Source organism: Glycine max, chromosome 13 (assembly GCF_000004515.6).
Source record: "Glycine max cultivar Williams 82 chromosome 13, Glycine_max_v4.0, whole genome shotgun sequence".
Classification (NCBI taxonomy): Eukaryota; Viridiplantae; Streptophyta; class Magnoliopsida; order Fabales; family Fabaceae; genus Glycine; species Glycine max.
In genome coordinates, this window is record NC_038249.2 from 41,968,998 (window position 1) to 42,112,328 (window position 143,331).

Consider the following 143,331-nt stretch of genomic DNA (forward strand, 5'->3'; position numbering starts at 1 on the left):
TCTGCTTTTATCAACTCCTCCACCACCTCAATTTTTTGTCCCTTCACTGCCATGTGAAGTGCTGTCTGGCCCTTCTTATCGGTCCGCGTTGCAACACCAGGCTCCTTCTCAAGAAGTGCTTTCACAACCTCCAAATGTCCATTTCTTGCAGCAGAATGAAGAGCTGTTTTCCCATTACTTCTTGCAATGGTTGCCAGACTACTTCCCGCTTCCAATAGGAATTTCACTATCTCAGTGTGACCTTGTATTGCAGCTGTGTGCAAAGCAGTGGTGTTGGATGGATCCACAGTCATTGACAACTCAGGATGACCCTCCATAAGAATCTTTAGTACATCTACAACAAAGCAAAGGGGACTGAAATTCCCTCTTAAAATCAAGCAAGCAGAAGATAATGAGATAAAGATAAGAAACCACATTACCTAAATCCCCTTGTTTAGCAGCAATGTGCAATGCATCAAAACCATTTCTAGCCTTAATTCCAGCATCAACAAGATCATAATACTGAATCATCTCCCTAACTACATCAACGTAACCATATTCAGCAGCAATATAAAGGGGCGTTTCCCCATCTTGATTCTGCTTGGCTAATAACTCATGCAATTCAGTCTCATCAGTTCCCAAAATGATATCTTTCAACACAGCCAACTTCCCTGCTCTTGCAGCAGAATGCAAAGGTGTATCATCCCTTTTTCCTGTCAATTGTTTTGTCATTTTTTTCCTTGGGGTGTTTACTGCCTGCATCGCTGGTGTTGCCATATTTGGCTTCTTCACCTACCTATCAAATTCTACTCTTTTTATGCTCTAATTATTACTATATCAAAATCTTCTTTTCTTCCTTCCTCCAAAATCCTAGATCAGCTCTAGGATCTTTCATTCCACAGCATCTCAACCGAGAGGATCATCCCAATCATTGTCAAATATAATTTTTTTATTAATTTCTTATCTCTTTTATCTTTCAAAAAAAACTTGAGATTTCTGTTCTTCCTGTTGTGTCTGTCAACAAAAAGAAAAAAAAAAAAACTGGGTTAAAAACATTGTACCTAGATATGTTTTTTTATTGCATTATCATTGTCTATAAAGAGAAAGGGATTCTAAAGAAGCAAAGCAACCCCATACCTCAAGCATCAGAATTTGAAAAAAGACAAAAAAGGACAATTATTGTTGGGTTGAAGTATTCCTTGAATAATTATTATGTGAAAAAATAAACAAAGAGAAAAAGGTTGAAAATGAAATTGACCTGGGGTTGAAGGAAGAAGCTCAACCCTCATCGTGAAAGCCATGGAAATGTGAGATTTGAGGGAAGGTTTCAGCAGGCATGAGCTTGGCTGCACACCCTGTAAGGAACAACATTCAGGATATGATATATGTTTGTATATATAATGTGTGCAGATGTTATATGAGAAACTTAGGAAGACAATAAATATGAATATTTTGGAGGAAGAGACAGAAAAATTAGAAGCATATATGGATTAAGAAATGAAACATGAAAGGCACATGTAAGGAACATTAACAACAACTTTATGACAATCTAAATCACAGACAGATCCTCATACACGCACCAAGCTCACCCATAAAGGAGCTACTTTTGTAAAGGTTGTGATGATGTCGGGATTCGACCAGAAAATGAATAGGAAAAAAAAAACTTACATGTTTGGGAATCAAATATAGCCTTGCCATGAAGGGAAAATAAGAGAGAGAGGGGGGCTAAACCTGAAGTGGTGGCGAATGACGAAAAACGGAAATAACTGAACCACGCGCAATTGAATTTTTAGTGGCGCGAGTGAAGATATAGCCATGGTTAACAACATTTTTATGCTCTTGCAATGTAACTACGCAAAATTGATCTTATAAATTTGTTTGATGGCATTACTTTAAAAATACACAAACTCCAATTTATTTTCCATTTTTTTGGGACAACGAACTGTTTTTGTGAATTTTTTAGTATAGACGAGTTTCTTATTTATATTTTCCCTCCTTTTTTTACTTCCGCATTATATTATATTATATTATCTCATTATGAGATTTCGACATGTACCCACTGCTAAGACTTAATTTCTTTTTTGGGTGTACCCACTAAAAGTTATATATTGACAATGAAAGTCAACAAGTCATGTACTTACTATTTTTTTATATGGATAAATTCAACATGACATAGTAGTTTTATAACACTCATTCAACCAAGTGAATTAGATTTCATGCCCTAAATTGAATTGCAATATCTGTACCAAAAAAATCGGGTATTTTAATATATGAGCGTATGAGTCGATTACAGAAATGATCTGATTAATGAACTTTTTGGGCCTTAATTCTCATAGTTTTCATAATTACATGTATATTTTGTATCAAAAGGAGGAACAACTTTTCGGTGACCCTTCTCACTGTAATTAATTGCATGACCTATTCTACATTTGCATATTTTTTTAGTTTCACCAGCCTCTCGTTATTCTGGAATCCGGAATGGGTTTGACCCGTCCCACTAAAAGTCCCAGAACAAGGAATTAAAGAAGCCAACCCATTCTATATTCTTACAAGTACAGCCAACGTTATTGTGTGGGGCATGCTTTTATTTAAACAATATGAATATAGTGTAATATTTACCAAATACTTCCGGAGAGTCCCGTTCACCATTCGGACTAAACAAATTTATTTATAAGATTTGAGTATGATAGATATGTTGGTCAGGGAGAAACTAGTTCTTTTACACTGCTGCAACGTATAAGCATTGGTGTGCCTTATTAATATGATGCGATAATAGTGTTGTAATGTTGAGGTGTGCACTTATATATAAGTACCTGTAATTTAGTATCTCTATAATTATTACTATGAAGCACATTTTGAAGATTATTCTTGGTTGGAATTATAAAAGATTCACCTAGCTAACATTTTTTATTGCATGGTCCAATGTAACAAAAAGGCTAAATCAATCATGAACAATGAATTTTCATCCCTAAATTTAAATTGCCTATTGTTTCAATGACTTATTTTTCTGCAAAAGTACTTTTAAATTGAGATGGATTAATTAGCTAGATGAAAAGAGATTAAGAGAATTAAATATCAATAATTTTAAGAGTAATTTTATACAAATAATACAAATTAATAACAAAATTAACATCTCTAACTAAGTTCTTTAATTATTGTGAAGTGGTGTCTTATAAAAAAGATCAACATATCGTATATTTTTAAGATAAAGATGATAAAATCTTAATTAAAATTCATTGAAATGCCAAAAAAAATTAATTTGTTTATAAAATAAAGATATTTTTTAAAAATTAAATAAATATATTGTTTTATATTGTATATGATATGTGATACATAAAGAGGAAGAGGAAGAGAAATGTACACCCAAATATTTTTTTTTTTTAAAAAAAAGTGAAAAAGAAATATGACATATCAAATATGAAATTGGACCCGGCAACTCCAAGTTTGTTTGGATGTGTCACAAGTAATAATAATCCCACGTGAGCTTGATGCCCATATATTATGAATGGATTTATTTGACATTTAACTCTAGGCTGATGCTAGGTGTACCCATCACTTAAGTGGAAAATATCTAAATACCTTGACTGTTTGTCTTCTTCTTCCTTCCGCGACCTCAGTTCATCTTCTTCTTCCTACTGCGCGTGGTTCTTGCTTCCGCAACCTCGATTGTTCCCGGCGGCGTGGTTCTTGCTTCTTCACCATTGTTGGCGGCATGGTGGAAGTGCTCTTCACCTGGGCTTTGCGTGTTCTTCTTCTGGTTGTGTTGCTCCATCGACGTCGAGGTAAGCGCGTTGTCCCTTTTGCGTTCGTGCTTCCATTTCTGGTTTTGTAGTGTACTTCGTAGGATATTATTGATCCGCATAGGAATTTAGGTCATCTGTAGTTGGTTTGGTTACGATTAAGATGATCCGCAATAGGAAATAGTTGATCCGTAAGGAGTTTTGCCCAGCAACTAGGTTATGGATCAAGTTGATCCGCATGAAGCTTGTGGATTAACTTGATCCATAAGCTTCTTGCGGATCAACTTGATCCGCATGAAGTTTACGGATCAACTTGATCCGTAACCTTGATCCGCACGAAGCTTAATATCAACATATGGATCAACTTGATCCGTATGATTTACAGACCACCCTTTCACGCACACCCAGCACAAATGCATACCTCGTATGTCACCGCCGATGAACCAACCACTGCAGTAATGAATACCGGCACCTTCACCTTCACCGAAGCTAATCGATCGTAAGAAAACGAAGAAAAAACGATGAAGCACTGCACACCAAAGAGAGAAAACGAAAAAGAAGCACTGCGCTAATGTTTTTGCACAAAAAAAAAAACAACTTTTATAAAAAGAAAGCATAGGATAATTTTGGTATTTTAAAAAAATGCTGGGTGCACCAACAATAATGCTAGGTGCACCTAGCATCTCCCTTAACTCTATCAATCTCGTGTGTTTGGACAGACGTGATACAACAACTAACTAGCACACCCACACAGTCACGATGACACCAAGTTATTAGATTTTTACAATTTTTTTTAAAAAAAAGATTAATATTACAAATCTTAATTCTCTCATTTTATACAATTTGTTTGCCATGTTCACAGTTCACAGACAGCAGTATATCTTGTAGAAATATTTGTGAAGGGTTTTCTTGTGTTGATTTCCTCTTCAACAACAGCACCAACCTTGCTTTGACCCGAGAAGGATCCTGAGTGAAACAAAGATGGAACCTGTGGCTTAGGCTCTTATAAATAGATCAAATTAATGAATCCAATAGGCTTCGACTTTTATATGCATACTAGTTCGATACCCGTGTGTATACATGGGTAATATAGCTGCCTATACATTAAACAGAGAACGTGTGAGAGAAATGAAAGAAATAATATAATAAATATTTGAGATTTAAAAAGGAAAATTGGGGTGTACTTAAAAAATGGGTGCAATTAGCAAGTTGAAGAAGATTTAGCTAACTCCATCATAGTGCTGTCAGTAGATAAAATAGACTATTGAGGTAATTTCCCCAGTATATTGTTTTATTATATATTTTAATTTCTCGTGTACATTGTTTTATCATATAGAAAGAAGATAATAGACGACAATGAGAAGTCACAGAAATTGAGATTCAGAAGAACAAAAAAATAATAATCTAGAAGCTTTGTACTGTGTAATATACTAATTATATAGGAAAAGGAGCAGCTAGATCTGTAGGTTGTAAAATATTTGTATAGCTGTTACCGATAGTGGCTTTATGATTAATAGTTTTACAGAACTTATTAATAAATTTACATAAACATTTGTTAACGTACGTCCTACATTCTTCAACACTAACAGCTCATTGACTTTGTCTTGATGCAGGTTACAGAATATTAAATTTAGTTTTAAAAATCATCATAAAATTCATATTCATACAAGTAAAAGTTTATAAATTTTTATATTAATTGTATTTCGTAATTTATTATTTCCACGTACACCTTATTGAGATATATTATAATTTTATTTTAATATTTTACCTTCTAAAAATTAAGTCTATTTTAATATATATAATTTAGATATGATAATTAACATTTTGAATTATTTTTTTATTATATTAAGAAAAATAGTAGAAAATGTTTTTTTAATTTTTGTATAAAAAAAATATTTTTCGTATAACATTTATATTTTTCGTATAACATTTATATTTTTCTATTCTATTTTCGATTAATCTTAAACAAGCAAATTTTTTTTCACTTCTTTCCTTCTTATTTCTATCCATTCAAACAATACATGTTTTTAATCTCATTTATTTTCTCTTTCTTTTCTTTCTATTTCTTTCCTCTATATTTTACTTCTAATCCAAACAAAATGTAATGAAGTGTTCTCTCTTCCTCTCTATCTCTTTTTCAATATATGTCTTAACTCATTCAATTATTGCCTCAAAAAAATAATTATACCAAAAACCTGATGGTATGTTTTGAGAAAGTGAAAAGGAAAAAACTAAGAGAAAGGAAGTAAAAGAATAAAAACTAAAATATTTTTTTTAAATTGCTTGATGTGAGAGAAAGTAAAAAAAAAAAGAAGTAAAAGAGATGTGTATAAAATAACATAAATACCTTAAAAAAAATTCAGACATCATATAAATAAGATTTTATTTATTTATTTTGTGTACAAAATAACCTTTTTCTGTCTATTTCTTTCTAATTTAGACCAAAGACATCTTTCTATTTCATTGTTTAATTTCCATCTTTTCACAATCATTCATTCCCTCCTCCACTAAAACAGAGAGACCTTTTTTTATATATATATAAACATAGAGACCTTTAAATTTTCCTAGTTACCATAACAACTCTCAAAAAATACACATGGGGTTGTTTGAGAGATAAGTACTTCATTTAGAAGAAAGGTTTCACTATTAGAGTATACAAATATCCTACTGTTAAAAAAGGAAACGGAACATAAAAAAAAAAAAGGAATGGAAGGCACACATTCCACCTTTGTAATAATATATTACTGCTACATTCAACCTATAAAATTCTACATAAGAGGTGAAGAAAGCTGAACAGATTTGTTTTGTCAATAAAGTGAAAATACAAGAAGCCGAACATGCACATATCATATGCATGGTGCGCAAACATCCAAACAAGACCGCCGAATAACACTTTTCATGTGGTTAAGTTAATTGATGCTACATTTTCTGTCGTAACCTAGCTACTATGAATTATTTATCACTATATATAATCAGCAATTGCCCAAAGATGAAGGAACCAAGTAACCTGTGCACGTGTATAAAACTATGTTATTCTGCCGTAGTATAAAGTATAAACAGCGTGGTATACATAGATTATCATAATCCGTAGAGCACATTCAAATTTTGCAAAAATAAAGATTGACATGGTAGCTAGTCATCATAAATAAATAAATAACTGTACCAATAATAAATGAATAAAAGATTGAGTTGATAGATGACCATTTTTTCTTTCTTTCTTTCCAATTGTTTGATAAATAAATAAATAAATAATTGTGTCAAATAAAAGATTGACAATTAAGCATGATATGTGGAGTAAGATAATAACTAAAGTAGGTCGTGCAATAAAAATACTAAAATAGGTGCTATAGTCCTCCAAACCTATACTGGTCTTCACAGCTGATGTAGCTTTCACATCCATTCAATAATCATGTATAGCTTTCCAAATCCAAATCCTATATCAAAGTTATTAGATATTATTCTTACAATCATGTTAAATTAATTACAAAGAATGATGAAAAACCAGTTACACAATGAAAATCGTTGTCATAGTCTCCACTCGCCACTTAAACTCACTCCATTTCCCTCCAACTCGATGAGTTTGATATTAAAATAATGATTAGTTATTTTATTTGATATTAATTGAAGGCAATAACTCCTAAACATAGAAATTATATTTATGAGCACCAAGATACTCCACCATAACCGTAGCCCTAGTGATAAAGTTAAATGATAAATATATTTGGATATCCAAATATCTATTATGCACCTAGAGAGTGAATATATATATATATATATAAAATCAATGATATGATGTGATAGGAAAAAAATAGAAAAAATGAGTGATGGTAATAGATTGTTAAAACTAAGAGATATTCAAATATCATTGTCAAAATTAAAAATATTACTAAGGTAGCCGGCTGATAGCAGAGCAAGGGGAAGGAAATTAAAATTGCGAAAATAAGGAATTCTGATAAGTTTCTTTCTTGCTCCTCTTATTACTTTATCTCGTATTTATAATAGTTTCCTAACAAAATATCTAATATCGTTATACAGAACTTGATATTTGCTAATAACTGAATGAATGGATCAAGTAGTGCGTTTGGTGGAGGGATGATTGTAACTGAATTTGCTAACTGCAGCTAGGACAATTCTGCTTCATACATAATTGTTGAGGTACGTGAGCTTCCTTATGACTTTCTTGGGCCTATTAGAATTACTATTGTCATATGCTAGCAGTGTAAAACTAGAGGGTTTTTAAGATTATAAGAAATCAAATGAAACCTAAGATTTTCATGAATAATAAATAAATAAATAATGCGTTTTTTTTTACAGGAAGATTTCTTTCTTGTGTATTTTGATTTTCTTGAAAGAGGAAAGAAATAAGGTTTTACTCCTCTGATTATTTTTCTGTCTTTTTCCATTTGTGATGGCTATAGATGAAAGAGAACATTTTTCTCTCAGGAAATGGATCTTATTTCACGTTAGTAGATATTAATCTCTTTTATAACCACTACTCCCATCAAATAACAATTATTTTTAGAAACTTCTTTTATTTAATCCAATCACAATTTAGTCCCTAATTATTAATTATTTATTTATTAGTCCTTACATAAATCACATATTTCTCACATGAGATATTAATTCTAGTATTCTCCCACTTGACTTATGTGACATTAATAAACATTATGGATTAAATAAATAAATAGATTAAACTAACATAATACACATTAAAATGACTAAATCGTTCTCTACACTGGGTACATCATAATTTCATGATTAAGAATACGAACCAATTTGAGTCAGGGCGGTTGTACATCACCTAATCGACATAGTCCCTTCCATGTATTACAAATTAATCTTCTCCTTAACATGACCATTAGTTAGGAGTACATAATTGGTCTAACATAATATCTTCATTCAAGACAAAATCTGTTAACATTACTCTAACACAAACATGAATGCAAACATAGAGAACAGATAATCAGAAACATATTATAATTGAACTCAGAATGTCATTAAAAATATATAATTAAATTACACTTAATGATCATCAATAACAATAATGTTCATACTTTTAACATGTTCTATAAATGTCTTGGACGATAATCCCTTATTCAAAGGGTCAGCTATAAAGTTTGTGTTAATACATTCTATTGACATTTTTTGTTTTTGAACTTTTTCCTTCATGACAACGTATTTTAATTTCATATGCTTAACACCCTTAAAGTATTTATCGTTCTTACAAAATACTGCTCCATAATTATTAGAATTCATTTTCAGCGACAATACTGTAACAATGGGGTCCTTGCTATCACCGGCTCCTGTTATTTTAATGAGGCTTCAATTAAATCCGAATAAGAAAAACCAACGACATTTCTGGTTAGTGCTACATTAATTTATAATAGTAATGAATATGACAATGTATGTTTTGTTATAAGAGATAATGAAAATAAATAAATGATGGACCTTAGTGTGATTATTTACATTCCTTGATCATTGAGGTGAAAAAAATGCAAATATTTCTGGCCCTTTTCAATTCAATCTTCTGATTACCAAATGGAACACAAACATATTCGAACAATACTACAGTGAAAGTTAGGATCTAAGACTTACAGCTTTGAACGGTAATCCATGTTTGTGGGAATAGAAAGAATTTATGATAGTTACAAATAAATAAATAAAAAAGAAAAACTCACATAAAATATAATATTATGACCAGTACTTTTTCGGTCTTCCTCTATTCCTCTCTATTTTTCCTTGATAAAAAATCAACAGTTGACCCTTGATAACACAATCTAAACCAAATTATGTGTAAATTTTTTCTTCCAGCCAAAATGTTTTTGACTTTTTGGGCTGAAATGACAAGATTTTAGTTGGGTATATAAAGAAGCTTGAAGCTACTGGGCCTCTTATTGGGTACATCTAGTCCACGGTATTTGTTTTTTCATTCTCATTATTGAATCAGCATTTCTCTCAATTTTGAATTTTTTTTAAAAGTTCATTCTAAAATATAATTTTACATTTTGAAATCAATATTCTGAAATATAATAAAAGATACAAGATAAATAAGGAAGTGCAAGATTCAAATGCCCTAATCCAACATTTCCAGCTCTAAGTCCAACTATTTAAGATACAGTATTTATGTTCATATTTATGGATTGAAAAAAAAAAACTTAACATTTATGTCCATATTTAATAAAGACTTTTCTAACAATAAAATAAAATAAAATAATCTGTAAAAATTAAAAACAAGTATCAAAAAATTTATAATAACTTACACATCTTATTCAACTAAATAAACTAAAGTCCTTAATATTAAAGTGTTTATATTTATATATATTAAAATGGATAAATTTATTTTGCAATCAATGATAATTATTACACTTTATCCTCTAAAGTGCATCATCCCACTTTAGAAAAGCCAAATCCCCTAAAAATTTGAATCCATTTCTACTAGGACCAACATAATAATTAGTATATTCTATATTTTTATATAATCATGTAACTGTTGTTTTTTTTATCTATAAATGTTATCACTTTTAAATTATTTAAAATTACCTTCTTTCAGTAGAGACTATTATTATCCTTATCATAGTTATGTAATATTTCAACTCAAAATTACCAATTAAGTTATAATAACCTCATACATATACATTCGGTGTTACTTAAAATTAAATTTTAATTAATGAAATCAAATGAAATATAGATGAAATAATGTTATATGTCTGTTATATATATCAATCTTCTTATGAAGTTTTAAATACTTTATAAAAAATATTAAATTTTAAAATAACATATTTAATATGTTGAAAATAGAAAAAATAATACTTTCTATATTTAATAAACAGAGCATTTAATAAAAACTTTTGCAAAAAAAATTATTCTATCCAGTTTTTTTTTTTAAATGTTCAACCAAAAACGTTTTAAGATATTCTAGAAACCACCGGATGCCAAAGGCATGATATCTCAGTTTTTTTGGTGCTTTCGGCTCAGTGGTTGGTTACCTTGGGTTGCAAACATTTATTGCTAGCTAGTGATGCATTGATTGCACAACTCATGCCATGCTACTCTGTTATTGTTGTTAGTAATAAAAATATAAACATTTCTTTGCATAAAAAATATATAAACATTTCATAAAAATAATATATTTAATGCATTAGAAATTTAATAAATCATATTTTTATTTTTAAATCATTTTTTAGTGTTTTAATAATTTTTCTATTTCATATTGTTTATCTTTTACGGTTGTACAAATTTTAAAAAAATATTAATTACAGAAATTTATATTTACTAAAATAATTAGAATATAATTTTGATTTTATGTATGTATCTATGTATATTGAGGAAAATTATTGAGTAAGAGCGAGAAATAAAAATAATGTATACATATATATAGGTTATTAAACCATGTTTGAATATTCTTAAAAAAAATCATACTTGAATAATTAAATGTGATCAACAAATAATTTTTAGTTTTTATCATCTATAATTGTGTGATCAAGGTTTATAATTTTTACATTCTTAAAATAATAAATATATATAAACATATTATTTTATTAGAAATAAAAATAATAATTTAGACTATGTAATTATATATATATATATATATATATATATATATATATATATATATATATATATATATATATATCAATGGTCAATATTAAAACTTAATTAATAATTATATAATCACTTAAAAATTTACATATATATAACAAGTTTAATTTATCATACATCTATTATTCAATAATAGGTATTTATAACTATTATTTTTCACAATAAAAAAACATTTATAGTTTCTAGAAGACAGAAAATGCCAATGAAAATTTCCTTTTACACTTTATCTGACAAGTAAATCTTCATTGTTGCTCCCATCTTTTCCCATTCTTTTTCTTCTTCTTCTTTTCCTCCTTCTCTACCTCTCATTGGGTGCCAACCTGCTAATGTTTGGGGATTTTTCATGATCAATCCTGCTCTTGTTCTGCTGCTGCTTCGTATTGTTTTTTTTAGGTTTGGAAGCAGAAAAAGCACAACACAACTCAGCAGAATCATTTCCACCCCGTGACGTCCTCTTCAGCTTTCCAAGCTCACGACTTTATTTTAAGAAAGAAAATCTCTTATATTTTTTCTTCATATTTTTAAAAAACATTAAATGTACTTTTACTCAATATTTCTTTATAAACTGTTCATTTCGCTTCAATTTTTTTATTCAAGGTTAATGTGTATAAATAATTTTTTTTTACTTTTTCTAAAATATTTCTATAATACTTTTACTCAAAAACATAAAAAATGGTTTTGAAAAAAAAAACAGTGTAATTTTTTTATTGAACATATTATAAGAAGACACAAGGTTTCTTTTGTAAATAAAAAATAATATTAATATATTTTAATGATGAGTTTGACTTTTTCATTTAGATAACTTTTTTTATTTGATAAATTTAAATTATTTTAAATAATAATATTAAAATTAAAAAGTGTATTAAAAATAGATTATTATGATATACTGATCTTAAATATAAGAAAAAAAACATAACATATTAATTAAGAAAGTTAATTAACCATATTTAATTACATTAATTTTAATTAAAAATTAATTTTTTCTCTAACTTATCTTTTATTGAAACTTATATTAATGATAAGAAAAAGTTATTGAAACTAGTACCTTAATTAAATGAAAGATATTTTAAAAATAATAATATTAAATAAGATAAAATTAATTGAAAGTTTCTTATATTAAAAAATCCTTATATTTGAGACTAGAGGAAGGTATGTTTTTGGGAATAATTTTTTAAGTCCTTCCCGAGAATAATTTTTCCTTAGAATGTAACATGGGAATGTTATTCTTAGGTATTATTTAAAAATGTGTTTGATTAATTGGTTGAGATCATTTTTATATTCTCAGGATTAAAGATTAAAATATATATTTAGTTCAATTATATTTTCCTAGAAATATATATGATAATTACTAAAATATCCTTAATACAAAAACTCTCGTTCCACTCATTGGTTCCTCCTCATGTGTTTGATAATTAAGATAATTGAAAGAGAAGCAAAAATTATCTATTAAAAAAGTAGCATTAGAGGAAAGGAAAAAATATCTTAAAATATAGGAACCAAATAATCAAATTGCAGGAACATTAATTGAATAAAAATAAAAGTTGTGGGATTGAAAAAAATTTAATTACTTATAATGAAGGAAAATGGAAGAATAGTGAGGCAGAAATCATAAGAGGATATATATGAATTTTTAATTCATGAAAAAATATTTATGTTCCATGAAAATAATTTTTTTTACCTCTTTTGTTGGAACTAAATATTATTATAACATAAAATTATGTCTTTTTAAAGAATAAAATATGCTCAAAATTATTATTTTTTTACACCTCATAACAAATGTGAGATAATTTTTTTAAAATCCTGTATTTTCATAAATAACTAAATAGTTCATGAAATAAATGTGGCCTAAGATTCAAACTTGTAAAGACAAAAATAAACTGAAAAAAGAAAGTTTAGTGTGTGTGTTTTTTAAAATTAAGAGAAAGTTCCTTCTTTTTTTTTTTTTTTTCCATCTCCATCCTCTTATACATCCTTGGCCTCTTGCAGCCACTGAACACGATTGTCCTCTTCATCCTCACTCTCAATGACATCTCTGTACATTAAACAAACATATGCACTCCACTTATGTCCTTCACCGCGTTAACCATTATTTCCAGTTATTGCCAACCTTACATTCACCGAAACAATCGAGATCGGATAGGCTAGAGCTTCTAGACAAAAACATTGATTTATAAAAAATAATTAATGTACGATAAAAGAACATATTTCACTTAACGAAAGACTGAACAATGGATTTAAATTTGTGTATATCAGTATCTAAAAAATACATATATAAATGCTAATTAAAAAGTATGCTATTCATAGAAATATAAGTTCATGGGTGATATTTTTCTGCTGGGAATCAGAGAGACTAATTTCCAGATATTGAAATCTATTTGAAAAATTACTCTCAACAGATATGTGTCTAGGATTAAACTCCTAGCTAGCAGCATACAAAAAACATAATATGTACCTATAATGCAATTAATGTAAGTCCGTAAAAAGAAAAATGTTAGTAATATAAGTTCAGAAGTTTGTATATAGAAATAAATTATCTAATCTGTATAAAATTATATAAAAGAATAGACCAACAAAATTACATTTCTGTCCTCTTTGATTGACTGACATGTGTCTTTTCAGGTTATTAAAAAGAAGAGGAAAAGTGCGCAGTGCGCATAGGATGTGGGGAGAGTGAGGGTGCTGTGTGTAAGGTCAGAATCACAGCTTTTGTTGCTGAATGCGCGTTTAACGTTTTCACGCGCCCAACCGCTACTTCTGAATCAGAAAATGTGGCCTTTTATGCAGCGGAGTCCTCTGTCTCCCGCCCTTCTTTTCTTTTATCATTAAGCTTAGGGAAATATAATTTGTTTTTTATTAGCAGCGCTTATATTTTCTTCTATCTTTAATTCAAAAGTTTTATTTATGCAATCTTTTTTATCATTAATTAATCATAATTTTTTTTCAATATAACTTATTATTAAATAATAATATAATTTTGATGTCTTGTAAAAGATTTGGTATCATTAATAAATAATAATTTGTTTTCAAGTATAACTTATAAAACAATTATTATAAAAATTAATAAATTTATCATATATGATAATTTTATGATTAAATAATAATATAATTTGTATCCATGTTATTCATTTATTAAATTATAATTGTAAAAAGTAAAATTATTAAAGTTTATAAATCATTTTCATTTATTTTTTAATAAATAAATTATTTATCCAATTATCCTATATTATTAACGCATCACTTAAACATGAACAAAATAAAAATTTTGAAAACTTGAAAGGAAGATAAAATAGTAGGAGATATATATGGAACAGGGCGTACCACTTAAGCCTAATAGCCACATAACATGTGAAAGATAGTAGAAATGGAGATGCTTTTTTTTAGTAATGAAGAGAATAAACTTCCTTTTATTCATCAAAAAGTAATTTGAAAAAAATAGCACAAATAATTTTTTATATTTTTTTATACAATTTTTATACTTTTTACATAATTCAATTTTTAATTTAATTATAATTTCAGTACTAAAAAAATATTAACAGAACAAAGCGGAACGACCCGTTCATGTGCACCGGTCTTACCTAAAACACTATTGTCACCCCCCAATTGTCAACGCCACAAAACTGTTGTACTGAACTTGCGATTTTATCATTAACTAGTTTAGATTGGCCCAGCGAAGGAGGCATGTGAGTTTGTCGTAGAGAAATTCATGTCACACGTTTATTGGTGTGCATCGCTCCATAATTACTACTTTTGATGCTCTTTTTCTGCCACAATTAATTGGTTAGAATTATGTTATTAACAGCCTTTTTATTTTCAATCATTAACTTACCTAATTTAGTACATGTTGCAAAAAATTATATATTCTCCTATTTTTTATCTGTAGAAATAAAAAATAATCAAATATAAAAAAGTTTATAAACTCTTACATCATACTCAAATAATTGAGTTAGATCTTTTAATAATCTTCTATACAAATAATTAATAATTTAGTATTCAAAAATTCTTTTAATGAAAAAATATGAAAAAAGACTCATTAAAGATATTCAATCAATTAGTTCTTTAAAAGAATATTAATCATTAATAAAATTAGTAACTATTTTATATCAATAATATAATATAAATACTAAATATTCATTAACTTTTAATTAATCTTTCATGAAGAACTTAAATAATCACCTTAAATAAGATATCCTTTTCCTAATTTTTTTTTAATCACAATACTCAAATCTAAAATCTTATTTAAAATATTTGAACCTTGTTTCAGTTTTTTTTTTTATGTGAAACCTTGTTCCACTGGAACGAGCACAACATTTCTCACATCCTTTTTCTTTCGGTATATGAATATTTTCCTCCCCTTTAAGTATACACCCAAAATTGGAGTGGACCTGTTAACATTTTCCTTTTGTTTCTTTTCTCAATCATGCTCATGCATTTATGTATACCAGCATGTACGAAGCTTTTCTTCCCGAGATTATAAAAAGAGCATTTTTCTGTTGACTTTGTTAATTACTACACGGATCCCCCACACCTAGAAAAACAATAAGAGGAATGCAGCTTCATCTTTCACCAAGTATATATTTTTATCATTATATTTTTCTATCAACATTATGTAAGTAAAATATAAATCAATGGCTGAGACGCATGCTGTTCAAAAAATAACAGCAGGAGATCTTGATCCTAATTATCTCAAACACCGTTTCAATATTCTAGCAAATTTCGTTTGTATAAAATATGTTGTCATCAGAGAGCAAATCGCAGTATAGTACTCTAAGAAACACTGATAAATAGAGATAATATATGAATAGGATAATATACAATATATAAGAGAGAAAAAATTATGATCCATATCGATCATATATATGTGCTATGATCAGATCATAGGCAGACATGTTTGGTGTAATTTAATTTATTTTATGAAATCTGACAAAGGAAAGCAAGTGACAACGCGTATTTATAAACAATTGACCAAGTTGTAAGTTGGACGTTGCTGTTTGAAAAGAATACGATGCGCGCAATTACACTGTACTATAAACCCTACTTTGCCGTTTCAAGGATAACAGTAAATTCTTATAAAATGTTGGAAATTTAATGCATGTTTGTTGTGGCAAGTTGCAGCTGTAGTAGCTGCCCATTTGTTGCTTGCTGGGGTCCATCACATGGCTTTTCCTTATGTACGTGAATGTTTCCATAACATAAACTCAAAACCCAATTCATGATGAAACATAGTGTGTGCTTTGCTCAAGTTCTCAACTCTTCACCGGTTTCAGTTTCATTACCGGTGATGGGTAAATCCGTTTCAAATACCTGCTTTTATGGCAATTCAGCGATTGTACGCTAGTAACATTAAATTGGTGACCCATTGTTCATTGTGGTCCGGCTATTTCACTTGGCATATTACAAGTTATAAACACTTTAATTTATGCATTTTTCCATATTCATCCTATAACTTCTAAGAAATTAATTGATTTGAATTCTTCACAAGCAGGTTTGGATAACCACTATAAGTTTATCAATAAGAAAGAAATAAAATAAATTAAACTGTTAACATTAAAGTAAAAAATATGAAAAACTATATATATATATATATATATATATATAGTTGAAAAGTTGACTTTTTCAATTCAAGATTTAAAATTTTCCGTCCTCCGTTTGTTTTTTCACCATTGTAAAGGGAGGGTAAATCTTGTCATTTCCAATCCTTGGATGTCCCTATGCCTGACATATTGAGTTATTTATTAATGGAAGTAACGAATGGCCCAGAAATTGCACCCCTAAAACCCAGTACCGACGAACCAATGCTTGAAGCCTTCACAGATTGTGCTTGGTTTAGTTTCAGTGATGCTGGATGGAGTAGTATGTCACTGTTGCAGCAGCAAGGAGGGGGAGAAAAATACGTAAGAAGCTAGCTAGCTAGGGTTTCTTTGCAAATTCCTACCTTTTCAGGGACCACATAAACTATTTTCCACAATTTTCAAGCATTTATCTATTTTGCATTTTGCAAGTCATGATCTCACTAACTATGTCCAACAATTTATGTACTTCACAGTAAATTCAACAACATATCATATTCATGGTTCGGGGGACCCTTCTTCTGAGTTGCACAGAAGACTTTCCCTTTTTGTGTCAGTTTACCTTTTACCATGCTGGGGGGACATATGATACTGCCTCACTATCTTCTTTTTCTTGTAGAGTTCACATTAAACTTTTTTGTTTCACAATTCAAATTTCCCATTTATGTTATTATGTCTTCTATATATATATATATATATATATATATATATATATATATATATATATTAATTTTTAGTTTTTATTATCTTCGAACCCGCAAACTATGTTTCCCTTCATTCATCATTTACCTTATGTTTCCTTTTGCATTTAAATTGTAATCAATGCTTCTTAAAATCTAACTTTGTCACAAATTACACTTCCTTCTTTTGTTTAAACAGTAAAGGTTACTATAATAAAATTGGACAAGTGTGTTTCACATGAGAAGGACGTACGCACAATTTTTTTTTGTAGTTATTGTTTCAATGTATATTAATTTTTAGTACGATTGTACATGTAATTAACTTTAATTTTGTATAGGCAGTATTGTAAATTCATTAACATTAATCTTTCTTTAAAATGTAGAAAAAAGTTAACATCACAATTTTCTTAGGCTAACCTATCTATTTGAAGTTTTGAAAAGCTTGAAATATTTAAAGAAATTAAAACAGTTATAAAAAATAAGAGATGACGAAAAAAAAACTAATAGAAGAACTATTTAACAAAGAAAATATTCCATAAAAAATGTATTTAAAATTTATAAATACATAATTAAATTAAAAACCTCAAACTTTGGGAGGTTAAAAAATCTAATCAAGCCTGAAATTTTTTACACCTTGGTAAAAAAAATGGTACGTTATACAGGCTTTAGTTCCCTACAAATTCAAACCAATGGCACATCAACGAAAGACAAACGGACAATCCATCTACAGAGGAAATTGAAATTGATGTAATATATATAAGCAATATAAGTTGCATTAAATATGACGTGACATTAAAATAATGGGCCAGTTAGTTAGCATCTTGTACACTTATACCTCTCTTAAAATAAATATAAAAAGGAAGAATCCATGCACGATCCCACACTACTCTGTACACTTTATCCACCCGTCCTACCAGTTCACGAGAAATTGATAAAAATTAAATTTAAAATAAAAGAAGTACAATTATGTAAAAAAAGAAGAAGAAAGAAGTAAAACAAAAAAGTTATTATCACATCCTATTGAAACAAATAAAACTAGGAAAAGGAAACCATAATACCCTTTTAACAGCGTGCCAGGCTTCATTCAAACGGCACACCTTATTGGGTAATGAAACCTTGATGGGTTCATCAATAATAAGTATAGTTTACAGAAAAATTAATCCGGATGCATATGGTGTGACAAATATTGATGCCTGTAATTAGGAGACCTTAAAATTTGGAGTTGCCCTTTTTTTTTTTTCTTTCTTTCTTTCTTTTCTTTTTTTCTTTTTCTTTTTTTCTCATAAAATGTGATACAATATAAAGAATTGCTATAATACCCAGAGAAATCTAAGGATTTTGATACAGTTTTTTTTTTTTGGAATAATGAATTTGATAAACCATAAAAAAATTTCTTACAAACTGTATCAAAACTCTTAAATTGCTGAAGATAATATAGAATTTCTCTACAACAATATAACCTTACTTGAGAAACAAATCAGGAAGTTTGAAGTTGGTTGCATCTTCGACATTGTTGATCCAACCAAAGGTCTCCATGAAAGGGTTGGCCAAGGACTCTGGTGGGTAGTCATCAATGCAGTAACTCCACACATTTGTATGATCCCCAAGATCCTTCATTACCTCCCACAAACAGCTGTTGCATTTAAAGCCAGCACCAAAGCTTATCATCAGTACTCTGTCACCTTTCTTGAGCCTCTTCTTGGCCTCCATGTACCCTAGCACATACCAAAGGCTACTTGCTGAAGTGTTACCAAAACGGTGAAGTGTCATCCTTGCTGGCTCAAGATCATACTCACAAAGATCCAAGCTTTTTCCAATCCCATCTATCACAGCCTTTCCTCCTGTGTGGAGACAAAAATGTTCTACCCCAGTCTTGAAGTTTAAAGGTGATTTACTAGATTTGCTAGATCCACCACTTGAGGACTTTAGGGAACTAGTTTGGCTCAGTTTCTTTATGAGGGACACAATCATGAACCTTAGAAGCTCCCTAGTTGGCAAAACCTTGGGTGACAACATCCTTAGGTTCTCAACAAATGCCCTTGTTGCTGCCTTGGGGAGATTCTTGGCAAGGTAAAACCCAAGATTGCCTTGCTCATCTTCCTTCTGATTGCAGCAACTATAGGCATCTTCTTTAGCACCATGATGAGTCCTCACCAAGCACTTCAACTTGAACATGGCCCTTTGCTTCAAGGACCTTTTGTTTGTCAAGAGAATGACACATCCACCCGTCCTGAACAAACAGTTGGCGAGAATCATTGATCTGTCGTTGCCATTGTACCAGTTTGGACTTAGAGACTCGGAAGTCACCAAAAGAGCAATCTTGTTCTTTTGTGACTTGAAAATGTTCCTTATGATGTCCAAGGAAATGAGGCTAGCACTGCACCCCATCCCAGTGAGGTTGTAAGCCTTTATGTCCTCCCTCATCTTGTAGTGGTTAATGATTCTTGAAGTTAAGGAAGGAACTACAGCGAACATGGACACATTCACCACAAGCACATCGATCTGTGAGGGGGAAATCCCTGACCTTTCGAGGAGTTTGGCAATGCTGTCATGGAAAAACTCCTCCATTTCTGTGACACTATCATCCAATGTTGGATTCGTCTCTCGGCCCTCGATGACGTTTCTTGGGGCATAAGTTTCCTCACCAATGCCAGAGTTGACAATGGCCTTGAGGAGGAACTTGTACTCGTTCAGACCCAATTGCTTGTTCCTCCCTATGATCTTCCCACAGAGTTCAGTTCCAAGCTTTCTTTCATCGCTTGGCTTGTAAAGTTGGTAGTCCAATATGTAACTCTCTTGGTCCCTTCTCTGATCAAACAGTTTCCAGATCAGGAAACACAAGTACAATGCCATAGCACCATAAAGTAAAGTGAGGAACTCCATTAGAGAAAGAGAGAGAGGAAGAGGGGAGAAAATAGACGTAAGAGTTAGAAAGAATTTGATGGGTTTGAAATTGAAATAAACGTGTAGAACTTTATAACAAGGGATTGAGAGTGAGCAATGAGAGAATGAGTGGGGCGTGTGAAGAGTAGAGAGAGGCCTAAGACTCAAAAGTTTAGTTTAGTGTAAAGCTGGCTAGCTAGCTCAACCCCCAACAAACTTATGTCTTGGAAACTTTCGTGTCAACCTTTATTACAAGAAACAAAGCAAGCACTAGTCACAGTATGAGCATGTGTTAGGAAGAGTTTTTCTGGTGTGAATAGGACACCTTTTATATCAACATTTTAATTTCTTCAAACCGGCTACATATTATTATTATATTACAAGGCCAGCTAGTTTACGCTGTAATTACAGCAGTTATGGAATTCTATAAACAAAAAATGAAATAGCCAGTGCAAGTAGGTTAGCCGATATAGTTATCCACATTTAAGGAAGAAGAAATATGGTAGATATAGTGGAACAGAATACACAGTAATCTTCCACACATAAAATCATTATACAGATCATGTCTAGCGTACCGCGTCCGTGATTAGCACAGAAATGAAATGAGTTGTTATTACACACTCACCTTCTCTACCCTATTTTTTAGTATATGAGACCAACTTTCTTTTCAAAATGAAATGGGGAGCCACGACATCCATTACTTCATTTTTCTTTTACATTCAATTTTTTATCATCTTTTTTTTATTCCTGTGCTAATCACGTTATTGTTATTAAAATTTAGTTGGCTTTTTAATTCAAGAACGTATGTGTTGTTGTGTAAGATATTCAAGAATTAATGTACGTGATACTGTGCAAGTTATACCAATAATTGAGGGGTCAGGTGGGGTTTTCTTTTAGCTAAGTGAGCACTGCTTGTACTTTCACTTACTAGTATATATATTATTAAATTCATTGGTTTATCAATCAATAAAATAGAATTATGACGTACTTTATATTATGGTTCCTTTTGTTATAACTGCGGTTTAAACTCGACCAGGAGATTAGTAACTCTAGTCAAATACATGCATGACAATTTCAAAATTTGATTTGAATATCTGTTCATATATGGTGATGTGTGACTTGCACTTCAGTCCTCAATTGGATCGACAAGTTGATAAGTTTACAATGCATTTTTTGTTCGATGTGTATACGTTTGTTGCAGTCTGGTGACCACAAGCAAAAGCATGTTCAATTGAAAATGAAAAGGAAATAAGAAAAAAATAACTTAAATTAAATGAGTAGTTATACACACACACTGGCTTCTCAAATCTCAATGTGTCCAAGATTCTACATGAGCGGCGTATTCATGTATAATAGGCTAAGGCTTGATTGATTTGCCTCTTGAAGTAAAATATCCAACCCCCTACAACATTATATATACCACTATTTATAGATAAACTTTCTATCGACTAGTTTCTAAAATTTTGCTGCCTAACAGATAAATGTTTTTTTTTTAATGAAAATATTATTAAGGCATAGAAATTAGAAACCTCTAGGAAAGCTAGTACAAGCACAATCAACCTGTAAGACATTGGAAACCAATTGCTAATAAATTTTGGTAACCACCATGGGGAACTTTGTGCAACAATCTTCACAACTTTCATTTCTAAACACCTTTTTTATCCTAAAGTATATCTTCACAACTCGATCAAGACTTGGTCAATAGTTGCCTAGCTAACTAAATCAAGTCAGCACTTAATACCTCGATGCATACCTTATCTGACACTACAACAATTTAATGCATGGATAAGCTTAAGTAATTTTTTGCATAGAGTCAACGGAAGGCCAAGCAAGCTAAAGAAAACAAATAAAGCTTTCAAAGTTTTATTTCCGTCTTTCCTGAACAAAACAGTTATTACCCGAAGAAGTTTATGGTTCTACCGTTGAAGTCAACGGGCAGAAGATGATCGAAAACAACTCTAGTAAAAGAAATAGAGGCCTAGTAGTTTAGGGTAAAACTTCGTACACTCTCGGCAATAGAAGTGCAAGAAGTAACAGTGAAAGTGCAGGAAGTAACAATAAGTAGTTTATTGCAAATATGTTATGACTTATGACCCACATCCAACAGACACGACCACAATTTCTACTAGCACAATGTTCCGGCCCAATAATTTTGACTCGGTGCGCTGTGATATTTTTCTGGGCTCACAAGTATTATGTTGCTAGAACAATCTCCAGCGAAGTAGGTGGAGTTGCATACACCAAGTCAAACACTTACCCAAGGCCTAGTATTAGAGATTGGAATAAATACATGAAAACTTATATTCGATTCTCATTATCGTCCTTTCATAAAAAAATTCTCATTATCGTAATGGTACACCAAATAAAAATCAAACACCTAACTTTGAGCCGGTATATAAATGAGTTAAGAAATGATAGATTTGAAGAAAGAGATCTATACTTCCTAACAGCCTCTTCGACTTACTCCTTTGACTGAGGGCCAATAATCAATTCTTCAAAATATTGACATGTATTCAAGGAACAAATCTCTCAACAAATATTTTCCAGGTCTATATTATTAATTTAAGAGTGATTATTGTTTCACTTGATAATTTTCACAATTTTAATTAAATTGATTTGATTAACTAATTTTTTTATTTTAAATCTGAATTGAATTAACTATAATTAATTTGGTTCTTTGACTTTTTCCTAATCTCGAATCAATCTAATGTTCAATTAATTAACTACTTTTTTAACCTTTATATTGTTACATTTTGGATTTTAGAACTTAAAATTTTCTTCTACTTTTGTCTTTTCTTTATTCTTTATTCATTTTGATCTTCTTATGATTTTATATAATTTTTATTATATTCAGTAAATAAATTAATGATGAATGTAAAGTTTTTTTTTTTTTTTGCTTCGAAGTGAGAAATGAGAAGTGATAATATAGAAAATATTAAATGTTACATAAAATAAATAATTAGACATTTAAGAAAGAAATTTTTTTACCTTCTATTAATATAAAATTAAATATTTATACAAAATAGACAATGAATAGAGATAAAAACTTGAAAATATAACAATTTTATATCATAATCAGATAATCCAAACCAGATTAAATTGAACTTTTTTTTCAAAAGGAAGAATCAAACCCCGATATTGCTACACACAAAAAAATACTTTGATACTGATGATTTACAATAACAAATCAAATTGATTTTATTCATGTTGGTTTGAAAAAAATAGATAAATATTTTTTTAAATCTAAACCAAATCAGCCTATTTAAATATAATCAATTCGAATTTAATTTTGTCCTATATATACCTAAACCTCTCCCATCCCTTGAACACTCCTATTTATAAGTAGTGACATTTTGTTTGTAATTTGTGATAGGTCTAAGAAGGATGTGGAAGATTATTGACTTAAAATAAAACACTTCAAGAACATTAAGTCAAGTGTATTTTTTGGGTTGAGTTTTAAGTTTTCTTGAATTCAGTTAATATTATGATCTATGTGACTAAAACTATAATAATATTTATTTCATCTGATAATTCGAATCAAATTAAATTTAAAAAAATTATCAAAGGGAAAAATTGAACTATAAACTATAAAACGTCAACTATAAACTAGATTCTTCTTCAAAAACAATATCATATTTGATATTGTAATACGATAACTTTACTCTTCTTTTTTATAAGCACGATATATATATTAATTTTACGTCACTCAACACTTATAATTTTGAACCAACTTGATATCCAGACCCGTGGTATCGTTATATAGATTAAGCTAAGCCCGTAACAATTTGGTTGATACGCTTTCCCACTTCCTACGATTTTCGAAGTTAGTTGATTTGATACTTTGTGCTTATATTACCTAAATCCATATTCAGACTACAACCAACTGAGTCAATGTGCTTTGAGAAGTCATAAATCTACTTAAACATATACTTTTCGCATATATTACCTTAAGCCTCTTGAATATATGCATGGAATATTCACATGTGCATATGCTATGAGAAATCATAAATCTACTCATGTTAATTTGGCCTTATTTTTTTATTTTGGGTGACTAATTACTAATTTTATTGAATAATTAAAATTTTAATTTGTAATTTCACAGTTTCAATTTCATTTCTATTTTGACTTTTTCTATATCTCGATCATTAATCCATAAGTCTTATAACATGACACAACTTAATAAAACTCTTTAGCTAATCAAATCATCTATATATCAAAAATGAAAGAGCTCTGTCATGCATTCATGGTAGTTTTACCCATTGGAACGATATTGCTTTCCGTGAAATACAAGATATCTATAATTAGTGTAAAAAAAAAACTACCAAATTCAATAGAAGAGAATTACCAATCATGGTACTTCTATATATTAAGGGAAAATGAAAACAATAATAAGTTGAAAACTTGAAAGAAGCCCCAAAAGAACACCAAATACTATGGGCGAAATTAATGGGGGGTGACTACCAAGAATATATGGGAGGATAATGTTGTAATTAATTTCCTTATTTTTCTCAAAGTTTCCTTGTCGTTAGGGGTGGGAATAGGTCAGGCCGGCCTACCTACAAGAGCCTACGACCTGGCCTACAAGTCTGGCCTGAAGACCTATTTAATTAAAAGGTTAGGCTCAGGTTTTTTTAAAAGCCAAAAAACCTATTAAATTAAATAAACTAGGCTTAGGCTTATTAAAAAGTCTTATAAGCTTGGTAGGCTGACCTATATATATATATATATATATATATATATATATATATATATTATTTTTTGGGTACCAATATATAATATTATTTTTTGGATACAATTATTTTTTTTTTAAATTATCACTTTGATTACATTGTTCCATAATTTCTATTCTTATAATCAAGAACTTTGATTACAATTTAGGTGTGAGTCATGTGCCCTTTTATATTTCTCATTATTTTGATTGACTTTTTTTTTTTAACTTTCCTATTACATTTCTATTCCATAAAATATTAAATATTTATTGTGAAGAAAGCCTTTGAAAAGGTTAGACCGAACCAAAATAAAAATCAAGGCTATAGGTCAGACTCAGGCCTCAAATATTCATAGTAAGTTAGGCTCAAACCTTTCAAAGCCTGACCTAATTTGTCTATTCCCACCCCGACTTGTTGTTGTCTGCTATGAAGGATAATGAAGCAAATTAGTTTCATGTATACATCAATCCACATATCTTACGGTATATATGCTGCTACTATCATTTTGTTTTCCCATTGAAAATAATAGGAAATGTAGAGCGGAACATTGCAAAAACATCAAGATGTCCCTCATAATGAACAATCCACGGTGTGCAGTTTAGTCTTCATTAATTTTAGAAGAGTGTTATTCTTTTTAAGACACTCTCTCAGAGCATTTGTTAAAATTTATCAAGATCTACAAAAAAAATAATTTTTAATAAATTGCAGATAATAATAAAAAAACATTTAAAAAATGTTTCAGTGAGCATGTGATAGTATTAATTAAGATTCGGTCCATGTGATAGTATTAATTTGCGGCAATGCCGAACATTTCACGTTACATAATGGAGCCGTTTAATTTAATTCTAACCAAAACCGAACTATTAGATGGAAGTTTATAAAGTTTTTTTTTTCCAATTTTGGTTTCATATACTTTTTTTGGAAATCGATTCATTGTCGTTACAGTACCATGATAACAAGACAGATAGATGTATTAAAAAAAACTATAAATTTTATTAAAGGGTATTCTTTTTGTTACAAGAAAAGTTTAGATTAAGAAAAAACATATCTCAGATCACTTGTCAACACGAAAAATTTGATAATTGAACACAAGTTACAGCTAGTATGAGTGGAAGACTTTACTAGATATATACCAACCCATTACCCATGTTAACAATTTTATCAAGGGTATAGAAAATACATATATTAAGTTCTTTTAGAACATTGTATCTTAACATTATTGTAAGTGACCGTTGATGATTCATTGCTGTGAATCTCTTACCTTATGTTTAAGTGAAGGAAAGAAATAGAGAACAAAAAAGAGAAAAAAATATAATATAAAAATAAAATAGAAATAGAATATAAACATGTACGGAAAAAGATCAATAAGAAAAGGAAAAAAACTATTTATTTCGATGAGTTAAAAAAGAAAATAAAAAATGATAAATTATATATAAAGGCATTTTATCCTATGTACCCAAAAAGACATTTTATCCATATATTTAATGAGCTATGTTGTTATTTTGTTTATTTGTTATTAGTAATTTATGTAATTAATTAGTTATTTAAATGTATGATTTAATATTTCTTGGCATTATTTTAGAATGTTTATTATATTATTTTATTTATAAAATATATACATTTTTTTATTATAATATTTAAAAAAGTAATATTTAAAGGAATGGTTTAGTTTAGTTTTCAATTCTCATGTTCAAAATCAAACTAAATCAAAACAAACTATAAATATATTACACTTACATTAAACCTTACCTTATTGCAAACATATATTTGTTTTTGTAAAAAAAAAATTGAAATTTTTATAACTTGTGGTTTATAATTTAAATCAATATGTGATTTATGACAAGATTTTATTTTCAAGAAGAAATAACAACAAAGCACAAGAAAAACTAGCTATAAGGGGAAGTCACACTCATAGCATTCGCCAAAAACTAGTAGTCCATACTCCTAGGAACTTCATCAACCATAACTATGTGGTTAATTGATGTGGCACCCATCTTAGCTTGGAAAATTAGCATATTGATTTCCTCACTTCTCAAATATATCTTTATAGATTTGCATCCAATTTGTTTGATGGCTCGTGAGTCGTGTCTATTATAAAGTTCTTTCCTACTTCCTAGTTACTCAGAGCTGAATTTGCCTCTCTCTCTCTTTTTCTTTTTCTCTATACGATTCCTTCATAGAGTGAGGTGAGCTAATCAAGTTGGGCCTGCAGTTTCAATCAAAACATCGCTTAGATGGGTCTTTCATTGTTGAGCCAGCTTTCTTGATGCTGCGTACCAGTTGTTCGGGACATGCTAGGTGCACCTAGCAACATTGCCGGGGGCACCCAGCAATTAGGTGAATGTGCAAAATTACCCTTGTATTAAAAATAATAATTTATTCTTTCAGAAGAAATTTCTTCCAGAAAAATAATTTGTGTTCTAACGGAAAAATCTTCTTCCGAAAAGCTTCTAAAAGAAGGTTCTTCTAGTAGAACAATTTGTTCATCCGGACGAAGGTTCTTCCGGATGAACAATTTGTTCTACCAGAAAAACCTTCTTTGGAAAGAAGAAATTATTTTTTTAACACAAGGGTAATTTTGAGCATTCACCTAATTATTGTTGCTGGTGCACCTAGCATGTCCCCCGTTGTTCCTACCTGTCACAAAATCAAAGTTTTAACAAATGTATTTTAATAACAAAAGGACTATAGTCTACAGGTTTTGGTTCCACAAAAATATTTAGGTTTTAACTTGGACCAGCATCCTCTTTCTCTTAAGCATAATACTACTTTTTATTTTTTTTGTTTTTAACTTTTGATGTAACTTGAATTTTGTGTCAATCCTGTAAATTAGAATAATTATTGAATAAAAATACTTTTAATAGTTATTCTTTAATAAAAAAATTTAAAAAATTTCTTAATCTCTCTCCTCTTTTAATGTATCATTTTCATCTTTATTTATGAACAGAATTTTTAATATCTTTTAAAAAAAACATCAATAGTTAAACGTAACTTTATATAATAATATAAATTATTTTATCATAAATCTAAAATTTAATTTATATTTTAAAAGTATATATTTATTATAAATTTGAAATATAATATAATTTGTATATTTTAGGTATTTATTATAAATTTCAGTTATAGAAAATAAATATTCATGCTATGCATTACATATACTAAAATATTAATGGTTTAACATAAATTTTAAATCTGCACCATAAAATATATTAATTTTAAATTATTGATCTTGCTAAAATTCCACTTGTTGATGTGTTGTAAGCCTATAATTCATTGTCAAGTGCAAGGCATTCAAAGGCGAGGATTTTCGAAAGAAGGAAAATAAAAAGTATATATTGACAACCAAGGAGTATACCGAAGGAAAACTTATAAGTCAATCTAAAATTATTTTACATTATACATAACATATTTTCTCTTTTTTAAAACCAGAATTCCTTTTAAATGACGTTTTCTGTGCAGAAGAAAATAAACCTAATAAATCTAATTTTAATTGTCTATTATTAACCGCTAAAAAAATTACGACGATTTTGTTTTTATTTTTTAAGAAAAAAAATTGTTACGATGATTAAACAATAGCAAAGAAATATAAGTTAATTATTAATGAGTAATTAATTTAAGTGAAACGTATTTAAATTATCATAAATAAATTAGAGCCTTATAAATAATTAAAAAATTCCATTAAAAAGGATGCAACTTCACCTTACTATTGACATTAATTTTAAATTCAAAAATAGAATTACCTTTCTTTTTTTTAAGAGAAAAATAGAATTATCTTCTATAACATGTAAATCTGATTTAGGAAGAAAAAAACTTTAATTACTCGTTTAATTTCTATATTTGCACAATATTTATATCTTAATCCTTACATATAAAAAATACTTATTTTAATCCTTACACTATACTTTTAAACCGCTTTATTCATACAATTCTGAATGACAAAAACTAAAAGAGATTAAAAAGTGTATGGATAAATATTAAAACGAGTAGTTCTTAAGTATATGAACTAAAATGAGTAATTTTTAGGCATAATAACTAAAACTTAACTTAAAGATTTTACAGATATAAAAATCAAACAAATAATTAAACTCAATCAAATATAAACCAATTGTTTAATATATCCAGTCATTTTCTTTTACATTAATTTTGCAAGGAATCAATAAATAGAAAATTTTTATTGTGAGAGTTGTATTTCCATCTCAAACTAAGTTTATTTTTATGTTTTCCAATAAATTAGTTAATTATCCATCTATGCTGGCCTTTGGCAGTTCCTCTTTACCTCTATTTTACGTTGATCGCTCTCTTTTTCTTTCTTTTTTTTCTTTTTGAGATATTGAAATTGTATGTACCAAGAAAACAACTCACAAGAAAAGGCACAATATAGCAATTAAATGATTAATTGATTAACCATTTGTGGTGGCCAATGAATAATGGTGAAGAAATAACACGGAACAAAAGATGGAGAAATTGGCACTTTCCTTATATTATGTCCACAAAACTATAAGAAAAAAATGGAAACATTTAATCAAATAATGAATATTGGCAACACTCACTTGTCCCCTCCTGGACTTTAATCTTGAGTAATTGATCTTCTACAGAAGTTTTTCCACAGCTTGGTTAACTGGTTTAGAATTTCTGAAGTCTGCATAGTGATTAAAGAACACCATTGCTTTGCTTCCGTTGCTTTCGGCTTCAGAAATTTAACAGGAGAATAGGGATCGGTGTACCTAACAATTCTCTATTTTTTTTGAGGCAGGAGGGATTAGTATAAATTACAATTTACCGAATAAGTGGAAATAAATTAGGTAAATTGATGCAGTTTAATGATTATTGATTTTATTTGACTCGAGCTAGGTATTTTAATTGATTTAATTTATACAGTCCACATAAAATAAAATAAGTCACCAAAAGTTCCGTACTGACTTTTATTTATAAAATTAAAATACGTCTTAAATTTAATATATATATATATATATATATATATATATATATATATATATATAATTTATTTGTTTGTCTAGTAAACAAATATTTTTTAAAATGTTACTTTAAATAGTATTTTTAAAACCTTAATTTTTAATTTTTTATATTTTCTTTCACTTTTATCTTTAATATATTTATTTATTTTCTTTGTTACATTTTTAAAATAAATTATATTATTATTATTTTTTTCATTTTACATTTTTTAATTACTTCAATAATTAATTTTACCTAAAATATTATTTAATTTAATAAGTTAATTTTTCAATAAAGTTAATTTTGTCAAACATGACATAAGATGTATTATATAATATATAAACTGTATTAATATAAATATGATATCATTTCACATAAAACATAAAACATAATCCATTGAGCAAAAAAAATTGTATTTTTATTTTGAAAGGGAAAAAATCGTATTATTCATACAGATGTTTAAAATATTGTATTTTTTAAATAATATATAACCTCGATCGGAATTTGCAAAAGTTTAATTTCTTAAATCAAAACCTATAAAAAATAACTTTGGCACAAAACAAATTCGGGGTATGCATCGGGTGATATACCTATATAATATATTAGTTTATCGTCTTATTAATATTCTTCTAAGATATTATATATATATATATGGTCTAAACACAAATAAAAAAATAAGTTCTTTAAACTTGTAATTCTATTTTTCTTAGCTTCTTTAACTACATAAATTTTACTTTAACAGTGGATACTCAATTTTAAAATAAAACTCAAATTTAAAGTTTAGAATTTAAAATTGGTTTTCTTATGAAAAGTAGGTTGTTTTGGTTCCCAAGTTATTGATAAATTATTGATTTCGATTAGTTTGGAGATTTCTTTTTAACTTTTTTGCCAAATTGAAAAGAAATTAATTTGGATAGGCATGGGTTCCAACTTAAATGTGGTCTTGAGTAGCTGTATTAAATAGTTGAAAATAAAACATTATTGCTCATAAAGATCCTAACAGGCTCGTAAAGAATACTTGTGTTTTTGTTTTAAAAAAAATAGTTAGGTGTTGTTTTGTAGGTACCTCTACTGTTATTTTTCAAAAAGGATGCACTTGTTGTATTTAATAGTGTTTTATTTGTCCTATACGTTTGTTCAACTTATACCTGTCTAGTCCAATTGACGGGAGCATAAATATTGTGTATTTTTTATAAAACTAACTAAAAAATTAACAAATAGTCTAAGGTAAAAAGTTGTTGAACTAACTTTTTAAATCACATTATATTTGATAAAATTAATTAAAAAATTAGTTAGAAACTAAAAAATTAATTAATAATTAAAAAATCATCTTACTAAATCATACATATTTGATAAAATTATATGTTAAAATAACTAAAAAATAGAAATTATATAAAAGATAAAAATAATAAAATTTTACCTTAAACAGAAAAAACCAAAAAATATGATAAATTTTCAACAATAAAAAAGAATAAATATAAAAAGTTATAAACTATTAAAAACGTTAAAAATTATTTATCAGATAGTCAATTAATTTTTTCAACTAATAAAAAAAGATAAGAAATAATTAAAATATTTTTCAAATACTCTCCAAAATGAAAAAATAAATATAAAATGAAAAAATGACATATTTAAAAAATAAAAAAAATAAAAAAAATATTTTCAGAATAAAAAAAAAATCAAATATAAAAAATTAAAAGTTAAAAATTAACATTTTAAAGAATATTATTTTAAGTGTTTCAAAAAATAATAAAAACTACTTAAAAAATAATAAAATAATAATTATCAAAACAATTAAAAAAAATCAACTAGAAGAAAAATGAAAAATTAATTAAAATAACTTTGCAAACTTATCCGTAATAAACGTATCAAGTTGACAAATATTTACGTCTATTTCAAGATTAATCAACCTATAAAATGAGTCAATTTTTACTTTATATCTTTACAGAATATTTTAATTGATGAATAAATAAAAATACAATTTTAATTCAAATATATTAATATTATAAATATATATCTTTTACATTATCAAACAATAAATTATTATATATAGTAAGATTATTGGTTTTGTAATAATTATTTTCAAATTAGATATATAGAATGGTTACATTAATGTTATAAAATTAAACTACAAATATTAATATATTAAAATAAATATTAATAAATCGTTGGTCTAAGAAGTACTAGTCTTATATTATTAAATAATGTCTTATCTTCGAGTCGTATGAATCAAGAAAATGTGATTGGAAACAAATTATTTTACTAAAGATAATCAAGTTTTCTAACCAATATTAGTTATTAGCAAGCTAGATACTTGGTACCAATAATATAATTAAAAAATATATTAAAATGAATATTTTTTTAATAGTTGTCCTTGTTATATTTTTCAATCTTTCTATGAAAAAATACTTGGTATTTTCATTTATCCTCTCGATTGATTAATGCTATTTTCTTTTTTCATTTCCTTCGTTATTATTTATCATGCGTCTATTATTAGACAATTCTTTTTGACATTTTTTATTTGGTGAAAAGCTTTCATTTTTCCTCACCTTATCTTCTAGGTTCACAAGAAAACTACATATATAGAGAGAGACTAGAGAAATACAAATCGAGAGAGAACCAAATAAAATAATGATAAAAAATTAAAAAAATTTAATGCGATACACTAAAAATATAAAATAATTTTTACCCTCTAAACTTAAAATAATAAAATCCAACTTAAACTTAGATGAATTGACTTTATTATTGTTTGGAAAAATGTTTTAAACAAAATTATGAAATTTTAATAAGTTTTCATTTAAACAATTGAAAGATAAATTTCATTTGAAATTGTATGTTTTTTTAATAATTTGAAATTTGTAATCTTAAACTTAGTTCTAAAATTAAATAAATAAATATTTTAGATTCCTGGCTTACGGTAATTATGTAACACTATTTCTTCAAAACATTGTTTTTTATTACAAGGGAAAATTAAACAATTGAATTCGGTACTAAAACAAATAGTCATATACAATAATAATGTAACTCATTTTTCCTTCGGCTATATATAGTAATGTTGCATTTTTTTAACGTATAAATTCATAATTTTATTTATATGAAATTTATTCTTATACTAATTTTGTTACACAAATATCTTGTACAAAATTATAAAAATACAGTGTAAGTGTGAGTTTAAATTACATGATATACTTTATCTTTCCCGCCAGATATCCTTACATTCTTGTATCCATGGCGGGGATTCATTGAATTGAAAAAAAAAGAAATCCTGCAGTACACACACATATGTAGGATTCCAGGTACTAAATCATCCATGTCCCATGGTGTCATTCTACAAAAAAAATCTTATACACTGACGTGTCCTTATCTGGGCCACATTCTTGTCTTTACCGTTAGCCAAAAAAACAATAACGACAGATGTGTGGCCCATTACTTTGCCGGCGTGCTCCAACTTCACGGTCGTTTGAAGCGATGCGGAGGAGAAGGAGTATGCGACGACGAAACGCTACCCGATAAAATATCAGAAAGGTTATGTTCCAAATCATCGGGTGTAAGCCCGAAATCAGTTCCCAACCCGACCCGATACTTCCCGAAGAATTCCCTGTACCTTGGAACCAGTTTAGAAGCTATCGAATCTTTCATTTCCTCTCGCAGTTTCGGGTCGGGTACGATCCAGGAGGACTGTGCCTTGCACGTTTCATGGAATTCGGCGTCCAAACACTCGTAGATCGCCCTAGCCTGCTCCGCCGTCGGATTTTCCGGCAGCGACAGAAAAACCTTGCTCCATCCCACGCGCTCGTACTTGCAAACGTACTCTTTCACCTTCAATTCGTGCTTCGTCAACCAATCCTCCCCGACGATGAACCCTAGGTTTTTTGAGTTGCGGACCTTTACGACGACGTATTGCATGTTATTCGCCAGAAACAAGTAAGAGAGTGCAACTTCCTTGTAGAGTTCAGCTTTTCCGTCGAGCTTGCAGAGTAGCACTAATATCAACCATGCCATCCGTTCAGCTATCTCTGCTGAACGATTCATTCCCTCGCGATCCGGACTGCAGTAATAAGACTCCGGCAACGAATTTTGAGGCCAATCGGCGACAATCTCGGCGACGCAGTCCCTGTAATCGGCGAGGAACTCAATGTAGTTCATTACGTAGCGCGTGAGCGGGTGGATCCCGCCGCCAGGCACCGGAATCTTGGAAGATTCCTTCTGAATTGCGGCTTCGAAGTTGATGGAGGAAGTTGATTCCGACGAGAAGATGGACTCGATTTGTAGCCGGTTGTCGGATATCGCTTCGTACAAGTCGAGCGTCCTGAACATCTTCTCCGGCGTTTTCTTGCACTTGGCCACTTTTTCCGGGAATGCGAACAGCGACTCCGCACCTTCTCTGCAAACCGCGGCGAAACAGGACTCGGCGATCTTCCTCTCCGGCGAACCGAAGACGTAATCGCAGAGCGTTCTCTCGCCGTGAAACAAAGTGCGGATGGCGAACTTGACAGCGCTGAGCCAGGACTTAATCTTGGACTCGAGCACCTTCCAGTCCATCTTCTGAACCTGAGAGAAACTGAGCCTCTCCACTCCGAAATGGTACAGTGCCTCATCCACCATGGACTTTCTCGTTAAGATGTAAGTCTTGATGCACTCTTTGCTGTAGCCGGCGGAAACCATACACTCCGCAATGGCTTTCAGGTCCACCATGGCGACCGTGGAGATAGAGTCGCCGGCGAAGCGGAACTCGTCGTCGGAGAAATTGGTGCCGTCATCGGAGACGCTGCTGCTCCGGTGATCGGTGGAGGTGACGGATTCAGGATGGAGATTGTCTCTGTTTTGGGCTAATATTCGATAGAACTCGGTCTGGAGTCTCTTCATGGCGAGTTGCATAAGGAAGTGGGCTTGGACGAGGGTGTCGGAGGAGGAATCCAGTGCGACGAGGTGCTGCATAGTGGACTGCAGGCTCATGACAGCGTTAAGGTACTGTTTGGCTTCTTGGCGTGTGTTGCTGAATAGAGGGGCGGTTTGGTCCGAAGGGGAAATAAGTTCCCATTTTGAAATGATGGCGCGAGCGGTTTCGATGTTTTCGTCCATTAGTGAATCGGAGAAGGTTCTTGTGGGAGGAAAGGAAGGTGGCAATGGTGATGGTGATGTTTTGAAGAAGAACAAGTTTTTGAGTCCCATCTTCGGCATTTCAATCTGAGTTGAGGAAATAAACTAAACTGCCACTGGAACCGAAGGAATTAATGAGTTTGAGTTTTGATTGCTTTTGGCGTATATGCTGTTTGTGTTGGTCGTTTTGGGTTCAGTTGGGCGGGTATTTATAGATGTAAATGAATAGCTTGAAGATTCCATTCCTTGACTCTCGTGCGTGGACGTAAGGGAGTAGATACATAACGAAAGCGATAAGCAAACGCGGTAGAAGCTGAAATGTGAATAATATATCTGAAAAATGAATCTGTTTTTTTTTATAAAAAAAATATTTTTTTTTTTTACTGTAATCAGTCATTTCCATTTCTCATAATAAATAAGTATTGTTGTTTTTATATTTTTTTAGTACGAGACTTAATTTGGTGCATCTGTATATGCGTGCTGATCGTTTTACTGGTTTGATTTCCAAGTTGGAACTTGAAACTCTGTGTGTCTTGATGTGAAGCAGGAATTAGCACGAAAGAATTAGTCCTGCATATTTAGTTTTAGTGCCGTCGGGTTTGTTTATTGTAGTTGTGGACTTGTGGTTATCATTTTTCTATTGAAATGTTTACGACTGAGTATTTCCCCATTTTTTTTCTCTAATATATTCATAACAACTACATTTCAATAGGAAACAATGTAACATTTGGCAGTTACAGTCCTCCTGTTTTAATATTTTTTTTGGTGGCATGGATGCGAAATATTAATTAATTAGCTTTTATTATTATAATTAATATTTGAAAAACATGTCTAATTACTTTCGTAATACCTTTTCTCTCCATTATGTTTTTATTCATGTATAAATTTAAAATGTTACTTAAAAATCAATCACAATTCACATAATTAAGTTATAATAATTTGTGTCTTTTAACTTAATGATTTATGTGTATCAAATAAATTATATTAAAAGAAAATTATGTATTTTATGTATACTCACGATCTCCAATGAAAATGAGTCAATACTTTTAATAAAATTACTTTTTAGTAATATGATGGTAAAAAAAAACATTACTTGGTAAAATTAAAACCTAGTTTCACTAGACACCAGGAAAAACAATTGAAAGTGATTATATATAACAAAAAAAATTACTCTTACCATCCATCTATTTGCAGAAAATCCCTTTTATCTTTTAGACCTACACAAAATTATTCTTATTTTATAAATGTATTATTATTGATTCTCACTAAATACTATAGAATTTATTCAATTCTTAAACATTATACATATTGTTTTGTATTGTATATGCATTATAGTTGAATACATTGTAATAGTAAAAAATTGAAATTACTAATATTTAGATCACAATTTTTTAAGACATGTAACTTAAAAGTTAAAATTAATAAAATATAAACTAAAGATTATTATTAATAAAAGTAAAAGATCATAAATGACGAAATTATATATAGTATTAATGATTATTTCAAAATTATTGCAACAAAAAATTTAATAAATACTTAATCATGTGAATTAGTAATATATAATTAAACCAATTAAATATGATTTCATGTTTTTCTAATTTATTTCTTAAAAAATATTTTGAAAAAAATATATTTTATTCCATCTTATTAATAATTTATGTTGTTAAGTTCTTATTAGATTTCTTATCACAAAAAATTTGAATAATATTTTTTATTTTAAATATGAAATGATTCTTTATTTCATCGTTATCCCTTGTGTTATTTTAATTGGTTATCATTTAAGAATTTAATAATTTTAAATTTGTACTGCAATAGAGAGATTTAATTATAGTGTTTATATATGGAAATATATTTTTGTAATATTTGAAAAACTATAAAAGATATTTTTTTTATAAAAACATAAAATTATACTAAGGATGTAATTCTCAAATTTATATAAAAAAATATTTTTTATTGAAATGTAAAATATCTATAAAATAAAAGAGATTTTATGTAAAATTTTAAATTATAGAGAGTTGTGTGTATGTAAAAGAAAAGCAGATCAGAATAATTTATTCTATTGAATAATTAGTGTCAACTCAAGACTATTATTATTATTATTATTATTTGAATGATTTGAGTCAACTAGATTGGGTTGTAATTAATGGTGATAAGGGGTCGAGTTCTGTTCAATATGAACTGAATTGGAAACTGTATATTTTGTTTATGCTATAAGAAAAGTGAACAGTGAAAAAACCACCCAAAACTTTGAATTTGGGGCATGTTTGTTTCGAATTTTTAAAAATTATTTTCTATTTGAGATAATTAAAAAATCTATATGATAAGATTAATTTTAAAAGTTTATTTTTGAAAATTATACTCCTTTTTAGTTTTTAAAACCAAAAATTGATAAAATCTTTAATTTATTTTGATTTTATACTTTTAACTTCCTGCTATTTATGTTTTTCCTTATACCATTTCATCTTCTTCTCTTATTTAAACTATCTAAAAAGTTTGTACCCAAAAGAAATACTATCTAAAAATTAATTCTCCCTTTTATATCTAAAATTTATTTTTTTAAAAACTGTTTTGTAAAATAGTAGTTTTTAGAAACTGAAGAGAGAGAAAAATCAAACACTCAGAAGTCAGAATAGTTGACCGGAACGTTAAATTTTGGCGGTAGATAGGATCACACTCTTATAATACATGCACAATACATAACTTCAAATTTGCTAGTAAAACATGCATGTTAATTAACCTTCCGAGTTAATTGAATTGGACCATTTCCCTCGTTAAATGAATTTTGTTCGTTGGTCGTCCTCATTTGGTATCTATTTGGAGTTACTTACTTGGTCAGCTATTTGTGCTTCATTAGAGATATTCATATTATTTCATAATATGCATTATGCACATATGTACAAAAATTGAATTATAACATTTGACTTGAAATTGAATTATATATAAGTTGTTATATGTTTTTAACATTTGAAATTGAATATTACATGCTGATATATGTTTAATAAAAAAATTCAACTCAACGTATATGCAAGTTGTTATTATTTTTTTATTTGATATACAAGTTGTTAATAATGGGATATAAATTGTGAATAAGAAAGTTCAATTTCTTCTCACCCCTTTATTGCTTTTGTCCCTCTCATTCATATGATCTGTAACTCTCTTTTTATAAAACAAAGTTATTTGTGATGATATTGTGTGTGAATAACTTCTCAGTCCTATGCATAAATATCCGGGTCTCTTATCTGTCTTTATGTTATGTTAATGAACTTATGGTGCACATTCTAAAAAAAAAAACCTTAGTGTGCACATCTATATAATAAATATTTTATCTAATAGTTGATAGATATTTTAACGGGCGACGGGGAACAATTTTTTTTTATGTAAAACTATTTAATTATATAAATTCAAATTCCTATTATTATATTTATAATAAATTAATTGCATTAAAAGTATAAAAATATCAATACTTAAATTGATTTAAATTTAAATATAAGAATGTGCTTGTAATAACAGTATTTTTAACACAATAGAATTTTTAGAATTTAAAAATAATAGCAATAGCCAATACAATTTAAATTTAAATTAAAAATAAGAATTATTATAAATTAAATTATAATTTAAAAAATTACATACTTTTAATAATAACAATTTAAAAAAAAAATTATAAAACTAATCTCACTCTTATGAATTGTGTTTGGAGACCATTATGAAATGAGGAAAACGAAAAAAATATAAAAAGTGACTTAATTAAATTTAAAATAATAATATACTCATAATTATAACAATTTAAATTTAAAAAAAAATTATAAAAGTTGATCATTATATAAAGAGAGAAATGAGAAAATATAAAAGGGGGTTAATTGAGAGAATGAAAATCCCATACTCTAAAACAAGTACAATTTTAAATTTTATAATATAAACATGAAGAGCTTCATATTCCACATTTTCTTTAACACACTCTTAATTTATAATATACTATATTAGTTAAAATTAATTTGAAATTGTAAAATCTTAAATAAGACTTCTTAAATATAAAAAACTTATAAATTTTAATCAATAAAAAAACATAATGCTAACTTTTTTCAATATATACAAAAATACACTACCGAAAAATAGATTTTTAATCTCAGTTATTAAAAAAAAATTAATATTGATTATTAACCAATGTTAAAATTATCAACATTAAAACATAAACATTAAAGTATAAACATTAACGTTAGTTTTCGAAAATCAATTTTAAACTAAATTATACAATATTGATTTCCTAAAAAACCAATGTCATATAGTAAGATAATATATACCAGACATCACACATATTATATATTGATTTAGTAAAATAATTTTATATTATCATTTTTAAATTATTATTTTAATTACTTTAAGATAATATATTATTTTAATAACAAACAAAAATATCATATATAATGTGTTGTAATTAAATGGTTGTATAAAAAAAATTACAAGACATAATGAATTGTGATTAAATAGTTATGTAGAAAATTTTGCATTATCAATTTATAATCTTTTTTTTTCTTTTATATATATATATAATGATTTTTTTTATACTTGTTAAATACAAAGTTACAAACATCCTAATAATACTTTTTTTTAATCTCTCTGTTTGTTATATTACATCACTAAACAAAAATTTCTTCTTAGCCGAGGATTATTCAAGAATTGTTTTTCTTTTTTATTTTGTAACATAATTATTTATCTTTTTTCGGATAAAAGGGAGATCGAAGAGAAACTGGTGTGTCGTGCAAATGAACTCCGAGGCAATTAAGAGCAGTCAACCAAAGCAACCAAGCCCTTTTCCTTCTCTTTCTTTTAAACGTGTGATTTTTTTTTGGGTAGGTTTTAAACGTGTGTTTACTGTTTAATTACCTCGCCGTGTACAATGCTTTTTTAATGATTTTGGTTTTATAAAACTATTTTTGATAAAAATAAGTTTGAAGTGAAATAGTTACATTTAAATCAATTCCAAATAAAATTGAGAAAATTTTTAATATAATTATTTGTAGGCAACGTAAAATTTATTATTTTTATCTCTATTCAAATGTTTTTAGTAAGGTCAATTATTTCTATTACAAAATATTCAAAAATGGTGTTAGTTAATTAAAAGCCCCCCAACATGTACTCATGTTTGGTGGTTACTTTCGCCCATCAATTAAAGCTCTACTAACCTACAAGCAGTCAAGTTTGTTGGCTTTGGACGGTTAACGGCAATATAATCCCACAACTTACATGGAACTGAATTCATCGGGAAAACGATAAATAAATTACGCTTGCTTTATCAATTCAAATAGATCGTAATTGGTTATTGAATCTTAAATAAATTTTGTTGAAAAACACACACTCATACTATATCTATTTATAATCTCCAATAAAAATTAATCATTATTTTTCACTGAATTATTTTTTATCCACATGATCAGCAGAAAAAAATCCAAATAACTTGTTTACCTTATGTCTGTTTACTAGTTGACTTTTTATTTGTATGACACAATTTCGTTTACCCTGCCATTATTAAGAAGGACAAGACATTTTCGACCAATATTAATATACTTGTATCAGGAAGTCAAATAACGGGGAATATAACGCTACATAAACATATACTTAACAATTAAATATGTACTCAACTTCAATTCTATGTTAACGGAATAAAAAGAATATATTCGTAATTTCTTTTATGGTATAATATTAGTATAAAATATCTACTAATTTTATTATGACTAATTTGGACGGGAGAATCTTATCTTTAAATGCACCTAGTTATAATTATTTTTGATAGAGTCTCATTTTTTAACTAACATTTTTTTATTCATAACACTCGAATTCGAAATTTTATCTGAAAAATGACTTTAAAACTGTTTGGACCAATGGTTTGTTATTTGCTAATACGATAATATCATATTTTTTAAAAAATATTTGCATATATTCATGAATCTTATTGCAATAATTTATAGTTTTTTTAACAAAACAACACTATCATATCAATAAATAATGGTAAAGTTTAAATAAAATGTTAAAGAAAATTAAAGTAACTTTTTAATTGTAATACAATTTAAATTTATGGGTGAATCGCTTCAGACTCCTTTTTCAGTACTGCTTAGGATGTTTTTGATGCATGGTGATGATTTGTACCTAGAGCTGCTGTGTGATCAGATATGCTGCTGCTATTATTTAGTTTCGGGTGTTGATTCTGTTGTAGTGCTGCTATTCTTTCCTTGTATCTCGTTTAATATTGTTGTCGAGCCATTTCTATTAATAGAAATTCTATTTGCCTACAAAAATAATGGGTGAATCGCTTTAACCTCGTTTTTATCCTGCATTTATTATTCTACTAGACTTTGTCTATTAATTTTGAATATTTTCTAAAACTTGTACAAAACTTGTCGTGGTTTACAAATATAATACACTTATATATACTATTTTGTAAAGCGTTTTATGAAGCTGTATGATTAGAATAAATGAAAATATATATATACTTATTAATTCCATTAGTTTTGCCTCATTATACAAAATGTTATCCATTTCTCAAACCTTACATACACCCTCGTACATAATAAATACATGATAATTATAATTTTTTGAAAATTGAAATATGTAGACTACAAAATATATAAATTAAAAATACTATTATAGAGTAACATGAATATGAATATATATATTTTGAAAATAAGAAAATTTCATTAAGGTATATTTGATGCTATCTTATTGTATTTACTGTGTGTATCACATATTAATCATGCGCATATAATTAACTATAGCTTCATAAAAAATTGAGCTAGCTGCTTCATCTCCGTGAAAGAGGAGCGAGAGAACAAAGCAATTAAACGCATCCTTCAAGATGCTTGGTCGTACTTGGAAACATACTCTTTCACCTTCAACTCGTGCTTCGTCAACCAATCCTCCCCAAGGATCAACCCTAGGTTTGTGTTGCGGACCTTTACGACGACGTATTGCACGTTATTCGCCAGGAACAGATAAGAGAGTGCAACCTCTTTGTAGAGTTCAGCTTTTCTGTCCAGCTTACAGAGGAGCACTAATATCAGCCACGCCATCCGTTCAGCTATCTCCGATGACCCTTTCTTTCCCTCGCGATCGGGACTTCGGTAGTAACACTCCGGCAACGAATTTTTACGCCAATCGCCGACTATCTCCGCGAGCCCGTCGCCGTAATCGCCCAGGAACGCGATGTAGTTCATGACGTAACGCGTGAGCGGGTGGATCTCGCCGCCAGGCATGGGAATCTTGGAGGATTCCTTTTGAATCGCGGATTCGAAGTTGTTTAGCATCGTCCCAACGGCCTCGCCCAGCCTAGCCTGAGAAGCAAGTACCTGCGATCTGATTGAGAAGGTTGATTCTGACGAGAAGATGGATTCAATTTGTTGACGGTTATCAGAGATCGCTTCGTACAAGTCGAGCGTCCTGAACATTTTCTCCGGCGTTTTCTTGCTGCACTTGGCAACTTTTTCCGGGAATCCGAACAACGACGTAGCCCCTTCGCTGCAAATCGCGGCGAAGCAGGACTCCGCGGTCTTCCTCTCCGGTGAACCGAAGACGTAGTCGCAGAGCGTTCTCTCACCGTGAAACAAAGAGCCGACGGCGATCTTGACAGCGTTGAGCCAGGACTTAATCTTGGACTCGAGCGCTTCCCAGTCCATCTTCTGAATCTGAGAGGAGCTCAGCCTCTCCACTCCGAAGTGATACAGTGACTCATCTACGATTGATTTTCTCATTAAGATGTAAATCTTGACGCACTCTTCGCTGTATCCGGCGGAAACCATACACTCCGCAATGGCTTTCAGGTCCGCCATGGCGACCGTGGAGACAGAGTCGCCGGCGAAGCGGAACTCATCGTCGGAGAAATCGGAGCCGTCATCGGAGACGCTGCTGCTCCGGTGATCGGTGGAGGCGACGGATTCAGGATGGAGATTGTCTCTGTTTTGGGCTAATATTCGATAGAACTCAGCCTGGAGTCTCTTCATGGCGAGTTGCATAAGGAAGTGGGCTTGGACGAGGGTGTCGGAGGAGGAATCCAGTGCGACGAGGTGCTGCATAGTGGACTGCAGGCTCATGACAGCGTTAAGGTACTGTTTGGCTTCTTGGCGTGTGTTGCTGAATAGAGGGGCGGTTTGGTCAGAAGGGGAAATAAGTTCCCATTTTGAAATGATGGCGCGAGCGGTTTCGATGTTTTGGTCCATTAGTGAATCGGAGAAGGTTCTTGTGGGAGGAGAGGAAGGTGGCGATGGTGATGCTTTGAAGAAGAACAAGTTTTTGAGTCCCATTTTCGGCATTTCAGTTTGAGTTGAGGAAATAAACACCAATTAATGAGTTTGAGTTTTGATTCCTTTTGGCAGTGTTGGTCGTTTGAGACGTATTTATAGATGTGAAGATTGCATTGCTTGACCTGGGAGGGAGGGAAGACGCATCTGTTTAATGCACAATTCACAACTTTCTTTCAAATTAGTATCTTCTAAAGCGTGTCATCAATTACAAAACATAGGATTTTTATTCGTTTGTTATAGTATATAGTAATAGAGTAATAACACTTCCTTTTTATTTTACCTTTCTTAAAATAAAATACTACCAATATGTTATTCTACTATATATATATAATAGAATTTATAATATGATAGAAAGAAAAAAATAATAAATATTAATAAAATATATAAAATTGTGAATGATTCATGGATTATAAATTATGTTATTAATGTATTATTACTCTTCAGTGCATCTATATGTGTGTGCTGATCTAGTCTTACTGGTTTGGTTTCGAAGTTGGAACTTGAACTCTGTCCCTATCCTGATGTGAAGCAAGGAACTAGCACGAAAGAATAAGTCCTGCCTCCTGCTAATTAGGTTTAAGTGCCGTCGGGTTTATTTTTATTATATTTGTAGTTATCATTCTTCTATATATTGAAATATTTACGACTATTTCCCCACTCCTTTTTTTTATAATCGTATGGGGGTGTCGACTGTCTACAATGCATACAGTTAATTAATTAATACTATAGTATTAATGAAAACAACATAACATATACATGTGAATAATGTTTTGGACCAATCAGAGTGGAACTTATCATTTGGAAGTTACGATCCTCCTTTGGTTTTAATAAATTATCACTCTTTTAACAAATTGTGATGAGCAAACAAAGAAAATGGGTAAATGTTTGATAGCTATTTCATATTCTTCTCTTACATATATACTATCTAAAAATTAATTCTCCCTTTTTCCTCTATGTAAAAAATAACTTCTAAAATCTGTTTTGTAAATGATAATACATGCACAATACATAAGTTCCAAATCAAACGCTTGGAATAATTAACTTGGAACTTTAATTTTGGGCAGTAGATAAGATCACAGTCTTATACATAATACATGCACAAGCACAATACATAAGTTCCAAATCCTGGTAAAACATGTGTTAATTGAATTGGACCATTTCCCGCCTATGATGAATTTTGTTCCTAGCTCGTCCTCATTTGGTAGCTATTTGGAGCTACGTTGGTCAGCTCTTTGTGCTTCATCGGTGATTCATAATATGCCTAAATGCATACACTAATGATTAGTCAACCCCAATCCATAAATTATGTGACTTTAAATTGATTAAAATTCATTAAATTAAACGATAACATAATTAATTATTATTAGATAATTATTTAATATATCTTTAATTTAATAGTTATATTTTTTATTGTTCACTTGTCACATGATTATTGATGGAGATCATAAATGACGTAATGATTATGGAACACTTAATAATTTTTTATCGGGGTGTTGATTGGTCTAGATCAACCCAAGGAACTTAATGATTCTAATCAAACCAATTAAATTGGTTCAAATTTATTCCTTGAATCCAATCCAATCAAACCCAATTAGAACTAATGACAATTGATTCAAGTATAGATTTGAGAATTTTCAAATCCAAACCATCCCAAATATATATTAATTTTTATTATTTAAGTGTTAAAATTACTTATATTTTTATGTCATTTTGTGTGTTTCCGTTATGTTTTATGATTATTACACACTCACATAAATTTACTTTGGCACTTTCTTTTTCCTTATCACATAACCTTAGAATGACATTGTACACGAACATTCACATAGCCTAATTCATCCATTGTTCTGCCTCCTCACGATAGTTGTTAACGCCATCAAGCCTCCTTCATACCTCCACCTAGTTGACACAGATAATACAATTTTGATCTTCGAATCTCTTCATGATAAATTTGATTAATTTGGTGTATATTAGAGAATTATCAATTAATTTTGGGATAAATTATTATTATTTATATTTTTTTGAAACATTTTATCGGATATCCCATGATCCAAATCGAACCAACCCGGTTCAACATCAGTTTAGTTTGAATCGGATTTGACGAAAAGAATTCAAAATCCAAATCAAAGTAAACAAATTAAAATCATTCACTCGTGAACACCCCTAAATTTTCTCACCCCAATGTCCTTTCCAATTTTTCTTCTATTTCATTTACGCCACCATTTATCATATCATTCTCATTTTTCTACCTAATTATAGAAACAGTTATGAAAAAGAGTATATAAATGATTTTTCCGTGGAGTTATATTATTTTTATACCATTCTTTGTATTACCCTTTCACAATTCATTTTTAAGTTATTAAAAATTTAACTTTAAATTCAAATAAGTTCTGTCTAAATTCTTCCAAATCTTATTTAGTATCTTTTTTCATAAAAAAACATCCATACTCCTTCAAATATTATGATAATTTATATATTATTAAATTTGATTAAACCGTGTAATAACCAATATAGATTTTATTTTAAGCAGGAGATACATACAAATCAAAATTGATCAATTTTAAGTCAACTTATAGATTTTTTTTTACTTGCTGCTGATGCTTAATAAAAAAAATTCAAGTCAACTTTTATAGTTGTTAACATTAATTAATTGTGCTGTGAAAAACTTCTATGCATAAATTTCTAGTTCTCTTATCTGCTCTATTGTTATGTTTAACAAGCCTAATGTACACATCTCAATAATAAATATTTCATCTAATAATTAATTAATATTTTAACATAAATGTGGAATAATTATTTTTATATAAATTATTTAAGTATATAAATTAAAATTATCTTATTATATTCTTTTTGAAAAATTCAATTAATATAAAATATTAAAAATACTTTAAATTTGAAGATAATAATCTAATTATAATATTAATATATAAAAGATAATAAATTTTTTTATAACTTAAAATAAAATTTACATTAATTTGAAAATAATAACATAATTATAATAGCAATAATTAATATAATTATTTTAAATTCAAATTCAAAATAACAGTAATTAATATAATTTAATTTGAATTTAAAGCTATTACGTATTCATAATAATAATAATAATAACAATTAAAATTTTGAAAATCAGCTAGGGACACTATCACTATCAGAAAACAAATATCATGAGGGTAAAAAAATTGTAGCAAATTGATTTTATTCATTTTTTAATAAAAGCCGCACCCTTATTATAAATTTAATCACGAATTTATTAAAATTAAAAACAAATTGTTATGACTTACAAAAAAAAACTTATAGAAACAAATTTAAAGAATAACTACTTATAAGAATTAAAATTTATTTTCAAATTCAAATAATTTCTGTCTAAATTCTTTCAAATCTGATGACAATTTATATATAATTAAATTTCATCTAACATGTAGTGATCAATTTTTACATTCAAATGAGTTCTATCTATACTCTCTTTTTGCATGAAATATATTTTTTCATTAAAAAATATATATTCTCTTTCAAATGTTATGATAATCTATATATCAATAAATTTCATTAAACCGTGTAATAATCAATATAAGTTTTATTTTAGACAGAAGATACGTACAAAATAAAATTTATATTTTCAAGTCAACTTCTTCTTTTTAACTTGTTGCTGATGTTTGATAAAAATTTCAAGTCAACTTATACAGATGTTAAACAGTAGGAGAGAAATTATAATAATCAAAGTTCAATTTCTTATATTTCTCATCCTCTTATCTCTTGTGTCCCTCTTATTTATGTAAGTCTCTTTGTATAAACAGAGTTCTTTTGTTAATGTTGTAATGTGAAAAACTTCTATGCGTAAAATATCTTAGTCTCTTACCTGTTTTTAACTCTTTTTTCGGATAAAAGGGAAATTGAAGAGCAATGGCCAATAGGTGTGCCGTGCAAATGAACTCAGAGGCAATTAAAAGCACAGTAAACCAAATCAACCCCTTTTCTTCTCTGTTCTCTTGTATTTAAACGTTTTTTAGGTCTTAAACGTGTGTTTACTGTTTACCTCATCGTTTGTAAACAAAATTATTGAGATTTTGATTTTTTTATAAAACTGATTTAAAAAAAAAAAGTTTGAAGTGAAGTAATTATATATATATATACACATATATAATCTTGACAAAATTGATATAAATATAATATGATTATTCTTACTCAGCGTAAAATTCTGTTTATTTTTTTTAGTTCCAGTCAAATTTGTTTGAAAGGTCAAATTTTTCTATTCCAAATTATTCATATTATTAAAAAATGGCGTTAAAAGCCCCCACAATGTACTCATGTTTGGGGGGCTACTTCCGCCCATCTAAATAAAGCTATTTAACCTTTAAGTAAGCAGTCAAGTTTGTTCGCCTTGGACGGTTAACAGCAAGCCACAACTTTATTATTACAAAGTTTCAATTGCTAGCTACGCCACATTTATTAGGAAGGCCAAGACATTTTCGGAAATATATTAGCTGATGATTTTTTTAAGCTGATATTAGATGATGAATTAATTGTTATTCTTGTATATTTAATAGTTCCTATATCTCTAATATCAAAATTCAAATAAAATGTTAAAAAAGTAACCACTTATCGAAGTTCAATATTAAATTTTATAACTAAAAGCCAGCATTTATAAAATATTGAGACGAAAAGATATTTTATCCTTACAAAGTATAGATATTTAGGGCAGTTCCCTGAATTGATTGAGTAAAAGAGACATGTCAAACCTTGAGATTGCCCCAACTACTATATTTACTTAGATAGTTTCAGATTAACGTCCTAGAGAAGAGTCATTTTGTCAAAACTATGGGCCAATTTGGAATGCAGAAAAATTCGACAACGAGCCTTCAACACAACATTATTAATAAAACTGATCTACGAACTTTATTAATAACTGGTAAATCACAAAAGAATATAGATTAGCCTGTGCATGCAAAAATTGAAAATTTTCATATATGACGAAAAAACAAAGGCGAGAGTAAAACCAGTTAACATTTAATAAAAGTTTCATGATGATTAAAAGAAAACTAGGACAAAACGGCATCAAAACTGTGTCAACTAACAAACGCCAAAATTATCATCCGTATTGGGATCTAACATTACACTTTAATTGCATATTTTCGCAGTGGAAAATACAATTCCTTCTTCTTCTCACGCTCTGTCTTCAATGAAGCCTGTAAGAAAAACAGCAAGTTCATTCATTCAGCTACGTTAAATGAGAACCCTCTATGGCCAGAAATATCTATCTCGTTCAGAAACTCGAGATAGGAAAACAATCTACAGCAAACATAGAAAATAATGGTATAACTGATTACAACGAGCTCCACAAATCATACAAAGAGCTCCACAAATCAAAAGATTCAAAACTAGTAAAGGAATTAAAAATAGTGCGTTCATCTTCCATTAGATCAAACCAACCAGATAAAACATTACATGAATCAGAACGTGGGTTAACTGTAAAAACATCAGCTAATAATTTTCACGTTACGTGACCAAAACAATAAAAATTGTATCGTATATTGCTCCCCTAAGGATAACTTATAATCGTAATTGCAGTCAAACTTTCAACCATGTTCCTTAGTTGAGTGTTCACAATGGTACTCACCATATTTATAACAAAAACAAGAAGAAAAAAATAGTTATTAGATGAGACGATATCATGACTATCTGGTTGATTTTCTAAAGCCCAGATTATTAGATGATATTTCCAAAGACAATTCGGTATTCAGAAAAGTTGAAAGCTGTGACTAAATTTGAGCATTTCAGCTCTACTCAAGGCCAATACTGATCTATGACACGTTTGGAAACAGCACAAGTAAAAGGAGGAATTCAAAATTGAAAACATGTTCAACCATACATCATTTCTAGACACAAACTTTGAAACTAATCCCGTGATTATTTTATTTATTTTTTCTTACCAACGAAACGATTATGAACTAGGCAATTATTCCAACACTGAATAAAGTAGAACAAGTTAAGGACACAACACAATCATAGCATAATAAACAGAAAATGCAAAAATTGGAAGAGTAAGGCATGAAAAGTACCTGGTGCTTAGTTAAGCGCCTTCGGATGGCTCTGGTCTTCTTGGGACGCAGATCCAAAGGAAGGTATTTCTTCTTCTTGTAAGCCTCTCTCAGCGCTGCTTTTTGCTTCTGGGAAATCACCGTCAGCACCTGCGCTATCGAAAGCCTAACCACTTTGCTACATCCACACAACAAACGCATTCAAATTCGTAAGCATTTCAATCCAATTAGGAATTAGGGATTTGATATGAAAGAGAGAGGGAAGGTACATTTTGGAAAGCTTGTTCGGGGCTCCGCCGGTGACCTTGGCGACGCGGAGGAGAGCGAGTTCTGCTTTGAGATCCTTCAGTTGGTTCAGAAGCTCTGCTTTTGTCTTGTTCCTCAGCTCGTACACCTTGATTCTCGCTTTTGAATTTCAACACAACAAAATAGAAAAAATAAATGAATGAATGAAATCGCAATGCAATTGAAGGAAATCACGACGTAGTAGAAGTTTAATCATACCCATTGCTAATGCGAAGCTACTGAGGCTCTGCGAAGAGGATGAAAAGAATTAGAAACCCTACCACCTGGTTACTCTTTCTTTCTGCTACTACCCTAATCTGGGACAAAACGTAACACTGGTTAACGTATCAAGTGGATTTGGGCCTTTTTTTCTTCAAAGCTGAAAGCGAGTTCCTTCGTGCAGCCAACATTTTTTTGGGACACCAGCCCTTCACCTTTTCTTTAAATATAAATTAACAATCCATATTACTCATATATCCGTATCAGTTTTATTATTTTAAATTTTAATTATTTTTTTAAATAATTAAAAAATATTTTTTTTTAAAAAAAATTATACATATTATTAATTCATATGATTTATATGATTTACTAATTTGTATGACTTTTTTTAAAAAAATTAAATTTTAATTATTTTTTTAAAAAATAATTATTATAAAAATGACATTTATGATTCATACGGATTTAAATTTTTAATTATTTTTTTAATTTAATTTTTTATGACTCATATAGAAAAAAAAGACATTGAAAAAAAGAAATTTAAATTTTAAAATTTTAATTATTTTTTATTTAATTTTTAATTATTTTAAAAAAAAATTAATTTTTTTAAAAGAAACTCTTAGGATTAGTGATCGTGATATGAATTACCAATTTATATGACTCATATGAATCATCAATTTGTATGAATTTTTTTTAAAAAAATTAATTTTATATTGTTTATTTATTTATTTTTTTAAATAAAAAATAAAAAATTAATTTTTTTCAAAAAAACTCATACGGATTGATGATTCATATGAATGATATGGATTGCCAATCATCAATCCGTATGAATTACCTTTTTTAATTAAAAATAAAATTTATTTATTTATTTATTTTTAAAATGTTATAGAAATTAATTTTTTTATATGTTAGCGATAGTTTTAGCAATTTTATAAATATTGATTTGGTAATATTATTTAAAACATACTAAACAATTATCAAACTTCACCGTATATACTAAAACATACTAAACAAATGCACACCAACAAAAGGTAACGGAAGAAAGTTTCAATTACGGTTGAGGTTTTATGAAAAAAAAAAGGAGATGCAGAAATGAAAAATAGAATGTGTTATTTATAACCCTAAATGCCTATAAGGGCATTTTTGACATTTTGAGAAACTACTGAATGTATCAAGTAAAAACGTGCGTGCCCATAGCAATTCCTAAACTCAAATTAGATCCCGGCCTTAATCACAAGACCTTCTGCCCAACGGACTGACGTAGTGAACTCTTTGTCTCTACTCTTTTCTTTTTAAGGCCCATTTCTTTTAGTTTTTTTTTTTAAAAATTGTTTCAACTTTTTTAAATAATAAAAAAGTGAAAACAATCCAAAGTAGGATTACAATTAAAATTTATAGTAAATAAAATCTCATAAATAAGTTTTTTAAGTGATTTTTTTATTATAAACAAACATAATCAACTTCTTCTTTTTTTTATAAAAACCAAAAATTATTTATTACGTTTTTTATATTAGAATAATTTTTTTAATATGTAGCAAATGAACCTAAATATTTCATTTTTCACGTACGACTTATTTTACATTTAGATTTTTTTAAGTTATACTAGCATGTCGATATATTCAATGACACATCATACTATATGGATGTACACTACAAAAAATTTATTTAAATAAATTATTTGTATGATATTAACTAATGGAGGCTTTCGTTTATTAGATGAGAAAGAAAAATGTTATATATATCCTAAAAATGGATTTTGTACGCGAAAATAGAGAGATATAAAAAAAATAAAGAAGAAAATAATAGACATAACAAATTATATATAAAGAATGAAAATATAAGATTAAAAAATTGAAATGAAGTAATAAGTGATAGGACAATAACAAAAAAAACCTTAATGCCTTTATCAAGTGAAGTCTGGGTGGTGTAGTTGGTTATCACGCTAGTCTCACACACTAGAGGTCCCCGGTTCGAACCCGGGCTCAGACATTTTGATAAATTAAGAGAATTTTCAATTTTGATACAAAATGTTAATTTGGAGGTTTAAGTCTTAATTAATCCTTGGATACTGGTTTCTTACATTGTTGACCAAAACTTTCCGGTTAATCAAAGTATGGGGAATCGAAACATTGTTTCACATTTTTTTTTTCAAAAGAAAAAAAAATGATCATTCCAAGAATCCAGTTTGATGCTGTAAATAGTGGCATTTATGATTAATTAATACTTACCATATCACATCTTATATTTTTCGTTTCAACTTTCATGTAACATAAAAATTTTAAAAATCCTGACCTTAATACTGAAAATTGTGAATTGTGTAACTAAGCGATTTGACATATTCCCTATGTTCACGAACTTAACAAACTTATAATAAGGAGATAGATAGATAGACCGACCAAAGAGAAATAAAGAGACTTAGAGAGGGAAGAAATAAAGGAACAATTAGGAATTTAAAGGACTCACTCACATCTTTTAACGCGTGATTATATGAACCAATGTATTTAAATAAGGATAGGATAAGGACCTTAAAACAATCTAAGCTGATAAAGAACGAGGCAACCAAACAGGGTAGGTTTCTTTTTTTGCATCCACGCAGAAAATAACGAGAATCCATGTGCACTAGTACGTTATCCGAATTACTTTTGCTTATTTACTCTATTTTTGTTTAAATAAATAAAGAATCTTGCTCTAAAAGAATCAATACAGGCTTGCAGGATTAGTTTGATTTCGTTGGAACAATAAAAATTACTGATGCACCAGCCTGACGAGACTAAACTTAATTTAAATAAAGATCAATTGCAGGGAACAGATGTGAATTGTGATAGTAGATTGGGCAACACAGAGTAAGGATCAGGAACCAGCTGAAAAAACACGTTATCATTGATCTATAAATGCGCCATGCATGCCCTTTTTTGCCTGACAAAAGATGCAACTTCTCTGTAATGATTTATTAAACGTGAAAAAGTGATGAATTAAGACAAGAGTTGGTAATGATCGAGGTGATATGCAACAATTTAACAGCTTCATTCCTTTAAAATGCCTAATGGTAATGCTCAAAATTCAAGAATTGAATGTAAAGACCAGCAATCTTCAAATTTTCGACGAGTGATAATTTATTTAATGTAAGTTTTTATGGAAAAGTACCCGAACAAACAGAGCCCTATGTGTAACAATGATATGTCCATAATGCAGTTAGTTGTCCCTTAAAAAAAAAAAAAGAGAAATTATTAGATGATACTAATCATTGATCCCTACTCATGAAAGGAATGAATCTGTTCTGCTCTTCCATTTCTTCCACAGCAGTAACGGATCATCATTCCAAGGTACGTAAAAGCACCAAAAGGCTCGCCAGTATTCCAAGGAAAAGCCAACTTCGTGTCCCTTGTTCATCCAGATTATTGCCTATCAATCCTAAGCCTCAAAATGGTGAAGTTCGCAGAAAAGGCTCCAATATTCAAGTTAACAACCTATGTGGTACTTCATCATCCACTAGATATCTCCTCAGTGATTGGGTTTCCGAGTCTGATAAAATCCCTTCACACTCACACAAGCCCACACTGCAGAACCAGATTGTGGTTTTGAGGGTCTCATTGCATTGCAAGGCCCGTGCAGGAAAAGTTACAAAACACATTTCAAAAATGGAAGGTCAGTTACACATCCACCTTAATTAGTTTCTAGAAAGAAAGAAAAAAGTTGTTATGAAAGTTTAAGTATACAAGTTCAATTCATTTCTTTTTTGTTTTTCTTGCTTGAGAAGAAATTTATGTAAAGATGGTCATAGTAATAATTTCCACATTCTCTAGTAGATATAAATTTTATTATTAAGGAGTTATATCTTCGCTAGTTAAACATGATATATGAATATTATAAATCTTTAAATATTATTTTTAATTTTTAAGGATAAAAAGAAAGATAAATCTTGCTACATATTTATCCACATAATAATGTAATATAAGTATTAACTCATTGTTGACTTGTGGGGTTATGCATGTTTCCTTCACTACCTTATAGATATATGTTGACGAATCTAATTTATATAATTGACTATTTGTTGTAGGAGTAACATCATTCAGTATAGACATGGAGGCAAAGAAAGTAACAATAATCGGACACGTGACACCATTAGGGGTTCTGGCAAGTGTGTCCAAGGTGAAGAATGCACAGCTATGGCCATCTTCAACATCATCTTTGCCATCATTGTCTTCGTCAATGCCGAGGTAGTTTAAATGCTCAACGTGAGTTAAATAAAAATTAGCATGTAGCGCCACCCCTTTTTATCTCTGTTGTTTGTGATAGTTTGTATTGGGTATAAAGTTTAATGACATGTCAAGCTTAATTATAATGTTTGTTGTCTGGTTAGATTGATGGGTGAATGGAGTGCAGCTTTTTCTTGGTGTTTAGTGTTTATTACTGATTGGTAATTGCTCAAGTTCAATTGTTTTTCTGTAAGTCTTGTGTCTCCACAATATTAATGTTTCTTTACTTCATATATAAAAGACGCACATTAATTCTAATTAAGGCTTTGGCTGCCATTGCTTCTTTTTTTCTCCTTAACTCCAGCCTATAATTAAAAAGACCTGCCTCAAGGCAAAACTATTCTAGAGAAGAAGAAAAAACTTGAATGCAGGTCCTTTACGTGCTTTTAGTGTTGTTGAATCAGAATTGATATTTCATCTTCTTAACTTATATCGAAATTTATCTTAATGAAACTTTAACTTTGATTAGAGTACAGCACTAAAAGCACTCAAAGAAGAAGTACATCTAAGTTTTATCCTTACCAAAATATATAAAAAAAATGATTATTCATACTATTCAGCATTTCTCTTAATTCAGTGTCATTTAATGTGTTCCTGTTTGTGGAAACAAATTATCAACTTGATAAACTTTTGACCTCAAATCTGCTTCGAAGAAAATTTGGAAATTCAAACCAAGAGCACCAAAGAAAAGCTGCTCTCCAGAAGGTGTTCTTTTCAATACCTTGGTGCTGAGCACTAATTAATGGGTCTCTCCATCTCTTCCATAACCATAAAAGTGAAAACCTTGTGCACCTGTCCTGCTACATTACACACTATTTTTTTTCCCCACTAGCTAAGCTTTTTAGATAACAAACTATTGGAGACAAGGTAATGCATTCGAGTCAGTGGTAGCCGGCAGCACTCAAGGCCAGGCTGGTTTGGGACACACTCTTCACCAAACTGTTTCTGTTTTCTTATTCTTTTTTCATCTAATGATTTATGTTTGTCAGTGCTGATGGGTCATGACCACTTAACATGTGGATCACATGGCTTGAGCTTTGGTAAGTAGTTGCCTTAAATACTCATAGAAAACTTCGACACTTTCAGTGATCCTATTTGGCTCTCTTCGAACAATATTATTTCTTGTGGAAAATATATGCAATTTTAAAAAAAAATAATAGTCACAATTCAAAATCCAATTAACATGCCTAGCCTTAGTTAATTTCCATCTACATCAGTGTTAATATATATGTCACCTATGTTTATAACTTTAAATAGATAGATAAATATTATAATCTATTTATTTGTCGAGTTGTGGCATCAATTGTCCTGTAGCGGAGGTCTATGTGGGTCAAGTCACAGTCAATTCATGACATTTGGATTGTTACGCTCTTAAGTAGAAAGAATTGCATCCTGACTATCAGTTATAACTTTTAGTCTAGTAATAAGTGCTCGATTCAACAATTGATATCAGAACAAAACATATAAGAATTAAACATCATTTTATAAGTGATTATGTTCAAAATGATATAATGGATTTACAGTTTGTACCTAGTGATGAATAACTTGTTGATATTTTTTCAAAACAATTAAGTGAAGAAAGGTTGATTCTTTTAAGGAGTCAACTTGAAATGATTTTTATAAATAATTGATTTAAAATCCATATGTTGTCCACTAGTGCATTCAAGGATATGTTGTCCACTTGTCATTACCACACACTCACAATGTTCATTATATGAATGATATGTCATGCATCATTTTTAATATATGAAATGCGGCATTTTCTTTCATGAAACATTGTAACACTTCATGTTGAGTCAGTTTTGGGAAGTGAGCCCAATTATTATTTTTGAAAAAGCCTAAATAGGTATCGGAGCCAAGGTTACAAGTTTGATTTTATTAAACACATTTTGTTTTAAAATTTACATTTGAAATCCAAAATCTTAAAATTCACAACCACTTCAAAAGAGTCATTGGATTTATTCTCTTTGTTTCTTCTTCTTCTTCAATCTACATATAATTTTTATTAAACACATTTCAAGTGGGTCAAGTCACACTCAACTCATGATACACGCTCTTAAGTAGAAAGAATCACATCCTAATTAATTAGCTCTCATAAAGAATAATTATTGTAAGAGATTCTACCAATAATTATGTAAGAGATCAATCAGTGGCCTCAAATTTGTTTTATAGTGTCAATGTTGTACCTCTCCACCCACCAATGCCACAGTAATAAGAAGAGTACACTTTATGATTGCATGGTCTAGATAAAATTTGTCAGTGATGGAGCTAACATTTCACGCTTCGTGTTTCATCTATTTTGCTTTAATTTGGAATCTGAATCAATGTGATGGTGGTAGTGATAAAGGTGATATTAGTGGTGATCGCGACGACATTGGTGGTGGTGGTGACAAATGTAATATTAGTGGTGACAATGGTGATGGTAACAATGAGAGTGATGTTGGTGGCAATAGTGGTGACAGTGATGGTGGTAGTGGTAACAATGTCAATGGTATTGATCGCGATGATGGTGCACTGACAATGATGATAGTAACAGTTGATAATAATTGCGGTAGTGGTGACAAAGATGATATTATTGATACTGGTGGTAGTGATGGTGAGGTCGGAAATGATAATGATAACAACGACGGTGGTGTTGGTGGTGACACCAAGTGGTGGTAGTGTGGTGATGGTAGTGGTGATAATGACGATGACGGTAGCGATCATAGTGACACTAATGATGATGGTGGTGATAATGATGAAGCTAATGTTGGTAATAATGACGATGATAATAGTGATGAATGGTGGTGGTACCAACAAAAAGTATCATAGTCAAATGTGAGAAATGTGTGATTTTTTTAAACTAAAAACCAATTTCACAATACACTTTTTCTTGTTTTTGAAAAAATGAGTGTAAAAATCTTTCAAAAAAAAATTCAAAAATCATTTCAGCTTTAATTTTATTAAACACATTGTATTTTAAAATTTACATTTGAAATCCAAAATCTTAAAATTAACAGCTACTTCAAACAGGTCATTGGATTTATTCTCTTTGTTTCTTCTCCTTCGATCTGCAGGTAATTTTTATTTCTCTGGCGTCTTCCATGTTTTCTGTTTTTTGATGTATGTTCAATGTTTTCTGTTGATTGTTGGTAACATTTTCTTTCTAGTCTTAAATTTAGATCCTATGTGACGCATATATAACTCTCGAATTGATTGCGGCCCTAATTTTCTAGGTACAATGAATGGGAACAAGAAGAACAGCTATGGCGATCAAATATCAATTATTAGAGAGATTAAGATGGAGAGAAAGTATTAGGACATATTAGGAGTGAGGAGAAATTGCACTGGTGAGGATGTGTGGAAAGCTTATAAGAAGCTGTCACTGAAGGTTCATCCCGATAACAACAAAGCCCCTGGTGCCGAGGAAGCGTTCAAGGCGGTGTGAAATGTGTAACGGTGTCTTAGTGATGAAGTGAATAGGATGATGTATGACAGGAATAATGGACCACGTGAGATGCGTTGTCGTGGGAATGAAGATGATTACAACATGGTATATGATATTATCAACACTATCGCCATTCCTTTAGCGACGGCTTATATGATATTTTATGGTTTGCTAATATGGAACGTCTGCAAGAATTTAGATTTTGGTTTAAGGATATTGTGTATGTCTGCATGCGGGCAACTTTGCCACTTCTTTATATCTCCTTTTTTATTTATCTGAGTTCATCACTTTATCTTCTTCGAAACCCCGTTGCGTTAATTATATTGGTGTAAATGTTGTGATGAAAAAGAAATATTGCTTGAGAATGTTTGGATCTCTTGCACCACTTGCTAAGGCTTGCATTTGTTTGGATTGTGTTTGGTCGTGTCAAAGGAAGATTTGTTAGTTTCACATTAATAATTACTTCTGACTCTGCTGAGTTCTGTTTCATGTATGATTTCTCATGCCTTTTAGTTCAAGCTACTGACCTGTAAAACAATTATATTTAACCTACTTTTTTATTTTTATAAGAAGCATCTTTAACTTAAGTATCTTTTTTTTTAGGAATCTATATTCACTATCTTCAATAGTTCGAATAATATGAAAAGGATAAGAATAGAGGCAGGCAAAAAAAAAAAAGGAACGAGAGAGGTGGTTAGTTGAAATTCCTAATTAATAAAGAAAATAGTAGTTTTAAACAGTAAAGTAATTCCACAAGACATTTCCCCTTTTAACTTTCCGGTGTATAGGATGGGGAATCTTTACAAGCAAGCAATGGAATGCTTAATCTAGTTTGGTGGAGGGAAGAAAATGGCATCGGCAGTCCTCTTTGAACGGAACAGTTGCTCAACTTCTGGATCTACATTGAAAGCAGCTTGCAGAACCGAAGGTGATAAAGCCTTCCACACGGAAGAACTTCCAGCCAAGTGGGTAAATATAGTACTGCCAAAGTGAGAATCATACCAATTAGTAAAAGGATCATTGCAAATAAATTATGAGGTGAACTACGGAAACTGATTGAGTAATCATCTCAACCCTTTATTGGTGAGGCTACCTAACATTAGTAATGCCTAATGCCATAGTTAACAATCAATTGTTACAATGTGCATGCATATAGTACAGAATAGTTGTTCACTAATTGAGTTTTCATTTTCCAACCAAATAAAGATTCCTTGCAAGTATATTAGGATCAGCAATTTTCAATTTATGAATTATGATGGGTGCTCTGTGTCAGTTAAAATTTAAAAGGTTCCTAACACGAAAAGATAGACAAAAAATCCAATCTATGTAAGCAATAAACAGAATATCAAATGGATGATTACTTCTGCAATGAAATCTATAACAAGAAGAAGAAGAAGAAACATATACTGTAAATAAGGTGTAAAGAAGTAATATAAGAAAGACTCACTTAGGGGTGGAGATGATAGAGAACCACTCGAGTCCATCAGGATCAGCAATCTTTGAGACCACAAAGAACCTTGGCACAATGAACAAATTAACAGCTTTCACGGTTGTCTCCAAAACCCTACGGTGAAGATTCCATTGGAACCAGTCAGAAAAAAGTCAGTGAATTCACCTGCCTTGTGAGCCTTGGAAGTGTCCCCAAGGAACAGAATAACCAACTCAGTTTCTTCCTTGTTGTACCACCACGTCACACAACACCAAAGGGGAGTGCCAAGGCATCAATCACCCTTCTTGATTGCAACAACCTTCTCTTCTGAGTCAGACAGCAGCACTATTCCAGCCACTCCACTTCATGTGGATTGAGAACACAAGTTCACAAATAATCAATACAACAACATAAATTCATAATCACTTCAAATAATGAGTTTATTATTATTATTTGGATCAACACATGATATCCACCGTCTACGAGACGATAACTAATCCTTTTAAATACTGATCCAAATATTGATACTGATAATTATATATCTCCCCAAACAGATATTTTTCATATACGTGTACACCAAAATCAAACTCTCTGATATTCATATACGTGTAACAAGTCAGAGTCCACGGGACCACTACTATCAGGGCTCGTATATTTATATTTGTAATTATAAATTATATAATTCTTAAAAATTAAGGAGGTTAGGTTTCATTTTTTCCCCACCTTTTCTAAATCTGAATCAAAAAGTTGTCGCAGCCTGTTAGTCAACACATATATGAAACACTCAGCAAAATTATTATTTTTTATTCTAAAAATACAATATTAATTTTTAAATAAAAATCCTATAGTCATTTCTAAGAAAAGGAAAACCAAATGAAAGATTTGTAGAAAAAAAAACAACAGTTTTTTTTTATAAATGAAATCACAACTCAACAATCATTAAAGAAATATATAGAAACAACTTTTTAACAACAAAATCTTAGAAAACAAAATTTTAAAAAACAAATTTTAGGTCCTTTCAACTTATGCAACTAATGATTTGTTTTACTGTTTAGAAAGAAACAAAACTTATTTAGAAGCATGCAAGGAAGGTGTCAACATATGATGCTTTTTTTTATTTATTTGATTTGATTTTGTTTACCTTTTTGAACAATAATATTTTTCATAAATACTCATAGGAGAAAAAAAAAGAAAGAAAAAAAAAATTCTCCATGAGCAAATTTATAAAAACTCTCTCATATTAACTTCTAAAGAAAATATTAACTTGTCCAAAAATTTAGTTTAAATTATGCATAAGTTAATATTAATTTAAAATAGAAGTTATTTTTTCATATTTTTTCCTTAAAAATATTTATAGAGCAATTTATCTATCTAATTTGTTTCAATACAAAATTAACTTTCATTAAGTCTTATTGAACATTCTTTTACAATTTTATTTATTTACTATATATTATTCTCAAAAAATATTTATACTTTTTTTACTAGTTTATATTTTACTAGACTAGTTTATAATAATTATATTTTGTTATTAATTAATTATCTTCCTAAACGCATTTTTATCCGAGGATGTCTATATTGGGACCCTTAACTGGGCTGCTTGTGCTGATGCCTTGGCTTTTACACCCTCCCATAACCCATTCACATAAACTTTAGTCAACCACGCTTTTAATTCAACATAACACCCTCTCCTTTTCACTTTTTTTTAATAATAAATTATAAATTATTATTCTAAATTCTATTATTACCCCCCTCCGACCACCGTCCTCCGCCACTACTTCCAGGTTCTCTCTCGCTCCTCTCTAGTTACTTCGCATAATGCTCAAGCAATTTCACTCTTCGCGCGTGCCAATTTTAGCAATCTCTCTCTCTCTTTTTTTTTTAGCTTCGTTTTGATTTCTTAGTTGCTGATTTGCTAAGTCAACTCATGCCTTCTTTTCGTTCTAGCGTTACGAGGTTGGCAGAGTTTCCTCCTCTACTCGCTCCTTCCAGGTTCGTTCTTAAAAATGCTTCTTACGCATTCTTCTTCGAGTAAATGCATTTGCATTGAGGTTATTCAATTATAGATTTGCTTTACTTTGATCTGTAGTGTTGTCGTTTTCTCTGTTCGTCATTCTGTGTTTGCTTTGGGATTATGAACCTTGCTTCTTGTTTCTTAGTGAGATTGAGCAATGAATTTCAATCCCTAACAATACTAACTATTTTATTAGCCTTTGCTCATTTTGTTCTCAGTGCTGCCAACCTAAGCCTTTTCGCAACTGCCATCGTTGGCCATTCTTATCATTTGCTATTTTAGAATCTAACATAAAAGCCATGAATATTTCCTTTTTATTTACTACATGACAATGTTATCAGAAAGGATTTCTTTAGGATGACATGTGTCAGCTTAGCATGAAGTTGTTATTGGTAGTTTTGGGATATTATTTTTAAACAAGAAATTGAATTGGATTTCAATGATTTTAAATTGCATTCTAGAAACCCTAGGATTTAATTATATTTTGTGAACTTTAAGATTTGTTACAAGTGAGAGAGCATTTTTTTGGTGCTAGAATAGAAAGCATTAGATTAGGGGAGCCCATTTCATGGTTAGGACAAACAACCAATCTCAACAAGGAATTTATAGATGAATTTTAAATCACTTGCCTATGAGAAACCCTTGATTCAAACTCAAGTTATGCAGTTGTCGAGGATGGATGGATGAAAGGTCAGCAAGGTGGCTCGGAAGTGTTCATTAAATAATGTAGTTAATTGAGTTTAAGAAAATTGAATCAATTTCCTTATGGAATTGCTTCCAAAGATGGTCTATAAGTGGCCAATAGCATGATAGCATTTGAAAAAGACGAGGAAGAGATAGAGTGCGCCTGTGAACCATTGCAATATTTGGAACCAAAAAGAAGTAAAGATTCAATGTTCTAGAACCAGGCTTTTTGTGGTGGAGAAGAAAAGGAAAACTATGAAGCAAAGAAAGAAAGAAACAAACACCAAAACAATTATAAAGAAGTTGATCCACCAATGGAAAGGGAAAAACACAAGGAAAATAGAGTGGAGAATTTGGGTTATGAAGATCATTTTCAGGGTAACCAAGTAGAGGTGTAGATGTTGAGGGCCTCCCATGGATAGCATTTTGATGGAGGTCCTTGTGGATAGTATAACACAATGGTGAAGCAAAGGAGGAAAGAGCTGGCAACAGTCATGGAGATCTAGTTCTGGTCTTGGTGTTCTCTTTTTTATATAGATTTTTTTTTTGTATTATTTTCAGCTTTATCAGTCCTATAAAGGAGGATGCCATGCTTCCTTTGCTTTGTTATTTATCTTTCTTTCTAATAAAATTTATTTACAAAAAACAAAAATATTGAGAAAACTATATGCTATGAATACCTGACATTGATTAAAGAGCTAAAATTCTTATGTTTTTAAAAAGTACAAGGGAAAGGTACAAGTTGTCATAGACTTTAAAATTTCATAGGTAAGATGATATGTAAATACCTAAATTCTATATCTATAATATATCATGAGATTTAATATAGATATAGATATATAGTTTAAAAATAGGCACTTATGACATGTTTGTACATTGGAGACACCGAAGATACCAACGAATTCCTTTAATATAGATATATAGTTAATTTCACGTGCAACATAAAATTCTAAACTATAAGAATGTTATGTTAATTAAGTATATGATAGCATAGGAGAATAGTAAAGGAATTGGGTAATTTATATATATAATCATGGTATCATTTAATATTTATGTGATTTATACATCTTTATCAGACTTGTTTATAGTCATATGATAATTTTTGTATTTAGTCTTGAAAAATAATAGTCTCCTTAGTTATTTATTGATAATACCTGCAAAATAATTTATAATAGTAAATGATTATGTAATATTTATAGTTTGATTATAACAAAAATTTAATTTGAGTCTAAAAATATGAATTGATCATATTATATTAGGTATTTTATATACATTTTTAATATATATATATATATATATATATATATATATATATATATATATCGGGTCAATAAGTGACTCACCAATTAGACCATTAACCTAGATGACCAGGTCGATTTTCATGACACCGGACTAATCCTTCATCCTCCCCAGCAGCACTGCCACCCTTTTTCAGTTGGTGCCAAAAAACACTGGCAGATACTGCAAACAAACTAGATTTGACATACAGGTCAATATTCGACCTTTGTTAATTATCAATTTTCTCTTCTCAATATTTTTTTACAACCAAATTTGTGAAACTTCCCATGATTAGAATTGTGACCTAGATTGTGGTTTTATTGAGGCTATCAAATTCGGAAACGCTGGTAAGAATCATGAATCTATTTCTTTTATTCTTTCTGCATCTTCTTCTTTTAAAAGCAAAAGAAGAACATTTCCATAATCTGTTTGGTTAGGAAACTCTTGAGACGACATCAATGTCTTCTACAGATTGGTTAAGGGATTTAAATGCACGATGTTGTATTTCTAATTGATTTTGTTTATGAGATCATATTTAACTGATATATCCCATAAGAGGGAGATTGCAGGATGACCTAGCTGAATGTTATTGATGACCAATTAGGCAATTACAAGTTTTGTCTATTATACGAAAAGTCTAATTGATCTGGGTACTAAATATTATCTCTTTGGCGATTTGCTCTAATTTGTTATAAAATTACATAAATGGAGACATGTAAAAAGTTTCTTGAATAAATGCTAAATATCTTGAGAACATATTATTGATTGCTGTTCTTTCCTCGAAGGTGTTGTAATGGTTTCACATAAATGTGTCTTTAAATCTCTTCACTACATGTATTTTTCACTTATATGAAATATTATAAGAAAGTGATTATTTTTTAAAGCTACAGGTGATGCTTTAATGATTTTGGGTCTCTGTGGACTGTGATTGTAGTTGTAGATTTCAGACCTAGATATAGGACCCCCCCTATGTTTTGCTGGAATCATGAACTGGAAACTGCATTTTGGCATGGAAGATATGTATGTATCAATAACATGCATGATGATAATGGATTAAGAGTTCTTGAGTTCTATTGATTTATTTGGATCACCACTTTAGAGGCTCCATGCCTTGATATTGATATGTTACTTGTAGTGTGTGTTATAGAGACTCCTTGCATTTTAGAGACTCCTTGCCTTGATATATTTTTAGAGTGCGGTGTGTTATTTAATTGCTTCGGTGCCAACATAGTTGGGATGGAAGCAACTATTTTGATTAAAAATAAAGGTTACTTGTAAAAAATGAAAGAGTGAATACCAAATAAGCAAGCATTTTCTTCTAGGGCAGTTAAAACTTTGAAGGTGAATTTGTGATGCTAAATTTGTTTTTCGGTGAATAGTGTTTCACGCTCTGTAACTTTGCATACTGAAGGTCAATCTCATATTCAGAACTACTTGTGTGTTTTGATGACTAACCAAGATGCAACAATAAAAAATAGTTAAAATTCTTGTGCTTCATCAACACATTTTTTCTTATGAAATACTAGCTTGTTCTGGGTGCAACAAATGTCTGCCATCAGCTGATGGCTCTTCCTAGTGTTGTTGACACGAACTGGCAACTTCTGTTCCAAATTGTAAAATTAGCAATTATCTTAGGGTTACAAGTCATGCACATGCATACTAATTACTTGAGCTATGTATGTGTCTCTTGTTTCTATTGCATCTCAATAATGACGTAATGTTTGTTTCTACAGTCTTCTTACTGATTCTCTAGAATGAGGATTGCTAAGGAAGAATCATCAAGCAGTGCTGCACAGGCAAGTAATTATCAATTAAATATAACTTGGATCCATGAGACTCTCCTACCCTCCATTATCCTTCTCAATGGCTGGAGTATGAATATTTTTTTATTTACTTGAACAGGCAATAAGCTTGATATCAGCAGTGAAGGAATTGCAAGGAGTTACAGCTCTGGATCTTAATAAATTATTGAGGGACTCTGAAAATTTCACTATTCATTACCTTACTGAAAAAGGATCATTGCTGAAGGTTGTCTGATGCTCAGCATCATAATGCTATTTGATATGTTGTTTTATCAGATTGTAATTTCTTATTGTAATGTGTCAGATTGATATGGAAAAGCTTGTGGGATCTCTTCCTTTGCACCTTACTACACTGCTGATGTCAGCTGTTAGAGATGAAGCCCTGTTCAGATACTTATTATGTGGCATTCGATTATTGCACTCCTTGTGTGAATTAGCCTCCCGAAATTCTAAGTTCGAGCAGGTTAATATTATAATGCGCATTAACATTTATCATATTCTGCTTATCATGTAGCTTTTTGTGTTTTCCTTGTGTGGCAAAGACATGTTATCAAAATGTTGAAGAAGGATATTTATTAAAATTCCTGAGTTTGAACAATCTTCATCATGCACTAAATAATGCTTCACTGTCTAAAAATTAAGGGGTGTAGGAGGTAGCAATTCTTTTTCCTGGATGGAATATTTGTTTTTTTATTTCAGTAATTTCCTTACAGTTCACATCAATATGGGTTCATATTTTGGCAAAAAAACATAAGCATTGTAGAGTTTTTCTGGAATTGTATTCACAATCCTATGCACTTTGTTTGTTCATAGTGTGTGTGTGTATTTCTGTTTTGAAAATGACGCTATGATTCTGATTTCTGCATTGGAATATGATTACAGATTGTGCTAGATGATGTGAAAATGATGGAACAGCTGACTGACTTGGTTTTCTACATGCAAATTGTTCTTGGTGGTTACAGACAGGTTTTTCATAGTTTGGTTCTTTACAGTTTGATCTTCTGTGTTGTGTACCTATATTGAGATTTACATCCATGTTGCAGGAATACTGTGCTTTTAGTTATATGCACCTTATGCATTCAACTCTTGTAGCCTGCAATTTACATCTTTTAACAGCGTTTATTTCAACACAATGGCAAGATATTGTTCATGTATTGCTTGCGCACCCCAAGGTACAACTTCACCTCCACCCCATGTTTTAGACGCTTGATTCAGAAACAGGATTCTGTTAGTGTCCATTTGGCAAATTTGATAAAACGAAGCCTTTTATATTGTCACAACTATTTTAAATCCTTTTTCTTAAATTTCACTTGTCTATCTGAAATTTATATTTTTTTCTAACTTTAAAAAATAATTTTTGTTGTCAAAAAATGATTTTTACTGTAAAAAGGACAGTCAGTACAACTTTAAGTAGGCATTTCTTTCAATCCAGTTGTTGCATACATTTAGAATTTCTTTCTGGTCAGCTAATTTCTTTTTTATGTATAACCTCTGCTTTGAACCATTTCTCCCCAAAAGATTAAGCTGTTTGGTGAAAGCATATGAATGGTTTTATTACATCCAACAAATATGCCTCTTCACAATATTATTTTACTTATTTTCTGATAATACTTGTTTGTGCTATGGCTAATCATGAATTATATGACAGGTTAACATATTTATGGATGCAGCTTTTGGATCAGTTCGCATGGTTGTTAGTTTTCTTGAGAATACACTGGTAGCATATCATGAAGATATTTCTGTGGAATCAAATCTTACAGCAGAACAAATGGTTTATTATCTCTGTCAGCAGTGTGAAGCTTCTCTGCAGTTTCTTCAGTCATTATGCCAACAATTTTTTTTTAAGGAGCGCCTGCTTAAGAATAAGGTTCCCAAACCAATCTTACATTCTTACTTCATAAATTTGGAGAGGGGACTGTGTCCCTAAATCTATATATGAAGAAATTCTCTAATGTTTGATTGCAGATGAGGGCTGTATGGAATGAAAACCTGGTTGCATCCTTTGTCCCTCTCAGTCATTATATAACTTATTAAAATTGGATAGCTCCATAAATAAATCATGTCAAATTCCTTCAAGTATAGATTATGTAAATATACTTTGTTTCAGAAAAGGAAAACCTCACCACATATTTACATCCTTTTACTCTCCTTGAAAACTACCCTTTTCTCCCCTTTAGTTGTAAAACAACCAAAAATGGAGCAGCATCTCAATTTTGGGCATCTTGACTCTTGGTGCTTGGCTGGCACATGTTGAGGAGTCTCTGTTATATTTACATGGTGCTTGGCACATCATTTTGTTTATTTTGTTGGTTGTTGGTTTTTCCTATTAATTTTCTAAGGACAATTCCTTAGCCTTTTTTTTTTCTGTGTGTGTGTGTGTGTGACTTCTTTCCTTCTATTTTTTTCCCACTTCACCAAACAAAGTATTGTTAGATCTTCTCTACTGTCTGAGCACTGAGCAGCTTTACCTTTCTCTAGCATCACAACTAAATTATTCTTAAAGTGGATATAAATGCTTAACCATGAGTTTTTACTGTTTGATGGTATAACCACTTGACACCTCTGTTGATGATATTAGATGGGTTTCTAAAATGGAACAGTAGCCTACCTCTATTTACTTCTTTTTTATGGGCTTATTTGTGAATATATTTTATATAATATTATTCATATTTTTTTTTTTGTCAAACATCACTGTTATGCATATGACTTCCTTCACCTATTTGATTAAACTGAATATAAATTGAGGGTTCTATGGACAAGAAGCTTTCTAAGAAAGGTAAAAAATGAGGTTTATGGTTAAATATTTCTGTTTTAGAAGTTCTAATGCTAGTGCTATACAAACAATAATGTTCTCATTTCTATATGTTATTCTGTTTTAAAGTCGGCTAACCTACCAACTCCAAGTTAATGTGTTGCACCATTAAAGGTAGACATTGTTAGAGGGAGAGTCAGAGTTTTAGGTGTTGGAAATTCCATTTGACAAACTGGATACTTTCAACATAGTCACTTTTTTTTTAAAGGCTTGCAACGTAGTCACTGGCCAAGATGCTTCAAGTTATTGGAATTAATATGCATACATATAACTGCATGCACTATGTGATTGATGCTTCAAGTCATTGTATTTTTCATTTACTTACAGGAATTATGTGAAAAGGGAAGCATTCTTTTTCTTGCTCAATCCATCTTGAAGTTACACATTCAGCCATCTTTTCCATCCAGGATCATGGCAGCTATTTCTAGGCTAAAGGCTAAAATACTATCTATTGTGAGTTCAATGACAAAATTTGCTGTAAATCCCTGCATTTTACTTTAATGCAGAGAAAAATCTCAATTTGATCCTGTGAAGTATCAAGTAATGCACGTCATCATATTAGTCCTCCAAAAATTTTTGACATCAAATTAGTCTATCAAAGATTCTTTTTTGTTTCCATTTTAGTCCTCTCAAGATTTTGATGCCAACTTAGTTTCTAAAGATTTTAATTTGTCACCAAATTGGTCCCTCAGATTCTTTTTTTCACCACTTTGGTCCTTAAGAAGGACAAATATGATGACATTGTAGATTTTTTAGACTACTCATTTAGTGATAGATTAAACGATTGAGGGATTAATAAAACTTCGTACCCCATTGCCCAGAGGCTCTTCGCTATGCGAAGGTATAGGGTGACAAAATATTTTGAGGACTAATATGGTGATGATTTAAATCTGAAGAATTAATTTGGTGACAAAATTTAAAGGACTAACTTGGTGACGCATATAACTTTGGAGGATCAAATAGAGGATTTTTTTTTCTTTGTTAATCTGCTTTATAATTTATGCATATTATTAACAACACTATGACCGCTTTCTTTACTCAGCTGCTGAGTTTGTGTGAAGTGGAAAGCATTTCTTACCTTGACGAAGTAGCCAGCTCAGCACGAAGTTTAGATTTGGCTAAATCTGTTGCATTAGAGGTTAGTTTTCTGCTGTTGCTTTGTAATGCAAACTGTTGAAAACAAAGGGTTGTTCTTTTAGTGAGATTTTTCTAATAACTGGTGAAAATTATTGCCTGTAAATTAGTGTCAATTTTTCCTGCCACTTCCATCGTTTCATAATAAACTGGGATTACATTTCTGAGTACTAAACATATGATATGGATTATTGAGTAAAGTACAAGTTCTTCAGGAAATCTTTAAATTAATATTGTTCTGTGGTGGCCTGCAGTATGCATCAATGCCATTAAGCACATCAATGTCTTTATTACATACTATCAATGATGTAGGTTTTTGACTTGTTGAAGAAAACTTTTGGAAGAGATCCTGGACATCTCACTGCTGACAGAAGTTTCCCAATGGGGTTTGTACAGCTCAATGCAATGCGTCTAGCTGACATCTTCTCCGATGATTCAAACTTTCGATCTTACATGATACTTTGTTTTGTAAGTCTATCCTTTTTATATTATAGAATTAACTTGTTTTAGTGTCATTGCTGACACGATTCATCCAATGTGCAGTAAAAATAGTGTTAGGTGGCATAAGCATCATTCTGTTTTGTTTGTAAAACTACTCTAAATTTTATTCAAGACAAATGCTAAGATATTATGCATCTCTTGTTTTATCTTTCGTTTGTAACCAATGCTTTATGCTTTATAATATTTTCCTTGATTTGTTAGATGTTCATTCAGCAATCAGGAAGTTGATTGTTTCCTTTGCATGTGATTCCAGACTAAAGTTCTGACAGCAATAATTTCGCTCTCCCATGGAGATTTTTTATCCTGTTGGTGTTCATCTAATCTCTTAAAGATGGAGGAGGATGCAAGTCTTGAATATGATATATTTGCTGCAGTTGGATGGATTTTGGATTATACTTCACTGGATGTAAGAAATGCTACAAATTTGGAATTCAACCTAATCCCTAACAGCATGCCTAAGGCTTCTTATGCACATCATAGGACATCATTATTTGTCAAGTTCTTTGCAAATCTTCATTGTTTTGTTCCCAACATATGCGAAGGTTGGTTCTTTGTCAATATTCCCAAAATTTCTAGGCCAAATTTGATTGTTTTACAGGTATATGTGTTTTCCACATTTCATTTGTCCTTTTTTTCACGTAATTTTAATCCCCAGAGCAGGAGAGGAACCTTTTTGTTCTCAAGGTCATGGAGTGCTTGCAAATGGATTTATCTAACTTGCTGCCGGGGTTTTCTTTTGCTTCTGATGCTCCTAAAGCTGCCATTGCTAGCAAGAACCTCCGTAATGATTATTCTCAAATAGTTTTTTGTTGTTGAATTATGAGCAATATATGGTTACTTTCTTACGAGTAACTTTCTTTTGTAGACTCATTGTTAAGTCATGCAGAATCTCTGATTCCTAACTTCTTAAATGTGGAGGATGTGCAACTTTTAAGGTTATATCACCTTCTTTTAAGTTTCATTGTAGCATTAGACACTTTGACTTTAGCATGACTGATTTAAACTGTTGACTGTGGTTACTCATGTATTGGTCATAAGTGTGTGTGTTTGATACATGAGTATTATGGCATTAGTGGTAGCTCCTTATGCCACTTGATTAAAACTGAAAAGAGATTTGTAAAGCTAACTGAGGAATAGTGCCTTCTTGGTTTTATTTTAAAGAAATATTTTTAAGGATTATGTTGAATTGAACTGTTTATTTTTGTTTTCTTTCCCAAAACCGAGAGCTTGTCGTCTACACAAGATGGAGTTAATAGACATTCTCTTCTGATTTTGGTGCATGTACCATTTTTATACATATTATTTATTAGCTTCAGTCCAGTTTAGGATACTTCAATCTACCCTTTTTAAATTTACATAATAAAAAATATTTTAAATAATTACATTTCTATCTTCTCAATTTATTTAGAGATAAGAGTAACAAGAAATAATAGAATAACTATCATGCTGATGATAACTCTCAATCTTCAAGAAACAAACCAGAATTCTAATAAATTCAGTTTTATACTATTCAGAATAAGTGTTTTTGAAAATTGAGTTTTATTGTAATTTTTTTGTCTTTTTCTGTTGACTTTGTTCTCTCTCATCTTCCATTTCCCCCGCCTCACTTCAACTCCCTGGTTAAGCATACATGGCATTGATTTTTCTGTAAATCTTTTAGCTCCTAAGGTCCAGCATTATACTATCGTAAAGGTCATGTTTAAGTTTAGCAAATAACTTTGATTTGTGAATTGCTTGCAGAGTGTTTTTTGGTGAATTACAATCACTATTTACGTCTACTGGATTTGGGGAAAATCAAGTCCAAGTAAAATCTTTGACCTTTAGTTTGAATTGCTAATATTTTTCCCCCTGATTATTTCTTTTTCTCTTTTTCTCATATCATTTCATATTTTGTGCATAAATGTGCCCATATCATTCTGCTGGGTAAAACTCAGGATAGCAAATTTGAGGAGTCATTATATTGGGATAAGCTTTCTAAATTCAACAGGAATGAACATTATCAGGTATTTTGCAAGTCTTTTTTTTTTTTTTACCAACACATTCAATGATCACATTGTATTTTTACATTTTTGTTCACAAATATAATTAAAGTTATACCTACTTTACATCTAGGAAATGCCTTTAACTGTTAAATAAAAAAATAAAAGTATAAAACAATTCTCAAATTGGATTATTTGGTTACCATGTAGCTTGTCCTCAACACAATAACTTGAAAAGTTTGATTTCCTGTAGAAGGCACAGAGTGCAGGGGGATGCCCGTCATCTTTAACTGGAAAAGAACATGCCGATCTTAATAAGAAGGGTGGCAACTTCAAGGAAGGAATGTCTGAGAATTCTGCATTTCCAGACATGGACCAACATAATACCAGAGCTGAAGACACAAATCAAGGCAAGGGCCTAAATAGGCTAAATCAGGTAGATGATAAAGGCATAGCTGGTAAAACTGCATCTGGAGGAGCTAGAGAAATGGACAAGGATGCTCAGAATGTTGAAACAAGTGGTTCAGATAGTAGTTCTGCAAAAGGAAAGAATGTTGTTGATAATATGGATAATGGAGAGCTTTCAAAATCGAATGAGCGTCTTAAAAGAACTGCAGTTGAGGAAAATCCAGAGGATGAAAAGATTGAACTTTCACAAAGGAGAAAACGAAAACGAACAATAATGAATGATAAGCAGGTGATGCTGATTGAGAGGGCACTCAAAGATGAGCCTGATATGCAGCGAAATGCAGCTTCACTTCAATCATGGGCTGATAAATTAAGTGGGCATGTATGTTAAATGCAAATAAACTTTTTGAGTAATATTTAATTGACATATTTTCCTGATACTCTTGCGTAATGCTTTCCAGGGTTCCGAGGTTACATCTTCACAGCTTAAAAATTGGTATGCCTCTATATGTAGCTTATCATATAGTTTGTTAAGTTGTTGCTTGCTTCTCTTGTTATACATATCAGATGATATAGTCAAACATCTAGGATGAAGTCATATATCATGGTTTCTTTACCAAATTATATTGAATCTCATTTGTTATCTTATCCAAAGCTGTAAACTAATATTAGGTACGGATCTGATTTCGTTATTTTATTTTAACATTGTTTTGTGTCAAGAAATGAAGCATTTTGGAAGAGGAGCATTGAATTTACTGGTCTCTTAAATATTATTGTGCAATTTGCGGAGATTGACACATTACTTGGTTGTGAAATCTTAAATATATTAAGCAATTGGCTGCATATACACATGATTTGTTGTATTAGGTTGAACAATCGAAAAGCTAGGCTAGCTTATATGGTTTGATTTGTAACTGAATTTCATGTTTGTTGTATTAGGTTGAACAATCGAAAAGCTAGGCTAGCTCGCACAGCTAGGGATGTTAAAGCAGCAGCAGGTGATGACAATCCTGTCCCAGACAAGCAAAGAGGGCCAGTACCTGGGTCCTATGACTCACCTGGCAGTCCAGGTGATGTATCACATGTTGCGAGAATAGCTTCAGGTGATAATAAATCCGAGCCTTCTCTGGCTCTGGCTCGGTTTGTTGATATTGGTTCTCCAGAATTTGGTCATTGCAATGCAGGTCAATATGTTGTGCTCGTTGGTGTACGACAAGACGAAATTGGCAGAGGAAAAGTGTTTCAGGTGCATGGTAAGTGGTATGGGAAGAGCTTGGATGAATTATCCGCCCATGTTGTGGATATTAGTGAGCTCAAAGCTGATAAAGGCATGCGGCTACCTTATCCATCAGAAGCCACTGGCAACACATTTGCAGAAGCTGAAACTAAGTTAGGAGTCATGAGGGTGTTATGGGGTTCAAACAGAGTTTTTGCATTGCCACCTGAATGAATTTAATCATGCTTCATTAGCGGCAATCTGTTGTCAATCTTCCTTGTGGTTCCCTGTATGCGCATGTTTTTTTTTCCCATAAACATTAGCTGAAGCGATAACAGATGGGTTTGCTATGAAGAACAATACTGAATAGTAAAGTCTCCAGTTTGTTAGCCAAGGATGGGTAGAAAGTAGAAGAGGACAATTATGGAGAAAACAAGGTTGATTCAGCAATGAAAGATAGTTTAGTTTAGGATATAAACAAGAGCTGTAGTCAGCAGCAAAAATGTTGGTAGGGTCTTGTACAAAATTTGTTTCTCAGAATTTTCCCTGCAGCATGGCAATTGACAATATGTGAAACTATGGTAACGAGTGATGAGATCTGAATTTAACTTAAAGGGAAACTGTGAACGTAAATTCTGTTTAGATTAAAATTTGCGAATCTTGCTCATTTCATGCCAAGTGTAATAATTTCAGAAGAAAAGTATTAGATTATTTTGTTTGTAGTCGTGAAAATGAAATCAACAAATTGTGTAAAATTGATTTTCATGAAAAATCTGTCCGGATATGCTAATTTGCTTTTTGTGCAATTATCTTAGATTGTATAAAAAAGTTTTTTTGTGCAATTATCATGTACTTATTATAAAAAGTGTTCGATGTTCATGATATAAAATAATCAAACATTTGTTTTTATTGAATAATAAATCATTGTTTATGCTTCAACCTGAAAACGTTTGCATTTGGAGAAAAAAAAAGAGCTTAATTTCAGAATAAAAAAATTTCAAAATGAAGAAAAACAGCCATGCTCGTGAATGTGATTGAAGATGTTTTTTTGGGTCGGAGAGAATAGTCACAAGCAATTGTCCACTCAATGCACCTCCATACTTTCCTGCTCCTCAACTCGGTCATCTTATTTTACCTAGCATCGCATTTAAAAAATGAGGCTTTAAGTTATAAATTCTTGCAATGGTATTAATCTCTGATCAAGAAATACCTTGTAGCCCGAAGATAATTGTTGGGGGGAAATAAATGAATGATCTGGATGAATGAATCTGGCAGATTGACAGAAATTGTGCCATTTAAATTAATGTAGATCTCTCTATGATCGTTCCTGCATAATGTAGATCTCAATCTTATTGAACATTTCATATCTGGTTGCAGTGGGGCATCCAACAATTTCGCTTGAAAGCAACACCATTTAAATGATAGGGAAAGGAGGAAAAAGAATATGACCAATGAAAATACACCAAAGGCCGTGTATTCTGTCAGAACCATGGATCAAAGACAGCAATTCACTCAATGCTTGGCATGTCTGTTGAAGTGGAGTGCTACCAATAGTCTTTACACGAGCAGCTTCCATCCTCAAAACAATGAAACCTATTTGAATCTCTCACTGTTATCTTTCTTTGAACAATCTTTGATATATATTTGATGGCGGTGTGACAGTCTACACAAGTTCTTAAATTTTTAAAAACCTTGATTGGAGTTCCTGGGGGAGTTGAAATTATTCCAAAGACAACAGCAAGCTTCTCACTGTGGTAAACAAGATTTTGCTCTTTCTGCTCCTCCTCCACATCATGTAGCACAAAGTTCGTGTCAGGAACATAGCCTTCTTCCTTTATTTTCTTTGAGAGTTCTCCTAGGAATTCATGTATATCACTTGTTTTTGGGTGGGATGTATCTCCTACTAAGAACACATGCACTTGTCTTTTAATTTCAATCCAGCTCTTACCTGGCTTCTTCACTATCCCCATATTGTCCATATCCTTTCTAACATTGGCTACCTCGCTCCATAGACCAGCATTAGCATAAATATTAGCCAGAGTGATATAGGTAGCTGGATTCTCGGGCTCTATCTCATATAATGCTTTTGCTGCTCTTTTAGCCAATTCAAGGTTCCCATGTATTCTACATCCTCCAAGTAAGGATGCCCAAAGGAATTTATCAGGCTTTACGGGCATGTTATCAATGATATTCTCTGCCTCTTTGAATCGGCCAGATCTTGCCAATAAATCAATAACACATGCATAATGATCAGCAGTATGCATCAATCCATGTTTCTCCTTTATTGAATGGAAATATTCTAACCCTTTATCCACTAATCCAGCATGAGTACAAGCTGAAAGGACACCAACGTAGGTTACTTGATCAGGCTTGGTACCTGATTGGAGTAGTAATTCAAAGAAATGAAGTGCTTCATCTGGTTGACCATTTTGAGCATACCCAACAATTAGAGAAGTCCATGATACCAAATCAGGCTGATGCATCTCGTTGAACACCCTTCTTGCAACTCTAGTGTTCCCACACTTTGAGTACATATGAACAAGGGCACTTATAGCAAATGAACCGGGGTCATACCCTGCGTGCATCATGTACCCATGAACCTCCTTTCCCAGGTGTTCAGCAGCATGGTCAGCACATGCATTTAGAACTCCAGCAAACGTATACTCATTTGGTCTAACACCTGACTGCATCAAGTCTCTGAATAACAAAAACCCCTCTTCTCTTCTTCCATCTTCAAAGCATCTATGAATCATGGTAGTCCATGAAACAACATCTCTGTCCTTCATCTGGTCAAAAATTCCCCTAGCTTCATCTAAACTCCCACACTTGCCATACAAATCCAACAGAGCACTCCAAACGACTTCATCCAAGTTCAACTCAGTTCTTATTAAGTAGCCGTGAATTTCCTTCCCAAGACGTAAGCAAGGAATGGCAGCAGAAGCAGCCAAGGCACTGGACAAGGTAAACTTATTTGAACTCGATCTCTCATGCCTCTGCATCACTCTAAACAGCTCCAGAGCCTCCCGAGGCTGATTATGGGTGACATAACCAGATATTGCAGCATTCCAAGAAAAGTTATCTCTTTGGGGCATTTCATCAAACAGTTTCCTAGCTTGTTCAAGGCGACCAAGTTTGGCATAACCAACTATCATGGTATTCCAAGAACACAAATCCCTGTGACCCATTTCATCAAACAGCATCTGGGCATCCACGAGGCTCCCACATTTGGCATACATATCAAGCAAACGGTTAGAAATGAAAACCCCTGGAACAAAGTTAGAAGCTTTAGTGTGGGCATGGACCCTCCTACCCAGTTCAAGAGCGCGGTGACGAACGCAAGCGGCAATGAGGGTGGAGTACACGCGCGCGGAGGGTCGATGATCAGTACGATGGAGCAATTCAACCGCTTCCTTGACGCGCTTTTGCTGACATAAAACATCAACGGCTTCTTCAAATTTGTTATCCTCGCTGACAAGGTCTTTGGGGTTCAGATGATTCCGTTTATCATTGCGAAATTGAAAGTGACGAGAATGGGAGGAAGAGGAAGAGGAAAAGGAAAAACTTCTCCGCAATGAAGATAAGTACTCAATGCATCGAAACTCCCTAGCCTTTGTTATAGTCTTCATAGTTCACATCAAAAGCAATTACTACGTTCGAATTACCATCGTAAAGTGCTCCAGATGCGGCGTGAGCAGATCGTGGTTGGGGTTGGGGACTTTTGGAGTTGAGACTAGTTTTTTTGAAAAAACCAAGCCATGCTCATATTTAAAAGTAAGCTATTTTAAACCCCAAAATCATTCTTTGGTTTTTGTTTATCATTAATTTATGGTTTAAAAGATAATTATTGAACTTGAGCCTAGAATTAAAAGAAACAGAAAACTATTGTTCTCACTACCACAATTTTTATTTATTTCCAAAATTACCCTTAACAAGAAATCATATTACAGTGGATCCATGATTTTATTGTATTTATTTTTTCACCCCCAAAATTATTACATTTTTTTACATGATGTTTAATTAATTTTAATAGAAAATTACCTTTTTCAAAAATAATAAAATTAATTGTGATATCATTTACCCTTTTTAATAGTAATTTATATATTTTTTAATTAAAATTGGATAGAAGTTATCATCTATAAATATAATAATGGATTATTATATGAATTACCTTTATTAACGGTTATCATATTAATTTGTATCATAATTAATTGATTATAATTGAAAAAGGAGGTGGGAAAATTATGTGAGAGAGGAAGGGAAATGACGGGGTGTCGTGATTGGAGAAGTGAAAGAGGAAATGAGAGAAGGGTTGAGGGTGTAGAATAACTCAGAGCATAAAATAGTCATTTGTTAAAGTTTGGTAGTCCCAATAACAATTTTGATAGTAGCAATAGAAATGTCCAAAGAAATATTAATAAGGTGAGCATTTTTACACCAACATACCAATTGGTTTGGATTTTGTTTCCCCATTTGCTTTTGGAAGGGACAGTTCCCGAAAATATATTTCCTTTTCTAAAGCTTTTTGATAATCCTGATCTTCTTCAGCCGTTTGGGGTCAACAATTTTCTTGAGTAGTTTTACTTCTCTGATCACCAGGTAATAAAGCCAATATGGAAAATTTCTTGGGACACGCTATTTCCAAGTTAGTTAATTAGCATTTTCCTGCCATAAAAACAACTGGGCGCATGCAGAATGAACTTGGGAATCAAGGTTCCCTGATGTTAGTACAATCTATGCCTGTTATAATTTTGCACAGTATGCTTATAGATAATAACATCATAAAATTTTGCACAGTATGTTTGGGAAATTACCACAAACAAATCTCTCTCCACTACGCATTTCTGAAAAACATAAGTAACAACTTTGCTTGAGGAAATGCATTGTACATATTTCAATCTATAAGCATCTTTTGGCCCTAGTCAGTCTATAATTGATCTCCCCAACCGAAAAATATGGGGTTAAAATCCTTTTAAGTTCTCTATTGTTATGACTGTGATACCAAAATCTGCGAATCTAGCAGCAGCTGATGCTTTCTGGATTTGAAGTCAAACCAATTCTGTATAATGAAATTATCCATGATCTTAAATATTGAATGTCCAACTCTGAACTTAAAGCTGAAGTCACATCACCACCGCAGACGTTAGCAGGTGTCAGTTCAGGAAAATTTACCTCCGTCTCAGTCACAGATTGTCCTTCAAATTATTTGGATCCCCATTTTGAACAAGTGCTATAGAGGGGGTTGTCTTCTGAGGCATTTTCCTCGAGAAGCTTTTTCCATAAAGGGAGCCAAAGACAATGACCTGATAGTGTACTGCTATTACAATGCTTATCATAAAATTCATTGAGGAAATAATTGGATCACACATCTAATGTGTGTAAGCTTTGATCCATCTACACATGGCTCAAAATAGGTGCATGTAGGGATAAAGAAAAGTGTGATCATAGAGTGCAAGTGCAATATGACTCAATTCATTACAATGTTAAGTAAAGGCAAAAAGTGAGTCTTACAGCTCCAATCCACTGTTCCCAGCTAAGAGGATGGGCAAACCACACACATGACAGCATAATGCTCACCAACTGCAACAATTAGAATTAAAAAAAAAATTGAAAAAATACACAATTGTCTGGAAAATGAATTTTATCTACACAACTTACCTGTCTTGTGGTCATTATGGTTGCAAATGTCAGAGCACCGAAGGTGCGAATTGTGTATGAAATAAAAAATTGACTAATTGTGGCAACCTGTGAAACCAAATAGTTAAAAAGTTTCTCCAGTGAAATAGAAGATGAAGATAATGAGAAATATTTTTGGTTTTACTTTTGAAGCCAAAGGAAAAAATAATTGCAAAAAGATTATAGACCTAGGGTTGGTATCTATTTAAAAAATATCTCAAGACAAATAGAAAGGGAGAATGCTTTATAAAATTCAAAACAGATGGGTGAAGTTTACTTACAGTCGAAAGCAATGCTATGTCAAAGAAACAATCATGATGGTGATAAACAAATTCTATAGCTGGTATTAAATGTCCTTGTAAGATAAGACCTAAATAAAAATATCAAATGTCAAAAGAACGGATTTCAAACTATGAAGCTAGAAAAGAAACAAAGATGAAGTAAAAATAATCATAAAATGGAAAAATATAAGAGAATATTTCAGAAAAACAAAAAAACTACTTTCCAAACAAGTCTAGAGAAAGGTCAGATTAACTCAGAAAATTGTCTGTGAAGATAGTTTATACTTGCTTTGAAATTGGTAGTCATTGGTGAACTGCTAGCTAGTAGAAAATGAGAAAGGAAGGCCAAATAGCAAAAGAACCAATCCAAAGCTTGCCTTTTTAAATGCTTGAGGGAAAAAAAATTATTGAATTGAATAAGTTCATCCTCGAACAGTTGAACTCTTCATCTACAAGTTATATATTTTCCAAACCATCCAAGACTTGTAGAAATTTTTATCTATTATAAAGCTTTGTCCTCAACAACCCCAGCAAACAAATCTTCATATTACAAGGCAAGAATGTATGACAGTGTATGCCATAAGGTTCAACAAAAAAATTTAAACCAACCTGTCAGGCTAAGAACACAAGAGCACAATGTTGTGTAAAATATCTGATTATGTATCTCCATGTCATAGCCTCTAAACAACTTATCTTGGAATGTGCTTGTAAATCCATCAAACCTAATACATGAAAGATTAGAATATGATTCAATGACTAACTAGCATGTGAAACACTTTTGTAGATATATTCTTAAAGTAAGTTGGTATAAGCATGCATTCAAGAGTCTGAAAGTAAAAAAAATGCAAAGTATTTCAAAATGAGATTTTAGCTATATAATGTGATTCAAATCACCAGTAACAGCTCAAACCAACAAAAAAAGTTCACAATGATTATTTAGTTGCCCATAATATCTCTGAACATTGTAAGCAGGGAAAATAAAAATTACATGCAGGAAATTATTCAAACTGATAGGTGAGCAAGGTAATTTTATTATTTTTTTCCCAACATTGAGAACAGCTGGACAGCTAAACTACCTTCCATGTTACAACGAGTGGAGGCAGAAATGATTTTTGGACCCTTGCCCTTTAACATATAAAATCACACATCACTGAAAGATATATTAAGTTCTGTGGCATACCCAAGATAGCCAACCATTAGGAGAATGCCCCAAACTGTATTTTCCCTTCCTCTACTGTAAGGACTCATGTCTGTTCCTGCCTACAATAAAAAAAAACATTAGTTATATTATGCTTGCCAAATGGAACATGAGCAAAAAAAGAAACCATTTGTCAACAAATACTACTTATCAATTGTTATAATTATATGCATATAATCTGGTCAGGTTTGCGAGTCCAAAAACAAAAAAAAAAAATCAACCCTTCAGCTTATAACCCAATCATTCAAAAGTGCGTATTCTATCTAAACTGACTCTCTTCCTATGGATCAATGCTATCAGTAGGGTGAGTATGTGCATGAGTTGTTGTAAATCCCTTGGTACCTTAGCTCAATTCCTATGAATAAAAAAAAAGTCATGTTTTATTTGCATTGGTTATTTAAGTAGATAACAATGTCAAATTTTTTATTAGTTTAGAACTTCCATCTCTTTGGGACAAGAAAGTGCATATAGCTTCTTAGGAGTGTTTCTATAATGATTCTGGGCGATGCAAAAGCCATGTTATTTCTTTGGGTTCTGTGCAATGCTGTGTTTGGTTGAGATGATGAAAATGGAAGAGAGATATTTGAATTAAAGGATAATAATATCCTCACTCATGGAACATTCTTACCATGTCTTCAACAAAAGTCCTCTTTATTACCAAAAGAAATAACAGTACCGCCCAAATGCAACATCAAATCACTGAAGAATGCTAAATGCTAATATGTATCATATGGGTATTCATTGCCAGTTCTTCAATAGAAAATGATTGCATAAACCATAAAGACAGATGATAAATTGATAATAAAGCAGTAGGAAAAAAAAATTAGGTCAGTAATTACCGGATATAGGATAAATGCTGAGCAGCCAAGGGTAACTAAAAAAGCCAACAAATAGTCAGGTCCCTGGTATCTCTTCTGCATAATGAGGGCACCCCAGACCTGTATGACACACAAAAGGATAAAGACAATGGGAAAGAGAGAGAATTGGGCTTAAGTATTTGACCAATTTGAACCAATTTTTTAAAGATAATGGAATGATTGCAAAATTGTGAGCTCAAACAATAAAATTCAACTATCAACTTTACATTTTTCAGTCTTTGTGGATTTGTCCCAATCTGAGCAAAGTAAGTGACCACTACTAGTACTAGCATTCACACACCATTATGGACACACACACACACACAGAGCATAATTTGTTTTTTACACAAATAACACAAAGCAATCACTGCTATTCTTCATTAATAAAAGAAACAGTAACCGAGAAGGTGAGAAATAAGGTGCAAATCAATGGTACAAGACAAATACCAGCGATGTAATATAATGAATATAGAAATTAACCACTCATCACCATAAATGAAATTTATATAATTAGGTACAGTATTAAAGTTTGACCTACCATAACTGGTATCATTTTTGCACATTTTGCAAGGGTCTGAACAGGAAAACTAACATATTTGAGGGCCTGTAAAAGAAAATATGATTATTCCCGAAAACATGGTTACTAACTTATAACCATTAAGATTAGCAACTTTTTATGAGTTTGCAGGCCAATAGAAAGTATGACACTTACCTCATACTGGCAAGTTGTAGTTAGTATGTTTGAAACCGAGATAAGGCAGTACTTATAAATGGGAGCTACCGGGTCCAACACTTTTTTACTTGCCTGTAAGAAACATTGGAAATTATGAAGAACAAATGTAGTCACAGGAAAGGTTCACCATAATTGAAACACTGCTAAATGTATCAAACCTACACATGCATTGTGGCAGTAAATTTGCGCACACGTACCAGCAAAGAACCAGCAGAAACAGCAGATGTTGTGATGCGGTTGCAGAAAACAAGAAACAGTGAATGCTTGAAATACTCCTTTTCTGTCCCATACGGCACTCTCATGATCTTTTCCTGCAAGAAATAAATATCTAATGAAAATTCCTGGATAATTGTTGGACTCTGACATAACTTTGATACTACTATCCATTCAAAAGAAATAAATCCTGGTCTAATTTGTATGAACCCACTCATACCTTGTGTGTAAAATATACTGCAAAATAAGCATCAAATTACTAAGACTACTCCAACCAAGAGTATTAGCAACCCGATCATGTTTGTTGTTTGTACAACAACAAAAGCCTTATCCCACTAGGTGAAAGTTTGTTGCTAATACTATTTATTTTTTCTCTCTTTTTATGTACAAAAATGGATTATCCATGGATGTTTTGTATTCACATTAACACTAGCAATGGCATTTTAAATTACCAAACCAAGAGTATATTACTAAGTTAATTACAGCCACTGATAAAAGCTCAAGATTTTTGACTCATTAAGAAGAGTTAGACAATTGATATGGTTAACTTAGATTGGTCCCAGTGAAGGAAATGTGAAAAAACCATTAAAGGTCTTAGGTCACTAATTTCACTCGGTTTTAAGTTTGAACTACCACAGTTCCCCCCAGAATCTGCATTTCTACAATAATAACAACGAGATTGAAGAAAAATATAAAGAGATCCTAGTACTGTTATGGCAAATGAAGAGATAGATGGCAAACAAGTAAATGAATGAAATAAAAAATGAAACCTGCAAGAGACCATAGGTGACGAGAGTAACCATGATTCCGGCGACAGTAAATGACCCTTTCCAGAACTTATCATTGTCTCTGGGAATGGAATCAACTGAAACAGGAGAACTAGTGGATGATTCCGCCATATCCCAAATGCATACAGTACAATACAAGAGGCTGTGGGACCCTCAGCTAGGGGATCGAACCCACGACATTGAATTTTGAATGTTAGAGTTAGAGAGAGGTGTGTGTGTCTAAACCTCGGAGACTCAGAAAAACTAACTGAGAAACAGTAGTACTAGTTTTGTTTTATTTTGTTTTGTGTTCTGTTAGAGAGAGATTCATAAGCATCGCTTTCTCCGGCATCATTTTCTGTGAGATTAATAAAAGCAAGAGAACTGGTTTGCCACGTCACCATCAGCAATACGGTATCGTACACGGATTTGTTTTGTTCTTTTGTTTGACTATGCTAATACGGTAATTGCAAATGAAAAAAGCCCTTTCCTTTTTTATCGTGTCAACCCCTCCCACCTACGATTTTGATCAATTTTACTTTCAGTTGATTGGGCTTCTTTGATTCACTAATTACATTTTTACTATCCATTCTTTTTTAGGATTTGTTGTATTTGTGTGTGTTTTAATAATTACTTTTTATCCCTTACAAATAAAAAAAATATGTGAAAAGTTATGCGTAGTTTTTTTATTCATCAGACTTAAAAATCACGTGCTTAATTATAATTTACAGTCGTTAAAAGATAAACATATGAGAGATGTCAGAGATTAGAAAATAAAATTAAAATAAAGCAATAGATGATTTATAGCCGTTAAAGGGTAAGGTATATATAAAAAAGTAAAAATCAAATGTGAATAGCGTTTTTATTACAAGTATAGATGTATAGACTTTTCATTTTTCACATGACACTTTATTTTTCTAAATATTCATATATAGATAAAAATTTTAATACATTTTTTAGTTGAATTTATATACTGTATAATGTTTTTACCCTATCATAAAATAAGATTTAGTCATTTTAACATGTCATTCTATTTATTAATATGGTATGACAATAAATTAAATTTTATTGAATGTTTAAATAAAAATATTTTTATTAACAGCTTATATAAATAAAACTCACATTTTTAAAGGTATTTTCTTAATTTTTTAATAGCAAAGTCATATAATAAAGAAATTTTTTTGTACAACACAATTAATAATGGTCATTTAACCTATGAAAAATGTTCGATGCATATTACAATGGGCGGAAGGAACTAAGAGATAGAATGAAAAATAAAAATAATAAGAAACTAATAGACATGACAATTGATATAATGAGAAATAAAAAATAAAAAAGAGAGATGAAAACAAGATAGAAGAAAAACTAGATATAATAATAACTTTTAACCAAATGAGAGCAATTGTTGTTTAAGATAACAAAAGTACAAATGGCTAGGCAATAGTCATACATGAAAACAAAAGGTTGTGGTTCTTAGTCTTTGCTAAAGTACAGCTAGCTAGAAATATTGGATAACGGTTCCTTGTGGAAACACATCCATAACAAGAGGTGGATTCTTTTTCCTACTTTCCTTGTATATTATTTTGCGTTACATGAAATAAGAACACAAATTTGTTTTTTTTTTTTTCAGTTTCTGAGAATAAATATTGAAGTCCCAGCCTATGGACACTTCATTCCCTCATCCTTTGATTTCCCACGTCATCACTAGCTCAAGGTATTTACACATTCCCTACGTAATACTGGTGTTTTTTAATTTCGCTAAATTCAAGTTAAAAATATTTTGATTTAATTATCCTCAGCTTGCATCGCTCCTACGGTATTCATCACAGTGCAAGACTAGGCCTTTGGAAGAACAAAGTGTGGAACTCAGCTTGTTGTGCTGTTGGGTTTTCTGGGGTTGGAATAGAAGACGTGTTTGACGATAGTAATTTGAAGATAAATGAAAATGGATCCCTCTTAGGTGCCTTAAATAATAATAACGAGTCTTCTTCAGCTTCATTTGAAACGTTAGACTCTGAAATAACACCAGAAACCACTAATTTCTTTGTCAGTGATGCCGAAGGTGATCCAGATTGCCCCTCTAAAGGCTATTCTTCCATCGAACAGGCGCTTAATGCATTAAGCCAAGGCAAGGTTGGTTGGTTCTGCACAATTTCTCGGCCATTTTGTCTAGCAAATATATGTCAGTGTTCAAACATGTTTAGATTGTATAGATTATTTTTGGGAGTAATTGTTTTCTTTTCTCAATAGCTATCTAATAAGGTTTGGTTCTCCAAAATAAGCTAATGTATGAGTGAAGTACACAAATATAATTTGATTGGTTGTGTGTAAGGCTTATGTGTTAGGTTCGTGCCTATGCAAGTCTTTCTTCCAAATGTAAATACATACTCTTATTTACGTGTACGTTTGATAAATAGCATAACAACTGGTGCAATTTTCTTTCTATAGTTTGTGATTGTGGTTGATGATGAAAACGGGGATGTTGAAGGAAATCTTATAATGGCAGCATCTCTTACTAGTCCAAAGGACATCGCTTTTATGATTAAGCACGGATCAGGGATCGTTTCTGTTGGCATGAAAGACGAGGATCTTCAAAGACTGAACCTCCCTCTTATGTCACCAGAGACTGAAGATGAGGATTCTTCTGCTCCCACCTTCAGTGGATTTAGTTGCATTGGCTGGCTTGCCCCCAGTTTCTGTTGTTTCGGCTCTTGTTGATGAAAATGATGGCTCTATGCAATCTTTGCCAAATTTAAGAGTTAGCATCGGAACACACCTTACCAATTGGCTCAATAACTGATTTGATAAGGTAAGTGAGTAAGAGTAATCAATCACCTTAATTTACCTTACCTCACTTTTTGAGAAATTGTAAATGATATTTATTCCTTCTTGGTATTTCTAATTTCTGCTAGTTGCATCCAACAGTTGACTTTAATTGGTTTATAAGCTAATCAAATTCACTTAATGATGTGATCTTGTTGTGTCTTCTTCAAGGTATCGGAGAAAGAGAGAAAAATTAGTTGAAAGAACTTCAGTGTCTCGCCTGCCTACAAAATGGGGTGTATTTCAAGCATATTGCTACAGCTCAAAGTTGGATGGAACTGAACATGTGGCTGCTGTAAAGGTAAGAAAGTTCTCTAAAAAAGGGGTTCACACTTCCACCTAGTTTGTAGTATGAGTATCCCATTCACTTTCATGAATAAAGAGTCTGTATGGTGAAGCATAACTTTGTTAGTTGATTTTCATGGAATATATGTACAAGAAAGAACTTAAAACAAACTGAATGATTTATTCTGAATTATAATCTCTTATCAGTTACTAGTTGTCTTGAAAATATACATAGGGAGACATAGGAGATGGACAAGATGTGCTAGTACGAGTCCATTCAGAATGTTTAACTGGGGATATAGTTGGATCAGCTCGGTGTGACTGTGGCAACCAGTTAGATTTGGCAATGCGGTTAATAGAAGAAGCAGGTAGAGGAGTAGTTGTGTATCTTCGAGGTCATGAAGGAAGAGGCATTGAACTTGGTCACAAACTTAAAGCATATAATTTGCAGGATCAAGGTCATGACACGGTCCAAGCAAACATAGAACTCGGCTTAGCTGTTGATGCTCGTGAATATGGGATTGGTGCACAGGTCAGATTTATCATTCATTCGTTCTCGCTTATACTATGTGATTTAAATTAATCAGTAATCAGCCAAGGTTTCAATGTTGCCATTTAAACCTCTCATGTCTAAGCCTAACCCACTCTTAGTGACTTACAATATGTAATTTCAAGCAAGAAAGAGATATGTGATGGAGAAATTTAACTATCCCATCATATAATTTGCACAGTTCTAATTGATTGAAAGTGTAACAAACTTTGCATGTATGAAAAGTTAACTCTTTTAGTAATTTAATGGAAGAAAACATTCCAAACATTGGTGCTATAAATGAGAAAATTTGAGTTCTAAGCTAATCTTGTATCTTGATTGTTGGTGTTGATAATAAATAAACATGAATATGTGCAGATTTTGAGGGACATAGGAGTTCGAACAATGTGGCTTATGACTAACAACCCAGCAAAGTTTGTTGGTCTTAAAGGATATGGTTTGGCTGTGTTGACACCAATCACAGAGGAAAACAAGAGATACTTGGAAACAAAAAGGACCAAAATGGGTCATATTTATGGCTCTGATTTACAAGGATCATTACCTGGATTCAACGATTCTATTGTAAATAACGGAGACTCACCGGTGAACACATAGTCTACACAAAATATACGGCAAAAAAGAAGAAAAAGAAATTCTCATATAGTGTAAAAAGTTATTTAGAGGATGAAATTCATTTGTGAAAATTGTATTCAGTTTACTTTACGTATAGCTAATTAAAAAAATTATATTCAATGAAATTTACATTAATTTATATATTTATTCTTGTTTATTTAAATTTAATATATAAAAAATATATTTATTCTTGAGCGAAAAAATATATTATTAATGAAACATGCAAAAAATGGAATTAAATTAAACTAATATTCAAGTATTTTTAATAATCTTTACGGTATTGGGTTTGGATGCTCACGCTTGTTAATGGGTCTAGGCCCATGGGTCATGACGGAAACCATTCCATTGGTAGCCCGTATATAATATGGAACCAAACCCTAAACCTCGCCGTTGCCTCTGCCTCTCACCCGCAGGTTGTGCTCTATTCCCCCATTCTCTCTCCGTTTAGTTCACAGTATATTTCACCAGCCTTATCTTCATCTTCTTTTTCTTTTAGGGTTTAGAGAAAATTTAACAATTAGGGTTGCTTCTCCTTTGCCGACCCATGGCTCCCAAAGGTATTATTCTTTAACGTTTCGAAATCTGGCTTATGAAAATTGCAAACCATTGGTTAAATGTTCGAATTTAGTCTCTGTCTGAAAATGAAAATTGGATTTCCATGAATGTTTTAGGGATTGGGATTTAGTAATTCTACTACATGTATTGTAAGGTTTATTCTTCCATTGTTATTGGAATAAAATTAGGCAATTATCTGCATTGTGATGAAGATTATGCTGTTTAAAGGGTAGTTATCTTTCGATTTATTTTTGTATGTAATGTAATGTGATGTGTGACTAGAGCTAGTTTTGATGCAGCTGATAGTTCAAAGAAGGCTGATCCAAAGGCACAGGCCTTGAAAACTGCCAAGGCAGTTAAGTCCGGTGCTAACTTTAAGAAGAAGACCAAGAAGATCCGAACATCTGTTACCTTCCATCGACCAAGGACTTTGAAAAAGGATAGGAACCCCAAATATCCACGCATTAGTGCTCCACCCAGGAACAAGCTTGATCACTATCAGATATTGAAGTTTCCTCTCACGACTGAGTCTGCAATGAAGAAGATTGAAGACAACAACACTTTGGTTTTCATTGTTGACTTGCGGGCCGACAAGAAGAAGATCAAGGATGCAGTCAAGAAGATGTATGATATTCAGGCCAAGAAAGTAAACACCTTGATCAGGTGAGCCTTTATAAAGTGATGCTTATAGAATTTGTTTGTTGATTCATTATTGCTATTTTCTAATGACAATGGTATGCTTGCAGTGAATTTGATATTGCAGTTTTCCTTCCAAACATTTATTATACTGAGACATACATGTTTTGTGCTTTTTGGTTTGTGGCATGCTGGTGTGACAAAGGGTTCATGTTGTGCACAGGGCAACATTGAAATGGGACATGCATTGAATTGAATGTATTTTATTGAAAGTGTATAATATAATCCTAAGTAGGTATAACAAGGCAAATGAAACAACAAATTTATGAAAAACTTGCATTCAAACTTACAACAGATGCCATTTCTTCTGAATTTTAATTTTTCTGTTGCAGGCCTGATGGAACCAAGAAGGCCTATGTCAGGTTGACACCTGATTATGACGCCCTGGATGTGGCCAACAAGATTGGAATTATCTAAACTAATATATGGCCTCACCAAAGTAGATTTCTGTTTAGATGGTAGTTTGTTATGGGGTGTTGAGGGGAGACATTTGAAGCAACATTAAGTTATAAATTTTCGGTTTGTTATCTGGTGTATTTTAGTTCAATTGGAATTATATTTACTTTTGTTACAATTTTCAATTTGATGAGTAAATGGGCCGATATTATTTTCCAATCATATACTGAATTTAATTTTGATGCACCATTAGTTTATAAATAAGGCATTGAGTATCGAGAATTTTTTTGGGATTAACATCTTTCGATAAAGTGAAAGAACATCAACCATTTTAAGGTTTTTTTTAATCTAGTCATTGAGTATATATTTGGAAAATTTTTCATTTTTCATTTATTGCACGTCCATAAATTCGTAGGTTCTGTATTTTGCTTATATGTTGTGTAGGTTCCCATTTCCAACTTATTGTGTGTGGTTAAGGTAACACTTTTGGGAGCTGTTTTCAATTTAGTGTCTCAAAGCAGAATATGCGTGTAGTATAATATATTAACCAAATTTTGTGTGAATTGGTCAATAGGGGCACAGGAAGCCCAATATACGTGTAGTATGTTTCTCAAAGCAGTGAGTTACGGTCGGCATGTGGCACTAGCCTTTTGCTAACAATGTACTAGGCCAGACAGACGCTACATCATACACATAAGTAACATGAACATGATTACATTAGAAAGTAATCAAATAATATGGTACGGTAATTAAAAGCCGACTTACGTAGGGGTCCTATTGTACACCTTCGGCTCCTATTCAAAGTTCCCAACTGAACAAGTAAACAAGAAATCCATGTAGGACTCAAAATTAAGGACATATGTGACTATGGGTTTTTAATTATTTTTTTGGTTTTCGCAACATCTTTTATGGTCATATAATATTGCGTCACTCTTAAAAAATTTATACAAAATTTTATTTCAATTCTAAAAAATTATAAAAAACTTCAAAAAATTTATATATTTATATTATAACTTAATTATTATTTAAATAAAATAATTGATTTATTTTTTCAAGATTTTATGTATACAAATAATAAATATAAATAATTAAAGAAAATATTGAACATAATTTAAAAATAATAAAAATTACATAACTTTGAAAGAAAATATATAACAATAAAAATACATTTTTACATAATAATAAATAATTGGTGTGTTGTTTATTGTTTTTGAGCTTTTTTTGTTTACTCTTCTGCTTTTTGATATCATTTTTTTCCCACGAATGCCGGTGTAGGCTATATCTCTCTCATGGTAAGTTCCTTCAACAATAATTTTCTTCATCTTAAGCAAGGATAAGAAATCCGCATTTGAGTTGACACCTCTAATCATTGCAATTCAAACTGCTAATTTTATCGCTCTCAAATTTTTTTGACCACATTGCAAATCCTCTTTGGATAAAACAAAGTTTGCAGGAATAGGATCATTTTCAATTTAATATCACAATCTACAATTCTGACACCGTGATTTTTATCTTTTGATTATTTGATGCGAAAAAGAATTCTTGATACCAGAAGGTTTGAGTAATGATATTGTGTTAAAAGTTTGAGAAGAATGGAAGCAAAGGGATTCGCTTTGTAAAGAATAAAGTATTGTGAAAAGTGAAGGATGTGGAAACATGTTTAATCAGGACAGGAGTGATGTGTGATCTCCAAATTTTCAGGGGATTGGAAATACGCAGTGGTTTCAGTGGAGAAGTCTTGGCTCCTGGAAGTTTCTAGCAGCGTGTACAAAGAAACAGAACACTCTTGTGTGTCAGCGTGACTAACATAAGCTCTGCAAAGAGGGCAATTAGAATGAGAGCGAAACCAGGTGTCAATGCAGGAAGCATGGAAGCCGTGGGTGCAATTAGGAAGAAGTTTGAGCCATTCCCCTTCTTCAAATTCTCCCAAACAAATGGCACAGTCCGCATTAACTGGCATATGTTCCCCCTCAACCTCATCTTTCTTAAACTGAGACACCGGAAGAGAGTTTATCACACATGACTCCAAGTTAACGCTTGGAAACTGAATAGAATACTCATTAGGAATTGTTTCCTCAACAAATTGGCCTTCAACCCTGTTTCTACCAGAGTTTGAACACAAAAAAAGCATAAGTTTTTTCCACTCACTCACCATAATGAACAACATACATAATGCAAAAAATATTCCAGCGTCTCTGGCCAACGAGCCTACAGATTCAGACATTTTAATCAGACTAATTAAAATGCGAGGCTACATAGAGTTTGTAAGGGATTTCAATCAACTTATTTGGCAGATTATATAGGAAATTTGTGCCGCCAAAGAGACGTCGAATCCCAAGCTGTGCCAAATACAGACGCACTGTTGGAGATTATGTCAAGGATTTCGCATTGTATAATTTGCTATTTCGGTTATAACTCTTTTCTTTAGATGACATCAATGTTAAAAATAATATATTCATGTTTCGACCAGATGCAGGGATTACTTGCACAAATTCTAAAATAATACTACATTATATAAATAATAAACCATTCAATATATATGAATGTAGTTTTTCTTTTGGAAAAAAATGCAGAAAGATCTATGAATGGAACATGCACAAAACATCATAACTAGAAATTACTTTTATGACAACATCTCAATAATTATTATTATCTTAAATTTCCTGAAAAAATTATAATCTTAAAATCAAACAGACAAAACATCCAAAAATCTAATATTCTTATCTTTATCTAAACAATATCTTAAAACTTTGAAATTAGTATTTTGATTTTTCTGTCAACAATTGCATTTTTCCTACATCGGTAACTAGAATGTTTGGTTAGTTAAAAAGAACCAGACAACGGTATTTTTAAGTTAATCAAAAGTGACAAGTAAAAAAAAAAAAGAAACAAATAAGGCAAGAAGGTTGTAAAAAAATCACATGTAAAAAAAAGGCAAGAAGGTAGTAAAAAAATCACATGTAAAAAAAAAAAAAAAGGCAAGAAGGTAGTGGTAATCTCGATCAAATTTTGCAATAAATTGTCATGTTTGGAAAAAGGGCCACTCTTAAACTGGGACCAAAATATGTCAGCTTGACAATTGAACCAAAGGCAGGGTATACATACCATTTACACCAATAAATTCTAACTCCATTTACAGAATAAAAAAACATGGGAGAGGGGGGAACTAGTTTCGTAGAAGATGCTGATTGCTTTGTGGAATCCTCGATGGTGCAAGGTTTTTGCAATTAGCATTTGAAGCCATCTGGAATGAATTGTTGAGCATGGAAGGCTGTGTAGAATAATGAGAGGGTGCAAGCATTGGCTTCCGAAGTGTATTCACATTATTATTATTATTGGAAGCAACAAAGTCTTGAACATTGAGAGGTGGAATCTTTATGTTCTGCAAAGGAGGGGGATTTCGCCACGTGGGAAGTGGCCCCGCAACATGGAGTGTCTGAAGCACAGGACCCGCGTCCATCACAGCCTTAAGGAGATTACCCTTTTGAGGCAACACTTTTCCCTTAGCCATGTATTCAATCACTTGGTCCCCAGCATCACACGTGCGCTTTTGAGACAAGACACTCATGTTCATGTTTTGAACAGAAGGTTGTTTCAGATAATAACCACCCAAGTTGTGGGACTCGACAATGTTATTGTTGTTCATGTTAGAGAATTCCTGAGGAGAAAATGCCTCGAGAAGGGAATCTACGGAGGAGGAAACGTGCGAGGTGCTGTTGGATTCGGTGATGCTCGAGTTTGCCTTGGTTTGCGCATGAATCATCATCATGGAAGGAACTTCGAACAAAATCGAGGGTGTTAGTTTTGTAACGAGTTTTTGAAGCTCTTCTCTTGCTTCGAGTTTTTGAAGCTCTTCTCTTGCTTCGTCTCTCTCTTGGTATGCCATCTTCAGCAGATTCAACAGTTCCCTCTTCACGTTCTCCATGGTCTTCAGTTCCAGTGTGGTGGCCAAAAGCTTTTGCCTCAACTCATCACAACTCTGCAATTTGAAAAAAAAAATTGTGTTGAGAATAATGGACCGTTGAAGTCAATGAAAATTGTAACTATTTTTAACATTGAGTGATCGCGCATGTCTCATGCACACCGAGATTATTGACTTGGTGTGAAAGTGATTTTTTTTAGCAAAAGCTAGAGAAAGAAAGAAAACGACAACTTTGGTGTGTAGTGTGTACAAAAAAAGATCAACCCTTTTGCCCTTGAAAAGCGAGACTTGACACCGGCCTTGCTTTTGGATTATCATGGATTCTAATTCGCGTGAGGTTAGGAAGAGAACTAAAAAATTTCAATAATCGCCTAAGAAAAATATATAATTCAAAGCTTTTTGGTAAAGAAAAAAGAAAAAATCAACACAGAATAAGGTTTCAGAAACAGTGAAAATGTGGATATTTGATTATTTGCTGGTTTAATGATGGGAAGCCAAATTACAGGAAAAGGGGGTCAAAGATAGATCTTTCCTTATAAAAGAAGAAAGAAAATATCTAAAACAAAAGTATGATTAATAAAGATATTTGTACAAAATAAATCAAGAAAGAGAAAATTAAGATAAGGAATCAATCTTTAAAGATAAAATTGACATTGTTGGGCCCTGGAAATTATGCCCAAGAATTCGTCTCCACAATTTTTCCGTGACACGTCTCATTCTTTCAAGAGGTTCAACCGACGAATACGAAATACATTCTATCCAGAAGAAGATGGAAGCAGTGAAAAAACTATACCCGAACTCATAATTCATATAAGGAAGGAAAAAATAACCGGTATATATGATTCTTGATCTAGTAAAAACAATAAATTCATCGCTTGGTTCCCTCCACCGTGAATCCACTTAAAAAGAAAATAGAAGAATAAAGAAGGAAACGAATTATGAACCCTATAACGTTAAACCGATCTTGAAACTGGAAAACTAATGAAACAGACCCAGAGAAGACATGTACGTATGCAATTAAGTGTCATGAAAGGAAAAGAGTCATTAATCATTAAGATGATGTAGTGAAGGAGGGTGTGGAGAGCAGATAAAGAAGCAACGACCCACCTCGTGATAACTGAATATGGAATCCGAGTGATTTTCCATGTGTTATGTTGTGAAAGAACTGAAGTAGAGAAAGTTGGAAAACAAAAGTATTATGATTTTGCTAGGGGGATTTTGAGGATAGGACATTGAGGCATATTTATAGAGGGAGAGGGCACGTAAGACAGAACAAAGGGATGGCATGAGAGATTAGAGTGAGGACTTTCTAACCAATATCCAGAGAAACTTTGACCGTATAAGTGAAAATCAAGGAATGCCAAAACCTTCCTTATTTTAAAAAATAAAATCTGATTTCCACTTTCTAATATTTTCTATTAGATGAATTTCATTTGAAAATCCCAAAATCCTCTTAATTACTCTTTTAGGACCCCTCTAATGTTTTTGTACCCGTGACCATTTGGTTTAAGTTTTCTTTAATCCTTCTAATAACAATAAAAAAGGAAAAAAAAAACACAAATGGTTTTTATTTTTTATTTATTAGTAAAGGTTTTGTCGGTGCAAGTAAAAGTGAAAAAAAAATTCGATTTTTTATTTTTATTTTTCTAAACTTTATAGAAAGGATCTTACAAGAATTTAGTGGAAAAGAAAAATGCGATCTCTTAATTTGATACTAATATGTTGTATAAACTTACAAAATCACCCCTAAAAGTGAGAACGTTAACTAACTAGAGAAATTATAAATAATAATTCAATATTAAAGCATAATATTTAATTATTTTTTAAAGTAACCAACTTATTTCATTTCAATAAAAACTTTTTCAACAATACAATCAGATAAATCATGAAAGAAACGTAGCAAAACTTGTTTGTTTCTATTATTGAACACATGTTTTTTTTTTTTTGGTGAACTTATTGAATACATAGATTATATTGTTGGCGACCTACTTCGTGGTAATTAATTGTCTCTAACTCAAGGTTTCAGAAATACAGTAGGAGACAAAATAAGGGTGGCATGAGATTAACTTGAGAAAGTGAGAACTTTCTCACCAAGATCCGTAGAAATTTGATCATATCAATAAAAAATAAGAAATGTCAAAACCTTCCTTAAAAAAAAAATCTGATTAGACTGCCTTTCATAAAATATTACAATTAGTTTCTATTTTTTTTAGCTGAAAAACTCATTTGAATGTTTGGTAAACAAGTTTTTTTTAGTACTTTTTATTATTTTTTGAAATGCTAAAACACTAGCTTCTAGTTTTTATATTTTCTTTTATTTTTATTTCTGATATATTAATTTATTTTTCTTGCTATCTTTTTAAAATAAATCATAATTTTATTATTTTTCTATTACTTCAACAACTAATTTTATTAAATATTTTTAATTTAATAAACTAATTTTTAGCTTCTAACTACCAACTATTTTTTTAACTAATTTTATCAAACATAGTTAGAGTTTTCACTTTCCCCTTTCCAATATTTTTCTATTGGAAGAATATGATTTGTAAACCTCCAAAACTCTCTTAATTTGAGAAAAATAAACACCAATGTCTTTTTTTCACATTTTTTTATTACCTTTTTTTTATTTATTAGTATAGGTTTTTTTTTTTTTGGTGAATTATTACTAAAGATTATGTTACCGGGATAAGTAAAAGTTTAGGATTTAATAACTGTAAAATATCAACTAATTTTATAGTTAATTTGAATTAATGAGTGGATATAATTTCTTTACTTTATTATTGTTTTTAATGAAATAATAAAGAAATTAACATCTTTGCTATTTTTTATTAGCAAAATTCAAAAGAAGAAGATTTCAAGTGGAAGAAAAATTGATACAAAAATGGAAAGAAAAAGTTTTGAAGAAAAATTGCAAGAATTGAAAAACTCGTTTAGCGCGCAATACAGGTCCAGTGCGTAACACACACTTAGAGCGAAAAAGATCCACAAAGAAGCCCAAAGGCGCTCTTAGCGCGAAAACCCGAAGTCAGCTTAAAAAGTAAGTTACCTAAAGCCTATATAAGGAGGAGGAAAAAATACACAGAGTCTCAGAGCTATCCAGAAGTCTAAGTCTATCCCTTAGGGAAAATCCTCTTTCTTAGGCATTCCCCCTTTTGTTCGTTACTGGTCATCCATCACCTTCTTTTATTAGCCTCTAAAGTGTAAAGTGTCTCATGACTATGAGAGACTAAACCCCCTCAGTTGGAGCCTAGCAACCAAAGTCCCCTTGTAATGTAACTATTTTTTTATCTACTAATCTAATTTTAATTTCTACTGTTCTTTTTTATTTTTCATTGTTATTGTGTGGTTTGGTCATCCATGCATCTGTTTTTAGGGGTTATTCATTGGAAAATGATAATGTTAAAGAACTGAAAAAAGATATCTCAACATTGCATTTTTAGGGATATAGTTATTTTTTTTGTCTTTGCATATATCTTTATACTTAATGTTGTTTATTATTTCATCTTTGCAAAGGAATTTGAGAGAAAGAATACATAAATTAGGCTCTTCGGTGTGAGGGATCCGGATTGAGCATGTAAGTAGATGTGAGTGGAAATTGAAAAAACATTTAACAAAGAAAACCATAAATATTACATCAAGGATAGTTAGGCATGCTAGGCCCCAACATTATTATATTCTGAAATTTATCTTTTGCATTTAAAATTATTGTTTAATTTTCTTATTATCTTTTTCTTTTGTCCTTTTTACTCTCAAATTTCACATTTATAATTCTTTGTCTCTTTCTTCTCATTACTTAATAATTGAATTTGCATCACTTAAATACAATACTTAAGTCCATGTAAATTTGACACTTGGACTTCTATTTTAATCTTTACTACTTGTGATAAAATTAGTATACTTGTCAATCAATTAACGAGATTATTTTGATAGAATATAATAGAATGAAAAGAAATAAAATGAAAAAAAAAAATTGGATCACAGGGGAAAAAAAACTAACCAACCAAGAAAAGTATCGGGTAAGGATACCCCTATTAAGTTGTTCCAAAAAAGAGATAAAAGAAAAAATATCTGAATTAAAATAGTATAATGAAGGTATGAGATTGACACATATTATTAAAAAAATAAAATAAAAATACTTATTTCATTTTAAAAAATATTTTTATTAATTAAAAAATAAACAGACCCATCATCTCTATAATCATGAGATATACTTGTATGTCACATTTGTTTAATCATATTCGTATAAGGATATGGCTATAGCCAGATTGCGATGATACGCGATGCCCAAGAACTTTGAACTCAGCTATCTAAATAAAAGTTGACTTAGTACATACTTAGCAAGATTTTCCTTCGTCTAAAAATTAATCTGTTATGGACATGTTTAAATAAATTTTTTTGGAAGCACTTTTAGGAAATAAAAGTAAATAAAAAATTCTTCATAAACTATAATTAACTTCTATATAAATTATTTAATTTGTACATGTTTTTTCATATTAACTTTTTTCAAAAGCTGATTTTTAATTTTAGCATATTTTTTATTTTTTTTCTTCTAAAAGTATAAATTTATTCAAATAGACCCAATGTTTTTTTATTTTATTTTATGGAAGACTCAATATGCTAAGAGAACTGATCAAAACTATTTCCGCCATATTTTCAAATGGCCAAATATACAGGGAATTTCGTTCGCTGTTAATCGTTGGTTATATTTCTATCTCCAACACTTTTAATTCATTAAAAAAACACTGGCTCGCACTTAAAGATAAAATGCTAAAGCTTATTTTCAGAAATTAACGTTCATTTTTAACTTCTTGTTTCTCAGTTTTTAAAAGAAAAAAAAAAAACTCAAAAGCTCGAGTAACAAAAAACAAACATGAAAAAGACAACCTCGTTCCGAGTTATACCAATGGCAACGAACGTGGATGGAGAATTTTCTTCAAAAGCTCGAATATTTTATTTTAGTTCCCGACAAACTGCGCATCGGCAAACTACCTTGTTTTGTCGCTTCCGTTTAAACCAAACGCTGAAAATAATAATATATTGTTTCAAAATTCTTATCTAAGACGAAGAAACCTACTTCACCTATCATCGATATATATTAATTAATCTAATTTTGTTCAAGTTTGTAAATGAATAAATTAGGGGGAAAATGAACGAGCCTGTTATAAAGCTATGGTTTTTTGTTGTTGAAAAATAGTTTATGAAAATGATGGAAATTTTTAAATAGAACCGAATTGAAAAAATGACCCCTTGCATTAATCTTTTTTTAGTGGATGACTCATAACAAGTCTAACTAGGAGATGGGAAATAGATATAGAAGAATTAAACTCTTATATACGCTTACAGTTGAATCAATGTCTTATATAACTCGATCTAGTAAGCTAATCTGAAGAGACAATTCAAATACTACTATCAATGAAAACATTTTCGTTGTTTCTGAAGTTTGGTTGAAGGGAAGAAAAGTCCAAAATCACACTATATCTATAGTTGCATACGACAAATTAAGCTGCTTAGTTAAAAGTCGCATATTCTGAATACAATGTATCTACCTGTTGCTCATCACATGCATTGTACGTGATTACATGTGCAAGCAATCTAAGAGACTTTCCTTTGTCAGTTGTACACCTCCAAAGGTTTACCCTTCAGCAATTCTGCAACATATAAAATATATTAGCGTAGCGATCAGATATAATAACACATTGTTAGTCACAACTCATAAGTTAGTAATGAAGTAATATGTCGTCGCATAAATGTACTCTGTTATAAAACTTTATTTCAGTCAATGAGTTTAATGCTCAGGAAAACAGAGTACTATTTTGTTTTTATTTTGAGAGAGAAAGATTATAAGTTATTATGTGGTTTTTAAAAATTTAATTAATGTTCTATTTTTTTTCTCTTCATAAGATAATGCCAAACTTTGTCTACTTGGATAAAATCGACGACCTTAAGTTGGGTCATATATATAAATCAATGTTCTGTATTTTTCGCTCTATAATTACAGCTCGTTTTCTGGAGTACGAGTTATTTAACTCAAGTCATATAACTTGTAATTGTATCTGTCAAAAAATAAAAACTTGTGAATTGTAAAGAAAAGTGATAATATAAGATTCATTCCTATCAAGTTTGCTTTTTTGTTGTTGGGTAACTTGGTCAGCTACTAAAGCTAGGGCACCAGGATTAATTAACCCATAACCTGCTCGTCTCACTTACGGTAACGACTCTACCTGTCGTATGTTATACAATACTTTTGTCGTATGTTACATTATCATTTTGGTACGTTAAGAATGCGTTGATTTATATAAGATTAATGTATATATATATATATATATATATATATATATATTATTGTTGTTGTTCCTACTATGTTTATGTTTTGTATGCAACGTTGTCTTTATCACTGTAATTAATATAAGGTGGATTGAGGACCAGTAGCAGCGAGCGTATGAGATTATTCATGATATCTGGGAGAGTGAACATGGCAATTAGGTATAAGTCACGTGGGAGCCCCGAGGATAAGACACGATTGGGGAAAACTGAGTCATTAAAAGCAAAAAACCTGCTCACACACACGCGAGCTCGCATCGTATCGCATTGCCATTCTAGCTCGACGCTTGGGGTGTTCATTGGAACACAAGGCATGTGCAAGGTACTATCTTATATGGCCATTCGCCATTGGTAGGTTGCACTTGCACGTGTCTCAAGCTGCCAGCAACTCCATGACTTCAAGGAAGGCTTAGGCAACCACTGTTTTCGTCCTTATATATGTACCCTGTTTATTAACTTTATTACATTTTAATTAGTCACTGATTCGGAATAGGATTATTCCTCCCTAAGGTTACATGTCTCATTCTCTAGATCATACAAGTGTATTCAATCTCTATTCATGGGTGAGGTGCTAATTATATGAGATTTTCTAATTACGATAAAATATAATCATATCTTATTTTCATAAATTATAGAAACAAGATATAATTAAAATAAGATATGATCAAATATAATTAGTATATGATAAGATGCAGTAAGATACAATATGATCATAATAATTGGCCTAAGACCCATCAAACTAAATAATGATTTTATGTATTGTGTTTGACCAAATAGAGATAGAAGGATACAGTCACAAACGGCACTCCTCAATTATTAATTGTCTTCATACTTTTTTTTTGGGGGGGGGGGGACGGCTTGCAAAATTATCCTTGTTTGCGGATCCAAAACGTAGAAAATTAGAAGCTAATATATGTTGCTTCTACATAGATGTGGGCATTGGATGTGATTATTAATTGGCGCAACACACTCCCATGCTAATATATAGTTTTTTTTGGTAGAAAGTATCTTTGTGTTTTGTACTTTCTGCCATTGGTAACATAGTAAATCAGAAGCTAATATATATTGCTTCTATATGGTCGTGGGGATCGAAATGAGAGAGAGCTACAACTATATATAGAAATCGCTATCAGATGGGACATAAATAGAAAACCATGCATGACTTGCACAGTGTGTAACACAATAAATGATTAATCAACTTGCAGTTGTGGTCTGCAGCCCTTAGTTATACTTGGTTTTAAGAAATGACAGAGACGTGGCAAAAAAAAAGGCTTCACTTGAATTTATCTAAATGTAACACGTAACGTCACCCCCCTTTAGTAAGGGAATTAAATTGAATTGTAAATAATTAATTCAAGATTTTTATTAAAAATCTCCATTACCTCTTTTTAGTTTTTACCATCCAATAGTAGTAACAATTTTCTTTTGCGATTAGTCTACAAACACTTTATAGAATCTGTCTAGAGAAGAATATTTGTCTCCTAGAGTAGAACACGTACATTTCGTGAGTGCAACTTACCGGAGAAAGTTGATTAAGATGCCGAAAGCGGGTTGTTAAATGCTACAGATGTTATAATTCCACCAACCAATCAATCCATTGTCTTTAACTAGGAGCATATCCCTATCATTTATCCGAAGCAATTACTTTAACATTGGATACTGAAAAGGTAATTGGTAACGGATTAAGAGTCAATATCTTTGCAAAAAGCAAACGTCCATTTTCAACATTTATTTGACCATATTTATACATACGAAAAAGGTGGTTGGAGTTTGGTTTGACTCAATCCCCCAACAAAGGCTAAAAATATCAAAGCTTCATCAGGACTTGAGAGTCCAAAATTTGAACATCACACTCACAGAATGATGAAAGTTTATATTTTATCTTTTTGCGGAGTAGCAGAGAGGAGATTCGTATCGTATCATAGTCGAGGAGATGAACAAGTTGGTTGATGAGTAGGTGGGTGGCGGCAGAAAAAGAGCCGAGATTTTAATATGGTGTTGTTCCCTTCTGATCAAGTAATTCGGTATGAAAAGAACCGAGCCCTTTTCTGAAGAAAATTAAAGAAAATACTTTGGACTTATTGAATTTGTAGGCAATCACTGAAACAGATATAGGGAAAACTTTTCAAATTAAAAAACTTTGCAAGCATTGAATTAGTAGCCTATCACTGAAAATGATATGAGTGAAACTTTTCATATTAAAGAAGAAAGGAGATACTAATATATATGATGCTAATGAAAAATCGAGTCAAACACTAGTCTTTATATATATATTAATGAGAGAAGTCCTCGTATGAAAAAATGAAAATATATATAGAATATACATGGATGGTTGATAATAGCCAAGAGCCCAAGATTCATTCATTCGTAATAAAAGTCTCTTTATCTAATGTCAGCTTTATGTATATATATGCAATTTATCTTGGTAGGTGAATGTAACAAACAATTGAACTCGAACGAGAATGTATATATATGTATGATAATCTCACTTATCTTTAAATACTTATCCGGCCATGTGATGTTTGCAAATTTTTCAAGATATATAACAGGTGTTTTCCAACGTGATTCGAAGTATCAGAACACACAAGCTATGCGATTTAGTAAAACAGGTTAAATTAATAAATTTCAATATCTAAAAAATGTTACTATGTTTAATAAATTAGATCAGACTTGTACAAGCGAGTTCCTTTCCTTCGCCTCTCTCTGTATATAAAAATTAAGTCTTCAAAAAGGTGAAGAGAGCTTAGGGGAAGAATAATGAGCAGAAGTCAAATCATGTTCATTGTTCAACCAACGAGAGCAGAGTAATTTCAATTGCAATGATCTTGGGCGCTTAATTAGTCAAGATCTACACTATTTAATACATATCATTTATTGACTGGACGAGCTTCACCAATTATCATTTCCACCGGTGTGCGATTACATGGGGATGATTATTACCAAAGGGTTTGTAAAGATGAAAATGGAATCAAGGGGGCAAAACCAAGGAAAGAAAGGCAACAATAAACAAGCTGATGACATTCAACTATCATGAAAGAACTAGACACTTTTGGTTCCCCTTATTAATCATTGCTCAGCCTTTGAATATTCTTTTGGAATTCGGCATAAATAATAGTATTTTGAACATAATGAAATATGATTATTAGTTAATCTACAAACGGTGGAATTAAGATGACGAGAAAGATTAATGCCTACAACGAAATAATGGTGACTTTATCATAATGGTTAAATATGAATTATTTTGATAATAAAAATATATTAAAAATATTTTTAAAGATAATTATTTAGTAATTATTTTTGAATTAAATGATATGAATTGATAAATTTTTTATCTATGGCTTAAAGATAATTAATTAACAATTATTTTGGACTTAAATGATATGAATGGATAATTTTTTTATCTATGACTTCAAGATAATTATTAAGCAGTTATTTTTTGTATGAATTGATAATTTTCTTATCCCTGACTTAAAGATATCTTTGTTATTTTCTTTTCTATGACTTGCAGATATGAAAAGAAAAGATTAAAAAGATCCAACAAGATAAACAAGGAAGATTTTTTGTATCAAACCCAAGTTCACTTCAACATCTATAAATAGAGAGTCAAGTCAAGGAGAAACATACATTGAGTCTCAGAGTACTCTTACCATTATTTAAAGCTTGAGAATTCCTTCTCTTCATATTCTCTTGTTATTCTTATTCTTTCTTTCACCCCCTCTCATTGTAAAGTCCTTATGGTCATAAGTGGTTAATTCCCCAATTAGGGTCTAACAGGCCTAAAAAGTCAACGATGTATGGTGTATTTCAAGATTTATCAATGCAAAGAGGATTCCTCTTAGGTTTTTCTGTTCTATTTTCTTCTCTACTTATCTTGCATTTTTATCTTTATTTTCTTTTGGGGGTTAGTTGCTCACTAGAGAGGATAACCTTTAATAAGATCTAAGGAGGAAAAGATGCATGCATCAGTTTTAGGGGTTAGTCGCTCGGAAGAGGGTAACTTCTAACAGAACAAATAAGGGAATAAATCATAAGGTAATCATTGCTAGGCGTAGAATAGTGACTTTATGCCCATGCATTTAACAAATATCTAGAATCTAGTCTTTATGCATTTTATTTATCGAGTATTTGCAAAAACATTTGAAAAATAGGTAAATAAAATATGTTTGTCATCGTGAGACAACAGGGGCAAATAAATGGATAGATGTGGGTAGAACAGGTCCAATTACATTGATAGAGAAACATCATAAATTCATACATCTTAGGCAAGTTAGGCATGTCAGGTCTTGACATTCGCATCTCATTGAAATCCTTCTCTTAATTATTTTGTTTCAATTCTCTTGTTTTTACTACTACTCCTACTCCTTTCTCCAATACTTTTCTTACAAATTGAAAGTTATCCCAACACAAGTGCAACACAAAATTCATGTGGATTTGACACTCGGACTTTCGAGGTTTTACTACTTGGACAATTGGTACACTTACCAACGAGTTAACACTATAAAATTTTAATTTACTTTATTTATAAAAAGTATCTTTAAGAAAAAATTATCTTATTCGAGTTGAATATAATGACAACAAAGTTTATTTTTTAATATTTATCACAACTCTATACTCAAGATTTAAAACTATATTAGTTATGTATGGTTAATCTTGCACAAACTGGTTCACGCTTGATGTTCTATAAGATATTTTTCACTGTTATGTATTATAAGCATAATGTCTTTATTGTATAGTAAACTAACTAATAATATTTTAGATTAATTTGATTTTTCTTATAGAAAATGAATTAATTTCCTTTATCATAATTCTTGATTCGTTCTGTGATTGATATATATATATATATATATATATATATATATATATATATATATGAGTTGATGTTTGATGTTTTAGTTTTATATGATATCATTGAATCACATTTGAATGTAGCTAAAACATCATATCACATCTGGTTAATATCACCCATACTTGATACTTTGCTCAAAAGAAATCAATTGTCTGGTAACTTAAACTAACATATATTGGTGAATATAATTTTATCAAAGATAAAAAACTGACTGAAAAATAATATTTGAGGATAAAAAAAAATCAAAAGCATAGATATATTAAGGGCATTACTGTCAGCTAAAATTGTTCAGATGAGATGTTTCTAACTGAAACACATAGTCCAAATCAACAAGAGCAAAAAAAATTTCAATAATGTGAGTATTGTTTTGGCTCTGAAATAAGTTAGTGAGCTTAATCCCTAAAATAATATTTTCTTTTCCACTCATCTAACAGCTTGTTGGGTATGGGCCATTAGAGCGCAATAAAAAATAGGTTGGGCCTAACAGGGCCCATTGGGTTTGAGGGTGAGGGAATAGCGGAGCGTACTGGAACAGGTGGAGGTGAGGAGGAAAGGAAAGGGTGAAAGGAAAAGAAAAAATGAGACTGTTCGATCCATGGCCTGTATTCTTCAAGCGAGAATGGAAGCGTAACTGGCCCTTCTTGGTTGGATTCGCCGTCACCGGAACTCTCATCACCAAACTTTCTCTTGGTCTCTCTGCTAACGTCCTTCTCCTCCTCCTTCTTCGCCAACCTCCAAAATTGGATTTTTGTTCTGAGTCTGATTTCCCTTTTCGCAGAGGAGGAAGCCACAAAGTCAAAATTCGTCCAGGCACACAAGAGGTAACGCTACACTCACCAAACCCTAGTTTTTTTCTCATGCATCCCCCCCCCCCCTTTATGTTAATGTGCATCAATGTGCTTCTCGTGTGTCCGATTATTGAAATTTGAAATTTCAACTCATTTCAGTTCAATGCATGTATTTGCTACAATGTCCGGTTCTTCGTGTGCCACGAATAGGACATTTAGTTTTTTAGGGGCGGAACTATGCATGTTTTGGTATCAAAAGAGGATCAATAGTTGAAAATACTGATAATCTGGTCCACGCGGGCATGATATTTGTTCAATTGACGTGGTTGATTTAATATAAAAAGAAAATGTTGTTATATCTTTCAATATTTCATTATTGACCTTGATAGCAATTTGAAGCCCTCCCAGTTCATTTTCCTTGTCTTTCTTAGCTCCATTTCTTTATAGGTCCCCTACCGTCTAATCTCATGTCTAATTTCATTGACGTGGCCTTGTGATATACTAAAAGTGTGAGGGCTCTTAAACTTGATTGTCATTCAAATCTTATATTGTGGATGGGCAAGCAATTCTCGAGTTGATGGTTGCAAAATACTTAATGTGCGGTTAGCTTATTAAGTTGTTATTGGCTCTGATGTCATTCACATGAAGATTGAAGTATGGCATTATTTTGGTTTCAGAAGTCATTAAGTGTTTTATGTTTTAAATCATCAGATGATGATCTCGGAATCAATTTACAATAATATTAATAATTTTGCATGATATGGCTTGCTTAATATTTTTTTTTTCACTTGTGAGGAACTGCTGAGTAACAATTATCTCTTCAAATGTTTTTCATCTTATTTTTTGCTTATAGACTTTTGATGTATGAACCTTTTGTCTGAAATCTAAACAATTGTTTATCTAGTCATCTCTCGATCTTGTTCATGTGTACAAATTTCTAGATTCCATTATGATGTCATGCTGTTTTTTTATCAGTCAATGTTAGTTGATAGTTTTTGTTAGAATGTTAGTGGAGGAATTCAAACCCACGACCCTCCCTCCTCCCTCCCTTCAACCCTTAAACCCCTATTCCCAACCACCAAGCCAACCTTGTATTGTATTAGATGTTATGCTGGTGATTTTGGAATGGAAGATTTGTGCTGCCTTTGCACATTCTATTAGATGTGTTGAGAGAGCTTTGCTTGTTTTAGTTTTACAAATTGTAATAAGAAGAGAGATGTTGCATACACTCTCTCCATGTTCCTATTTCCATGTTGGTTGTTTACTTAAATGTGCTTGAGAAATTCATACTAAGCAGTTTGGAATTAATGGATTCACTTTATGACTACTTTAATGTGATATTTGTTGGAACTTGGTGTTTGTTTTTGCAATGATGCTAAATTGTTAGGTGCTAACATAAGGGGGTAAATAGTTGTGTTAATCATGTATTTTTTTGTTGGCTTTCTGTAGTTTGTTTCTCTTAGTAATATACTGTAGTTTGGCATAAGTTTGCTTCTCTTAGTAATATACTGTAGTTTGGATAAGTTTGCTTCTCTTAGTAATATATCTGAATCCAATTTATGTTAACTGTCCATTTGCTGAGCAGCATTCTGTTCTGAAATTTTCACTATGTTCTTGGCATGGAAGATTTATGCTGTTCCTATTTTTCCAGGTGACTTTGGAATGGAAGATTTGCAGTGACTTTGCACATTGTATTAGATGTGTGAAGAGAGCTTTGCTTGTAATAAATGAAGAGAGATGTTGTATACACTCCATGTTCCTATTACCATTTTAGTTGTTTACTTTAATGTGATTGAGAAATTCATACTAAGCAGTTCTGAATCGATGGATTCACATTAAGATTACTTTAATCTGATAAATAATGGGGACTTGGGATTTTGATTTTGCAATAATTCCAAATTGCTAACCTAATAAAATCGTTGTGTTAATCATGTATTTTTTTTTTTTATTGGCTTATTGGAGTTTGATCTCTGCAGCCTTTGGTGATATAATTTATCCCAAACCAATTTATATCACGAGTGCATATGTTGAGCATTCTATTGTGAAATTTTCAAGAGTCTCCAAAACCAATTTGATCTTTTCATAACTTTTACAATTCGGAATGTAAAAATTACATTATGAATAGAGCTTTCCGAAATATGAAAAGGACGCTGGTTGATTTTATGGAGAGCAGGAAAAAATGTCCTAAAAAAAATATTTCGGACAAAAAAACTACTAGGTCTATGGGGTTCACTAGCAAAATATATAATATGATAAAAATTTATTAATCAAATAATTTTTGTGTTATTAGCTATTATTTTTAGATATTTTACTTTTGTAAAGATATTTTTTTACCAAATTGTAAAGATAATGTTTGTTTTATATTAATCACGATCAATGAATACTGAATAGAAGAAAAAAAATACTTTTAACTAAAATTTTGTTTATTTTTAATTAGTTTAAAATTTACGAATGGAATCGAAAAAATTGAAATACTTACTTTCAGTTTTAATATTCTTTATAGGAAAACTATATTATAAAAAAAGTATTATTAGATTTGATTCTTTTTATTGAATAAAAAAAATCAAGAGTTTAAACAATAGCAATTTAATTCGTCTCAAGTAGGAGTAGAAAAGCAAGATAAACATCCAAAACCATTAAAAATATCGCAATTTATCTTTTAGGCTTAATTGCATTTTTTATGCATGACTTTTTAATTTTTGGTAAATTTTATTTCAATTTTTTAATTTGGAATATTCTATTCAAACTCTTAAAAAGCTTGTAAATTTTATCTCAATCATTTATCCATTAATAAACACAAAAATTGAGAATAAAATTTGTCAAAAATTAAAAATTTTGGGGTCAAATTTGTTAAAAAATAAAAAACTTGAGTAAAAAAATATCCAAAAGAAATAAAAATAAAAATTAGAATTAAAAAGTACAATTATGTTAGTAACAAAACGACAGACGATAAAATTCATAAATTTTTTAAAAATTGAAGGTAAAATATGTGAAAATTAATTTATTGAAATAAAATTTATTAAAAATTAAGATAAAAAAATGCAATTAAACCTTTCAAGAAAAATTTACTAACTTAATCCTTCACTTCACATCAATTCAATTATCCGTTGACTTATGAGTACTTTAAACATTTCAAAACATAAAAAATAACTTTATCTTAATTTAAAATACCTTAATTGAAATATTTTTTTATCTAATAATTAAAACAACTTGAAATAACCTTTAATATTTAAAGACTTATTTGATATCATAAATTTTCTAATAACTAATTTGATATCAAGTAATTTTTAATATACTTAATAAATAATTTAATATTATTCTAAGTAAATTATAATAATAATTTTTATTTAATATATAGTAATATCAACGAAAAAACCTATTTATAATAATTATTAGTAAATTGTGTTTGATTAATTATATAGAAATAAAACATTACATATTTTTCAGACCGTGCATAATACAAGCACGAAATCTTGTTTAATCCTTAGAGAATAGAGAGAATAAAAAAAATATTTAGCTACACTACACGTTAAGGACAAATAACTCTCCTCACAACTTCATGGTCATCACTTCTGGCTGCCTCCTAGTGGTTACTTAATTTTGAATTAGTTTTCTTTAGGTGGTATTCTCTGTATTGTAATTTTTTTTATAATAGTGTAACTCTCTTCCCATCAGATGAACCTATTTTTTTATATAAAATGATATCTCTAATTATCATTTCATTTTTAAATCGAAGATTAAACGTAGATTTTAGTTAAAAGACTCAAATGTTAAACTATTTGTGCCAACAATTTTTGTTTCAGGCGATTGCAATATTTGAACTAAAGAAAATGGGACCTTGGCTTAAAATTTTCGTCTTTTAAGCCGTCCATAATAAACAAAGAACGAAACAGATAAGCTTAAAAATTATGATAATTTAAATACTGTTGGAGGTGGCAATGGGATTTGAAAATACTTGTGGCTCCTGATGCATCATACTGAAAGACAAATACAGACGAGTAGCAATTTGTAGATTATATTCGAGGCCCAGATTGAATTGATAGGCCTTGGCACTTTTATTATTATTTTAAGCAAATCACTTGAGCAGTTTGATACATGATTAGTTGATTTAAGAATTAAAATCGAATCAACTGAAACCCTCATTTTCACAACACTACCTGCTGAATTTTCAATTAGCTCTAACAAATCATTGAACATTGTCATAAAAAAAAAAAAAAAAAAAACTTAGGCTGTGTTTGTCTGATCTGTAGTCGGATCCATGAAGAAAACTAGTGAAACTTTTAGTAACAAATTTATTATCTTAATTGACGTCAAGTGGCCACTATCTATGGACACAAAGTGATTAATTTATCCATTCGTAACAACTAACAAAATAAACATGACAATGTTATAGCGCAGGGACTCTTTGAATAAAGCATTAACCTTCGACCATCAAATGATCGTATTCACGTTGACACCACTCCAAACAACATTGTTATCCCACAGCTAGGAATGAAGCTGGCACACCTCCAATATCACAACCAATAAGAGCCAATAATTTTGTGGGCCATCCTCACCTTTCAAATTCTGGAGCTGACTTGAAAAAAAAATATCATTATTCATTAGACCTTTGCTCTTATCATCTCCACGAAACACATGGTATTCTTTACGATTGATTTTTGGTAACAAAAGTCGGAAAAGATAAATTAATTAGTCTTTGAATAATTTGGTATTCTCTGAAGAGGAGTGCTATCAGCATTGATTGAAGGATCAATGCACCTAAATAAATTTATTAACTACATTTGCAACACTAGTAAAAGACTGTAAAACCATATTTGATCTTATGAAAAGTAAAAGAATAAACTAATCGTTACAGGAATTAATAATGAAACTTTGTTTGCAAGACAAATTAGTTGACTAGCTCCCTAGGGGGTGTGGTAATAACTAATAATAACTATGAATAATAATGAATCCAACATTATTGGGCCGGTCCACATCACCGCCCAGTAAAAGAATTCAAAGGGTAGGTTTGGTCCAAAAGGTACACATTGATTGAAGGACCCACCAGCCCACAGGCAATTGGTCGGTGACCAGTGATTAGTCCACATCATGTTGTACACGTGGCATCACAAGAAGGACCGGAAGGCCCGCCCCTCCGCCACCCTAAGCAATAGACAGGTGGCAAAGAGTTTGAATTTTCTTCCTTATCTTTGTCCCTCGTGTCTTAAACTCCGCTAGCTATAGTGTTGTGTAATACTATATAACACCCGTAACAATTGCACAAAAGTTCCTAACAACGACTTAAGGCATTCTCTCTTCTATTCTATTCTAAACTCGAAACAATCTTAGAGAAAGAAGCAGAAGAAAATGCCGATTTCTAGAATTGCCATTGGAAATTCTTCGGAGTTGAACCAATCTGATGCACTTAAGGCTGCACTAGCTGAGTTCATCTCAATGCTCATCTTTGTTTTTGCCGGGGAAGGCTCTGGAATGGCTTATAGTAAAGTTCTTCCTATTTATTTATTCAACTTTATGTTGGTTGGAACATGCATGTAGTAATATGTATCAAGAGTTTTATACACATCCAACTATAAATAAGTTTACTGACTTCTACGATAACACATAACTACGTTAAAAGTCACGGGAACAATGATTTCTAATTAGTAAACATAGAAATTAAACTCGTACTAATAACTTGTGTTATGCTTGATTGGACAGATAAGCTGACAAACAATGGTTCAGCAACACCAGCAGGGTTAGTGGCAGCATCACTGTCACATGCCTTTGCACTTTTTGTTGCGGTCTCTGTTGGAGCCAACATTTCTGGCGGTCATGTAAACCCTGCTGTCACTTTCGGTGCCTTTGTTGGTGGCCACATTACCCTCTTTAGAAGCATCTTGTACTGGATTGCTCAGTTACTCGGCTCTGTCGTTGCTTGCTTGCTCCTTAAATTTGCCACTGGTGGACTGGTACACACCGCAACATCATTTTTAATTGCTCTCTAATTTCTAGTTTTGTGTTGAGTCTTAAGTATGAATATATGTTTTGTGTGTTAGGAAACATCTGCATTTGCACTATCTCCTGGGGTGGAAGCAGGGAACGCTCTAGTGTTTGAGATTGTGATGACTTTTGGGTTGGTTTACACGGTGTACGCAACTGCAGTGGATCCAAAGAAGGGTGATCTTGGGATAATTGCTCCAATTGCAATTGGTTTCATCGTTGGTGCGAACATCTTGGCGGGGGGTGCATTTGATGGTGCATCCATGAACCCTGCAGTGTCGTTTGGGCCTGCTGTTGTCAGTTGGACCTGGTCTAACCACTGGGTTTATTGGGTCGGCCCATTTGCTGGTGCTGCCATTGCTGCTGTTGTCTACGAGATTTTCTTCATTAGCCCAAACACTCATGAACAGCTCCCCGTCACAGATTATTAGAGCTTAACTCTCTGCCTTCCTTTGTTGTCACTGCTCTGTGTTTTTTTGTTTTGCATTTGCTTGTTTTCAAATGTTGGTTCTCTGAACTTTGTAACATGAACATCTTTTTCTTTTTTTTTCATTATGAAATGTTCATTTCATCTAAACTAGAATTATTGTGTTAGCCAAGCTTCATTGCAAGTTAAATTTAATCATTCGTGAGAAGAGAATTGCTGGAGTCGACAGAGGCATAAACCTGTGTTAGATTACCAAGGAACATCAAGCATCAATTGTTGAAAAAAAAAAAACCTCTCACATAACAATGATGGTCAAATATAGGACATAACTCCATTTTTTATGAAATGGCAAAGATCGGATCATGAACATTTTTTTAAAATTTTATGTAAGGACTAAATTTTGATTTAAAACAAAAACTATTTAATGTATACCCTTTATTTGGTCGTGAAAAATGAAATAAAAGCAAATAAAAAGAATAATACTTTATAAAAGCTAAAATGAATTTTGAGCATGCTTATTTAGTACTCCCAACAGATTATGCATGTGCCAGGAAGAACAGCGGCTACATGATTATTTGAAATTGATACTTCACTTGAATAATATTCACTTAGAAGAACTATCTCTTGGTAATTTAACATTAATAATCTTATGCATTATTTTTCACTAAAAATATATCTGAATCTGAAATTAACAATTTATTTGCATAATTTACATCTTGCATCCTGTACAGTGTACACCTACTTGCATGATAATTGTACTCTTTAGGGTTGGTACTTATTTTGACAACATACTGTTTCGTGCACCGTAGATTTTGTACAAAATTTTCTGTTACCTCTGAGTATTCGTCAAAGGGGCAATGTTATAAGTTATAACCAATAAACGTGGTCTGGATTTACCGGTTTATAACTGCACAAGCTCGGAATACTCTTGCTGATTCATCAATTCCGGCAGAGTAACACATGCAAATCAATGGCGTCTAACTCAGTTAGATACTTTCTGAGTTATAAATTTCATGATATATATTTTTTATTCCTACAAATAAAAATAAATAGAATAAATAACACATGTAACTTGTAGCTTGAATAGCATATCTCTTTGCTCTAATTATTATATTGATAACTAATTCCCGTTCCCATCTGTAGTTGCTCTAATTTCTCTTCAAAAAAAAGTGTCTAAGAATCATTTTTCTTTATTATTTAGGTTCTAAGTTAGAATACAGAGACAGTTCCTGGAATCTCTATATATAATTTTATAATAATATTTTTTCTGAAAGAAGTAAAAGAAAAGCTAGATTGAAATTACTTTGTTTAATATTTTTCGTTCATGATAAACGATCGAGAAGATTTTTTGTTTTTGTTTTTATTCCTATATATGGTGTTTTTCGTGAAAAATCAGCCGCAGTAAATTATATTTTCACTATGTCTTTATCGCTTCGCGAGGCATGGCTTATTTTAAGAGTTTTACCTTGCTCTTCACCTTTTTATATCCAACTTGGTAAATGCTTGTGTTGGCCACGCGACATCACAGTTTATGCAATATTGATTTGTATGGTGTGCATGACATCTGATTTTAATCGCATATAGCTGTATAGACTATTCATGCACTTGCTAGCTAATAGCTACTAATATAAAAGAATGAAAGGGCCATATTGGTAGAAGTGTAGATGGGATTAAAATTAAAATTAAAAACTCTTAGATGCAAACAAGTGCTTGATATTTTACATTCAGAACATACCAACTCGCTATCCTATTGGATGTTTTTCGAAAGTAAAACCACTGAAACAAGGAACATAGACTAGAGTTATGCCTGAAAATGAAATTATTACAGCTGGGTCACACTAGCTAGGGGTGAACCCTTCCAAAAGCCTTAAAGATGCAATGCTATACAGGTTAGACTTTATAAGGTGGCACACATGATGATATGCTATGAACAAAATATTGATCGGAAAAAAGAATAATAATATTAGCCGGTTAAAAAAACGGTGCCCTGTGCATAGCAGGAAAAATATGGTTCTTCACTCAAAGGGCAAAACAAACTTTCCTCATCCATCACCCATAGAGGGTCAGACGAAGAATATTCCCATGATGATGGAGAAGGCACTTGTGGTGGGCAAGAGAAGTTGCAACCCTCTTCACTGTGCCCATCATACACTGACACTGGCTGAAGAGTAGTGTTGTTCTCTTCTGACATATTGTCAATATCCTTCCATATATCATCCATAGAGAACAACCCTTGTTGATCACCTTTTTGACCCTGATCTTGGGTTGCGGCTATCACACCATTATCACCTCCTGTGTCATAAAAGCTCTCTTCTCCTGCCTTCTTGGAAGCATGTGGATCCACTGCATGGTTGTTTGAGGATATTGAGGAATCAACGCTAGAGGGTGTTGGTGATGACGATGCAGCTTCTCCTCGCTTTTTCTCCTGAGCCTTTTTCCTCATCAGAGTCCTCCAGTAATTCTTGATCTCATTGTCAGTGCGCCCTGGTAACTTGCGAGCAATTCTTGACCACCTGCATGTCTCAAAGTAACCATGATTAGATTTGAAATTAACTGGATAAAGAATATGAAACGCAAACTTAGATGTAGTCAAGTGTTGTTTTCTGATCAGAATTTGGAGTTTTACCATGGTGATCTGCATAATAAAGGTTTGCATTAAAGATCCATCGACATAAGTCATATATAAAGGTGAAACTCCAATTCTAATTGAAAAAACAATACTGAAATTAAGTCAAGAACTGTATCTAATTTTTGTCTTATACAAAATAAGAAAAGGCATGGCAATTGACAAACTAGCTAGGAATTTATAAAGTTGAGTGTTTTTTTTTTTTCATATTATGAAATCAAACCTATTTCCCCATTTTGAGTGAAGTTCCAAGACAAGGCGTTCTTCCTGGGGGGTCATCTTTCCACGCTTGAGGCCAGGATGTAGGTAATTAACCCACCTTAATCTGCAACTCTTACCTGTTCTATTCAAACCTACAACAAAATGAGGTGGTTAAAGGCTTCTTCTTCCATAATCTATATTTTTTTGTAGCATGATGCCCAAATAAGCATTTGATTTTTTTTGTCTAATGCCTATTTTACTTTCTCCCGCCACCTTCAAACCTGATACCTTAGCTATAAAGTCCCATCTACGGTCTCCAAACAATCCAACAAAGGACACCAATTTGAAGTCTTCCTGTTCTGTCCAAGGACCTTTACGCACTTCCTGTTGAACCATTTTTTTCGAAACAAAAGAGAGCACTAGTGCTACTAATTCTGGAAATGGAATATTTTTTCTCTCAAGCTATAGCTCTTGCGGGGACCTATGCAACCATCACCAACATTTATATACGCCTTGTCACGCTCCCTGTTTATTTTATTATAAGCAATTTTGCATATCCACCGTTCATTTGGTCATTTTCTAAGGATGACGTCATCCACTACGTGGAAATAACCAGAGTAATAGATCAATATGTTGATGTAAGTTTCAAGATTGTTTTTTTTTTCTTCCTGTACCCGTACACACTGCTTAATTAATTAACATTGGATTTATCGGACAGGTGTTGTTCTTCCCCAGTTCCACCTTCCCCTGCTTTATATTCCATGTCAAAATTTTCTAATTAGTTAATGATATCTTGAACTTGAAGAGATGAAGTTTTTTTTATAGGTCCTTCAAGTTAACACAAAGATAAGATTAAGCACACTTTACATTGTAGATTTTGTTTAATCCTAAACATTTTTTTTTATCATATATCAAAAACATTTGGGGGGGGGGGAGGAATTCATTAATTGACCTTTCATTGGGGGTGTTGGACTGTTGGCTAGTTAAAAACTTAAAATCTCCCTGAAATAATAATTTCAGAATTCAAATGTATAAAGTGGATGAAAGAAAAAATAAGAAGAAAATTAGCTTGATTTTTTTTTATTGCATGCGTAAAGTATGGACTATAGAATGGTTAATGAGTTCTGATTGATTAGTTTCCAGTTGTTTACTGTGATGATAACAAAATTTAAAACTTGAATGGGTGAAGGAATTAAGTGAAGAAGCTGGCATGTGCCTTCTTGCACAATTTGATGGATAGTGCGGCCCTTGACTTCTGCAAAGGGCAGGACAGAAAAGAAAAGAGAAAGTAGAAGAAGACAAAATTTTGAAGAATATAGGCAGAAATCGTTAAGATGTTTTCCAGGCATTCTTTTCTTTCAAATATAATATTGAAAATGGATATAGATATTAGTGAGCGTACAAACTATTGTTAGATAAATCTAGCATCCAAAGTTTGTGTGTGGTGCCCCCAGCAGAGAGTGTGACACTATGTCGGGCCAGTTTAGGCAGTTAAATAATGGGATTTTTGTTTCCAACTTGATGGATGCGCCCAAAATCAAGTTATCATAGGTTTTAAAAAAATTGTATTATTTCAATTTTTAAATTAGGCATTTCTAGCCAAGATGTGTGCCACGTGCTCATCTTTATGTTCGTAAAAGGTATAATTTTTCGAGCACTTACTTTCGTACAAATTATTACATAATACTGTAATTTAATTATTACTTTTTAAAATGGTTAAAATGATGTACAAAATAGCTAGATATTTATACCATCAAACCATGAATTTGGTATGAGAGTTTATGAATATTCGTGTGTACAAGTATCATCATTATCTTATGGATAAATAACATAAGTTACACTTGAAATTCAAATAAAAACACATAACTTAAGGAATTGTTTGATTATTTTCTTTTTCTTTTTAGTTTCAAAACTGTTTTTTAAGATAATCTTTCACTATCCAACAGTCAATTTTTCATTCAAAATCTATTAAATTCTTAAAATTGCTTTCAAAAATAAAAAATAAAAGAAACAATTGGGAGATGTTTTCTACTATTTTCATCTTATTTAAGCTCTCCCTCAATTTCATATTCTATTTTATGTCTTGTACTACCATCCCTCCTCTTGGTTGTGTGAACAACCTTTATTTAATTACATTTTAAAAATAAAAATCAAATACACTAATTTTTGCAAACTTTTTTTCAAGAGTATCATCCTTCTTTAGAGATAAACATGTTCATAATATGGTTATTAAATATATAGGTATCTTTCCTAGAGAATATTCAAATCTTGGCTTAAGTCCCTTTTTGAGCACATGCATGCAATAGATATGTTTGCATACATATTCAAAAACATGCATATCCTTAGATTTTCGCTTCAAAAATTTCAAAAGTCATACAAATTACCATTTTTAACTTCTTAATAAGTATGGGTGTTAAAAAACTAGTTAGGATTGAACTAGATGGTAATTAAACCTAAATTAATTAGTTTTTTTCTTAATAAGTATGAGTGTATTATTTTATAAAATCAATTTGGTTAACCTAACTGTTTCTATAAAACTAGTTTGATTAATTGAATTGATTTTTATTTAAATTTTTTTATTTGAAAAAAATAATTCAAAAAATAGTTTGAAAATTAATTTGAAAAAAAATAAAACAGTTTGAAACCAATTCGATTTAATTTGTTTTTATAATTTTTGCACACCCTTATTAACAAGTATAGATCTTCTTCCTCAAACTCAGAACCATACATATTATAAATAAATAATTTAAATAATTCAGATATTCTAATAGAATATTACGACTTCAACTAAAATTAGTTAGAAAAAAAAAGAATTATTTGTTTAATTCATCGAAGATCTCACTCAAGTAAAAATAAAGCAATAAAAATATTTACTTATGAAGGTGGAAAGATTTTTTTTATTATAAGTTATTTTTAGACAATTTATTAAAAATATTATTCAATAAGTTGTTAATTTGAATAATATTAAATATAATTTTATTAAATAATTTCTTGAATTTAAATTTTGTGAATAAAAAAATAATTAAAAGAAAGTCTCCAAAAATAGTCCTCAAGATTCTCCAACGAACATAATATATATAATCCATTTTAATGGACTCAATCTTGTTGATTAAGAAGGGAAAAATTGAGTGAAAGTTATATGTTTGATAATACAAAAGAATCAATTTCATCACAAAATTATAATGATGTCTTGAAAAAATACGTTACAGTTTTTAACTTCTTAACAAACATAGATTTTCTTCCTCAAACATATCAAACTATAAATAAATAATTCAGATATCCTAATAGAATATTACAACTTCAACAAAAATTAGTTTAAAAAAAGAATCATTTTTTAATTCCATGGAAGGTCTCACTCAAAATAAAAATAGAGCAATAAGAAAGATTTACTTATGAAGGCGGAAAGATTTTTTTATTATAAGTTTTTTTAGACAATATTATTTAAAACATTAATCAATAATTAAACTCGATTTTATTGAAAAAATATATTTTTTTTGAATTTAAATATTATGAATAAAAAATAATTAAAATAAAATATCTAAAAAAAAGTGATCCTCAAGATTCTCCAACAGACATAATATATAACCATTTTAATGGACTAATTCCAGTTGATTAAGAAGGAAAAAAATTAGTAAAAATTATAATATGTTTCACTAATATATAAGAATCAATTTCATCACAAAATTATAATGATGTCTTGGAAAAAATACGTAGATAAAAGAGGGATAATATGGATAAAAGAGATGAAGTAGAGACATGAAATTGATAAAAAAAAAACTATTAATTACCATTTTACAAACGAACATCAATCTTCCGTGGCTTGCGGAAGTATGGCAGCAGCCATCTCTTTCCTAGCGCTGACATCAATGACGGAAGGGTGCTGGGAGGGGGCCATTGAAGCTGATGATATTTCTTTTCAATTTTATCTGTTTACTTTTAAAAAATATTTTTATTTATTTATTTATTTAAAATTGAAGATAATATTAATTATTATCACTATTTTTTAAAAAATATTTATACATTTATTATAAATGAATGATAAGTGGTAGTAAAGATTTTCTAGAGAATTAAAATGATTTTTAATGTAAATGATATTAATATTAGTATACTTTTTAAATTTATATATTATATTTGTGTGTGTTTGGTTACTTTGGTAAGCATTTTTAGTTAATTTTTTTTTATTATTGGGTAAAATGTTTGTTTGATTTTATTAATAGTATTTTGCTTTTTTTTTTTAGTATTTTGATTAGGGTTCATCATTTGTATTATGATTTTGGAATTTTTGGGTTTTAGCTAAAACATTATTGATTTTTTTTTCAGTTTGTTAATGATTCCTGGATTTATTTTGTATGTCTAACGAAACAATTATGGGCTGTTCTTAGCCACTAGAAATCGTTTTTTTTAAATATCATATAAAAAATTAAATAATTTTTTTAATATATAAAAAATTTAAGACAAAAAATAAATAAATTTTAGAAGTTTAATATAAAATTTGATAATTTATTAGAGATTAAAATATGTTTAAACCTTAATTTTGAGTGATGTAAAATATATAATGTGAGAAAATTTTAAAACATCAAGATTAGTCATGCTGATTTAAAATGAAAATTTATATTGATTCATTCACATGATAATGACGTGATTATTTATGGAATTGATACAAGTTGAAATTGTGTGACTCTTTGTGAAATAACATTAATTAATTAAATTAAATTTACCTAAAACGATAATTAATCTTTGTTGAGGACCTCCTAATACAATGTATTTTATACTCAAAGATTAATAAGAATTCGAATTCAAAAATGATTTCATTAAAAAAATATAAGTGGTTACACTTATGTTAACCTCTGTTCATAAATTTAAAATATCTATTGCTCCATGCACAATTCATTCATTCTTACATTCTTAAATTCATTTGCCTTTTATCTTTGTTTGATGTATAAGAGATAAAAGCAAAATCATACTCAAGAATCTTTATTATATGTTAAAGAAATTTTGTTATGAGAAATTACACTTGTAGACTAAATTGTACAGCAAAATATAAAATTAAGAGAGAGAAAGAGTGAAAGGACAATAAATTTAAATTTGAAATATAATAAATAAAAAAATGGAGAAGAGAGATAAATATAAAATATAATATTATATAAATTGCTGTAAAAAAATTATTATTAACTTAGGTTGTTTTTTATAAACAAATGTAAGTAATTAATATGTTATATTAATAAAAGACATGACTCTCTCGTTAGCCTAATTAATTGCACCCAAAATGTGATATTAGTAACGAGAAGTTAAACATAAAAGAAAATGCTTATATACATTTTGAAAATATTGAGTACACTTTTTTTCATCTCTTACCTTTCAAGATTCCATTACTGCCGACACATAAAACATAGTTACATTATTTTTAATGAAGGGATAAATCAATTGATAAGTAATTAATAAAATTATAATAACGATATATAAATAAATAAATGATTAAGTAATTCAACAATTAATTAATTCAATTTTGTATACTGTATCACTTAGAATTGATTTTGTTAAAATTATTAAATGCTTAAATTATTTAACATGGAATTAATTGTATCAACTTAGTTAATCATCTAAGTTTGGGTCTTAAATATGTATTTGTGTTAATTAAACATAGAATTTTGTTATCTGTACGTTATAGTGACATAAACAAAATTGTCTTTTATAATAGATATATATCCAATGTTTTTATTGGTTAGCTTTTGTCAGAGAAATATCAGTAAAAAAAATTTAACGGATGATCTTTTTTTTTTTTCCCTTTATTCTTTCACCCTTAAGTCCTATTTTTAATTATTAGGTTAATCTTATATCTCTCCATATGTAGCTTGAAGGTATTTCCCTTCACCGTAGATTTCAAAGATTCAAGTAAATATATTTGCTTGAAATTCCGAAACCAAAAACCATGATTTTGGCATTTGACCCTTGATAAATCAATCATTCAATCCAACTATTCATGTGAATAAGTCAGCATAGCCCGATATGCTTTTTTAGCTTTGGTGAGATTATTCCAGGCAAAATTTTAGTGAACATAAACAATTTTGCCAAAAAATTCCAAAATCTCAGTGGAGGAGAATACTAACATATGGAAATCATTGAATTCTAATTGGATATTGAATTCAAGCCTGCCGGCCCTCTTCTATGTGATTTGAAACGTGGTACAGATATGAATTTGAGGACAGTATGTATATATATTATTCGTGAACCACAATTCACAACATCAACACATGATAAGTAGATATGCAGAGTGGAATATTACATCACTTGTCTGCGTTTATACTAACACCACTCACTATATATTCGTGGTGGTGAATGCTGTGGGCATCATTTTTTTAAGATAAAGATAAGATTATATAATAGAAAAATTAACGGTACTTAACGACGTCATTGAAAAATATAAGACGAGAATAAACAATCTATGTTTTGGAATTCAAACCCATGATTTTTATTTTTAGCTCAATTCTATTGGAGCAAGTAGAGAATTTGGAGCATGGGATTGGAATAAACAATTGTGGCTGGTTTTGGTTCGAATTGAGAGTAGCCAAAAAGATCTCTTGGTGACGTGGATGCCACCATTTTGTGGGCAGAGCACTTAATTTTATCTTGGGCATTCTATGCCTTTATGGTTTATTAGAAGATAATAGAAGTGGTCCCGTGTGTGTTCTTGTAAATAAACGACTAAAAGACCTAGTAACGATGACAATGTGAAAAAATAAAAATTGAACATTACTTAATGAATAATGGTCCCAGATTATGATCCTCTTTATTTTATTTGCATGTGGCCTAGACTTAGATATTCTGACGTTATAACAATAACAGAAATGCCATGTACATGATATATATCAACCATCTTCTCGCGGGGCTCTGACTACCTTGATTTAATGGCACTATATATATATATATATATATATATATATATAAAATATGACACGGTAGATAATGTTATTATGGTTTTGGCTTTCTCTAATATCAATGAAGAAAATGACTAAATTTAGGTCTTTTTAGGCGTGACACATAGAATTAAGGAAAAGAACCCCTGACCTTTTCTTTTTTGCTGTATAAGCCCTGACCTTTGGACGGTGCTGCGTGTACCTTTTTTCGTGCTTTGATTGGTTTACCCTAATTAGGTTGATCATTGCTACTTTATAAAGAGTAATATTATTTATCTATTTATTAAATTATTCATTTTATTACATAATATTTTTATCTTACTCATTTTATTTTATATTTTTATCTACTAAAACATTATATTTCATAATATTGAGTTGGATAGACAAAGGGAAAAGAGAGATATAGGAAAAAAAATATAATAAATGATGTGATAAAAAAATGAAAAAGAGATAATAAAAAAAACAAATGAATATAAGACAATAATTAACCATTTGCCACCTTGTTCTACGGATGCCTCGCACTTGCACACATAACACATGTATCCTACGACTGCTTTTCGATCAGTTCAGTGTTTAACTAATTAAAATTCCTTCAGCTGCCTTAAAATTTATTTTTATTTGGGTTAACAAAAGTACACATCCTAACATCTTTTGCACAGAGGATTTAAATATGAAGTTAGTATTTTTTTTTTCCTCTCACCGATTCAGTCTCGCCTTTTATTTGGGGGTGCCATACCACTCATTACTGATATGCGAAAAGGCATATCAGCTTTGATTGATAAAATTCAAATAATATTTTTCATCTATAATGTATGTGTACACTCTTCATGTTGGATTGATATTCCATTCCTATCATTTAGCTAGGGACAGATTCAGGATTATATTAAAAGAAGGGTTAAATTAATTTATATTTACATAATTTAATTTAAATATTTAAATTCTAATAAATAATAATTTTTTTAAAAATGTTTATTATTAATTTTATGAATTAAATTATAGTTATAATAAATAAAATAAATAAATATTAACTCAAAAATATTATTTTCTTTATTAATATTTTTTATAAAAAAAATTCTCCATATATTAAGAGTTATATATCTTTCATGTTTGATCATAGTCTAATTCACATATTATATTTTTTCAATGGAGATCATCATCTGATTTGATTGTCTCAACAAACATATATCTCATTTGAACATTTTTATTTATTATGATTAACATGCTATGAGATGAATATGAGTGTAATAACATACCCATATTCTCATAAATATAGTGTAACATTTTGATACACTATAAATGCCTCATCAACCCTTCATCAATGGCTAAATTAAAAAGACCTCACCTTCACCAAGGCCAACAGGTTAGGCAAATACACCTTACTTGAATGCTCTACACTAAGTCATCTCCACCTACAAGTAAAGATTTTCTAGAACAATTAGGAAATCATGTTTTATATTCTCCATTTCTTTCTCCTCAAACTCTGTCGTGGAGCCAAACGAGAGATTGACAGTAAAAATATTTACTGATCACCAAACAAATTTCAAATCAGAACTGATTGCAGTTTCAAATTAATATGCATCTTGTGTAGTCCATTAATTCTACGAGTTGATGTCTTGTGTGCCATTTCGAACTTGAAAATAGGGATTTCAATCTCATTTGAAACGTTTTCAGGATCAAGTAATGTGATTTACACTTTGCAATGGCTTATGAATGGTGAAGGAGAAGGATAAAGCTGGATGGCGCCTCCACCGTTCATTTTATCAAAAAAGAGAGAACACTCCAGATAACTTTGATGTCATCTTCCTCCTTCACCTTCGATGTGACTACTAATTGTATCATATAATAATTAAATTAATGGATCATTTACGTACCTCGACGTCCGTATAATCATATTCATATTCTATATATTGCTCTTCATTAGTGGATTGCACATATATACTTATCAACGACATTCGTTGCACCTTCCTAAAATATTAATCACCAAAACAAATCTAATACAAAAACTTGAATAAATTTAATGGACATCAAATACAAGTGTTACCCTTTAATTAACATCCTCTATGTCATCATGATATCTGTGATACCTTGAATCTACGCTTTATAAATTCTGGGCTGATTCAATTCAAGAAGAATATGTGCTTCTGGACTCTAGAGAAAGAAAGATTTATTATATACAACAGAAAAATTATACATTGGGAAAAAATAAGCATTTATCAAATTAAACCCCTACCACATAATGAGACCAAGAGTTGATCACCATGATGATGAGGAATGCTATCATGCGTCTAAAAAAAATAAAGTAGCAAAAGTTGCCATGACAACAAAACATAATTCATAAGCTTGTTTGCATTTGGTCCCACTTATGAAATGACTATAACTTAATAATAAGCTAATTAGAGTTATTAGATAGATATATTCGGCCGTTTGTGTAGATGGGAAGGATGAGATTCTGAATAAAGCTTCCTTTTGGGCTTACAAAGGAAGGGATTCATGATTATTGATCATCATCATCAATATTATTATTTCTTTTTGAAGACAAATCTAGAAGCCAAATTTTTCTTCCAGTGGACCCTACCCTCTTTCTTCTCCAAAATGTTGCTCACATAGGAGGAATTTGGTTGGAGGGCTATACGATGTGGGGACAAATCACTTGCACTTTGGTGATCAATGATCAGTGATCACAAACGCAAAAACAAATTACAACCGCTTATATGGTTTATAAAATCATGCATGTCATTCTTCTTTTTAAAGTCTATCATGTGTGCTCTTCATTCATACACTAACTGAGTACATACTACTCTCGCCAAAGTCTCGATACATATATTCAAGTTATTTTTTGCAAAACTAACTTTCAGCTGAGTTAATTTTGTCAAACATGCCCTAATCATTAGAATGGGTATTCAAATACAATAAGTTACAAATCAAAATTCTAAATTAATCACTAATTATTGTTAAACTGAAAATGAATCGAATCTAATTAATATATTTAATTTTTAATTATATTTTGTATTCCTATTTTGATTTTAAAGAACCTACTTGTTCCCTTTCGGGCCATTCGCCAAGTACCTTTCATTTTGAAAAAAATAAAATAAAACTTTTGATTCTTTTGGAGTATTTGAAATTTCATATTATATCAACCTTATTGGTGACTAATAATTAGACATTAAAAATAATAATACTCACAGAACCCGGATTTATTTTAATAGGGGAAAAATGATCTTCTCTCACGTTTGATTTTTTCCTAACATGTAAGAAATTTCATATAAATGCCTGTGAGAAAAGGTTTGGGAATACAGAAAGTTATGTAAGAAATTAAAATCCAGACCACCACAGCACATAGATTGAAAATATGTATATTCATAAGAGCGTCATTCAAATGAAATAGATATTTTGAGTCAAGTCACCGGTTAAATATAAAAAAAATAAAGAAAAGAAATACCGAATCAATTGGTTTGGGTCAATAGGTGGCGTGAATGTGAAAAAAAACGACGATATCAAAATTCAAAACAAGTGAAGTGAAGTGGACGACTTTTCTTTTTGGTGCAATAGCGAGCAGCGATGGCCCGAAATATCTAATTGGGCCGTATTTTACTAAGGTACTCCTTTTTCTGTGTTTGATTTTGGAAAATAGACGCTTACCTTTATCAATTTTTAAGCCAATGGTTTATTATTATACTATTTAATGGCTAAAATAAGATCTATATTTTATCAATAATCAGGTAAATTTAGAAAGGTCAATTAAGCCTTTTCCCCCTTATTATAATAAGCTGGTAAAAGAAAAGTGTGTGTGATTATTCTAAAATCATCACAGCTCAGTATAGCAGTTCCATTTTTTCTCCACTTAATAATCATTATCATCGCAGGAATGCATAAAAGTCTAAAAAATAGATGCAAGATTATCTAAATTCATGTCTTGAAAATCAAATGCTCTAGCAAAATAATCTAGAATCTAAGCACAAAAGAAACTAATATTTGTATCATTATAATCTCATGTTTAACCATCCATAATGGAGTATACTCTGCGAGATTGGTAAGAGAATGTTTTAACTAAAAATCCATTGCCCATCCTTTTAATCATTTCATGTATAACAAAAAATAGACCATCTAATGCAAGAATATATATGTATGATAGACTGTAGGGTAGCTATAAATTCTCATGTTGGATAAATAAAAACAATCAAAAGCGTACATGAACATAGGAAGATTGAGTCTAATAGATTCAAACTTTTTTATTGAAAGGAAGAAAGAAGAAAGAGGTGCTTGAAGTAAAAAGAAGAAACCAAAATATTAAAGTGGTTGTTTAAAAAAAAGAGAAAAATAATATATTTAGTAGTATCCGAGTACAGTTAGCAATTAAGCACAAAGTATTGTGGCCAGTGGTTAGGTGTTACCTGTGGGCTTTTTTTGTTTTTGGGTGATCCAAAGTATGTTGTGGTGTACTCACTAGTTTGGAACTCTAACATGAGGCATATATATCCTGCAATTCCACTATTGCATCGGACACCTTCCATCATATTTCAGAATAGAATGCAAATTTACATTTTGAAATGAGGTTTTTAGAATATAATAGGAGGTGCATAATACAATAGCCCTAATATGATTGCTATGTGATCTGTATATTTGATTGGCACTGTGGACTAAGGACAGCATTGTCGGTCCGAAATCCAAATGACAAAAGACGATACATAAAAGGACAGTCATTGGGCTTTGATTATGGCCCATGTCTGAATACAAAACGATTTGTTGTTTTCTTCGACAAAACATTGAAAAGGGTACTGACAACTTGCATCAGACAAGCAGACCATTTATTTAAGTGACGATGTTGTAATAAATATGCATCAAAAGAAAATCCGACATATAATTATAACATAAAAAAGGAAAGGATGCAAATAGATAAATTGTAAGCGACGTTAGTACTGTGGTTGCTACTACCCAGCCATGCTGACATAACATATTAAATTCAACGATAAGTTTGCACTTTCCTCTAATGCCTACATGAATAGTTTTCATGCATATGATGAAGCCTCAATTCATCTGGAATCTATATATATGTAATTTTTTGCTGAATATCTTAGAATTACTTAATTCCATTCTTCATCATTATAAACATTTTCTTTATAATATAAACGAAATTACCCCCCCCCCCCCCCCCCCCCCCCCTTACCTGCGTCGCAAAATGCTCTTTTCCATGTCTTTTAGTATAACATTTTCTATTCTTTATTTTCTTCCTAGGTGATTTCAACCTTTTTAAACTCTTTCTCTAAATCTTTTAACCTTTTCATTTTTACCAAACCATAATTTTAATTAAAAAAAATTAGTATAATAAAAACCAAAGTTTTTAGTTTTTTGAAAGGGAAGGCCATAGGTCTCACAACAAAGACAAGGGCCTAGGCCCAACTAATGAATTTTTAATAATATTCGTGAGGTATTCAGTAATTTTTTTTATTAATATAAGATTTTTTCCCCATATTATCTATATATGATATAAACATTCAAATAAACTGTGGTATTAAGTAAATAAAAATTAGTTTTACAATTTTTAATGCTATCTTTTTTAAATTTATTATAAATCATAAATTTTGGTATGAATAAATGAGAAGTGTAACCCATTAAAATTAAATATTTATAATAAATTTTAATCCATCATAAAAAAAAAGTGTTAGAAAGATAGTGTTAGAACTCAAACTCGGATACAAATGAAAAAATGTCATATATAAAAAATAAAATAATTATTTTACAAATATAATATAAATGTGTTACAATATATAATAATATAAGTATTTTTCTTCTTCTTTAACTTACATACTAAAAATAAATGATGGTATGAATTCAAAAGATTTAATCTTTTAGTTTTGCTCTAAAATGGTAATATAAATTATAAAAGCTTTGATAACATGATTTTATTATTTAATTTATAATTTATAATTATAAATAAATACATCAATTTATAGTATTTAATTTTTAATTAAATTTATTAAATAATAATAAACATGTTTAAAAAATATAATTATAAAAATCTTGTATATATTGGTGATAAATGTTAGAAACATTAATTACAACAAATATAAAAATGTTAGAAATATTTCCATGGTTGGATTAATTTTGGAGAAAAAAATTCAATAATTAAGATATTGAAAACAATATATTTTGTAAAAATAAAAAATTACTATGTGACCATATGTAACTACGGTTGAAGTTAAATACAAAGTACTAATTCTGATTGAATCAATAGACAGTTAAGAATTTTTTTAGAATGTTCCTCAATTTTTATCAAACGTTATTTTAGCAAATATAAGTTCTCAGGCTTTTTTCGTGTGGTTTTTAATTGATCTTTGGGGTTCCTCCAATTCATAAAAAAAAATGTATAACTACAAATTGATAATAAATACTGATTAAATAGAAAATACAAGATTTCAATTTAAATTTAAATATATAAAAATGTGGTTGATCAAGAGAGAATAGAGATAAAAAGATAGATCATTGTCATTTCTATATAAAAAAAAAATTTCATTCACTTCACAATTTATTTTAAAAATAAGATTAAAAAGGTATCTTTGCATGCGTGTTGATTTTACTTTAATTTTAGTGAAATGATTGTTTTTTAAATTATCAAATTTTAAAAAAAATCAAGTGAAAATATTATTCTAGTTCCTTCTGCTATCCAATGTTTTACATATATATATATATATATATATATATATATATATATATATAACAACGCAAGGCAAGGCAAGGCAAAATGCTAAAGGTGCTGTACTGAAATTATAAATACAACATCCAACTACCGAACCAATACCACGTTTGCCTCTGGAAAACAGATGGCATCAAATCATCAACATTAATTTGAGAGAGTTGAATGAAAAAGGGGTCTACATGGTTACTCATCGTTATAAATATAAACCAAATGTAAATTTTGATAGTTAATTGTATATAAAGACAAGTGTTTTACACATAAAAAAGAAAAGACAAGTGGTTTGAAAAATAAAAAATAAATAAAACCTCCGTTTAGCAAAAAAAGAATGTCCGTAACATATCAAATTAATTCTTAAAATTATAAATATCAATTTATTTTATTCCTAATAATACAAAAGCATCAATTTAATTTCAAATTTTGTCAGGTATAATCAACTTAATACAATAAAATTGACTTCAATAATTAATTTAAATCCTTAAATTATAAAATCAATTAATTCCCTTATTTTACTATTAAAAACAAAATTATTTAGTATTTACAATTTATTATAAATTCATATTAAAATTTTACAATCATCAATTAATTTGATACTTATTTTAGGGACCAAATTGTCTTGTACACACAAAAGTTAAAAACTAAAATAACTTATTACTATCGAAATTAAAAATGAAATTGACAAATCCTTAATTTAAAACTGAAATGATAAATAATTGTAATAATTTTAAAGACTAATTTAATAGTTTAACACCAAAAAATTGATTTATTTTGACAAACAACAAATTAAAATTTTAACCACTAAGGTCCTGAAGGTAAAACTTTTTCTTATACAGACTCTTCTTAGGAATAATTTAATTATATTTTCTATTTGTAGTTAAATTATCCCCAAGAGTTTAATTATTATAGTATAAAAAATTTGCATTTACAATCAATTATAATACATGATATGTATGACTTTAAGTTAGTTAAGATAAAAACTCAATTTTTAAAAAAATGTAACATTTTGTGACGGATTGACCTAGGCCCAACTAATGAATTTTTAATAATATTCGTGAGGTATTCAGTAATTTTTTTTATTAATATAAGATTTTTTCCCCATATTATCTATATATGATATAAACATTCAAATAAACTGTGGTATTAAGTAAATAAAAATTAGTTTTACAATTTTTAATGCTATCTTTTTTAAATTTATTATAAATCATAAATTTTGGTATGAATAAATGAGAAGTGTAACCCATTAAAATTAAATATTTATAATAAATTTTAATCCATCATAAAAAAAAGTGTTAGAAAGATAGTGTTAGAACTCAAACTCGGATACAAATGAAAAATGTCATATATAAAAAATAAAATAATTATTTACAAATATAATATAAATGTGTTACAATATATAATAATATAAGTATTTTTCTTCTTCTTTAACTTACATACTAAAAATAAATGATGGTATGAATTCAAAAGATTTAATCTTTTAGTTTTGCTCTAAAATGGTAATATAAATTATAAAAGCTTTGATAACATGATTTTATTATTTAATTTATAATTTATAATTATAAATAAATACATCAATTTATAGTATTTAATTTTTAATTAAATTTATTAAATAATAATAAACATGTTTAAAAAATATAATTATAAAAATCTTGTATATATTGGTGATAAATGTTAGAAACATTAATTACAACAAATATAAAAATGTTAGAAATATTTCCATGGTTGGATTAATTTTGGAGAAAAAAATTCAATAATTAAGATATTGAAAACAATATATTTTGTAAAAATAAAAAATTACTATGTGACCATATGTAACTACGGTTGAAGTTAAATACAAAGTACTAATTCTGATTGAATCAATAGACAGTTAAGAATTTTTTAGAATGTTCCTCAATTTTTATCAAACGTTATTTTAGCAAATATAAGTTCTCAGGCTTTTTTCGTGTGGTTTTTAATTGATCTTTGGGGTTCCTCCAATTCATAAAAAAAAATGTATAACTACAAATTGATAATAAATACTGATTAAATAGAAAATACAAGATTTCAATTTTAAATTTAAATATATAAAAATGTGGTTGATCAAGAGAGAATAGAGATAAAAAGATAGATCATTGTCATTTCTATATAAAAAAAAAATTTCATTCACTTCACAATTTATTTTAAAAATAAGATTAAAAAGGTATCTTTGCATGCGTGTTGATTTTACTTTAATTTTAGTGAAATGATTGTTTTTTAAATTATCAAATTTTAAAAAAAATCAAGTGAAAATATTATTCTAGTTCCTTCTGCTATCCAATGTTTTACATATATATATATATATATATATATATATATATATATATAACAACGCAAGGCAAGGCAAGGCAAAATGCTAAAGGTGCTGTACTGAAATTATAAATACAACATCCAACTACCGAACCAATACCACGTTTGCCTCTGGAAAAACAGATGGCATCAAATCATCAACATTAATTTGAGAGAGTTGAATGAAAAAGGGGTCTACATGGTTACTCATCGTTATAAATATAAACCAAATGTAAATTTTGATAGTTAATTGTATATAAAGACAAGTGTTTTACACATAAAAAAGAAAAGACAAGTGGTTTGAAAAATAAAAAATAAATAAAACCTCCGTTTAGCAAAAAAAGAATGTCCGTAACATATCAAATTAATTCTTAAAATTATAAATATCAATTTATTTTATTCCTAATAATACAAAAGCATCAATTTAATTTCAAATTTTGTCAGGTATAATCAACTTAATACAATAAAATTGACTTCAATAATTAATTTAAATCCTTAAATTATAAAATCAATTAATTCCCTTATTTTACTATTAAAAACAAAATTATTTAGTATTTACAATTTATTATAAATTCATATTAAAATTTTACAATCATCAATTAATTTGATACTTATTTTAGGGACCAAATTGTCTTGTACACACAAAAGTTAAAAACTAAAATAACTTATTACTATCGAAATTAAAAATGAAATTGACAAATCCTTAATTTAAAACTGAAATGATAAATAATTGTAATAATTTTAAAGACTAATTTAATAGTTTAACACCAAAAAATTGATTTATTTTGACAAACAACAAATTAAAATTTTAACCACTAAGGTCCTGAAGGTAAAACTTTTTCTTATACAGACTCTTCTTAGGAATAATTTAATTATATTTTCTATTGTAGTTAAATTATCCCCAAGAGTTTAATTATTATAGTATAAAAAATTTGCATTTACAATCAATTATAATACATGATATGTATGACTTTAAGTTAGTTAAGATAAAAACTCAATTTTTAAAAAAATGTAACATTTTGTGACGGATTGAAATTATAAAAAAAAATTACGTTGTCTATGCATATCAACTAAATCCTTAAAAAAATAATTAAAATAATTTAATTATACATTTTTATGAGATAAACCAAACTAGTCAACACAGATTATTTAATATTTTAAGGGAGCTCGGCCTTTTAATATTATAATTCAAGGGGCGGAATCCCATTTAGAAGATAACAGCAACCGTAAAGTTAAAACAAGGTTTAATTTATCATTTAATTTCTATAATTTTTAAATTTATTTATTTTTAGTTCCTATAATTAATAAGGAGATTTTTTAATTTCTTAAATTTTTTATTTTTTAAAATTTATATTTTAATTCTAAAATAGTTCATGCTGAAAAAAATTTAACGATAAAGATTTTTTAGAATTTAAAATATAAATTTTAAGAATTAAAAAATTTACTTACTAATTATAAGATTAAAATGAATAAGTTTAAAAATTATAAAAAATAAATAGGTAATTAAAATTTAAAAAATGATTGTTGTATTAAGTATGTGTTCAATTTATGCTTGTTATTTATTATTTTTTGTTTGTTATGCACATAGTTTTCAAATCGAGAGAGAGAGAAGTCGCTTTTATTTTTTATTTATTTTTATGATGATAACCAAACCAAACCAAGGCAGCATTTTAGTCATAAATTTTTCTGTGGGAAAGCAGGAAGTGAATCAGGCATCTGTATCGACATAACATAACATGGTGAATTGGTGATTGATGCTCTTTCTCTGAGCCCCATATATATATACCATATCATATCTATGTCTGTGTTGATACATTGTCTTAAACCAACCCACATGTGTTGCTGGTGCTTGGATTTTGCATCAGTTACCTTACCTTAACCTTAACCTTAGCATACTTCCTTGTTTTGTGTCCTCTCTCTTCCCTTTTCACTCCTTTCTTGCATGCTTTAAACAAACACTCATATCCCACTCTTTGCTTTCCAACTAACCATTATTATTCCTACTCTCATAACTTGTTGCCACCATCATCATTCTCAGGTGACTGTTATTGCTCTCTGGTGATAGATAGTAATGAATCTCCTCTTTGTTTTTTTTTTTTTTCTCTTGACCCCGTGAATTGTTGCAGACTTTGCCTCCCCGATGGGTCCTGTGAGAGGATTCAAGAAGAAAAGAAAGCCAGAGAAGAAGCATGACAAGAATGGTTCTGGTTCTGGGTCACCCGAGGGAGAGGGTCCTGTAGATTGGTGGGATGACTTGTCAAAGAGAATGAATGGTAGATTTCTTTCTTTCTGTCTTTTACTGTGTTCAATAATTCCTTTCATGTTTGCTCTTCGAGTCTTCGTTTTTTTTTTAATGTGTGATGTTTCTTTTTGCTAATGAATCGTGGCCTGCTATTCTGAATGCCTTGCTTCTCATCTCTATTTTACAAAATAACTGTTTTGTCATTGAAATTCTTTGCGCACTGTATTACTCAAATGCATTTTGGTATTGTTAGAACAAATTATTGTTACAACAGGTATATATATATGTTAAGGATCCCTAATTTGACTTTCAAGTTGTTTGTCATTCTGATCCTATTATCTATCTTACCAATCAAGGAATGCTTAATCACATTATATAGTAGCATTATAATTACCCCTGAACAAGTTTGTGTATCATGTAGTACATTACGCGTGTATGAGAAATTCCAAGGAAGAATGTTACTTTCTTCATGGTGCTGGAATGGTTGTACAACATGTTTGTTTCCACATCTTCACAGATTTTCTGTGCATCCATCAGAAGCAATAAGTTATAGCTTATGCGTAATTGACCTAATTTGACATGGTTTTTTTTCAATATAAGTGTGTATTGGATGTGTGTCCAAACATGCGCGTAGTCTGTTTGCTGCTTTCTGTTTTATGTCAGGTGTGGTATTAGGCTTCATGTTCCAGAGTCTTATAACTTTTTCATGCTATTTTTTTTGTAATTTGATTTTTAAAGTAAATAAAAGAAAGCATGGGTAACACATCTATCAGATATGTATGTATTCCCTTCATACCAGTTGTAGTTCATTCACAATATATTTTGTGTATTGCTTTATTGCAGTTCTGATTTCAACTCACTAGACTTCCTGCTTGTAAAGAAGGGACCTGAATTTTGTTAGTTGTGAACATGTTTTTTTACAGATTCTATAGAAAGTTTCAACAAATTAATGTAATTGACACATTACTTCAAATTCAGTGTTTTGGGTCCTAAAACTTTCTAGCCTGCTCATTGTCTTATTTTCTTGTTTTACTCAAGTGATCAATTGAAGCCTAATTATTGTAGCCTGATGCCTGCAGTTGGAAAGCATAGACTAATAGATTCACTGAGTGAAAGAAACTAAATGAAAATAAAAATAAAAATGGGGGATGTGGGTTATCCAGGAAGAATAACAAAACAGACTTTATCTTAATTGTATCTTCTATTAGCTATCCTCTTAATGCTTCTCTGACCTGTTTCTTCAAAAAGTTTAATGTTGTTTGATTTTATATCCTTTGCTTATGGTATATATATTTAAGAATTTTATTGGCTCCTAAGCATTTGGTTCGAAACAAAATAAGGAGAGAAAATAGGGGAAAACAAAATGAGGAAGTTGAAAATACTTTTTTCATCATGTCTTGTAGCTGAAGAACTAAGAGAGGATAAAGTGAGAAAGTATGGATATACTCGTTAGATTTTGACAAAAATATGTTTTTAGAAAATTTCTGTCAAGAAATAAAAAGAGCAGTCAACAAGCAACTTATGAAATGTGTTCCTAAGTTAGAGAATCCTAACCTTTATAGAGAGAATATTTTTTGGCAGCTAAGCAATGGAGCTGCTGCTTTCTGTTTCTAGTTTTACAGCCATGATTTGATTGGTTAGTTTCAAGATGCTGAGCTTGGTGAGTTGTTGCTACTTTATTTTATTTTATTTGCGGGGTGTTCTGTTTATTCTGTACTCTAGGTAAACCTTGTGGTACTCCTGTCAGGCTTGATATTTGCTTATAAATTTGACCTTTTCTATGCTATGTTTATGAATTATGATCTTTTAGTACCACACTCCTGCATAAATATGTTCATCCTCTGTATAGTTTTGAAATGGATCACCTTTGTGATGTGTGATCATATGGGGGGATTTAATCAAACCATTTACAGAAGCAAGATCAAAGTAAAATTACTTGATATTTAGTTCAATCTATGCTGCTTGCCTGCTTATGTCACCAACAGCATGCAATTGGCAAAGCTTATAATTTCTTTCAACCAATCTTACTTTTTGAGTGATTGCTTAAAGATATTTGCAACATTTCAAAGAACTTTGAGAAATCTATCAGTTTTGCAAGTAATTAGTTTCCTTCTTGAAGTGAGCTCACCAAAAGGTTTAACAACTGACATTTGGAAAGTAGCATCAGCTACTGTACATGATACTATATGACTTTGCAGAAACTGTCTTTTCAGTAAACAATTAACCTGAGATTATAAATAAGCAGGTTGGTGATTGTGCAGGTTCTAGTCAACATATGCATCTTAGTAAAATAATCTTCTAGGAATAACTGTGTTTTGCCGTAATTTTGAGGCAAGTAGAAAAGTCTTCTAGCTCTCATTTTTTTGTAGTGAAAAAGTGGAATAAGAATCAAACAAAAGAATGGGAAAAAAAGATGTTAATACCATTTTATGTAGATTGATTATATTAAGCTATTTTTAACATGAATCAGGATATCTCATAAAGTTTGATGTTTTTTGCTGTGGGATCATAACTGATGTCAGTTTGTCATGTTCTGGGTTTAAGTTGATGAGCGTATTAGTATACATTCATACGGTCCAGTTTGTTTCAATACCCAGAACTTTATATTTTACAATGACAGATATGTAGGCCATCATGAAATACTGTGTTCTAGAATCATTTTATTGCTAAGAGCATTGTTTACATTTATACCATTTATGGAAGTCCAAGATCAGACATGATTTTTTCACAGCCAATCTCTAATCGTATAATCTAATTAATAATTTTAATATGATTGTAATGCATTCTTGTTGGAGCTCAGTCATATTATTGTCCCAAACCTTGATAATACATTTGTTACAATGCCTGTTTTTTATTACCCGTATTTTCTTCATAATTATGTATAAACCAGCTGCCGTGAATCTTTAGCTATTTTTATGTTATTTCTGTGTTCAACTGGAATGCATCAGTTTTTTTTACATATACTGAAGTAAATTACTTTTAAATTAGTCTATTGCTTAACTATACAATAAATAAGCCACGCCCTTGTTAATTAGGTTAGTATGATTAATTCAGGAGCTGTTTGTCTGGCCTCTTCCCTCACGAATCAAGACATAATAAAGCATTTTCATTTGCTTTGATGTGTTTTTGTTCCTCTTATCATAGGAATCTCACCGATTTCACAGACAAATTGAAGGCTTGTGATTTTTCTCACTTAGCATTACATTACATCCTTCTCCTAACCCTTTTCTTTTTAGACATAGTGAAGGAAATTCGCCATGCCTTGGCATTTCAATCCTGCTGCATGACCTGAAAGACCATCTAAAAAATATCTGAAAAGCCTGCATTATTAACATATAGAATTAGAAGATATAACTCATGTTACTTGACAGGTCTTCAGCAGTCTCCATCGAAGTGCTTGGATAACTTTGAATCTGTTTTCAAGATCTCCAGAAAGACATTTGAGTACATATGTTCACTTGTTAAGGATGATATGATGACGAAAGCTGCACATTTTGTGTTTACAAATGGCAAGCCAATATCTTTACGTGAACAAGTAGCAGTGGCACTGAGAAGACTGGGATCTGGTGAGTCACTGGTCACAATTGGTGATTCATTTGGCCTAAACCACTCAACTGTTTCTCAAGTAACCTGGCGATTTGTGGAATCCATGGAAGAAAGGGGTCTTCATCATCTGCGATGGCCTTCAACAGAAGTGGAAATGAATGCAATCAAATCCAAATTTGAGAAAATACGTGGCTTGCCTAATTGCTGCGGTGTAATTGATGCTACTAACATCACAATGTGTTTACCAGCATCTGAACCTTACTGTAATGTGTGGCTTGATCACAAGAAGAATCATAGCATGGTCTTGCAAGCAATAGTGGATCCTGACATGAGGTTCAGGGACATAGTCACTGGTTGGCCGGGTAAAATGGAGGACTGGTTGATATTTGAGAGTTCAAATTTCAATAAACTTTGTGAGAAGGGTGAGAGGTTGAATGGAAGCAAATTACAGCTCTCTGAAGGATCAGAAATAAGAGAATATATACTCGGAGATTCAGGCTATCGTCTATTACCTTACCTTGTTGTCCCCTATGAAGGGAAAGAACTCTCAGAACCAAAAGCACAGTTTAACAAGCAGCATTTGGCAACAAGGATGGTGGCACAAAGAGCACTGGCAAGGCTGAAAGAGATGTGGAGAATCATTCATGGAATGATGTGGAGACCAGACAAACACCGTCTGCCAAGGATTATTCTCGTTTGCTGCGTACTTCATAACATTGTTATTGACTTGAACGATGAAGTGCAGGATGAACTATCTTTGTCTCTTGATCATGACTCAGGTTACCATCGACTGGTTTGTGGAGCTGTAGACGAGAAGGGAGTTGCACTAAGAGACAGATTGTCTCACTATTTGGCTGGAAGGTTGCCTTCATGAATTCTTTTTGTCCATCACTAGCTTTTGGTCACTCAATGAATTTACTAAATTATTGAAGCTTCTGAGAAAACATATCTTATGGTATAGTTGTTCCTCCCCAATTTCTAGACTGTAAATAACTTGGATGCTGCATGGCAAGGTGAAAATTGCAGGATTACCAAACTGTGCTTGAAGTCGCTGGTAAATTCACATCTACGTTCTACACTGGACATAGTCTTTTTTACTGGAATAAACGAAGTTGATGATTACTTTGTTAGTTGCAAACTAGTATGAATAAAGGTGTGTGGCTGCCGCTAGTCCAATAAAATTTTACACACGGTAGGAATTAAATACTGGTCTTCCGTTAATGAGTCGTTCTCACTATTGTGAACGCAGCGAACCTTATACCATTGCGTCAATTTTTTGGTTTTAAACTCTTTTAAAATGTGGATGTTACACCCTGTATCATTATCAACAATGTTTTAACATTGGACATACTTCATATTTTTTTAACATTTACAACAATCTTTTTTATAAGAATACAAGGTTACATTGTTTTTTAAACAATCAAGGATTGTCAACTTAATGTTTTTAAACATTCAAGAGAAGTTGGTGTAGGTGTAGAAAAATAAAGAATACCTAGAGAAATTTGACTAAACTTATATAAGTCTATTTTAGTTTGTAATATAACAAAAGCAACTTTAGTGTGAAGAAATGTAGCATTCACAGTAAATCATTATCAGGAGTCTATGTAGCGTTAAGCATAACATAATTAACACATTTGGGAGATCATTTAGAAGAGTTTCTATGGAATTTATTTGAGCGTGGTTTAACTTAGATAATTTTTTAGTAAATTTTAATGGTTTAATTCAAATAAAAAAACTGCACCATCATGCAGTTGATTATTAACTCCAGATCCTAATCCATCAATTTCCATCCTTACCCTTCAATTTTACAGATGTCAAATGGTACCAATAATTAAATACTGATATTAGAAAATTCTAGAAGTTGACTTTCTCCTTATAGGCAAATGCAAATTTTGTTTTCTACACCCATTTATTAAATGAACCAGGAATAGATATTGCAATACTCGTTTAGAAATCTTTTAAAAGCTGACTTTTTTAGTATTGGTAGAAGCAAATTTTATTTTCTACATCTATTTATTAACTGAAACGGGAATAGATGTTAAAATAATCATACACATATATGTAAAATTATAAACATGCTATACTATTTAAAAAAAAAAAAATTGGGAGAAGGCATGGCCCCTTATTCACAATTCACAACTAATTGGGATTTTTATATTATGGTCTCTTTTGGAAAATGAAAAAAATATATAAATCTAAATTTGATATACTATTAATATAATTTTTTTCACTTAAAAAAATAGAAATGTTTTTAATTTACTAATTGATTAAAATTTACTCTTTATATTATATTTTAAATCATTATTATAAAACTTAATAATCTTCAATTATATGATAATTCAAAATTAAATGGAAATATAAATACCCTTTCCTATATAAGTATATTTTAATTAAATTTACTTATGGTCTCTTTGAGAAATAGAAAGTTCGTGACCAATACACTAGGAAAGGGACAATTGCTCCCATTATTTTTTTTTCTTTTTAGTATAACATATATGCGTAGTTATAAATTATTTTTATAATTTAAAATTTAATTAAAAAAGTATGTTATAATATGAATCTTGTTCCTACTAATTTATATGTGAGTTTTATCCCTACAACTAAAATATTTTGGATCCGTAGCTACTCCGATCTCTTTGTGGAATGGAAAGTTTGTGGCCAATACACTCAAAATCTTCTCAAATAGATTAAATACAATATGATCTTACGGTAAACTTAAAAATCAGCATCCAACCCAGATTCTACTATTTAAGACTGTTTCAATTAATTTTTTCCATTGCCAAAAAAAAGAATCCTACCCCTACCCAACTGTCACTACCATATCGTATTGAACAAGAATTTTAACTTTGCTTTATGGTGAGTTTGAAATGAAATAGATAAAGTGAAAAGAGAGAGAAAATATTGAATTTTGAATTGAGTAGTATGCTTAGTTTGGAAAGGAAAGTGAAAAGAAAGGAAAAGAAAAAAAAAAAAGAGGAAGTAGAATATTTTTAGAGTGTTCGATAAGGAAAAGAATGACAGGAAAAAAATATATTAAATAAAAACATTTTTAAAAATAATAAAAGATTAGTAAATAACATTTTATTTATAGTTTTATGATTCAAATATTATATTGACATTAGAAATCATATTTTATAATCAATTTTATTTATTACTTGTTTTTTATTCATATATTTAAAAAAGATGTATTCTTATTTTTATTCTAATATTCATAAAACATTTTGAATCCCTTTTTAAAAAAGTTGCTGATTTTGACGAAAAGTTATTGGTAAAAGTAAAACTAACAAATACAGTAACATTTTTTTTTTCTAATTTACTCAATTATTAAACTTTTGGCATATTTCTGCTAACTTTAAATCTAGGAATTTTATAATTTATATGTATTATTGTAATGTGAGTTATAGGCACGCAAACTACAGGTACAAGAAAAGGTGCAGCTTCTCGCTGTTTTCCGTCCATAATAAAGAGGATTGTTTTTTATGAGTCCTGCCTTTTCTATTCTTTCCTTTAATTTTTTTGTGTTCAAACAGTGGATTTTTTATTTTTTTTTTGCTACTGTCAAAAGCATTGAGTAAGTGAGCAATCTGGAACTGTGAGAACAATTTTCTCCAATTAATTTCCAAAACGTGATTACGTACGTCTGGGAATTGAATTCTGAAAATATGAAAAATTTCAAAATTTAATTTCAGAAATGTTGAATCAAACCACATGTACAAGGAATCAGCACATCACTCTTTGTTCAAAAGTTGTTACTGCCAACGGGCTTTTAGTATAGATCAGTTGGCACTAGTTCAATCTTTCCCAAGTTGTTTCGAGGTGCAACCCTGTGATAGAACCTACATGATTATAATCAGTGAAATAGAACAATATCTGCTTATAGGTTAAGATAATTAAGGCACGTGGATAATCCCATTCCCGCCTACAATCTAAGCTACATGGAATCAGCACATTCTCACCAAGATTTCCAGTCATCTCCATTGTGAACCCTGCAAAGCTGAAAGGAAATCAACAAGTGACTTTCAGAGTATAAATTAACTTATTTCATGCTTACCTCAGCTATTAAGTCCATTAATATCTCCATCATCATGGATTGATAGTACAAATGCTTTGGACCATTTCATCTTTTCAGGTTCTGGTACAATGGAATCATCAAGGAAAGGGCTCCAGAACCCCCCGGAACCAGACAGAACCCAGCTTACTTTTGCTGGTGGTGGTACAGTTAAGTTATGCATGGAAGCTCTGTTGTCCTTCTCCGACTTGGTTTTCTTCCGAGAATCTGATTTCTCAGAAAGCTTAAAAAGACACTCAATTAGTTACACTGAATGCATGATCAGTTCTTGATCATTATAAAGTCTATTTAGTCTTGAAACTCACTGCAGATTGAATAGTGTGTTTCAAGGACTTTGGAGTGATTTGTACTTCTTCTCCTACAGAAGAGCCTTTATGGACAGCTTTTTGGCCACTTCTCACACCACAAGCTCTTTGCTCTCCAGTGCCTGATTTCACTGCAGACTGAAAAGGAAACATAAATTAGATTTAGATAGTGACAAACCAAGCAGATATATGTTGATACCACCACATTATTAATTGTCAAACCAAAAATAACTTGTTTGCTTGGTTTTTGCACCTTAGGTGTTGTTGTACATGCATTTTCTTCAGATAAGAAATTATCAAGAGCTCTCAAGGAACCGAACTTCTGTCCTGACCCAGACTCAATAAAATTCTGCAGAAAAAATAGCTTTATAAAAGTCATTGTAAGAACTTTAAGCCACAAGCCTTGATCATCTTGCAGTCTTACACTTTTGTGACTTCTTTACATTTTTTAGGTACACTGGAGGTGCAAGACACAGGATAAGGTAGGGGGTCAGGTGGCATACCATAAACTCTTTTACACACACAGCTCTGTGTGTTGCTGCTGTTACAGCTTCAAATCAAGAGCAGCAAATGTTTGCTTAAAAATTAAAATTGCTAAGAGTAAAGTGCAAAAAGAAAAGAAAAAAAAAACATCTGAAAGAGGACAGAAAGGGAGGAAATTTTGTATGCAATCATCATTAGAGACCAAGGCATTTTTCATAAACTAGTGAGAGGATAGTTTAACCATACAACAACAAATTCTTATTCCACTAGAAGAGGTTGGTTGCATGGATCACACAACATCATTTGGCTCAATTAAAGACCAAAATGTCATTATTGCCAAATATTAAGCTAATTACATCAAATACAAGTAATTAGAAAAACAATAGCAAACTGTTTAATCAATTTCTTGTCCATGTATGTGTCTGTCTTCTAAAAGCAAAATATGCTTCTATTTAATCCATATCCAAACTGAAACCTAACTAAAGTAGAGGAGAACTTAATAATCAGGCTGATAAGAGGTGAGAACCTCCACTGTGAATCGTAGTTGTCTCTCACATCCAACAAATTCAGCACTCACACTCCTGCAACAATCCAGTCAGATAGGGAAGATTGGCACATCCATACTAAGCTGTGAGGGGAGCAAACTAGGCTTTGATGCCAAAAGATGTACCGAACCCACTCCTAAAGCCTAGCTGATAACAAGGGAAAGCTTCCACTGTATGTGGGAGTCCTATTTCTCAAACCAAATAAAAATAGGACACAAGCTACTGCTTCACAAACACAGGAGTTTTATATTGCCTTTTATTTATTTCTTTTGCAAATAGTGAATGTCATTTGACTCATTTCCATCATATGTATCAAAGCAAAATCTGCACCAAGGATAATACTTAGCTCATTATCAATTCCACAGCCTTATAAACCAAACCAAATGATTACATTTTCTTATGAGAAAAAAAAGAGAGTTAAAATCAGAATGTACCCCAGACAACATAGTGTGGAAAATAGAAATGCCCTGTTTGTAACTTCAGCTTTGTGTTTGTATCCAGACAGATTTCATTTCCAAAAAAGGCACAGAAACTTGCAAAAGATGGAATTAGAACTCACAGTGTTTTCATTTTTTGACATCATTGTGTTAGCAACAACATAGTCTCTTGTTTCTCCTGCTAGATGTCTCTGAACAGATAACAAAGAACGAAATTTCCTTCCGGTGCCTGGCTCATAGTAATACTGAACAAATAAGGTTAAAAAAGAAAAAAGAAAGATGAAATCCTAGTAAAAAGGGGAAGAAGAATAGCCAAATAGTGTATGGTGCTACAAGGGACATGCATGCAAGAATTAACAAATAATAAATGGCAAAGCAAGCACCTACCTTGTCAAAACGAGACTCGTGAGAGGGACGGGGCTTTTTCTCGACCACCCAACCATCGGGAAGACGAAAATGTTGTTGGGAACTGACAATCTGCAATTCCATTGGAATGGTGGGCTTTTGATTCTGAAGATGCTCATCATCAAATTCAAAGACAGGCCTCCTCCGAACTTGGAGTGGGGTTGGCATCATCGGTAAGGCAGGACCGTGGTACTGTTGTTGTTGTTGATGATGATGATTTGATGCCAAAAGCATAACTGCATTTGCTATGTAATATGTATGACCCACCAGATTGAACAAGGCTGTGTAAGCTTAAGAGGGCATTTTGGGATTTCGGAACACTTTTTTTATGGGTGGCAGTTCAGATTTGTACAAAGATCTTTTCTTTTCTTAACTCTAATTTAAGATTTTTTCTTTGAAAGAAGACCCATCCTCGATCATGAAGATTCTCACTCCTCTAATGATAGATTTATTGAAAATCAGATCTTGAGGTGGATCCCAGGTCAAGATTTATTGTTATAAATAGTTTGTACAATTCCAAGTTAAGAATGTTGGTTCATATAAAAAAAAATGTTGATTAACATGATTTGATTTCATCTAAAATAAATATTTTTTATAATTATTTTTTAATTTGATATAAAAAATAAAAGAGAGTTATTAAAAATAAATTACTCTTCAGTTAAATGAAAGAGGAAGGATATTTTTATTTTTTTATATTAGTTAAAATTTATTTGTATTTGAGACTAACCCACAACCTATATTTTGTTTACTTATATTCAAAACATTAGAGAATAATTCAATTAGATCTTCTTGATTTACAAAAGTATTCACAACTTTTTTATCCGGCAAAGTGAATGTAGGCAACTGGTGTAATTGACATAATAGGGTAAGTAAGAAGTCGAATTTATAAGAAACTTATTAATTTAATTATAATTTTTTTATTTCTAATAAGTGGAAGTAAACAATATTGCTATTGGCTTATCTCGTTTTTCTTTCTAGTTTGACAGTTGATTATAATATTGTTAACTTTGTTATTATTTAATGATATAGAAGTTGAAATATTATTGTCAAGTTTGCTATTTTTATATTTTTAATGTTTAAATATAAGCAAGTTACTGTTAGCATTCATTACACAATGATGGGAGGCATAGAGCAGAACTTTTTGATATTTTCGTGGCCTTCATTTTATGTGGGATAATAGAGGTATAAGGCTATCTGTTTTCTCTCCAAAAAAAAAAAAACTATCTGTTAGTAAAATGTACAACTTAATAATAATAGATAATTTGTAAAAAATCTCTTACAATTTCTCAAATTAGTTTGTATAGTGTATACAAGTTAATTTTATTATTATTATTATTATTTGGAATGAAATTGCAAATTTTCATTACCAACTGAATGAAATCCATGCTTATACACTATAAATCTGTTTGATCTTAGTCTACATATCAAAGAAATGGAAAAATTGCAATCTAATTTACAATATCGCATATGCTACAGTTACATAAGAACAAAGAAGTTTGAATGTTTAGAATTCTCCCGAAGTTACATCACCATTGTTGCAATTTAATAGTGCAAATTATTGTGCGTCAACTCAGAGTGTCTATAATTTCCTCAAACGACGTACCGGATTTCCTAATGTACCTATGAAAAACATGAGATGACTTTTTCACGATTATCTTGCATCAACATTGCTAACT

General features: G+C 30.7%; 18 protein-coding genes, 1 non-coding gene and 1 pseudogene across 38 annotated transcripts in view; 8 read left to right on the forward strand and 12 right to left on the reverse strand.

Moving 5' to 3' along the window:
* Positions 1–1,840, reverse strand: part of LOC100779230 (ankyrin repeat-containing protein At5g02620) — a 3,219-nt gene extending 1,379 nt beyond the window's left edge. The window contains exons 1-4 of one of the 2 annotated variants that reach the window (XM_006594942.4): positions 1,711–1,840; positions 1,238–1,334; positions 420–993; positions 1–334 (exon numbers count right to left, since the gene is read on the reverse strand). The exon at positions 1–334 is cut by the window's left edge and continues 76 nt beyond it. In XM_006594942.4, coding sequence (XP_006595005.1) covers positions 1–334; positions 420–756 — 671 coding nt within the window. In that variant the 5' untranslated portion in view covers positions 757–993; positions 1,238–1,334; positions 1,711–1,840. Of the gene's footprint in view, positions 335–419; positions 994–1,237; positions 1,335–1,559; positions 1,661–1,710 lie in introns of those variants that run through there. The other variant, XM_006594941.4, reaches the window with a different exon arrangement.
* Positions 1,841–18,496: 16,656 nt separating this feature from the next.
* On the reverse strand, positions 18,497–20,731 carry LOC100776947 (3-ketoacyl-CoA synthase 12). The gene has a single exon (XM_003543447.5). The coding sequence runs from the start codon at positions 20,446–20,448 to the stop codon at positions 19,027–19,029; it is 1,422 nt and encodes a 473-aa protein (XP_003543495.1). The 5' UTR covers positions 20,449–20,731; the 3' UTR covers positions 18,497–19,026.
* Positions 20,732–33,209: 12,478 nt separating this feature from the next.
* LOC100780298 (exocyst complex component EXO70H1) lies at positions 33,210–35,924 on the reverse strand. The gene has a single exon (XM_003541966.5). The coding sequence runs from the start codon at positions 35,289–35,291 to the stop codon at positions 33,561–33,563; it is 1,731 nt and encodes a 576-aa protein (XP_003542014.2). The 5' UTR covers positions 35,292–35,924; the 3' UTR covers positions 33,210–33,560.
* A 5,808-nt stretch (positions 35,925–41,732) lies between these two features.
* LOC100777476 (exocyst complex component EXO70H1) lies at positions 41,733–43,899 on the reverse strand. The gene has a single exon (XM_003543448.5). The coding sequence runs from the start codon at positions 43,505–43,507 to the stop codon at positions 42,053–42,055; it is 1,455 nt and encodes a 484-aa protein (XP_003543496.1). The 5' UTR covers positions 43,508–43,899; the 3' UTR covers positions 41,733–42,052.
* Positions 43,900–48,431: 4,532 nt separating this feature from the next.
* LOC100778013 (60S ribosomal protein L35) lies at positions 48,432–50,236 on the reverse strand. The gene is made up of 4 exons (XM_003543449.4): positions 50,035–50,236; positions 49,800–49,935; positions 49,552–49,708; positions 48,432–48,678 (listed from the first exon to the last, which is right to left on the reverse strand). The coding sequence occupies exons 1-4, from the start codon at positions 50,036–50,038 to the stop codon at positions 48,604–48,606; spliced, it is 372 nt and encodes a 123-aa protein (XP_003543497.1). The 5' UTR covers positions 50,039–50,236; the 3' UTR covers positions 48,432–48,603.
* A 1,710-nt stretch (positions 50,237–51,946) lies between these two features.
* On the forward strand, positions 51,947–52,020 carry TRNAV-CAC (transfer RNA valine (anticodon CAC)). Its single transcript has one exon. It is a non-coding gene; the product is annotated as a tRNA-Val (tRNA).
* Positions 52,021–53,085: 1,065 nt separating this feature from the next.
* Positions 53,086–57,984, forward strand: LOC100780839 (uncharacterized). Of its 2 annotated transcripts, XM_041008517.1 has the most exons (4): positions 53,086–53,676; positions 54,089–54,248; positions 57,300–57,343; positions 57,503–57,984. In XM_041008517.1, exons 1-4 carry the CDS (start codon positions 53,289–53,291, stop codon positions 57,583–57,585), a joined length of 675 nt encoding a protein of 224 aa, XP_040864451.1. In that variant the 5' UTR covers positions 53,086–53,288; the 3' UTR covers positions 57,586–57,984. The 2 variants fall into 2 exon arrangements, with proteins under 2 accessions (XP_040864451.1, XP_025980664.2); XM_026124879.2 differs by lacking the exon at positions 57,300–57,343.
* A 424-nt stretch (positions 57,985–58,408) lies between these two features.
* LOC100781368 (glutelin type-A 2) lies at positions 58,409–59,316 on the reverse strand (the record flags this gene model as incomplete). The annotated part of the gene is made up of 2 exons (XM_006595397.1): positions 58,409–58,695; positions 59,162–59,316. Coding segments are annotated over 2 exons (309 nt in total), but the record flags the coding sequence as incomplete, so codon positions are not given.
* A 1,444-nt stretch (positions 59,317–60,760) lies between these two features.
* On the forward strand, positions 60,761–73,679 carry LOC100781915 (nodulin homeobox). Of its 4 annotated transcripts, none has more exons than XM_014766074.3 (20): positions 60,761–60,924; positions 61,088–61,132; positions 64,850–64,912; positions 65,019–65,144; positions 65,223–65,381; positions 65,801–65,884; positions 65,962–66,090; positions 66,567–66,785; positions 68,058–68,183; positions 68,773–68,868; positions 69,177–69,332; positions 69,619–69,907; positions 70,021–70,146; positions 70,231–70,300; positions 71,106–71,169; positions 71,300–71,368; positions 71,598–72,134; positions 72,214–72,248; positions 72,692–72,855; positions 72,937–73,679. In XM_014766074.3, the coding sequence occupies exons 3-20, from the start codon at positions 64,871–64,873 to the stop codon at positions 73,200–73,202; spliced, it is 2,757 nt and encodes a 918-aa protein (XP_014621560.1). In that variant the 5' UTR covers positions 60,761–60,924; positions 61,088–61,132; positions 64,850–64,870; the 3' UTR covers positions 73,203–73,679. The 4 variants fall into 4 exon arrangements, with proteins under 4 accessions (XP_014621560.1, XP_014621561.1, XP_006595007.1 ...); XM_014766075.3 differs by having other exon boundaries at positions 72,692–72,822; XM_006594944.4 differs by having other exon boundaries at positions 61,026–61,132; positions 72,692–73,679.
* Positions 73,680–73,852: 173 nt separating this feature from the next.
* Positions 73,853–76,727, reverse strand: LOC100782448 (pentatricopeptide repeat-containing protein At4g37170). Of its 2 annotated transcripts, XM_003541969.5 has the most exons (3): positions 74,418–76,727; positions 74,179–74,295; positions 73,853–74,103 (listed from the first exon to the last, which is right to left on the reverse strand). In XM_003541969.5, exon 1 carries the CDS (start codon positions 76,592–76,594, stop codon positions 74,513–74,515), a length of 2,082 nt encoding a protein of 693 aa, XP_003542017.1. In that variant the 5' UTR covers positions 76,595–76,727; the 3' UTR covers positions 73,853–74,103; positions 74,179–74,295; positions 74,418–74,512. The 2 variants fall into 2 exon arrangements, with proteins under 2 accessions (XP_003542017.1, XP_014621563.1); XM_014766077.3 differs by having other exon boundaries at positions 74,179–76,727.
* Positions 76,728–77,706: 979 nt separating this feature from the next.
* On the reverse strand, positions 77,707–83,036 carry LOC100782989 (UDP-galactose/UDP-glucose transporter 5). 3 transcript variants are annotated; one of them, XM_006594948.4, is made up of 12 exons: positions 82,694–83,036; positions 81,908–82,021; positions 81,690–81,782; positions 81,516–81,581; positions 80,960–81,058; positions 80,103–80,182; positions 79,532–79,644; positions 78,923–79,011; positions 78,624–78,710; positions 78,477–78,545; positions 78,138–78,268; positions 77,707–78,024 (listed from the first exon to the last, which is right to left on the reverse strand). In XM_006594948.4, the coding sequence occupies exons 1-11, from the start codon at positions 82,820–82,822 to the stop codon at positions 78,149–78,151; spliced, it is 1,059 nt and encodes a 352-aa protein (XP_006595011.1). In that variant the 5' UTR covers positions 82,823–83,036; the 3' UTR covers positions 77,707–78,024; positions 78,138–78,148. The 3 variants fall into 3 exon arrangements, with proteins under 3 accessions (XP_006595011.1, XP_006595012.1, XP_003542018.1); XM_006594949.4 differs by having other exon boundaries at positions 77,707–78,268; positions 82,724–83,030; XM_003541970.5 differs by having other exon boundaries at positions 77,707–78,268; positions 82,694–83,029.
* An 807-nt stretch (positions 83,037–83,843) lies between these two features.
* On the forward strand, positions 83,844–87,149 carry LOC100783531 (probable monofunctional riboflavin biosynthesis protein RIBA 3, chloroplastic; annotated as a pseudogene).
* Positions 87,150–87,346: 197 nt separating this feature from the next.
* LOC100778548 (60S ribosomal protein L23a-like) lies at positions 87,347–88,826 on the forward strand. 2 transcript variants are annotated; one of them, NM_001255154.2, is given in 4 exon segments: positions 87,347–87,373; positions 87,457–87,517; positions 87,815–88,178; positions 88,544–88,823. In NM_001255154.2, coding segments are annotated over 3 exon segments (462 nt in total). In that variant the 5' UTR covers positions 87,347–87,373; positions 87,457–87,504; the 3' UTR covers positions 88,629–88,823.
* Positions 88,827–90,267: 1,441 nt separating this feature from the next.
* On the reverse strand, positions 90,268–90,762 carry LOC102660592 (RING-H2 finger protein ATL54). The gene has a single exon (XM_006595398.1). The coding sequence runs from the start codon at positions 90,760–90,762 to the stop codon at positions 90,268–90,270; it is 495 nt and encodes a 164-aa protein (XP_006595461.1).
* Positions 90,763–91,600: 838 nt separating this feature from the next.
* LOC100784063 (uncharacterized) lies at positions 91,601–93,874 on the reverse strand. The gene is made up of 2 exons (XM_003541972.5): positions 93,637–93,874; positions 91,601–92,586 (listed from the first exon to the last, which is right to left on the reverse strand). The coding sequence occupies exons 1-2, from the start codon at positions 93,673–93,675 to the stop codon at positions 91,774–91,776; spliced, it is 852 nt and encodes a 283-aa protein (XP_003542020.2). The 5' UTR covers positions 93,676–93,874; the 3' UTR covers positions 91,601–91,773.
* Positions 93,875–104,191: 10,317 nt separating this feature from the next.
* On the forward strand, positions 104,192–106,415 carry LOC100784597 (uncharacterized). The gene is made up of 2 exons (XM_006594950.4): positions 104,192–104,517; positions 106,136–106,415. The coding sequence occupies exons 1-2, from the start codon at positions 104,275–104,277 to the stop codon at positions 106,256–106,258; spliced, it is 366 nt and encodes a 121-aa protein (XP_006595013.1). The 5' UTR covers positions 104,192–104,274; the 3' UTR covers positions 106,259–106,415.
* A 3,337-nt stretch (positions 106,416–109,752) lies between these two features.
* LOC547794 (nodulin-26) lies at positions 109,753–111,166 on the forward strand. Its single transcript, NM_001251097.2, has 3 exons — positions 109,753–109,963; positions 110,182–110,432; positions 110,520–111,166. The coding sequence occupies exons 1-3, from the start codon at positions 109,831–109,833 to the stop codon at positions 110,892–110,894; spliced, it is 759 nt and encodes a 252-aa protein (NP_001238026.2). The 5' UTR covers positions 109,753–109,830; the 3' UTR covers positions 110,895–111,166.
* Positions 111,167–112,541: 1,375 nt separating this feature from the next.
* Positions 112,542–114,213, reverse strand: MYB139 (MYB transcription factor MYB139). Of its 3 annotated transcripts, none has more exons than NM_001249054.2 (4): positions 114,006–114,167; positions 113,740–113,869; positions 113,517–113,525; positions 112,542–113,403 (listed from the first exon to the last, which is right to left on the reverse strand). In NM_001249054.2, exons 2-4 carry the CDS (start codon positions 113,793–113,795, stop codon positions 112,854–112,856), a joined length of 615 nt encoding a protein of 204 aa, NP_001235983.2. In that variant the 5' UTR covers positions 113,796–113,869; positions 114,006–114,167; the 3' UTR covers positions 112,542–112,853. The 3 variants fall into 3 exon arrangements, with proteins under 3 accessions (NP_001235983.2, XP_014620711.1, XP_006593490.1); XM_014765225.2 differs by having other exon boundaries at positions 112,561–113,403; positions 113,999–114,206; XM_006593427.3 differs by lacking the exon at positions 113,517–113,525 and having other exon boundaries at positions 112,561–113,403; positions 113,999–114,213.
* Positions 114,214–131,210: 16,997 nt separating this feature from the next.
* LOC100779076 (protein ALP1-like) lies at positions 131,211–136,529 on the forward strand. The gene is made up of 3 exons (XM_003543451.5): positions 131,211–131,661; positions 131,750–131,896; positions 135,237–136,529. The coding sequence occupies exons 2-3, from the start codon at positions 131,764–131,766 to the stop codon at positions 136,283–136,285; spliced, it is 1,182 nt and encodes a 393-aa protein (XP_003543499.1). The 5' UTR covers positions 131,211–131,661; positions 131,750–131,763; the 3' UTR covers positions 136,286–136,529.
* Positions 136,530–139,002: 2,473 nt separating this feature from the next.
* LOC100779601 (methyl-CpG-binding domain-containing protein 7-like) lies at positions 139,003–142,125 on the reverse strand. 9 transcript variants are annotated; one of them, NM_001414506.1, is made up of 7 exons: positions 141,638–142,125; positions 141,373–141,495; positions 140,039–140,134; positions 139,786–139,923; positions 139,463–139,703; positions 139,368–139,405; positions 139,003–139,235 (listed from the first exon to the last, which is right to left on the reverse strand). In NM_001414506.1, the coding sequence occupies exons 1-5, from the start codon at positions 141,887–141,889 to the stop codon at positions 139,464–139,466; spliced, it is 849 nt and encodes a 282-aa protein (NP_001401435.1). In that variant the 5' UTR covers positions 141,890–142,125; the 3' UTR covers positions 139,003–139,235; positions 139,368–139,405; position 139,463. The 9 variants fall into 9 exon arrangements, 7 of the variants coding, with proteins under 7 accessions (NP_001401435.1, NP_001242214.2, XP_014620663.1 ...); XM_014765177.3 differs by having other exon boundaries at positions 139,075–139,235; positions 139,368–139,397; positions 141,638–142,087; NR_182747.1 differs by having other exon boundaries at positions 139,070–139,405; positions 141,373–141,479.
* Positions 142,126–143,331: the final 1,206 nt, after the last annotated feature.

Coding starts and splice junctions, on each gene's coding strand:
- LOC100779601 (NM_001414506.1), bottom strand. CDS start 141,889: ATGCTTTTGGCATCAAATCATCATCATCAACAACAACAACAGTACCAC. Junction 139,924..140,038: donor CATGTACAACAACACCTAAG/GTGCAAAAACCA, acceptor TTTCCTTTTCAG/TCTGCAGTGAAATCAGGCAC. Junction 139,704..139,785: donor AACACACTATTCAATCTGCA/GTGAGTTTCAAG, acceptor TGTCTTTTTAAG/CTTTCTGAGAAATCAGATTC.
- LOC100780298 (XM_003541966.5), bottom strand. CDS start 35,291: ATGCCGAAGATGGGACTCAAAAACTTGTTCTTCTTCAAAACATCACCA.
- LOC100779076 (XM_003543451.5), top strand. CDS start 131,764: ATGGGTCCTGTGAGAGGATTCAAGAAGAAAAGAAAGCCAGAGAAGAAG. Junction 131,897..135,236: donor CTTGTCAAAGAGAATGAATG/GTAGATTTCTTT, acceptor GTTACTTGACAG/GTCTTCAGCAGTCTCCATCG.
- LOC100780839 (XM_041008517.1), top strand. CDS start 53,289: ATGAAAGGAATGAATCTGTTCTGCTCTTCCATTTCTTCCACAGCAGTA. Junction 54,249..57,299: donor TTGTCTTCGTCAATGCCGAG/GTAGTTTAAATG, acceptor TACTTCAAACAG/GTCATTGGATTTATTCTCTT. Junction 57,344..57,502: donor TCTTCTCCTTCGATCTGCAG/GTAATTTTTATT, acceptor CTAATTTTCTAG/GTACAATGAATGGGAACAAG.
- LOC100778013 (XM_003543449.4), bottom strand. Junction 49,709..49,799: donor CCGAACAAGCTTTCCAAAAT/GTACCTTCCCTC, acceptor GTGTGGATGTAG/CAAAGTGGTTAGGCTTTCGA. Junction 48,679..49,551: donor GGCGCTTAACTAAGCACCAG/GTACTTTTCATG, acceptor TTTTTCTTACAG/GCTTCATTGAAGACAGAGCG.
- LOC100784597 (XM_006594950.4), top strand. CDS start 104,275: ATGAGACTGTTCGATCCATGGCCTGTATTCTTCAAGCGAGAATGGAAG. Junction 104,518..106,135: donor TTCGTCCAGGCACACAAGAG/GTAACGCTACAC, acceptor CTATTTTTCCAG/GTGACTTTGGAATGGAAGAT.
- LOC100784063 (XM_003541972.5), bottom strand. CDS start 93,675: ATGGAAAATCACTCGGATTCCATATTCAGTTATCACGAG. Junction 92,587..93,636: donor CCATATTCAGTTATCACGAG/GTGGGTCGTTGC, acceptor TTCAAATTGCAG/AGTTGTGATGAGTTGAGGCA.
- LOC547794 (NM_001251097.2), top strand. CDS start 109,831: ATGCCGATTTCTAGAATTGCCATTGGAAATTCTTCGGAGTTGAACCAA. Junction 109,964..110,181: donor AGGCTCTGGAATGGCTTATA/GTAAAGTTCTTC, acceptor TTGATTGGACAG/ATAAGCTGACAAACAATGGT. Junction 110,433..110,519: donor AATTTGCCACTGGTGGACTG/GTACACACCGCA, acceptor TTTGTGTGTTAG/GAAACATCTGCATTTGCACT.
- LOC100782448 (XM_003541969.5), bottom strand. CDS start 76,594: ATGAAGACTATAACAAAGGCTAGGGAGTTTCGATGCATTGAGTACTTA.
- LOC100776947 (XM_003543447.5), bottom strand. CDS start 20,448: ATGGAGTTCCTCACTTTACTTTATGGTGCTATGGCATTGTACTTGTGT.
- LOC100781915 (XM_006594944.4), top strand. CDS start 64,871: ATGAGGATTGCTAAGGAAGAATCATCAAGCAGTGCTGCACAG. Junction 64,913..65,018: donor CATCAAGCAGTGCTGCACAG/GCAAGTAATTAT, acceptor TTACTTGAACAG/GCAATAAGCTTGATATCAGC. Junction 65,145..65,222: donor AAAAAGGATCATTGCTGAAG/GTTGTCTGATGC, acceptor GTAATGTGTCAG/ATTGATATGGAAAAGCTTGT.
- LOC100777476 (XM_003543448.5), bottom strand. CDS start 43,507: ATGCCGAAAATGGGACTCAAAAACTTGTTCTTCTTCAAAGCATCACCA.
- MYB139 (XM_014765225.2), bottom strand. CDS start 114,113: ATGGTTCAACAGGAAGTGCGTAAAGGTCCTTGGACAGAACAGGAAGAC. Junction 113,870..113,998: donor CTTTATAGCTAAGGTATCAG/GTTTGAAGGTGG, acceptor ATTTTGTTGTAG/GTTTGAATAGAACAGGTAAG.
- LOC100782989 (XM_006594948.4), bottom strand. CDS start 82,822: ATGGCGGAATCATCCACTAGTTCTCCTGTTTCAGTTGATTCCATTCCC. Junction 79,012..79,531: donor TTGTGTTCTTAGCCTGACAG/GTTGGTTTAAAT, acceptor ATTTTTATTTAG/GTCTTATCTTACAAGGACAT. Junction 78,711..78,922: donor ACATAGCATTGCTTTCGACT/GTAAGTAAACTT, acceptor TTGGTTTCACAG/GTTGCCACAATTAGTCAATT.
- LOC100778548 (XM_041007780.1), top strand. Junction 88,179..88,543: donor AAAGTAAACACCTTGATCAG/GTGAGCCTTTAT, acceptor TTTCTGTTGCAG/GCCTGATGGAACCAAGAAGG.
- LOC102660592 (XM_006595398.1), bottom strand. CDS start 90,762: ATGGTGAGTGAGTGGAAAAAACTTATGCTTTTTTTGTGTTCAAACTCT.